The 128,140-nt window shown below is 51.0% G+C and overlaps 3 protein-coding genes and 1 long non-coding RNA gene across 31 annotated transcripts; 2 read left to right on the top strand and 2 right to left on the bottom strand.

Moving 5' to 3' along the window:
• Positions 1-7,217: 7,217 nt before the first annotated feature.
• NFASC (neurofascin) lies at positions 7,218-75,237 on the bottom strand. Of its 25 annotated transcripts, none has more exons than XM_086861780.1 (32): positions 75,125-75,237; positions 58,839-59,027; positions 58,449-58,466; positions 57,509-57,614; positions 57,152-57,348; positions 56,384-56,506; positions 55,506-55,676; positions 51,928-51,978; positions 47,774-47,885; positions 46,985-47,169; positions 46,289-46,420; positions 45,621-45,764; positions 44,692-44,803; positions 44,427-44,593; positions 43,555-43,702; positions 42,838-42,962; positions 41,999-42,034; positions 41,095-41,196; positions 40,794-40,991; positions 39,727-39,797; positions 38,504-38,726; positions 37,513-37,628; positions 36,218-36,422; positions 34,376-34,498; positions 33,707-33,880; positions 31,411-31,440; positions 23,588-23,854; positions 21,381-21,497; positions 19,921-20,076; positions 14,811-14,942; positions 13,397-13,466; positions 7,218-7,590 (listed from the first exon to the last, which is right to left on the bottom strand). In XM_086861780.1, exons 2-32 carry the CDS (start codon positions 58,930-58,932, stop codon positions 7,359-7,361), a joined length of 4,137 nt encoding a protein of 1,378 aa, XP_086717906.1. In that variant the 5' UTR covers positions 58,933-59,027; positions 75,125-75,237; the 3' UTR covers positions 7,218-7,358. The 25 variants fall into 25 exon arrangements, 24 of the variants coding, with proteins under 24 accessions (XP_086717906.1, XP_086717905.1, XP_086717897.1 ...); XM_086861779.1 differs by lacking the exon at positions 75,125-75,237 and adding an exon at positions 74,648-74,795; XR_015278997.1 differs by lacking the exon at positions 75,125-75,237 and having other exon boundaries at positions 21,397-21,497; positions 58,839-59,020.
• LOC147649407 (uncharacterized) lies at positions 34,392-43,975 on the top strand. Its single transcript, XR_015278999.1, has 3 exons — positions 34,392-34,478; positions 40,659-40,875; positions 41,690-43,975. It is a non-coding gene; the product is annotated as an uncharacterized LOC147649407 (long non-coding RNA).
• An 18,477-nt stretch (positions 75,238-93,714) lies between the features above and the next one.
• LRRN2 (leucine rich repeat neuronal 2) lies at positions 93,715-108,280 on the top strand. The gene is made up of 2 exons (XM_086861618.1): positions 93,715-94,041; positions 105,478-108,280. The coding sequence occupies exon 2, from the start codon at positions 105,725-105,727 to the stop codon at positions 107,750-107,752; it is 2,028 nt and encodes a 675-aa protein (XP_086717744.1). The 5' UTR covers positions 93,715-94,041; positions 105,478-105,724; the 3' UTR covers positions 107,753-108,280.
• Positions 108,281-109,396: 1,116 nt separating this feature from the next.
• Positions 109,397-127,397, bottom strand: MDM4 (MDM4 regulator of p53). Of its 4 annotated transcripts, none has more exons than XR_015278957.1 (12): positions 127,237-127,397; positions 122,916-123,021; positions 121,938-122,012; positions 120,960-121,093; positions 119,939-119,988; positions 115,608-115,669; positions 114,794-114,890; positions 113,625-113,785; positions 112,490-112,624; positions 111,884-111,964; positions 110,357-110,989; positions 109,397-110,244 (listed from the first exon to the last, which is right to left on the bottom strand). XR_015278957.1 is itself a non-coding variant. In XM_086861620.1 (12 exons), exons 3-12 carry the CDS (start codon positions 122,988-122,990, stop codon positions 110,447-110,449), a joined length of 1,413 nt encoding a protein of 470 aa, XP_086717746.1. In that variant the 5' UTR covers positions 122,991-123,021; positions 125,233-126,891; positions 127,237-127,376; the 3' UTR covers positions 109,397-110,446. The 4 variants fall into 4 exon arrangements, 2 of the variants coding, with proteins under 2 accessions (XP_086717746.1, XP_086717745.1); XR_015278958.1 differs by lacking the exon at positions 127,237-127,397 and adding an exon at positions 125,233-125,481; XM_086861620.1 differs by adding an exon at positions 125,233-126,891 and having other exon boundaries at positions 109,397-110,989; positions 127,237-127,376.
• Positions 127,398-128,140: the final 743 nt, after the last annotated feature.

Genomic DNA, 128,140 nt, shown 5'->3' with positions numbered 1-128,140 from the left:
GTGGATTGGGAATGTGGATTGGGAGCGTGGATTTGGAATGTGGATTGGGAATGTGGATTGGGAATGTGGATTTGGAATGTGGATTTGGAATATGGATTTGGAATGTGGATTGGGAATGTGGATTTGGAATGTGGATTTGGAATATGGATTTGGAATGTGGATTTGGAATGTGGATTTGGAATGTGCCAGGGAGCCTCCGTCCCTTCCCAGCTCCAGCCCAGAGCTGTTCCTGACGTCGGGAGATCAGCGGGCACCGGGGCTGGCCGCAGGTTAATGGGCTGCAATTAAAGAAAAGTAATTAAAGCCTTAGTGTCTGTATTGATTGGCAAAGCTCCCGCGGCCCCAGGGCAGGAGGGGACCCGAGGCTCCCGTGTCGCCTCCCCTCGCCCAGTTTGTCCCAGTTCGGGCTCCCCGCTGCCGGTTTTGGGGTGAGGAAGGAAGAAGAGTGCGGGAGCCAGGCCCGCAGGGAAAGGATGGATGGAGAGAAATCCAGGGGAGGAGATGAGTCCTGTCCCGGAGAAGGGAGGGGGACCTGCCCTTTGTCCCTCTGTCCCTGTGTCCCTCTGTCCCCTCCCGTCTGCGCCTCCGCCGGCAGCAGCTCTGCCAGGGTCGCCCTGCAGGTGACAAAGCCACCCGGAGCCTCTGCGAGGAATCCCTTGGACATTCCAGCTCCAACAGGGAAAACTCAGCCATGGGAATGGTCAACAGGCTGGAGCAGCCTCCAGGAAGAGGAGGAGGAGGAGGAGGGAACCCAGCATGGATCCGGAGCTCGGGGGCCAGACGGGTGTCACCCCCGGCCACCAAAAGCGCCAAACCAGCGCGTCTGACCCGGATCCATCCCCAGGATCCGCCCCGTCCCGCTCCGGGAGGGATAAAATCCCGACGGGAATGCTGGAAGAAGCCCGTGGAGAGGCTCAGACCTTGGGCTTGGTGCTTCCAGATGCTGCGGGCAGCGGGAAGTGGGGATTGGGGGATTGGAGAAGTCCCCGGGATGCGGGCAGCTGGAATTCCTGCACCGGGAGCTAAGCGCAATTCCACAATTCCATCCTTCCTCGGGGCAGAGCGTGGCTGGTGCCTCCATCGCGCTGGGGATGTCTCCACTGGGCAAAAAAGCGCTTTTCCCCCTCTCTGCTGTTCCTGGAAATGCTGGGAAGGGGGCGGGAGAAGCCCCCGCGGCAGAAGGAAGCACTCAACACTTCAACCCTCTTAGCCGGGCCCGCCGCAAATACATCTCAATTAACCAAATGATCTCGCCGCTCCCCCTCCTTCCAGCCCCTTCTCCGCCCCGGGGAGCCTCTGCCAGGAGCACTCCGGAGCCTCGGGGCAGGAGGGGCTGGGAGAGAGGGATGGATCCCTTGGAGCTTGGCTGCCAGGAATGGGGGGCTGGGGTCAATCCCACATTTTCTGAGCAGCGGGAGCTTCTCCCCCTCTGCTTCCCGGAGGTCTGGGGGCTGAAAACGGAGCTGGAGAGGATCCAGAGCTGCTCCTGAGCATCCTCCTTTCCTGGACAGGGAGGGGATTTTGGGAATGGTGAGGATTTCTGCCTCCAGGCTCTGGTTCTGGGGAGGATCCAGAGCTGATCCAGCACCGCTCTCTGAACATCCTCCTTTCTTGGTCAGGTCGGGAATTTTGGGAATGTCAACCACCAGACTCTGCTGCTTTTCCCTCTTGGAATTCGATGGGAATAACTCTCAGGCTCAGGACGAGTTTTGAACCATGTTTTATTATATGTTTAGTGTTTTCTCTATACAAAAAAATCCAGTCTTTTTTTTTTTTTTTTACAGTGATTCAAAAAAAATGATATCTGAGTAGTTTGGCCTTCTCTCATCTCTCATGCAGTTGCTTTAGGAGTCCTTAAATTAAACCCTTTTAATTTTTTTTCCCCTTCCAGTCCATAAATCTCGCTGGAAACTGAATTTTTACAGCCTCAGCTTTACATTTCTCACTGGAACGGGTGGGGTTAACGCAAAGGTGGTGGTTTTTTTCTTCCTCTTTGTTCTCTTTTTTTTCTTTTCTTTTTTTTTTTTTTTGCTTTTTAAAAAAAGGCAAATAAATACACAGGATACTTGAGACCAGCTGGGAGGTTGGACAGAGAGGACGGACAGACTGCAAGATATTTACAAATTAAATTAAAACAAAACGACATCCGGTGCTTTCTGTCGGATGTGAGGGGGAGGAACAGACATTTCAAATGATACCGTGGAGGGACAACTCTGGTCTGGGGGTCTGACACGGGATTTTGAGGGGTTGATATGGAATTCTGAGGGGTTGACATGGAATTCTGAGGGGTTGACATGGAATTTTGAGGGGTTGACATGGAATTTTGGGGTTGACACGGGATTTGGAGGGGTTGACACAGGATTTTGGGTGGTTGACATGGGATTCTGGGGGTCTGACATGGAATTTCGAGGGTTGACACAGGATTTTTTGAGCTGACAATGATTTTTGAAGGGTTGACTCAGAAGTTTGGGAGTCTGACAGAATTTTGGCCGGTTAACACAGAATTTTGGGGTTTTGACACAGAATTTGTGGGTCTGACATGGAACTTTGGAGGTCTGACATAGAATTTCGTGGTTTGACACAAATTTCAGGGTTTGACACAGAATTTTGGGGGTCTGACACGAGGTTTCGACAGTGCTGAACAACCAAACCTTGATGCCCAATGCGAGGACACGGAGACACAGGCGAGGGGCGCTACTGATGCCATGGGTGGCGTTGTGAGGACCAGAAAAGCATCGTTATTCTCGTTAATAAAACAGCTTTTAGTGCAAGAAATCGGAGGTGTCTCTCTTTTTTTTTGTCTTTTTTTTTTGTTTTTTCTCCTTGATAAGTTTTTATTTTTTTTATTATTTTTATTTTATTTTTTATTGCTTAACTGAAATCTTGGTTGCTGAAGGTACACGGAAAGCCCGGGCTGAGGAGGTGACGTCGCGGGTGGCGCTCACAGCTCTGCTGGGACCTGCGCGACGAGGAGAGGGTTTGGGATGTGCCGGGAAAAGTTGGTGGCGTTGGGATGTGCCGGGAAAAGTTGGTGACTTTGGGATGCACCAGGAAAAGCTGGTGGCGTTGGGATGCGCCAGTAAAAGTTGGTGGCGTGGCCAGAGCGAGCACTGTGGTGGCCCTGGGTGACACTTCCCAGCTCTTCCCTTCTCCCTCCTGCTCTCCCCCAGCTCCCGCTGGATCTCCTGGATCGTCGGTGACACCTGGGTTTGGGATCTGTCACCTCCAGGCAGGCAATGCTGGCAGCAGGGACAGTGTGTCCTGGTGTGCGGTTGGGTTTCTCCGAGCAGGATTTTGGGGTTTGGACCAAAATTCCAGTTTTTCCCACTGGTTTTGTGCTTCCAGCTGCAGTGTCACCTCAGGGAGAATGGGAGCAGCCTCTGGATCAGGGAAGTGGTGTCCTCATGTCCCAAATTCCTGGTGTTCCTGTCCCAAGGCTCGGTGCCAGGGAGGCCCCTGGAATCGAGATGGAGCCTGGATTCATCTCCAGGACATGGATGTGGTGTTGGCTCAGAACGTTGTAGGAACAGGACAAATCTACACATTTGGGGTTGAGCTCGGCTCCTGAGAGTGCTGGAATTTGGAGTTTGGTGCTGGAATTGTGGATCTGGTGCTGGAATTTGGGGTCTGGTGCTGGAGTTTTAGGTCTGGCTCTTCTCTTCTTATTTTTGAATGAGAAGCTGGCTCTTAATTGAAAGACTTGATGAAGGAAGGGTTCTTTGTTCTGGAGAACTGGAAGTGTTCCCTGCCCCAGAGAGGTTGTGCAGATCCGAGGGAGGGATCATCGTCCCTGTGATGGGAATGGGAGCATCCCTGCCAGCCCTGGGTGTCCCCACAGGAATCAGGACAGGAGGTGACTGGGATGTCCCCTTTGGAGAGGAGATGGAGCACCAGAGCAGCTCCCAGGGAATGGGATCAGGATCAGGGTGGGGAACACCCCATAGCCACAAATCCTTGTGTGGATTCTCCATCCATCCATCATCCATCCATCATCCATCCATCATCCATCCATCCATCCATCCATCATCCATCCATCATCCATCCATCCATCCATCCATCCATCCATCCATCCATCATCCATCCATCATCCATCCATCATCCATCCATCCATCCATCCATCCATCCATCCATCCATCCATCCATCCATCTCTTACTCCAAGGATGCTCCCAGGACATGGAGTGGGTTCATCCCAGCCCTGTCTGGATTTTTGGGATCTGTGGGGTCAGCCTGTGAGTGCTGTGGAAGGTTTGGGGTCAGGGCTTTTCTCCCCATGCAAACCTTGAACTTTACTCAAAGGAGTAAAGGATGAGAAGTTCAGGATGAGTTTTTAACCTGAATTTTCTTTGGGCTCCAAAACTCCAGGGGGGAAATTTTGAAAAAATGACAGAATTTTTTGCTAAACCTTAAAGATGTTGAGTAATTTTTACACCAAGCTGAGACAGGGCTGTGAGTAACTTACATCGAGTTGTTTTTTCACCTCTCCATCTCCTCCCTCTTATTACTCAAAGTAAGCTGGGGGTAGGAGTGGGAATTTTATGAGGAAATTTGGGATAAGATTGGGCAGAGTCCAGCTCCTTCCCATTCCTTTTCCAAAGGGATGCTGACAGATTTCCTCAGGGATGAGGTGATTCAGGAAGAGGGGGTTTTAATGGGAATGGCGCATTGTGGATACCCAACACGGACCTGCTTCCAGCAATCCTGGCCTAATTTCTGGAGGTTTGGAGGTCTTTTGTGGTCCTTGTCAGCAGCAAGGATTGAGAGTGCTGGGAAAATCCCAGATCCAGAGGCTGGATTTGTTTGTCTTTCCCAGTGGTGCTTGGGCAGGGAGTTGCCCAAACTCACCTGGGAGTTGGGCATGGGTTGGGAATGGGATTGTCCCCATGCCTGGGGGTGGTGCCACCTTTGGAAATGGGATTGTCCCCATGCCTGGGGGTGGTGTCACCTTTGGCCTGGGGGGTGTTTGCCTAAAAGCTGGATGGAATTCCTGGAGCCGCTGTCCAGAACGGGATGGGTGGCAGCAGTGGGATCAGGGCATGGCTGTGTCCACACTGAGGGTCACAACGGGACTGTCCCTGCCAGGGGACACGGCTGGAGGGTCCTGGCAGGGGGTGACGGATGAGGGACATCCCTGGGACAGCTCCCCCAGCTCTGCCTCTTAACCCCAACCTAAACCTTAGAATTCCTCTGCCGTTGGTTTCATGGAACAATTTGGGTGGGAAGGGACCTTTTAAGGTCACCAAATCCAACCCCACGAGCTCCATCTTCACCCCATGTTTGACCTATCAGAGAAGACGACCAAGATAAATGATAATTATTATTTTAAGGAAGGCATTTGCATTGGATTAATTTGCATCCATCTCTCCTGTTGGCCCGGTCCGGGCTCTTCCCGGGATCCATTGGGATGTGGCAAAGTCCCTCTCCACCATCCATAGCAGTGGGAGTATCCCTGTCACCGACGTGTCTCCAGAGCAGAAAGAATAACTGCGCGAATCCCGTTGCATTCCATTCAAAAAAAATCTCCATCCTCCTCAGAAAATTAAAAAAACTGAAAGGAAAATCCATCCAAAAAATCCATCTTTTCCAAAAGAAACCCGATCTCTATCTCTCTCTCTCCGTGAAGGTACCTTTGGTTTCAAAAGTGCAGGAAGTGGGAGGATTCACGGGACGCAGTCCGTCAGGAATCCCTGCCTTCTACCCTGATCCGTGCTGGGAGAGCTGGGAATGCTCCCAGATATCCCATTCCTACTGCTCGGGCGGATCCGAGGCCGTCAGGGGCGTTGGAGCGGAGTGGGAAGAGCATCCTTGGAGTGACTCCCCGGGAAGTCCCAAGCTGTGTAAGGCATGTGAGGGAGCGCTCAGGGGGGGTCGCTGAAATCCTGGGAGTCTCCAGGCGGGATGGGGATCCCACGGTGGCTTGGCTGAGTGCTGGAGGGGGGAAAGGCCACTGTCAGATAGGAGGAGGGGGTTTAGAGGGAAAAACAGCGCCCCTCCGGCTCATCCCGGTGCCTGTGGAGGTGTGGATTCCAGTCCGGTGTTCCTTCCTTGTGGTGTGGCCCTGAAGCCTTCAGGGAATCCTCCACCTGATCCCAGGGGTTTTTTCCATCCTCACCAGCTCGCTTGGATTATTGTTTTGCTAATCATTCTGGTCTCCTCATCCTATTCTGATCCCGCTCCTGCTTCCAGGCCCTCTTTGCTACATAGGATTTATGGAGTTGCCTTGAAAAGAAAGCAGGTGTGGGGTGGGGGGCGGCTCCCCACAAAATCCCTACAAAGCGAATTTCAACCCAAAAAGGTTTTTCTGCAGTGCTGTTTCCCCGGGCTTGGCGGGGGAGAGGCTCCTGCCCGTCCTTCCACAAATCCCAAAAGTTCCTCCACAACCTCTTCTCCTCCCGGGATGCTCTGGAGCTCAGTGGGAATGGGGGATGAGCTCCCTGTGGGTTTTCCCAGCCTCAGTAAGGACAAATCCCGGTGCTCAGGGAGGTGGTGGGGACCTGCTCTTCCCTGCATAGGTTTTTTTCAGGAGGGAGGGTTTTTTTTAGGAGAGGTTATGGGCAAGGTGCTGCCGTGAGGATGGACAGCTCAATAATGCGGTGTTTTCATCCCAAAATCCACCCCTCTCCTCCTTCCATGCCTTTGGTCTGCCCAGGCCCCTCTCACCCCTTTTCCCTTCCCAAAATTCTTTGATTTCTTTCCCCCCTCCCCTCTGATCCAGAACCTTCCTGGAAAAATTAAACCCAAAAAGTTGGAGCTCCCTCCTAAAAGAACAAAAAAAGCCTCAGGGAGCCGAGCCCTACATGGGGCCCCTCCGGACTGGCCCTGAGGCAGCCCCAAACTGGGGAGCAACCCCAAAACTGGGGAGCAGCCCCAAATCAGGGCAGCAATCCCAAACTGGGGAGCAACCCCAAAATGAGGAGCAACCCCAAAACGGGGGAGCAACCCTAAAACGGGGGACCAATCCCAAACTGGGAAGCAGCTCCAAACTGAAGAGCAGCTTCCCCGCTCCAGCCGCTCTGGCTCAGCCCCGATTCCCACTCCAGCTCCCGCCCCGCGCGTCCTTTGCCGTTGGCTCGTTTGCTAAGGATAAATGGCATCGGCGGCCGCCTGGGCTGCCTGGTTGCTTGGAATTTTTTACTTTTTTTTTTTTTTTTTACTTTTTTTTTTTATGGCATTTTTTTGCTATTTTTAATCTTTTTTTTTTCCCTCTATTTTTTGCTTGTTTGTTTCTTTTTTTTTTTTTTTTTTTTTAGTCCACGCTTGATTCCCTTTCCTGTCGGAGGCAGCGGTGGCGGCGGCTGCCGGCAGAACCCCCGGCCGCTCCGAACCCCTTGGGCTGTGGGTGTTTTTCCCGGCGTTTTTGCTATGCCAAGGAATAAATGGCATTGACGGGGGACGTGGCCTCGGAGCTCTCGTTGCCCTCGGTCTCCTCTTTGTCCTTCTTGACCGTGTACTGGCCGATGAAGGAGCCGTCCTCGTTGAACTGGCCCTCGCCCCCTTCTCCGTAGTCCACCAAGCTGTCGTCGCTCTCCTGCTGCTTTATCGTCCCGTCCAGCGAGGTCTGGCTGTTGGGAAGAGGTTTGTTGTCTTCATCGCTGGCAGCAGAAGACAGACAGACACGGCAAGGGTTGAGAAATGGGGATAAAACCTTCCCCCAGGGGATGGAGATCCTAAATCGATCCGCAGCGGGAATACGGCTCGGTAGAGCCTTAAATATTGGGGGCTAGTCCGGGTGTGGGTGGAGGGTTGTGGGGAGGGTGTGAGGTGAAGGTGGTTGGGGATCTCTGAACACCCAATTTTAACATTTTTCAGCTCATTTCTCAGCTCATTTTTCAGCTCAATTCATGATTAATTAATTAATATATTATTTACTTATTAAATACATTTCTTAACCTCGGTTTCCTCATCTCAAATTTATTAAACCCTGATTTCCTCATCTCAATTCCTTTACCTCAATTCCTCGATCACAATCTGTAACTCCCATTTTATAAACCTCAATTTCTTAATCTCATTTTTTCACTCAGTTTTTTACTCTCAGTTTCTCTCCCTCATTTTCTTAACTTTCATTTCTTGCTCTCAATTTCTAAATCTCAATTTTTTAACCTCCATTCACTCATCTCAGTTTCTTGCTCTTGGTTTCTAAATCTTCATTTCTTGATCTCGATTTTTTAACCTCAACTTCTTGCCCTCGATTTCTTAACCTCAATATTCCACCCAAAACTTGGATCAATCCAGCTGGATGAACATCAGGAATAATTTTCCTTTGGAATTGTTTGGATTCTTTCTCTCTCAGTGTTTTAGCCCCCCTTGATAACCTGGTTTAGTGGTTTGTTCACAGATTTCCTTGAGAAAACAGTTTTTCCTTTAAAAAAACCACATTTTTTTCTCGGAAAACATTTTTTTCCCTTGAAAAAATGTGTTTTTTCATTAAAAAAACACAGTTCTCCTTGAAAAACCACATTTTTTTTCTTGGAAAACAGCATTTTTCCTCGAAAAAAATGCAGTTTTTCCTTGGAAAAATGCAGTTTTTTCTTAGAAACCACAGTTTTCCTTGAAAAAAACACATGCAATGGGGAGCATTGCGAGGGGACACTTTTAGGATGCCAAGTTTTGTGCAGCTTCCAAAACTCTTGGAATTTACCTTTCCCAATTTATTTCTGGGCTTTTTTCCTTGTTCAGTTTGGGTTTTTCTCCTTTTCACTAAAAGTCACTAAAAAACAAAGAGTTCAACCCAAAAGGGGAAAAAAAATACATTTAAAGTTTTCTTTTTAACCAAAATCAGGGAAAAGCTGTTTTTCCTTGAAGGGCAGGGATAGGTATCCCATAAATTGAACTATTTTGGGAAGGATGAGAGTGGATCGCTCTAAATTGATATAAAAATTAATTTTTATATCAACTATTCCATAATTCATGCAAATTCTGTCATATTCCTGGAGATATCCCTGAAATATTTGTCCTCCCACCTCCATTCCTGTCTTTTTCCAGTTGTTTTTTTTTTAGCTTGGGATTTGCCAGGCTCCACTCCATTCCTTTATTTCCCTTAAAATTGGTGAAAACTTTGAATTTTTTATTTTTTTTTTTTTCACTTTCCTTGGGATCTTGAGCAGGGCAAGGCATTAATTTTCCCTCATTCCATGGGATCATTTCCCCCTCATTCCATGGGATTCATCCACTCCCTGAAATGGGAGAGGAATTCGGGATCCCACTGCGGGTTTCCTTGGATCAGCGCTTTGGAAATTCGACAACACACCCCCAATATTTGAGACTTTCTGTTAACTTGGCATCACAACCAAAAAATTAATTTGTTAGCTCTGGAAGCAGCTTTGTTGGTTTTTTTTTTGGGAAAAAGGAGGAATAATTCAGTGTGGAAGCAGGACTGGTTAGAAAGGCCCAAAAACGCTGAGTAGAGAGCGGCAAAACGCAGATCATCAATTCCCAACGCCCCTTCCCAAACTTTGGGAGGCAGCTCGAGCCAAATCTGGAGCCGGATCATCTTTAATGAATGGGTTCGCAGCACGGAATTCCCGCCAGGAATGCATTCCTGGAGAATTCCCACTGGTTTTACCTCTCTCCAGGGCCGTTTATCCCGTTAGTGCGTTAGGAGGGAGCAGCTCCTGATGGGATCTAACCCTGTTAAAATGGATTTCTGGGAGCGTGGCTGAGCCGGGAATTAGGGAACCGGAGTGCCCAGATGGGAATCACATGGAGAATGCTCTCCTGAATCCCATAAATCATCGGGAAGAGGGCTAGGCTGGAGCCAGAGGGAGGATTTCAGGACTAAGAGTGAGCAGATTGGTCAGGATCCAGCGGTTTTGGCTCATGTCCCTTGTCCCCATTCCCTGGGATGCACTTTTTCTTGGAAAACTAGTTTTTCCTTGAAAAAAAATCCCAGTTTTCCCTGGAAAATCCACATTTTTTTGCCTTGAAAAAACCCACATGCATTCCCAAGTTCAGTCCTGCTCCACCAGGAGGGAGCAGCAGCTGGAGCTGGGGGGGGCCTGGCTGGATTTGGGGGGCACACCCAGCCCACGGAGCAATTCCAAGAAGGATCTGACTCTCCGGAAGCCGTGACGGCAGCGGGAATTAGAGGGATCTTGTTTAATGTGTTAGGCAGGGACGTGGGAAAGGGGATGGGGAAGTTTTGGCCGTGAAGAAATCAACGGGAGGAAGGAAGGAAGGAAAATAAAATTCCCAAAAAGCAGAGTGTGCCGGACTTCTGGCGGCACGAGGTCCTACCTTTCAAGAGACCTTCACGGTCCATGTGGATAGACCAGGTGAAAAGGAGGAGAAGGAATGGGAATAAAACAGAGAGAAGCAGAAAGAGCCTGATCAGAGAGAGAAATGAGGAGGTTCTGCATTCACAGGGGCAGTGCTACGACCAAAAAAATAAAAAAAAATGGGAATCATCGCCTCGTTATACCAAATGAGCCGGGAGAGCCATTCCAGGTGGGATCAGCCTCCTTGGGTTCCCCCAGGAAGCCATCCCAGCATGGAAAAGTCATCCAAGAAGGGCTGGAGGTGATGTCCGGGGGACAGTGGTGGGTCTGGGGACCCGCAGCAGGACAAGGGTGGCTGGGTTCACCCCAGCGTCCTGCTGGGATTCCTTGGATTCCCTCCCTGTGGAAAAACCTGCACCTTCCCAGAGTTTTCCAGAGCTTTCCTCCCTCACGAGGCTCCCGGGACAGTTGTGTGTCCTCCCCTCTCGCTGCCTGCTGAGATGTCCCCTCCTGGCAAGTGGCACTGCCTGCTCTGTGTCACCTGTGCCCTTATCCTGGATATCCCGGGAATCTGGACCCTAAATCCCCTCGGCTTCCCTTTCCCGGCATCCGGAGTTTCCAGCCGCCTCTCCGCGGGCAGCACGGAACATTTGGTATAATGAGGCACCGGCACTGGCACGGAACGTTGTCCATGGATAATGGTCCTGGCTTGGGAAGGAGATTCCCTGCTTGGGAATGCCATTATCCCGGGATCGGAGCGGAGAGATGTGGCGGGATCTCAGGATGAGGAGCTCGGAGAGTGTCATGCACGGGGCACCGGGGACGTGAGGGTGATGAGGGCACAGCAGCCATGCCATGGGGAGGAGGGGACGGGAGCCGGGATGGGCTCAATTCCTGCCCTTCCCTGAAATCCTAAATGCCACCGCTCCCGGAGCCCGGCCCCACAATCAGCCCCGAGCTCGATCAGCCAACAGCTCCAGCCTCCGGCTTCACCTTCCCTCCTGCCTCCCAGAGGGAAACCTCCTGGAATTCTCCCAGGAATCCTGGTGTTCCTCAGGATTGCCAGCACCCCCTGGCAAAGTTTGTGGGTTCATGGGATGTTGGCTTTTTTTTTTTGTTTGTCCTTATTAGATTGGGGATTTCCCCCCCTTTTATTTAGTCCATAAAACTCCATGGATTCCATCCCAGAGTTTTATTGTCCTCCCACTGACTCCTGCCTTTCCCCTGGAAATTTTAGGGCTGTCCATGGAAGTCAGAGCTCCAGCTGAGCATAAGGATGAAGGATTCACCCCAATCCTTCCCCTTGCCTGGAAGAAAACACCCCTTGGACGGTGCCGGGGAATTTCTGCCAGCCATCCCCAGAGCTTGGATTCCCTCTGGAGGGAGGCAGGGGGTGCCTGGCCATGGATTTTCTTCGGGAATGGTGGATGGGGCCAGGAGGGGGTGGCTGGGCCCCCTGGGTGGGATCCGGAGAAGCAGAGATGGGAAATCCGGGAGTGCTGCCAGGAGCTCGGCCTGGGGGAATCCCTGTGGGAATCCCTGTGGGAATCCCTGTGGGAATAGGGGGGCGGTTCAGGCTTCCCACAAACCATCCCATAAATTTGGGAAGCACGAGGCTATCCTGACTGGAATCATGATTCGGGGCTGGGCTGTGTCCTGGTTCTGCCTCATTCCCATGCCAGGAGCATCCCATAAAATCCTTCCTTGGGAAGGGATGGCTCTGACCCCAAAACCTGCAGCAGGACCAGGCTGGGCTCATTCCTCCTCTGCTGTTCTCCCTGTCCCAGTGTGGGATCCAAAGGGAGCATCCCAAAAATTCACAGGTGGAATTTTTGGCCACCCCTGGAAGCACTGAGCAGCGGGGAGGGGAGGAAGTGCTGGCCCTGGGTGTGAGACATTAAGGAGTGCCAGCCTTTCCCTACAACATCCTGCTGGGATGTGCTTGTATTCCATGTTTTTCTCGGAGTCTGGGGAGCTTCGTGGAATCCTCTGGAATAAAAATATCTGTCTGAAACGGAATTTCTGTGCCTCTGATGAAATAAGATGATGAGATAAGATCCCTGGTTCCGTTCAATTTCTGTTTCTGATTCATGTTGTTTCCCCTAAATCCTCTGGCAGAATCCCTTCTTATTCCATCCCTTCCTGAATCCCAAATCAATTCTTCCCATGCTGGGAATGACACGGGGTTCAATGAATCTCTGGTTTAAATCAGGAGGAAAAACCCACCAGGTTTTGACCTCAGCTCAGGTGGGAAAGGGAATTTTAATTCCTTAAGGAAATCAAATTAAAATATCCCAAATCCCCTCGGCTGCCAGGTGAGTCCTGAGAGTGGGACCTGCTCTTGCTCCTGGGGAATCACGGAGAGCTGGGAATGCTTGGGAAGCTCCTGTCCCTTTCTGACACATCCCAGGAGTTTTTCCTGGAGGGAAAAAAGCTCCGCTGCTCTTTAAGGGTGACATTTGCGTGCAAAGAGAGGGATGGAGCTGGGGAAGTCGGAGAGGTTCCAGCTGAATCCCTGCTGGAGCCCTCATGGGGGTTTTGGTGGGATTGTGCGGGGCTGGAGCACAGGACGACCCCAAATCACTCCCCTTTCCTGCTTCCAGGGCTGATCCCAACAGAATTTTGGTCATTTCTCCCATGGCTAAGGGGATCCTCTTTAGGATGCTTCAGAAATACCCTCAGGCTGCTACAAAGTTTGGGGTTTGGGGGTGATTTTGGGGATTTTATGTGTTAGGAGCTCCATTAAGGTCACTCTGCTCCTGGTGGGAGCTGTTCCGGTGAGCTGATCCACAAATCCCATCCCAACAGAATTTTGGGCATTTCTCCTTTAGGATACTCCAGAAATACCCTCGGGCTGCTATGGAGTTTGTGCTTTTGGGGTGTTTCTTGGGATTTTATGTGTCAGAAGTTCCATTAAGGTTGGATTACTCCTGCTGGGAGCTGTCCAAGGTTGCTGATTCCAGAATCCCGGGAAAAGGAGGTGGTGGAACCCCACAACCTGGCGACTCCGGCAGCGTTTTAGGAGCCGTTTCCTTCGGGAATTACTCACAGCGGGAAGGCGGCAGGAGGAGGAAAAGGGGGGACAGGGATCGTTCCGGGGTGGGGGGTGGTTTGTGGCACCACGGGGTGGGGGGAGGGGGGCTGTGATGGTGGGGGAGGGGTCGGACATTCCATGGGATCCTACCTGTAGTCGAAGGATCCGTCCTCCACGTTCTTGTCCTCGGGATTGAGGTGCTCGTCCTTGTTGTCCCGCACTGTGAAGGAGCAGAGCCCCCTCCCAGTTAAACCAGTAAGGATCGAAGGGTTTGGAAATGGGGAGGGGCTGGGGAAGGGTCCTGGGGTGTCCCTAAGGGGGAGGAGCTCGGACAGGTAAAAACTGCACTGGGGAGGGGTTACAAAGGGCTTACAAAGGGTTTGTAAAGGGTTTGTAAAAGGAAAAAGGGTTTGAAAAAGGTTTGTGAGGGGTTTAAAAAGGGTTTACAGAGGGATTGTGAAGGGTTTGAGAAGGGTTTGCAAAAAGGTTACAAAGGGGTTACAAAGGGGTTACAGAGGGTTTGCAAAGGGTTTACAAAGGGTTGGCAAAGGGGTTTTCAATGGGGTTACAAAGGGGTTGCAAAGAGGTTGCAATGGGGTTACAAAGAGTTTAGAAAGGGTTTGTAAAGTGAAAGGGTTTGAAAAGGGTTCGTGAAGTGTTTACAAAGGGTTTATAAGGGCTGAAAAAGGGTTTAAAAAGAGCTTTACAAAGGGTTTACAAAGGATTTGCAAAGGGTTTGCAAAGGACTCTGCTGTGGTGACACAGTGAGGGGATATCTTAATTGTAGACTTTTCTTAATTTGAATAAATGATTTTCAATTATTTCTTGAAATGATAAATGATAAACAGATTGCAAATGAGAAATCAATAATAATGGTATAAATGAAATATTAATGCATTTTATTAGTAAAGAAATGTGGAAATAATAACAAATAATAAATGAGGCTTCTCGTAAATTTATATCTAGAATTTATATATAGAACTGTGTGAAAGTATGAATTTAGATTTAGGTAAGAATCAATTTATAAATTCATAAATAGAAAAATGATATAGCCTAAATATATATATATATATATATATAGATATATACTCTAAATTCCCACTACAGGGGGATAAACCCATCACAATCCCAATTCTCCGACACCTGGATTAACCCCCAGAATCCTGGGACTGCCCATTCCTTGCTTTTCCCTGGATATTCCCCCACCACTGGAATATCCCTTAATAGTTTAACCCCCAGGATTTCCCATTCCCAGCTCTCACCTCAATATTTCCCATCACTGGATTGTCCTGGACCTGTTTAACTTTTGGGAATTGCCATTCCCACCTCTCACCTGGATATTTCCCAGGACTGGATGATCCCTGAGGATCCTGAACCTGTTCAACCCTTGGGAACGCCCATTCCCGCTCTCACCTGGATATTCCCCCACCACCGCGTTAACCCCAAGAATCCAGCTTAAATTTTGGGAACGCCCATTCCCACCTCTCACCGGGTCATTCCCCACCACTGGATGACCCCTGAGAATCCCTATGGAAATTTTGGGAATGCCCATTCCCGTTCTCACCTGGATACTTCCCGCCACGGCTCCTCTTGATGAAGCAGACGATGAGCAGGATGAGCACGAGGAGGGCAATGGCGCACATGAGGCCGATGAACCAGCCCTGCGTGGCGATGTCCACCTGGTTCTTGGTGTAGGCTGTGGAAAAACGGGGAAAATATTCCTGAAGAACAGAGCAAACCGCGGAGGGAATGGAGGAAGAGGAATTCAGGAAGCTGGTTTGGGAATTTTCTTTCGTTTGGGTGCGTCTGGGTGTGTGGTTGAGGTTGTAGCTCGGGGATTTGTGGGTTTTTTGGGGGTTTTTGGCATTTTCTTGGTGTTTCTTTGGATTTTTTTGTGGAGTTTTTTGGTGTTTTCTTGGTGTTTTTAGTGGTTTTTGGTGTTTTTTTTCCATGTTTTTTTTTTTTTTTTTGTAATTTTTTGGTGTTTTTTGGGTGTTTCTTGGTGTTTTTTTGGTGGGGTTTTGATGGTTTCTTCTTGTTTTTATTGTTGGTTTTTTTGTTGTTTTGGTTTGGTTTTTTTTGTTTGTATTTTTGTGGTTTTTCCTTTTATGGTGGAAAACAAAATCAGTTTTATCAGGAACAAACAGCGAAGGGGCCCGACAGAAAGGAAAATGTGGGAAAAGGGAATTGCAAATAAAGGCATGGGAAGCTGGGGAAGGAATTTGATGGAATTTTCTGCATCCGAAAGCTGCTCTGGGTGTGGGGAGATCCAAGAGAAACATTCCCAAGTCCTGCTGTCCAGGGATTTTGGGAGCAAGGAATTGCTGAGTTCTGAGGGCTCACTGGAAGCCCTCACAGATGAACTGGTGTCCCTGCAGAGGTGACAGTGGTGGTTCTTCTTCCACCACCACCCAGATCCTGCTGCCTTTGGTGGCCACCAAGGGTCTCAGGGCTAGTGGAAGCCCCCCAGGACCTGGGAAGGAGTGGGAACATCTTGGAATGACACAGGGAATGACAACAGGAATGACATGGGTCCAACCCTGGTGTCCAGGGATTTTGGGCAGCAGCAGTGGATCAGGGAATGGCCGAGGCCTGAGGGTTCATTGGCAGCCTTGAACTGGGATGAACTGGGACGAGCTGGGATGAACTGGAGTGTAGAGAGCTCTGATAGCTCCAAGTGTTTTCTCCTGGAGTAAATTCCTGCTTCCAATGCCTTCCCTGACTCCCGGTTCACACGGTCAGACAGACAAATCCATGGCCTAAAAATAGCTCCAAGGCTGCCTTTTCCAGCCTTTCCTTGGAATTCAGCGAGGCAGAGGAGAAAATAACCTTCAGCACAGTGGGGGAGGCTGGATTTATCCAAGCTGAGGGAAAACTGAGGCATTCCCGGTGGGAATGTGGGAGAACAAGGGTGATTGGGATGAGATTGGGACTGGAGATGGGCAGGAGAGAGCCGGGAGCATCCTGAAAATCTGGTGGGAAAAAAAGATGGATGAAGAAGGCAGGGAACAGCCCTCCCTCAATGTGCTTGGGGAGAAAGGATCTTGGAAGAGAGGGAGCAAATGGAAAAAAAAAGGGTTGGATTGGCAAAAATTCCTAACCCCCAAAATTTCAGGGATCAAACTATGCTTATTCCATTGGAATTGAGGCCAAGAGAAGGGCTTTCCTCAGGATGAAATCCAGGGAATTGCAGACCAGCCGTGACAAGGAAATCTGGATTCCAAAGGAGAACGGCACAGAGGAGAATCTTTGGTCAAGAAGCGATGCTGGACCTGGAATGTTTTGTGGATTTTGGGGCAGCAAAGAGAGGGGAAGGAGCTTCCTGATGCTTCCTTTGGCTCCAACGCTGCCAAATCCCACATTTCCTTTATCCCAGGCTGAGCTCCAGAGTTCTCGAGGATGCGCTTTTAGATGGAGAGAATGAGATGATGACGGAGGAATGGATTCAATTATCCCAGTGCTCAGGAAGGGAAGGGGAAGGGAAGCCTGGAGATGGAGAAATTCCATGAACAGCGATGGGATGGGATTTTTCCAGGGAGAAACGAGGATTTGAAATATTTCAAAATATGAAATTCCAGAGAAGCCTGAGAGGCGGGATGGGGGTTGGAGCTGGGTTTGGAAAGGAGGGAGGATTTTAAACACCGAGTCCCCAGGAGATCTCACAGGAGGATGGGGGCACTGCCTGTGGGTAAGGGGAAAATTCCCATGGGAAAATTCCCATCCTTCCCAAAAGAGGGGGGATAAATCCACCCTTCCCAAAAAAGCAACACTCGAGGACCAAATCAAAGTCCCTGCAAAGGTGGATTTGGAGTAAAGGAGTGAGTGTCAGGAAGGAAACTTTGAAGCTCTCGGCTGTGCCAGGGGATTTTGTGATTTGCTTTAAGGTGAGACCAACCTCAAGGGAAAACGGGAAAGCAGCTGCGGGATCTGACAGGTCTTGATTGGAATTGCAGCTGCAGAGCCTTTTTAAAAAATAATTAATGATAATTTCATGGCAGAAAATTCATTACTTAAGAGTCATCGCTGGCATGGCAGGAGCAGAGCTCAGCTCCACCAAGATTTTGTCTTGGATTGCAAAAAGTGTGAAAAATCCCTTTGAGCTCCAGCCTTGTGTGATCCTATTCCTGGAACCCCAGGATGGCTGAGGCTGGAAAATCCGTCTGGGATCAGCGAGTCCGAGCTGTGCCCGATGCCCACCCTGAGCCCTGAGTGCCACCTCCAGCTGCCACCTCCAGGGACGGGGACTCCAAACCTCCCTGGCCACTTCCAAGGCCTGGCCGCCCTTTCCATGAGGGAATTCCTGCTGCTGTCCGAGCTGAGCCTCCCCTGGCCCAGCCTGAGGCCGTTCCCTCTCCTCCTGTCCCTGTTCCCTGCGATAACATCCCAAATCCCCCCTGGCTGTCCCCTCCTGGCAGGGACTTGTGCAGAGCCAGGAATTCCCCCTGAGCCTCCTTTTCTCCAGGCTGAGCCTTCCCAGCTCCCTCAGGATTCTCCAAACCCTTCCCAGTTCCATCAGGATTCTCCAGCCCCTTCCCCATCTCCATTCCTTTTCCTGGACACTCTTCCCAGTGTTTGGACAAGTTGAGAAACCCATTTATTTATTTAAAATATAGCAGCCCTCCTTCTACTCTGCTATTTTTGTCATTTCCAAGTGCCCTTTGCTCCTGGGAGGAATTTTGTCAGCTTAATGAGCTGCCAGTTAATCAGGAGCGAAATCAGAACTCGGCCTCCTGCAGGGGAATATTTCTTATTTATCTGCCCCCAGCCTGAAGAAACCTTTAGAATAACGATTTACAAGATACATAAAAAAAACCAACAACCCCAAAACCCCCAAAACGGCTCGGTTCCTTTTTATCCAAAGCATTCCCGATGCCATAGGATTGTCAGCGGGGGCCCGGCACTTGTGTCAGCAGCATCCAGCCAGGAGAGAAATGGATGTGGAGCATTTATTCCTGCAGGGAAGGCGACAGCTCCATGCATCCCACAGGGCTCAGGTCAGCACCAGCCTCAATCCCGGGGATAAAGGTGGCTCCATGCCTTATTCTCCATGAAAATATCAGTAGGAACCTCTCAATTATGGAAAATATATGCAGAGTCTTCCCAGCAGGGATCAGCCAAGGATATTGTGCTTTTTTTCCTTGGTTTGTTGGTTTTTTTTAATGATTCCCGGCTCCTTGCTGTCCCCTCCATCACCCCACGAATCCCAAAGTGGGGGGAAAGAAGGGGACGAAGGAAAAGAGGCGGGTCCAGGTTGGGAATGGTTTTCCAGAGGGATAAAATGGTTATTCAGAGGGGTAAAATCGTTATCCATAGGGATAACTCCCATGGTGGGGTGGGAGCTGACGGAGATTTCGGCCTCAGGGAAAGATCCAGAAACAAACAGAACTGGGGATTTAACCCAACACTGGAGCTGTGCTGGGAGGGGTCTGGGTCCAAAATCACCTCCAACGGGATCAGAATATTCCAGGGGCTGCTGTGCCATGGATTCACTCAACCCCGGAGCAGTTTGGGGACGGAGCCGAGGGCAGCCCTAGCTGGGGGTTTGTCAGTGAGCGGGGTTGGACACTCCAGAACCACCTGGGTGTGGCACCTGGGGTCACGGTGGCCTTGGCAGTGCCAGGGAACACTGGGACTTGATGATGGCAGAGGCTTTTCCAGTGTTGATTCCATGGAACAGCCGCCATCTATCCCTGCCATGGAATTACCTGGTGATATTCCAGATTTTCTGACAATTTCGGATGCGCACGGGGGTGTGGGGAGCTCTGCTCCCCAATTCCCACAGCTGCCTCTCCCTGGGATTCCCATTTTCCTTTTCCCATTCCCGGCAGAGCCTGGAAACTGCTAGATCTTCCCATCCCACAGCTGGAGCTGAGCAAAACCATTCTAATTCCTTGGAAATCCCCACCTCTGCCCACGACGTGGTCAGGGAGGCTACTCCAGTATTTCCTGCTCCGTGGAATTCCGGCAGAGTGGAATTGACAGGAGCTGTGCACAGATCCCTATGGAAAAGCCCCGGGTGGATAGGAAGGGATTTAGGGCTGTTTGGATTTACTGGGAATCATTGGGAGGGAACGGCGGAGTTTTATAAATGTATAAAGCTCCTGTGGGAAAAGGAGGGAGCGTCTGGAGACGGATGGGAAATGGGGGAATCCACAACGAGGAAGATGTGGAAACTACACGGATACAAAGCCTGGAAAAATCCACACAAAATGCCAGAGGAAACGTCCCAGGAGTACGGAAATCCCTAAGGATACACTTGTGCCAACACCACATTCCCACTCCCAATCCTGCATCCCGCCAGTGATATCTCATTGTCCCCCGGAGTCCCAACGCGCACCGAGGGGCTGCAAGCAGAGGCTGTGACAACATGAACGCATTCTCCTCCCTTTCCTTCATTCCAAGGGATCCCCATCCCGAGGGATCCCCATCACCAGGGATCGTCATCACCAGGGATCCCCATCCAAAGGGATCCCCATCCCTTCCTGGGTTTCTCCTCCTCCGTGAAACGCCTGGGTTGGGAAACGCCGGGAGTGGAGGGCGGTGGGATGAGGGGTTTCCATGCAGCCATGGCCAAAGCACTGTGGAGATGGTTGGGCCATGCCGGGGCCATGCTGGGGACACTCTGGGGACACGCCAGGGACACTCTGGGGACACGCGGCCGACGCCTGTCTCACCTGAGCTGGTGGTAAAGGTAATGTACGAGTGCTCGCTGGGGTGGGACCATATGGGGAACACCCACAGCTTGTACATCATCCCCGGCGTCAGATCCGCCAGCTGCACCGAGGACGGGCCCTGAGCCTTAACGGGGATTGATCTCTCTGTCTTGTTACCTGGGGAACAGAAACCGCACATCAAACCCTGCCCGGACACCCTGCGGGGACACCGGGGACACCGCGGCCCCGGCGCGGGGCTGGCCCTGCGGGCTGGCCGGGAATGACACTGCTCCCAGTGCAGGGAGCTGCTGGTTTGGGGTCGGTTCTGAGCCAAGGAGCTGCTGGTTTGGGGTCATTTCCTGAGCCAAGGAGCTGCTGGTTTGGGATCTTCTCCTGAATCAAGGAGCTGCTGGTTTGGAATCTTCTCCTGAACCAAGGAGCTGTTGATCTTGGGTCGGTACCACCCCAAGGATTGTGGGTTTGGGATTGGTACCAAGCCAAGGAGCTGCTGGTTTTGGGTCGCTACCCTGGGGACAAGGAGGTGCTGGGGTCATTACCCACTGAGAATTGTAGCTTTGAGGTTTTGTTCCTTCAAATGCCACCAAAAAGGGGATGGACAACCACGGCTGTCCAGGAAGGGCTGAAATCTCCAAGATTTCCTCCGTCAGGCAGATCCTGGAGAGGGAATCCCAAGGGATTGATGCTGCTGCATGGATTCAGCACCTGGGCTTGTTCCTTGTGCTTCCCAGTGACTGGGAAAAAATAGGGGTAGGTTGGGAGCTGGGATATTTGGGATTTAGGGCCCGGCTAGCTCATATATATCCTGAAATAAGGGAATTTTGGAGACCAGGCACTGGCTTTGAGCAGGGAATCGTTTCAAAGACAATTCAAGGTCATCTCCTGAGGGAAGCTGGAATGGCCAGGAGAGGTTTCCTGTGGGGAATTACAATTTCTGGGATTCCAGACCAGCACAGCAGAGGACGCGAGAGCTGGGAAATAAACTCAGGGATGAGCAGCAGCCGGCATTGCCTCTCCAGAAACCCCAAACCAACCAAGAACACAACAACCTCTCCCTAAACCAGCACCAAACCCAGAGATCCCTGCTCTGCTTCCAGCCCAGGACGGAGCAGTACAACGCTAAGAAACACCGAGGAGGAGGTTTGGGACCTTAGAGGATTCTGCCAACTCCAGGTTCAGGAATCCCATCTTCCAATTCCCATCAATTTCATTTTCCTCTCTGTTTTCTACCTCTTTCCGTCGCCCACAGCTCAACATTCCCAAAGGTCGCCAAACCCCACGTCCGTCGGCGCACGGAGAGGGAACCCCTCGAGAACCACCTCCAATCAACCACAACCACCATGTTTTCCCCTCCCGTTTTTCCAGCTGGAACCATGGAATTAAATCCAAGGAAAGGGCGGGAGCTGGCAGGATCTCTAAGGGCAGCGCCACCCCGTAGAGTCCCCACGCGATCTGATGCTTACTGGTGATATACTTAACCACAAAGTCAGTTCCTGCCGAGAAATTGTGGCTCCAGGTGATGTTTGCCCAGTTACTGTTTGCCATGGCTCTGATGTCCCATATGGACGATCCATTGGCAGCTGGGGGACAGGTTAGAACACGAGTTAGTGTTTAGTGGGGTTAGGCCCGGCTCAGAGCTCAAAGCTGGCGGAAATCTCAAAAAAATCCCAGGCAGAAACACTAAAAAACTTCACAAAAATCTTAGAAAACCTCAAAAAAACCACCAAAACATTAAAAACTCCTTAAAAAAACCTTATAAGACCTCATAAAAGCACATGACTATCATGAAAACCTCATCAAAACCTTAAAAACACCTTACAAACATATCTCAAAATCCTTACAAAAACCTCACAAATCCTTGCAAAGTCCTTAAAAAAGACCTTACAAAAACATTGTAAAACCTCATAAACACACAGAAGCAACCTAAAAACTTCATAAAAACCTTAAAAAAAAAACCCTTACAAAAGCCTCACAAAACCCTTACAAATTCCTGACAAAAAACTTGCAGAAACCTTAAAAAACTTTCTAAAACTTTACAAAATCTTCACAAAATCCTCACAAAAACCCCACAAAATCCTCACAAACACCTTGCAAAATCATTACAAAAACCTGGAGCGAACACTTTGGTCTCAGCCTGAGGCTGGATCTATTCTTTCCAAGATTCCCAATACATTTTGGGAATTTTGGCGGTGTTTCAATCCAACGGCACTCAGCTCATCCTGGAATTCTTCCGGGGCACATCCCTGAGGATCTGGGCCAGCAGGGAAACCTTATCCTGGAATTCCTGCATGGATGAGCACGGATCCAGTGCTGGGAGTGGCGGGGAATTGTCACTTCACTGTGGCCCCGGTGGGACAATGGGGTCACTCGTGTGTGAGGCTGAAGTCAAGGGATCTCGACGTGTCTTGGGATGAGTCCCGTTCCTACACAAGTGGGAGCCAATCCCGCCCTTTAGTGGGGTTTTAAGGGACAGCAGGGAAGTGACACCTTGGGGTTTTATTATCATTTTTCCTTGAGGAGTTTCAATGTTTTGATGCCACAAAATCTGGGATTGACCGTCACAATCCCTTGGAAAAAGCCAGTTTTGGGGTTTTTTAGGGCACTGCAAGGACCTGGCGCTGTGGGGTGCACTGAAATCCCTTAAATCCCAACCTGGGCTGGGTGGGGACACCGGAGGCTCCTTGTTCCCTTTCCCTGCTCTGTGCCTCACGCTTAATTCCCTATTTCTAATTAACAGCGTTTTCCCATGGATTAATGACTGCTGTGGGGGTGATCTTGCTTTGTCACCAGCCCTGGGATGTCAGGTAGGGGCAGATCCCCTCTGCAGAGAGTTTTGGTGGCTTTAAAGCATTTTTAATTGATTTTATGCAAAAATATAGAGAAATAGCTTTGAGCTCAGACATGGAATCATCCCAGACTGGTTTGAGCAGGAAAGGACCCAAAAACTCATCTCATTCCCCACCCAAATCCACATTTTTCACTATCCCAGGCTGCTCCAAACCCTATCCAAGTTTTTAATCCTGATTTCATTCCCTTTTTTCTCTATTTAATTTTGAACAAACCTAATTATTTACAAGCCATAAATTACGTTATCCTGGTGCTTCAAACCCGGATAAATCCTTCCAGATTTATCCCTCAAACACATCCAGGAGGGAAGATTTCCCTGCCAGAGCCGAGTTTGAATCTCTTGATGGTACAAGAAGTTTCTCCTGACCTGGGGAACGCCCGGCACAGGGATCGTGCTGGAGCTCCCACCCTTCCCCAGCATTCCCGGGGGCTCCGGCAGCGCAGGGAGCAGCAGGATAAACGCGAGGAGCGGATAAATCCTGACAGGTCTCCTTGCTAACAGCTGAGGTGCTAAATCCGAGCTGACATCTCCTGCAGGAGCACCAGAGCCCGTTTTTAACAGCTCTAAACACCAGAGAACACTTTGAGGGGAATTTGTACGGCTTTCCATCTCTTCCCAAACCTCATCCGGCATCACCACACCTCCAGCAGGGCTGGGTTACTCCCCGGTGGCACAGAACCCTCCAGATTCCCACTTGTACACCCAGATTCCCATCCTGGAGCATGGGACGGCTCCGATTTCCCCTGATATCCCAAAGAATCGAGGTAGGGAAGGGTCCCAGTAGGGTTAGAGAGGGGTTAGAGGAAAAGGAAAGCTCAGTACCCAACTCGTGCCTGGTGGTGGCTGCCGGAGCCCTCTCGGCAGCGGCGCTGGTGCTGGCGGCGGTGCTGGCGGCGGTGCTGACGGTGGTTGTGGTGGTGGTGGTGGTGGTTGTGGTGTCGGTGGTGGTTGGGGTGGTTGTAGGACTGGTTGTAGGGCTGGTTGTAGGGCTGATTGTAGGGCTGATTGTAGGGCTGATTTCAGGACTGGTTTCAGGACTGGTTTCAGGACTGGTTTCCTCCACTGCGGTTGGAGGTGGCCCAGTTGCCTCTGGGAGAGGGAAACACCGGCTTTGTACCTGAGGTGGCGTCCCCCGGGCACTGCCGGCCCCAGAGCAGCACAGCATGGAGCAAATCCCATGGGAATACACGGCTGGACCCCTTTTCCTGCCCCTGGCCCCATGCAGGGATGGCCTGGGCTGATCCCAGGGACTGGAGCAAATCCCACTGGGAACATCCCTTTTCCTGCTCCTGGCCCTGTGCAGGAATGGCCTGGATTGGTCCCAGGAGCTGGGAGAGGCACAGGAGTAAATCCCAATGGGAATGCCAGGCTGAGCTCCTTTTCCCACCCCTGTCCCCATGCAAGGGCACCCTGAGACCATCCCAGGGGTTGGGAGAGGTGTAGGAGTAAATCCCATCGGGAACACACGGCTGAACCCCTTTTTCCCGTCCCTGTCCCCATGCAGGGATGACCTGGGTTGATCCCAGGAGCTGGGAGAAGCACAGGAGCAAATCCCACTGGGAATGCCAGGCTGAGCCCCTTTTCCCACCCCTGTCCCCCTGAGCCCATCCCAGGGGCTGGGAGAGGTGCTGGGGCTGCTCCTGCTCCCCCAGTTTGATCCCAATCCCAACGAGCTGCTTGTCCTCTGCCTTTTCCCTGCCCACCACTCCTCTGGGATAAACCAGCACGGAGAGCCTGGAAAAACGCAGCTGAGGGGAGGCGCAGGTTTGTCCTCATCCCATTGTCCCACCGCATCCCAGGAAATGGGATTTAGCTCGAGGAAAAAGCTCTAATCCCATTTGTCGGGCGAGCCGCAATTCCATTAATCCAGCTGCCCCCGGACGACACCTCCAGCGGTTTTGGAGCTGCCAGCTCAGCCTGAAACTTCCCAGCTTTTTCCTTTTTTTTCAAAGGAGCAGCTTTGAGAGGGTTTTAACTCGCGGGGGAGGGAGAGATGGGGCTGGGGCAGCGCCGTCCCTCGCTATTTCCATTTCAGTGAGGGATTGGAGCGCCTGGAGCTGTCCAGGGGGATAATTGGGAGCGATTCGTTTGTGAATTGTCTCACTTGGGCTGTGATGCCAAGGAAAAGCGGGAATGCGCTCCAAGGAAAGGGGAAAATGTGTCCTTTAACGCACCCCGAGTGCGGTGAGGGTCCCACAGGGAGGGAGGGGGGCGCTGGCTGGAGCTGGAACCTTCCAGCAGAAAACGCAGCCGGAATTCTGCTCCAAATACCGAAGGTGACTCCGAGGGGACTCACCCCGGGACGCTCAGGTTAAATTACATTTATCACCATTATTCCTGCGGGTCACGGGATTCCAAATCCCTCTGATGGGCGAAGGAAGGCAGATTTTATAAACATTGTCCCCAAACCACACCAGCTCTAGGGAAGCACTTTAAAACCAGTCCTAGGACCAAGCCAGGCTTTCCCTTCCCACCCCGCCCATGCCCAAGGAGATCCAAGCCCTGAAACTCGGCACCCAAAGGCAGAGAGGGGCAGGAGCTCGCTCAGTCCGTCTGTGATCCAAAATTGGAGTTGAAAAACAACTGAAAGCACCAGCCCAGGTCAGGGGTGCACCCCAAGGTACTCAAAAATTCCAGCCCAGCCCCAGGGTGCCCCAAGATCACTCCCAGCTCCTCAAAGTGCCCCCAAGAGCAGCCACAGTTCACCCAAAACTCCGTTCGCAGCCCCAGATGTGTCCCCAGAGCAGCCACAGTCGCTCCAAAACTCCAGGCCAGCCTCAGGGATACCCCCAGAGCACTCCTGGCTCCTCAAAAGTGCCCCAGGAGCAGCCACAGTTACCCCAAAGCCTCATCCATACCCAGAGGTGCCCCCAGAGCAGTCCCAGCTCCTGAAAAGCACCAGCCCAGCCACCGAGAGCAGGCACAGCCACCCCAAAAACCCCAGCCCAGCCCCAGGGGCAGCCACAATCACCCCAAAATCCCTCTCGGTCCTGTCCGCACACATCCCGATCTCATGCACTCCGACCCGCAGCCCGTCCCTGCCCCAGCCCGGGGGTCCAGCCCGGGCAGGGGGAGGTGACAGGGAGGGGACACATCCAAAGGCTCGGCTTTGCCCTCGCGTCTTCGTGGGGAGCCAACAACAAAATAAAAAGGGGATTTTTTTTTTAAGTTTTGCCCTTCTGGGTTTGTTCCTCAAGGACTTTTCGGGGTCCCGAGGGCGCTAAAAGCTTTTCCTGCGCTGGGATTTGTCCCCATCCATCCCCGCCGATTGCTGGCGGCTTTTTGGGGTTAAGAGATTGGTGTCGCCGGGTTAATGTCCCCATTAACGGGATGGAGCCGCGCCGGAGGCGGGGAACAGTGAGCAGCTAATGCGGGCTCGGCATTCCCGTGGGAATTCCAGGCTCCCCTCGGAGGAAAACGAGACCTCAAAAGGCACAAAGTGACTTTGGGGAAGGCGGGAGCCGGCGGAAAACCTGGCACAGCTTTCCAGCTTCCATCGGGGCTCTCCCAGCGCCTCCCAGGAGCGGCAGAAATTCGGCTTTAATTCTCTTGCAGAGTTCAGACGGGGAAGAGATTATCCGGGATAAATCCCAGCCTCGCTATTCCTGGTGCGGGATCTCTGAGCATCCCTCACGCACCCAAATCCTCCGGGATTCTGCCCCGCCTGGAGCAGCGGGATGAGCTGCCTGCCTTTCCAGGCGGGATTTGTCCTCCCTGCCCCACTTCCCCGGCTCTGGGGGAAGCGATCCCCGGGAGCGGAGCCGTCACTTCCCATCAGGATAACTCGGGCTGGCTCCCGAGCGGGATCCAGGAGGGGATGGCGGGGATGGAAATCATCCTGGCAGGAGCAGGGCCAGGTGAAGAGTGGGATGGGGTGAGCTGGAAAACTCGGGGAGGGGAGGATGGGAATGCGGCTCCCAGGGAGAGGGAGGGCTGGGATTTGATCCTGAACAGCCCCGGGATGCGGAGCTGCGGCCTCGTTTGGGTTTCAGTCCGAAATGGGGGCGGGAGGAGAGCTCAGCTGGGAGATTTGGGGTGGGGGAGATCGGGGGTGTTCGCTAGGCTGTGAAATCCATCCCCTAATGAGGGATGGTGGGGATCACAGGGATCCCATATCCCCTGAAGAAAAGGGATTTGGGGATCAAAAGGATCACAGGGATCAAGTGGAATTTCAGGGATCCCAGGGATCTGATATCCCCTGAAGAGAAGGGATTGCAGGGATCACACGGATCTCAGGGATCTGATATCCCCTGAAGAGAAGGGATCTTGGGGATCAGAGGGATCTCAGGGATCAAAAGGATCTCAGGGATCTCAGATATCCCAGGGAACAAGTGGATTTTCAGGGATCCCAGGGATCTGGTATCCCCTGAAGAAAAGGGATCTTAGGGATCAGAGGGATCTCAGGAATCTCAGGGATCAAATGGGATTTCAGAGATCTCAAGGATCCAATATCCCCTGGGAAAAAAAGGGATCTCAGGGATCCCAGAGTCCATTCCCAGGGTCTCTCTTGCTGCCACCAGGAGTGACAAAGGTCCCAGAGGGAGTTAGGAGACCCAGGCTGGCATTCCCAGACCTTTGGAAAGCCTGGAAATCCCACCCATCCTCCTAAAAACGGCCGCGATGCTCCAGCCGCACCATTCCCGAGATTTGGGGAGGAGCTGGAGTTGTTTTCCTGCATTCCCAGGGCTTGGACAGAAAGTTTGGGTACAGGAGGGAACACCTGGAATTTGTGGGATGGGGTGAAAATCCCCCTTTTCCAAAAGAGAGCAGCCACTTCCCCCATCCCAGGGTGGGAAAACACCTGGGAATTGCTCCAATCGGGAAGAAATCACCCAGGAAATTCGGACTAAAACCATCAGCAGCAATTCAATTTTATCTGGGCCCATCTTCCTGGAAAGAGCCAAACGAGCACTCAGCTCTTTAATTGCCTCCCTTTCAAGGCTTTTTCCATCTCCAAGATCCATTATTCCCTCTCAGGGAAGGATGGGGGCAAGATGATGGATTGAGGATGCAGCAATTAATAATTTCACTAATGAGAGATGCTGAGCTCTTCGCTGCCTCCCCAGCCAGGAGTGGAGCAGTAAAAAAAGAGTCCAAACCTTCCACAAAAACCTGTTTGAAGCTCAGATTAGGGGGGGAAAAAATCCCAAACAGAGAGAGAATCCTAAAAGGAAAAACGGGATTTTTTTTTAAGAGAAGCTCTAAGGAAAATTCACAAATCCTGCTGGGATAATTCAGTAAAAAGTGGTTTTGTTTTGTTTTTTTTTCAAAATGCAGGGAACAATCCCAATCTCTGCTGCTTTTTAATTATTTAAGGGTGCTTTTAATGTGTTGTTGGGCTGTGGCAACAGCTTTCCCTGGGGTGTGTCTACAAAATAATGAGGCTTGGAAAAATTGGGATGAATTTTTCATGATTTTTGCTGATTGGGCCGAGGATATCGGCAGAGATTTAGTTTTAATTCTCCCGGTTTTTACCAACAGAATGGAATTGGGAATCCTTGGCCATGAAGTGCTGAAAATCCGATGTAGAAAGAGAAGAAATCAGAGAAGAGAAGGGGGTGCTGGAGCAGAAAGAGAGGGCTCAGCAATTCCTTCTGTTTCTGAAATGAAAAATGGGATTTTTCTCCTCAAATTTATGGACAGAGAAAAGTCAGGATTTTCCCTCTGAGTCTAATCCTGATTTCCTTGTGGTCTCTGATGAAGTTTTTTCCCTAAGGATGGAAAATAAAAAAATCCAGTTTGGGATTTTTTTTCTCGCCCAGAGTATAAATAAAAACTCTTTTTTAGTCTTCTCTTTTTCCCAAATCTCCTCTCCTGTTGTCCAAAGCCTGGCTTAGGGAAGGTGAAGCCTCTCCTGAGGGAAAATCCCTGCACTTCACTTCGATTCCATCACCTGCTCCGGTTCCTCCTGGCCCTGACCCCGCCTGTGTCAGGTTTCCCCTGGAAAAGGAACCTTTTCATTCCCTGTCAGCACCAGACGTGGAAAAGAGAATTTTTCTGCGATTCAGGACAAATTCCATAAAAACCTGCCCGATCTGGGTCAGCCGGCAGAGATGGGAAAGGTCAGGGAGCATTTCCTTGGGTTTGTTGGGAAAAGGAACATCCTCTGGAGCCTGAGGAGAAACGAGATCCAGCTCTGGGATGGGAGAGGGATTTTTCCGTGCCCTGAGTCCTCTCCTGGAGCCTGGAATGGGGAGGAAGATGAGGCAGCAATTCCCAACCTCCAGCTCCACTTCCCGACTCTCAGCCCTTTCCAAAGTGTTATTTCTCCTTTTGGAAAGGGGAAAATGGACGAGTGGGCTCTGGATTATTGGAGGATTATCCCCAAAATCACAAATAACTCCAGTGGGGCAAGAAATGAAGCTGGGAATGATTCAGTGCTGGGAGGATGAAAAGGTCAGGCTGATTCCAGAGTTCAGGAAGACCCTCTGGAAGCAGAAAAAGAACTTGAGGTGATCCTGATCCACAAAGAAAATCTGGATTCTGGTGGATGAGCCAAACCCTGGATGGAGAAGGAGCTGGAGGGTGGTCTCAATCCTGAGGATTTTTATGTGCATTTTCAGGGGTTTTATGTTAATTTCCATGGATTTTATGTTAATTCTCAGCATTTTTATGTGCATTTCCAGAATTTTTAAGTGCATTTTCAGGTCTCCACCACCTAAACCTGATCAATCTGTTCCTCTTCATTTTTTTCTATGGAAAGGTGGAGGAAGAGAAAAAGACAGGAAGGAGAAAGATTGGAACTTCTTCAGGAAAGCGGGGAAAAAAAGCAAAATAACATCAGGAAAAGACATCGCTGCAATAAAATCCAAGGAAAAGGAACATCCACGAGGCAGGAAAGTGAATCCTGCACTTGGATCCCTCGGGAAAACCTTCCCTGGGAAGCTGTTCCTGCTTGGAATATGCAGAGACAAAGCAGGACCTGTTGAGAGCCCTCAGTGTGGAGATTCAGGAGCTGCTGCTGCTCCCAAAAAGCGTTTTTTTTGGGATGAGTTCGGGGCTGGCTGCACCCCCTGATCGGCCATTCCCGCATTCTCGAGCTGGGAAAAGGCTCTCGCGCTGCTCGGAATGTGGGAAATGCATGTTAGATGTAGGAAAATCAGAATTTTCCAAGTCTGTGAGAAGCGGGAATCCTTCCCTGGGTGACCTGGAATTGTGTTGGGGCGATGCAGGGCGGCGCTGGGATAACCGGGATCGGGTTTTCCATGGAAGCGGGAGGAGGAGGAGCTGTCCCTGGTGCTGGAAAAGGTCTCTCCCTGCTCCCACGTTTTGGGAATAGTGAGGAGGGCAAAGCCAGCAGAAGGCTCCATGCAGAACATGCACAGCTCGAATTCCCGCTCAACCCTTCCAATGGACACCGGGAATGGGAGGAATCTCCTGGATCGAAGCCCTGGGAGACCTATGGGGAATCCCCAAAAAAATCCCAAATCTCCAGCTGCGATCCCACAGGTGCTGGAAGGGCCCCACGGAGCCAGAAATGTTTTGTGGGGTAGGGAAGGCGAGGGTTAAAAAGGGAGAGGGGTTTGTGCAGAGCTGGGCTTAAAAATCCTCTGTGAGAGGGGGAAAAGCTCTTTAATAGGGAAAAAAATTCTTTAATAGGGAAAACTTCCTCCTTAATAGGGAAAAAACCCTCTAAAATTGGGGGGGAAGTCTTCTTTAATAGGGTGAAAACCCCTCTTTAATAGGGGAAAAACCCTTTTCTTTTATGAGGCAAAAATGTCTTTAATAGAGGGAACCAAAGTCTTTAATAGGGAATAAAATCTCTTTTATTTGGGAAAAAAAAATCACCTCTCAATTGGGGAAAAACCCCCACTAAAATAGGAGAAAAAAAACTTCATTAAGAGGGGAAAAACCCCTGTTTAATAGGGGCAAAAATGATTTATTAGGGAAAAAAGCCTCTATAATAGGGGAAACCCCACTGTAATAGGGAAAAACCCCTCTTTAATATTGAAAAAAAACCCCTTTAATAGGTGAAACCCCCCTCTTTAGTATGGGAAAACAATCCCTCTAAAATAGGGGGAAAACCCTCTTTAATGGGGAAAATTTCTATAATAGGGGGAAATATCCTTGCTGAAATAGGGGAAAAAAGCTGTTAAAATAGGAAAAATAACCCTCTTTAACAGGGAAAAAAAATCCATTTTAATATTGAAAAGAATATTTAATAGGAAAAAAAAAATCTGTTTGTCAGGGGAAAACCCTCTTTAATGGGGGAAAAAAAATCCCTTTTTAATAGGGAAAAAAACCCTTTTTAATAGGGAAAAAAACCCTTTTTAATAGGGAAAAAATGCTTTTTTAATAGGAAAAAAAAAAAAACCCTCTTGAATAGGGAAAGGAACCTTCTTTAATAGGGAAAAAAAACATCTTTAACAGGGAAAAAACCCATTTTAATGGGAACTTGACTCTCCTTTGGGCTCACCCAGCCCGTGGCCACCATGGTTTGGTTTTCATAAGATTTTGAGAGGCTTTTAAGCCTGGCTTAGAGACCTTTTAATCTTCGCCTGCCCCGCTGTGGAACCGCCCTGGTCCCCTTTGTGCCTGGAATGATTGAAGTGCCCAATTGGCGTGGCCATTGGAAGGGTTTTAATGAACTTTTCGGCTTAATTGGCAGCTTAATTGGCAAGCTCCGTTGCCCCCATGCCGGTTACCTCTGGGTACGGTACCTGGGCTTGGTGTGGCTTCGGAGGCAGCACCAGGGAAAGAGAGAGAGAGAGAGGGAAAAACAGGAAAACGGAGAGAAAGAGGAAAGAGAAAAACACAGGAATTTATCAAACAACCCCAACGCGCCGCCAGGACACTCGGAGTCATCGGAGAGTGGAGGTGGGGGGGAGAAATGTGATTAAATCCAACCTGGGACAGCCTCTGGAATCCAGGAATCTGGGATAAACCAGGAATCAGGGATAAACCACACCAGAGTCTGGGATAAACCACGCCTGGATCCAGGTTAAACACCCAAGAGGAGCCAGGGGTGGCACTGAGGTGACAGCGGTGGCATCGAGGTGACAATGGTGCCGTCAAACCGAGGACTTAAGCGGGTGTTTAGGTCTAATCCCAACAAAAACCGGTTTTGACACCAAATGTCACCTGGGTTTTTCCTTGCTCGTCCCACCTGATTTAAACTCTGCATGGGGAGCAGAAAACCTCCCCGGAGCACGTTAATGGGTTGAATTTCCTTAATCTGCTTCTTTTCCTTAAATTCCAGCATCCTCTTCCCCTCAGCTTGGCAGGAAGTCACATCAAAGCGAGCAAAACTCACCTATTTCCTGTTGCACCCCCTGTTCAGAGGGCGAGTTTCTGCTACATGGGAGTAAATTACATAAATTTGATAATTTTTTGATTTTTGATGGCCAAACTTGGTCTTTTTGGTGGCACCCGGTGCCACATCCTCACCCCAAACCCCGCAGAGAGGATTCCTTATCTTGTCCAGCAGGTTTGGGCATCACCTGATATTTCCAATACATAAAACTGATTCAAATCGATTAAAATTTATACACCACAACTGTTATCTCTCTATTATCAGTCTCCAAAATTTGGGTGTGAACCAGCTAAAAATATTCAGCTTTCAATCCAATCCCTTAGTTCTCAAAATTCCTTTTAAAGTAATTCCAGGCCTCTCTTATGTTTTCCTTGGCTGTTTTTTCTCCCCCACATCCAATAAATTTTGCTGGATCCCACCCCAGGGGTGTCGGGAATGGTTTTATTCCCACTGGATCCGGGCAGGAATCGCTTTCCCCACTCAGAGCCATTAGCTGGGATGAAGGAAGGAGAGAAAACCCATTAAATTCCAGCTCTAACCCAATCCCAGCTCTGGCAGCCGAGCTTAAGAAGGGGAGAGAGCCGCCCTTGGTTCCCTCGGGGCTCCAGAACTTCCACTTAAATTTGATGGATGTTCCACAACGGGAGTTTTATCTGATTATTGGGGCCAAGATTGGGGGTCTGGAGGCTTTTAGGGTTGGGTGATGCCCATGGGGTGACAGCAAGGTGGCACCAGGAGTTTTATCTGATTATGGGGCTGAAATTAGGGGTCTGGAGGCTTTTAGGGTCAGGTGACACCTGTGGGGTGACAGGGAGGTGGCACCAGGAGTTTTATCTAATTATGGGGCTGAAATTTGGGCTCTGGAGGCTTTTAGGGTCGGGTGACGCCCCTGGGGTGACAGGGAGGTGGCACCGAGGTCCCTACACCCAAAAATCCCCCAAAGCTGCCCCTGTTGAGCTCACACAGAAACAGAGGGACAAATCAGAGCTTCACCCTCGGCACAAAGAGAGCGAGATCCCAAAATCACGGATTGGTTCGGGTTGGAAAGGACCTGAAATCTCATCCAGTCCCACCCAGGGACACTTCCACCATCCCAGGTGGCTCCAAGCTGACCTTGGACACTTCCAGGGATGCAGCAGCATCCACAACCTCTCCGTGCCCGTGCTTCCAAACCCTCCGAGCGAGGAATTCCTTCCAGAATCCCATCTCACTCTGCCCTCTCTTGGCATAAAACATAAATTCAGCAAATATCCTCCTGCTCCAGGGCACACCAGGAATGTCCCACCCTGGGGGACAGCCAGGGGCTTCCCAGGAGCACAGGAGAGCCCCCAGGTCACCTCAGCTGGGTTTTTATTGCCACCTTTGGCCACCTTCACCTCAGTGGCCGTCACACTCCTGTTTTTTGGATTCCCTGGTTCCATTTTTGGGCTGTTCCCTGGCCCCTCACGATGCCATTTTCGGATTTGCCACAGCCTGCCATGATGCCACTTTTGGGGGGTTGCCACATCCTGTCACAATGTCATTTTTGGGCTGTTCCAGGGCCTGTCACGACGACATTTTTGAGATTTATCATGGCCTGTCATGATGCCATTTTTGAGCTGTTCCATGGCCTGCCACCATGCTGTTTTTTGGGTTTGACACATCCTGTCCCACTCCATCCCCTCGGCAGAGCCGGGTGCTGCCCTTACCTTCATCCAGCAGCGCCGGCGACTCCTCCGCCAGGGCCTCTCCCTCTCCCACCTGGGTGCGGGCGCGGAGCACGAAGCGATAGCGGGAGATGGGGTCTGACCTCTGCAGGGTGAACCTCGTCTGGTTGGGGGACAGGTTCTCCACCACCGTCTGGCCCTTCCGGGTGCCGTTAACTGCAGAGGGAAGGCAGGGCAGGCTGGGCCAGGAATTCCTGGGGTGTGCAGCTCATCCCTAACCCCCTGGAGGGTCTGTGAGGTCACTGTGGGGTCACTGTGGGGTCACTGTGGGGCCACTGTGAGGCTCAGAGCTCTGCTGCTCTTGAACACAGCTGGGTTGGGGCACTTGGTGACTGGCTTGGGGACCTGCTGGGGGGAACCTTTGGGTGCTTTCTACTGCCCCACGCCCTGGGGTATCACTTCCTAAATCTTGAGTTTGGATGAGCACAAAAAACTACTCTGGCTGCACCCAAAATCTTCCCAAATCCAAGATGCAGCTGATTTTCCCTCCTAAGCTGAGTCTGAGGAGCTGCTGAGCACCCACCACCCTTCCCAACACCAGTTTTTCCCACTGTGGAAGTCTCCAGTTCCTCACAGATCTCCCTGCCCTGGCAAAAAGCGGGAAGGGAAGGATTTCCTGATTTATCACCGGGAAGAAGATGTGGGACGTACAGGGCTGGTATCGGAGGGTGTATCCCGTGATGATCCCGTTGGGATGCTCGGGGTGATCCCACTCCAGGTTGATGAGTTCCAGGTTGGGCTGTCGGATCCGCAGGTACCTGGGGGAGCTGGGCACTTGGAGAGGAGCGGGGAGGAGAGGGGAGGGAGGAGAAAACACACACGGGGTAACGAACCTCACACTGCTGCACCCGCCACGGGCTGGGCCACGCCCTGGAGACCCTGGAATTCCCGCACAGAAACACCCGGAATGGATCACACCGGGATTTATCCCAAAATCTCTGAGCCAGGTGGGGTTTTCAGCAGGGAGGAAAAACAGAGCAGCTCTAGTGTGATCCAAATCCCGTGGGATTCTCCAGTGATGCCACAGAAGCTGGAATGCAGCTCCAGCTCCACCTCTCCTCTTGGACCCAAACTTCCCGGCCTTCCTTACACGCCCTGCCCATCCCAAGGTTTTCATCCCCAAAATTTCTCCCTTAGAAACACAAAATATCCTGAAAACTTCTCTTAACTCCAGCCCTACTTCTGTTGGACCCAAATTTCCTGACCTTCCTTATACCCAGCTCCCATCCCAAGGTTTTCATCCCAAAGATTCCTCTCTTTGAACCCCTAAAAGTGGCTTCTCTTATCCCAAAAAATCACTGGGAACCAGAATTCCAGAGATTTCCCCCCAAGGAGTTGCTGCCCAGTGCTCCTCGCCCTAAGGAATGCTTGGGATTATCGCTGCTTTGACTACTGAAGGAAGGAAAGAATTATCCAGCCTGGAGTTAAATTATTCTCCTGATTTCCTCCTAATTGCGCTGTCTTAATTGGGGGAAGAGAGATGGGAGAGCTCAGGGATTTATTTTTAGTTGTTCAGGATATCCTTCAGCCTCCTCAATGTCAGTTTGAGTCGATAAAAGGGCTTGGTGGTGTAGGAAAAATTAAAATCCACATTTTCCCAATGACAAGAGTGAAATCCAGTGTAATTATTAATTAACGCTACCCACATGTCCTTATCATTACCCCAAATGTCCAAAGCCAGCATAAATCCCCCAGAAATAGGGTCACAATGCCTCTGCCTGCAAAACCTACAGGAATTGAACCCTCTCCTCTGAAACAACCTCAATTGTCCACAGAAAATCCTTTAAAATGGGGATTTTTCCAAGGAATTGTGAAGGAACAGGCAGAAAGACATCAGGGTGGGATGGGGAGGAAAAGGGGAGACCCTAAAATATTTTGAGACAAGGCTTGCAAATCTTTTCCTGCATTTTTGTGACCTTCTGTGCCTGAGTTCCCTCCTGTGATGTAGGAAAAGTCACTTCCAGCTGTTGGAATTGCGGCTCCAACTCGGAATTATCGGCATGTCTATAAATAGCTCCTGTGCCAGCGACAAAATTAAACCCTTGAGTTCATCCTTGACACAAGAACGAGGTGCTCTTGCCTTAAAAGCCTGGCGGAGGAACTGGTGATTCCTGAAGGTCCTGGGAAGGTTTTCCTGCCCTTTCCGGGATGGATCCAAGCGCTGCCACGTCCCCAAACCGTGGCTCAGGGACATTTAGAGCTCAGGCAGCAAATCAAGGGCACAGAACTATGCTTAGGAAAGGGTTTTGCAAATATTTCTCTTGTTCAGCCCAAAATCTTCTTGGCTGAGATGTCCAGAGCACCTGACAGGGATTTTTGGGAATGCTGAAGGGGTCAGGAGCCAAATCCAGCTGTGCCTTCAGTGGCGTCACCGACAGCGACAGCACCCAGGTGACGCTCGGCTAAAACCCCTTCTCAGCTGCAGCTCAGCTCCCTTGGATCTGCTCCACCTAAACCTCTCCCAGTGGGAAAAAATTCCCAGTGGGAACATACCTCCTTCAGGGGTGGGGAATTCCTTCAGTTCGCTGCGGGGCCCGTCCCCTCGGCCGTTGGTGACCACCATCTCCAGCTTGTAGTTGCTGTAGGGGAACAGCCGGGACACGGTGCCCCGGTTGCGGTCTCCAGGAAAACTCACAAACTGCCGTTTTCTGGAGACCCAAAGGTTCTTCAGCAAGCTGCTCTCTCTCCAGAAATAGGCCTTCAAGAAACAGGCAGGCCAGGTGAAGCTTTTTCCCGTTTAATCGCGGGGTTTTTTGGGTTTTTAGATGTTAAAAAGCAGAATTTTGCCTTTAAGGGCGGCTTGAGGTTGTGGAAGTTTTTAGAGGAATTAGTGAAGCTTCTTGAGGAAAATCGGGGGTGTTACCTGAGGAAGAGGCTGAGCAGGGGGTTAAGAGCTTCTCAAAACACAGAGTAAAACCACTGGGCTCAGACTAAAGCTGTTCCTAATTCCCAAGGATTAAAATCCAAGTGATTCTCCCTTTCCACTCGGAGCAGTGGCGGACAAGGAAAGGTGGGGCACACCCAGGCACAAATAAAAGCCAGAATTTGGGAAATCTCCCATTCCAGCTCCTGAGTGTAAATCCTATTTCATGCAGAAGCAAGAATCCATACAAAAAATCCCCCAGAATCAGGAAAAGTAGATGATCGGCTTGGGAATGTTGGCATTCTTTGCTGGACATGAGGTTTTGGGAATGTTTTAATGCCTGGGGAAGGGCCCTGCTCAGGGTTTGGCTTGGTTTGAATGGTTCCATCCTCTGTGCATCAGCAGCAAATATTAAATATTAGATACAAATCCAGAAAGACAGATAAAAATGAAATATAAACCTGGAAAGATCTGGAAAAACAGGGAACCACGCTGGTTTAGCACCCAGTTAGTCCTGACTGCGAGTTTAAGCTTTGCAGGGGTTGTTGATCAGTAAAAAATGCTGTCAGTATTTTGGGGATGACACAAAACCTGACCTGGTTGGGGTCACTCTCTCAGAGCCCCTTTGCTTGGTGGTCAGGACCATCCCAATCCCTCCCAGTTTTCTTGGAGCATCCCAAATCCTGCAGCCAAGCCCAGAGGAAGCAACAGGAGATGTCCCCAACCTCACTCCAACACCCCAAAGAGCAAATCCTTGGTGCTGCCCCAAACCCAACGGCTCCTGGCGAGCAGAGGAAGTTTTCTGTCATCCCCACATCCAGCAGCTCCATCCCTGGGAGCCAGCTGGGAATTTTGGGAGGTTTAGCTGTGTTAACGGTCAGTGCTGGGCGGGGATTTGGGATCGGGGAATTTGGGATTTGCTCACTCGGTACTCCTTGAGCTGTCCCTGGATGGTGTCCAGGTGCACCCGGGTCCAGGTCAGAGCTATGGCAGTGCTGTTTAAGACTCTGATCCTGACATCCGTGGGCGCAGCCTTGGGATCTGGGTGGGCAGGGATAAAGCGGAGTGGCTGTTAGGAACCTGGAATGACCCTGGAGCTCGGACAGCTGGACAGCTGGACACCCCCTGCTGTGCTTTTCCCAAATCCCGTGAGCAGCAGCCCCACGATGTGTCCACCCTCTTCCATGGAAAGAAAAGAAAATGTGATTTTGCTCCTCCAGCCATCAGGAGAACATTCCTGATCCAGCTAAAAGCGGAAATTCCTGCTGCAGGGAAGGGTCTGGCTCACCTCCCTGTCCAGGTGAGGGATCCCAGCACATCCAACCCTTTCCTGCCTCACCTGTCCTAAAGCAGGACCTCAAAGTTCTGAAAAAAACCTCATTTCCATATTTTAAATTGGAATTCGATCAATTTGCTTTTGATCCAGTTTTAGGTAAAGGACTTCTCCTCCTTTCTACAGCTTCTGCTCTGTGGAGAGACCTGGAGCAAAGCAGCTCAGATCTGACTATTTTTGGGACAACTTTTGTGGATTTTGGGTATTTTTAACCCATCCCACAAACAGAGGCAGGAGGAACCTTGATCTCCGTGCTTTGCCTCCATACAACACACACTCTTGGAAGATCATCCAGATCCTCCCACAGCCCTGGTGGCCACGGACAGGGACACCTCCCATAGCCCTGGTGGCCATGGATGGCGATATCTCCCATAGCCCTGGTGGCCATGGTCAGGAACATCTCCCACAGCCCTGGTGGCCATGGACAGGGACACCTTCTACTGTCCAGGATCTCCATTGCTTGTCCAAACTCAAAGTGGATTTTTGTCCCAAATCCTGCAGTGCCCCACCCACATCCCGGGCACTCCTTGCCCTTGGATGGGCTCATCTCCAAAACCCCACCTGCAGCTGAGGGAATACTCACAATCCTCCCCAGAATATCCGATGTAGGTGTCGGGCTCTGGGGCTCTGCCGAAGTCGTTCTCAGCCTGCACCTTGATCTCGTAGGGGACGTAGATGGGGGTGTTCCACACCACGTGCCGCGCGCTCCGCACGGTCTCGTTGTACCAGCTCCCGCGGGGGTCCCGCCGCCGCCACCTCACGATGTACCTGAGGTTGGGCCCATAAGCCTGAGTTGCATTCAGAGGCTTCAGTGGAGCGAAACAGAGAAGGGGAAAGTGAGAAGGAGGGAAAAAAAAACCCCAAAAACGAACAATTGGATTTCTCCACCAAGGAGATCCAGAGGTTCTGCTCAGCAGTGGTGTCTTATTCCAGGCTCCATCAGCAAATCCCAAAGGAGGGCAAGGTTTTGTCCCCAAGGAGAGTTCTTGTCCTCCAGAGAGGACAATTTTATTCACAAAATCCTGGATTTTATTCCTGGAATGATTTGGCTTGAAAGGGATTTAAAATTCCAAGCTCCTTCCATGGTCAGGGACACTTCCACTAGCCCAGATTCCTTATCTATATATTATATAAAATAAATCAAAGATGTGCAAAATATAGAATTATATTCCATTATATCCTATATATAGAATTATATATTCCATTTATATTATATAAATATCCCATAATCTACTATCCCTGTATTTCAGTCTCTATTCCCGCTGCCATTCCAGCCCTCCTCACAGCTCATCCCTGATTTGTGGCTGACACCTGCTGGTGCAGGGAGCAAAGCACGACCTGCTCCAGAAATCCTCTGAGCTGCTCAAGGACTTGGCTTCGGGGCACGCTCGGGAAGCAGAGTCTGGAATTCGGCATCTTTGGGTGTCACGTCTTTGGCTTATTTGATTTTGGATTTTTTTAATTATTCTTTTTATCACAGAACTAAAAAAAGCCTTTCCTGTAACTTCTGCTTTGTATTTCATGGAATCCTGGAATGGCTTGGGTTGGAGGGGACCTGAAATCCCATTCCATTCCACCTCCATGAGCAGGGACACTTTCCATGATCCCAGGTTGCTTCAACCTGGCTTTGGACACTCACAGGGATGGGGCAGCCATGGGTTTTCTGGGAATTCCATCCCAGCCCCTCCCACCCTCCCAGGGAAGGATTTATTCCCAATATCCCGTCTATCCCTGCCCTCTGGCACTCTGAACCCATTCCCCCTCATCCTGCAACTCCATCCCAAAAAGCATCCAAGAAGAACTCACAGTCCACGTTATCTCCATGTTGTTTTTTTGGGTCCCTGCCCCTTGAACTCCCGTTGGATTTATTTCGGGACCTGAAATTCACATTAAAAACCAAAGCAATGAATTTTTCAATGTCAAAAAAACAACCACTGAGCGGTTAAAACCCTGCAAGCCGAAAGTCCTTCCAAGACCCAAGTTAATGGCCTGATTTTTCCAGAAGTTCCCATTCAGGTTAATGGGACACGAGACTCTCAGTCCTCTGGAAAACCAGGCCATTTATTTAGGAGGCTCTTTTTTGTTCCCTAAATGTCCTAAATCTTTGAAAGGAAACCATTGTGGAGGGAGCAGAGTTTTGTCACTTCGAGCCTGAAACACGGCGGGCACTGTTGGGAGCCAACACTAGATGCCAGCAGATCCTCCAAAAAAATCTCCCCGAACGGGTAAAGGAAGAAATGCAGCAGAGCTGCTGCGATTCCTGTGAATTCCTCGCCTGGAATTTTCCCAAATATTCTCCGACAAAGCAGACAAACTCAGGTCTTGGTTGTGGATTGGAGCTTGTTTGGCTCTTTTGTCACGGAATTTGGGTGGGAAGGGATCTTAAAATCACCCAATTCCACCCCCTGCCTCAGGCAGGGACACCTTCCCCTATTCCAGGCTGCTCCAAACTCCATCAAACCTGGCCTTGGACATTCCAGGGATGGGGCAGACACATTTTTTCTGGATAATCTGTGCCAGGGCTTCGCCACCCCCACAGCATCCACCAGCTTCAACAGCGGCCAATAATTAACAATATTTGCACTTGAGTCTGATTTTCCTACAGATTTCCGAGCTTCCTGTAGTCTGAAAGGACTGGAAGAATTCCTTTAGGAATCTTCCCTTTAAGGAAGAGAAGGAAAACCAGGGTTTTTTTAAAAATAAACTAGTGACTTCTACATAAATCTGCTTCCCTGAAGGACATCACCCACAGGCTTGAGAACTCCACAGAGAAAATTCCACCGCTGCCCTTGCCAGCCTATTCCTGCAATGGAGGGAAGATCCTCCATGGAGAGTGGTGGATCCCAAGGACAAAAGGCCTGGGAAGAACTCACGTGCCCCGTTGGTCTGGTAGCGCTCGGAGGGCAGGCTGGGCACGCTGCTGCCCACGTCGTTGACGGCGATCACCCGGAACTGGTAATTCACATACGGGGACAGGCTCAGCACGGCCGAGTTGACGCTCCCGGGATACCTGGAGTGGTTGTGCCACACTCCCGGCTGGAAGCGGTCCTCCTCAAACTGGACAATGTAGTCTGGGAAGAGCGGGAAGGGGTGGGTGAAGGGTTTGGATGGGAAGGGATTTTCCGTCGCTGGGAAGAGGGAGGGGGTCGGGGATTTTGGGGACAGGGGACAGACCTGTGATGGGGCTGTTGTTGTCATCGCCAGGGATCCACGTCAGCCGCACGCTCCTCTCGGCCAGATCCGTCAGCTCCAAGTCCCGGGGCCGGTCAGGTCGTTCTGTTGGAATGGGATAAATGAGGCTGGAATTGTCCCAGGAGCAAGACCCAGTTCCCATCACCTCTCTCAGCCCTGTGGGCAGGACATGCTCCAGGGCACAATCCACATCCTGCAGCTCTTTAGGGGACCAGAGTGATTTTTAAAATACAAATGTGGTAATTTCTGACAGTGTCTTGCCTGGAAATCCTGCCTTTCCCAGGAAAAATCCTGCCTTTCCAGGAAAAATCCTGCCTTTCCCAGGAAAAATCCTGCCTTTCCCCAAAAAATAATGGTGGGGGAAGCACCAGGTGCTGGTTTAGGGGGATTTGTGACCTTACACAGAGAAATACAAATGAACAGCAGGAAAAGGACACAAAACTTCAGTGGAAACACAAATTTGATAGAAATTCCCTGTTTTTTTTAATCACAAGGACCAGCTCGTGCAATAACGGGAATAAATTCCAGGTAAAAATGAAGGGATTCCATGCAGGTTGTTGTTTTTGTTTCCCATCAGGATTTTCAAGTACAGTTCAAGCGACTGCCGCGCTCAGGAACTGCCACCGTGGCACACAGAATGTGGCGGAACGGGAGCTTTCTACCCATGGATGGGTTTTCAAGGACAATTTCGACAGCACTTGGAAAAATCAGCTCCTTCGAGGACAACTTGGAGAGGATTTGGAGCTTCACCTCCTTCAAAGACAACTTGGAACCATCATCCCCCAGTTTTTCCAGCTGCCCCCCTTTTCCCTTGGAATTGCTGGTGAGGAAAAACCAAAACCAAGGTGGAAAAATAAAAGGAAGGCGAGGAATTAGTGACGATTACCTTTGGGTAAATCTCTCAACCGATTAGCGGGGACGGCTGCAAGGTAAGACAGTGCTTGTTAACCGGGTTAGTTTAAGCTTGGGTGGCCAAAGGAGAACCTGGCAAACATAAAGTTCCAGATTTCAGCGGGAATTAATCCAGTTTGGGAAGCAGAGCAGGAATATCCTTCCCCCAGAGACCTCCATGCTTTACCCACACTTGTAGCTGACAGCAAAAGGGAAATATCAGCCTGATGTGGGGTTAATGAGCCATTAGGGGAAAGGACGGGAAATAAATCAAGCCCAGGGGAATTATTTGAGATTTGGGATTCCTGTTCCAGCTGTGGAGGGGCACTGGCAGGTTGTGGCATTCCCAGGAATCTGAGGTGGCCGGGGGATGACAAATCCATGCTTGCCAAGCAGAGCTTGCAGTGGTACAAAAGGGGAATGAAGTTTGTCCCTGCTGTGCTGCAGAGGGGACACACAAAGGGGACACAGGGCCAGGAGGAGCTGGCTCGGCCCCAATCCCACTCAGCACCCCAACACCCCACTGAATTCACCCCCAAATTTAGGACTTTTCTCATGGATCTTCAACATCTACCTGGGGATACTTTGGGCTGTGTGCAGCCATTCCTGTTTAATATTTTGCCCTCAAATGCCAAGATTTTTTTGCACCATTTCGGTGCCATCATCTGAGACGAGGCAGCGAATCCTGCAAGAATGGAACCCCTGCTCTGCCAGCATCTCCCTGAGTATCCAGGGGACAATCCTGGAGCTCAGACCCCCCTTCCAGCCCGATCTGGAGGTGGGGGTGTCCCGCTCAAAGCCAAGCACTCAGCTGTGGGGTCAGGAGGGCTTTACCCAGCACGGTGAGATAGGCCTTGGCCAAGTCCTTGTCCAGCTCCGTGCTGGCCACGCACGTGTAATCGCCCTGGTCCTTCTCAGTCACGCCATAGATCGTCAGACCATCCTCCTCCTTCTTCATCCTTCAAGGAAACAGCATCCCAAAATTCTGCCCCAACGTATTTAGTTGAAGGCTGGATGTTCCCTGACAAAATCCAGCTGGGAAACCCAACCAGAGCAGGAGAACATCTCCGGTCTGGAGGTTTTATCAGCTAAGGATGTGCTGGGTTATTCTGGGAAAGCTCATTTCCTAAGGAATCATGCACCCTGCGGTGTATCTGGGGAATAATCACATTTTTAGGACAACAGCCAACCCCGGGCTCGCACCCTGGGATCAGATCTTGCCTCACAAGAAAGGGGAGTCAGGTACAGAAAGGAAATTAAAGCTGTGCCAGCCACAGCAGAGAAACATTAATTTTGGAGCGGCTCGTTATGAATTCCGAGGTTCTATGAAGATGTCCCAAGATATCCAGGAATAAAACCTGCAGCAAAGTCTGGATTTGCTGATAAATCAGCTGGAATTGCTGGAGGGAGTCAATGAGATTAAAAGTGTCAAAAAACATCAAATGTTGCTCAGGTGGGAACTCAATATTTATCCCTGGGGACTCCTGGAATGTTCTGATAAAAAATCAAACAATTCTGGGAGAGAAATCCGTGGCATTTTTGGGCACAGACCTGTTCCCCAGGTGCAGAGGGGCATCGTCCTTGAGCCAGGTGACCATGAGCCGGAGCGTGGGGTCGTGCTTGACGCGGCAGTGGAGCCGGGGCATGGTGCCCCTCTTAACCACCTGGTCCTCGGGGCCCCTCACAATCCTGGTGGGGTCTGGAGGGGGTCAAAAACAAAGGGTCACGTTCCACACTCCTCAGGACCCCTCATGGCCCTGGTGGGGTCTGCATGGGGTCAGGGGTTATGTCCCAAACTCCTCAGGACCCCTCATGGTCCTGGTGGGGTCAGCAGGAGGTCACAAAGAATCATGTCCCAACACCCTGGATCCCTTGGATCAAGGACTCAACGGAGAGCGGGGTTACTTGGGAAGGACAAGCACACTTGGGGTGTTTGTCCAGCTTTGAAGAAATAAATTAATTTTATGAATCATTAATTCGTGCTGAGCCTTTAAAAAAAACCTTTTTTTTTTTTTAAGTCAGCAGCTAGATTTGCTGAGTGGGGTAAAAACAATTCCAAAAATGTTTCACTGTCCTCAGCTGACCCCGAGGAACACTTGGCGTCAGTGCTGGCATTGCTGATGGAATCTCCCAGCCTGAGACCCAGCCCAAGCCCTTCCACCACCCCCAGCCTCGGTTTTCCCAACATTAAAATGGAATCTCCACCATTTTAAGGCTCCCAGCTCCGACCCGCTGGAAGATCAGATCAGCCACAACCAACCCCCTTCACCTCAAAGATTATTCCCGATGCAGCTTCCAGAAAATCTAAGACATTGACCTTAACTACTTCTGCTGCAACTTCCAGCAGATCCAAGATTTTGACCTCAACTATTTCTGCTGCGACTTCCAGAAGATCCAAGGTTTTGGTGCTTCAGTGCCCCTACCTTTGACCTCCAGGCGGACCTGGGCCTCAGCTTTCCCCAGGATGTTGGTGGCCACGCAGGTGTAGATTCCCTGGTCCTCCTTCCGAGCCATGAACATCTCCAAGCTCCCGTTCTCGTGGGCTTTGTAGTTGCCTCCGTCCAACATGTTCCCCTGGCCGTTCTTAAACCTCCCAACACCACAAAGTGCTGTTGGAAGGGAAGGAAAAGCAGGAAACCCCTCCTTTCCCACCCCTCAGGATGGAGCGGGGCGGGATCTGGCTCTTACCAGCGTAGGGTGGGGATGGGAGACCCGAAAAAGGGACAATCCAGGCGGGTCCTGTTGTTCTGGATCACCTTGATCAGCTGGTTCCGGGGCCCCAGGATCCGGGGGGGAACATCTGCCAACAGCCAAAATTCCAACCATGGAGAAGGAGAAAAAATGGATTCTGCTGCTCTTTCCCAGCCTTTTCCATGTTTTTTTTTTGTTTTTTTTTTTGTTCACTTTTCCTACTGACAGTTTCAAAACCCAGTAGAGCTTCTCCATTCCTTCTCACCTCCCCTTCCCTCTCCTTCCAGCTTGGTTTTGTGACTCATATCCCTGGATTTGCCCAGCCTTTGCCTGGTTTGAATCCATGACAACGGATTCCTGCTCCAAAGCCTGTGTGCCTCTGTGCCTTCCCTCAGAGCAGCGAAGGGAAAAACCCATGGAAAACTTTTGCAGGGAAAAGAGGACTTGGAAGAACCAAGAGAGTGACTTTTACACGGGAATGTGGTAATAGGATAAAGGGGAATGATTTGAAACTAAAATAGGAGAGTTTAGGTGGGATATTGGGAAGAAATTCCTGGCTTGGAGGGTGGGGAGGGGCTGGGATGGAATTCCCAGAGAATCTGTGGCTGCCCCTGGATCGCTGGAAGTTTCCAAGGCCTGGGATAGTGGAAGGTTCCATCCCCCATGCATGGCAAGAGAGTGGAATTTTAGATGAATCCCAGAACCAACTGCTCGGAAAAAGATCGGAAAAGATTTCCAGCAAGGTTGGAAAAGACCTTTAAGATCATCAAGTCCACCCTACGACCCAACACCACCTTGGCACTAAGTGCCACATCCACCCTTTTAAGGTGAGCTTTGAGCTGGGCTTTAAGGTCCTTTCCAACCCAACCCATCCATGGATTCCGTGGAAATTTGAGGTTTGGATGTTCCCATTCCCGCAGACTCACCCAGCACGCTGACGAAGGCGTTGGCCAGCAGGTAGCCGTGCTCGTTGGAGGCGTTGCACTGGTACACGGCGCTGCTGCCGATCTGCGTGTCCCGGAACACGATGGTGTCCCCGGCCACCTCCCGGCTCGGGTTGGGGGGAGATGCTTCAAAGCAAGAACAACTCCTTCGACTCGATTCCGAATGGAAATCCACCACATAACACCATGGAGCGTCTTCCCAGCTCGGCCCGGCTCAAACCCGGTGATGGTGTGTGAGCTCCAGAGCCACAGCTGGGAGCCACGGGGTGAACTGGGCCCATCCCAGACAAGCTGGGGCTTCGCGTGGAGCCCATGTGGGAGCTGGAGCCCAGCAGCAGCTCCGGCCTTTGCTCAGCCACGGGATCAGTGACTGGACTTGGGCTGGGATTTGGGCTGGGATTTTGGAGGACGAAGCAACTCTGGCTCGTGCTCAGCCACAAGATCCTTGGTTGGGAATTTGGTGGGATTTTGGCTGGGATTTTGGAGGAGGAAGTCACTCTGGCTCATGCTCAGCCAGGATATCATTGGTCAGGATTTTGGCTGGGATTTTGGAGGAGGAAGTCACTCTGGCTTGTGCTCAGCCGGGATATCGTTGGCTGGAATTTTTACTGGGATTTTGGAGAAGGAGGCCCAGTCTCTCCCTCACTCACCTTCGATGGGCTCTCCATTCACCAGCCACTGGATGGACGGTTTGGGGTTCCCGTTGGCCCGGCACACGAGCCTGCCGTCCTCGCCGGGGGCCAGGATCAGGTTCTCCGGCTCATCCAGCCAGTAGGGAGCAGCTGGAAAACAGCCCCACCCCGATGACACAGGGACAGCGGCACCACCCCCAAAATCCCCCCTCACACGCTCCCTGGGGGAGGAAGGAGATGGAAATCCTGGTTTTCCCGGGATTTGGTGAAGGAGGAGACCCCCTTTCCCTCTCCTTGGCCACACAAACCCACCACCATTTCTGTCAGTGGGATCCCATCTCCCGCTGCTTTTGGGGCCGTTTGGACAAGATTTAATTTGAGAAAGGTAAGGTTTAGATGGGATATTGGGATGGAATCATTCCTTGAGAGGATGGGGAGGGTCTAGGATGGAATTTCCAGAGAACCTGTGGCTGTTCCGTCCCTGGAAGTGTCCAAGGCTGGGTTGGATGCTGCTTGGAGCAACATGGAATGTGTGGAATTCCCAGGGGGTGGAAGTGGGTGATCTTTAACCCCATGATCTTTAACCCCTTCCATGATTCCCTGAAGGACACAGGCACAGGGAAAGGCCCCACTGTCCCTTCCCAGCATTCCATGAACGTCCCCTCCCTGCTGCAGGCGGCCAGGACCGAAAGAGGGAAGGTAAAGTCGACGTACCCTTCACTCTCACCGAGATCGTGTGGCGGATGCTGCCCATCTTGTTGGAGGCCAGGCAGAAATATTCCCCAGAGTCCTCCTCGGACACGTTGGAGATGCGCAGGGCCTTGTTGAAGTTCTCCAGCTTGGTTTTGCCCACCGGGAGCTCCCCGCCTTTCTTGAACCACATGATGTCCGGTGCTGGTCTGAGGAGAGGGGAGTGGATCAGAGCTTTTCCAAAGGCAAGGGTATGATTCTCAAGTAAGGAATTGTTATTCCAAAATAACAGTAAAATTCCCATCTTGGGAACCACTAAAACCCAGGGGGAAGGTCTGAGCTAAAGGTCCACCCTTATTCCCATCACCCTCCTTCCCGCCACCACCCCTAAACCACAGCCTGGAGCATTCCGGGAACAGCGCTTTCCTCCTGATCCCCCTGGGAATGCAGGATCACGGAATTCTGGAATGGTTTGGGGCGGAAGGGACCTCAAAGCTCATGCCTGACCATGCTCTGATGGTTTGGGCAGGACCACGAGCCCAGGACACTTCTGAGGGACGTGAATGCCCTCCCACCCAGTGTGGTGAGAAGCTCCGAGGACATTCCCAAACTTCAGGACAAACCAGTGGGGAATTATCCTTGGATAAGGATCTGAAAACACCTGGAAGCCTCAGCTCCGTGTGCTGAGCAGGTTCTGGGAGCATTGTTAACAACTAAAAAGGAGGGAATGATCCCTTTTTCCCAGTCCAGGGGTGATTCCATGCCCCGATCCTGCTGGGAATCACTGAGGATCACCCTCTCCGTGGTACATACACTCCGGAGGCGATGCATTCCAGCAGGAGATCCACCCCTCGGAGCACCATCTGGCTGCTGGAAGTTCCGTAGGGATACATGAAGCTGGGAGTGGTTTCCGTGATCCCTCGGGCTGGAATCAGTGGGAGAGAAGGAAAAACAAAACAAAACGAAACAAAAAAAAACAAACAAAGAAAACAAAACACGGGTCTTTTAAAAGTCTCCAGGAAATCATGGAAAGCGTCACCTCCCCGGCCATCCTGGGATTCTGAACTCACCCGGGATTGCGCCTGGAAAGGAAGGGAGGGCTCCAAACAAATTTGGGATTGAAAAAAATAAAAGAAGGGGAGAGAGAGAGGAAGTTTGGCCGGCAGGGAGGAGAAGGAGCGGCAGGGGGAGCTGAGCGCTGGAGACGGTCCCCATTCCATCAGTTCCCGCTTTTCCTGCCCTCCCTGCCTCTGGAAAGTGGGCTGGAATCAGATGGAATTGGGAAATACTGATGGATGTAACACATAACAAAGGACAACAGGAAAAATGGGCATGGGAAGGGTTTATTCAGACCCGGAGCTGCTTTTCCACGGAAATCTCCAGGATATGGAGCAAGCCTGGGTCTCCAGCAGCACCAAGGAGGTTTTCCAGCTTTCCTGGAGGCCTGGAAGGATGGTTCCCCTTGGAAAGGGACAGCTCAGCCACCAGAATGACCCATTTAGAGCTGGACAGGGAAGTTTAACGGGAAAAAAACAAAGGGAAGACACGAGACAATTCCCTACGGATCCACACACAGTGAAGGCCTCTTTGCAGGGCGAAAAAATTAATTATTCATGGAAAAAATTCCATTAAGAAGTGAAATGATTGACCTAGATCGGGATCAGTGAGGACAAAACAGGATGAGATGGGCGGGAAAGCAGCAGTAGCAGGGATGGGAGTTATGGGATTAGGAAAGGGATGGGATGGGAACAGGGACAACAAAAAATCCTAGAGTGATCCATGGGGAGAGACCATCCCGGTGCTGGAGCAGGATTTAGGATGCCCCAAAATTTCCTTGACTCCATGAGTGGGAGGCAACCAGGATTTTGGGAATTTTGAGAAACTTCCAGAGCTGCGGCAGGGGAAAGAGGAGGGGAGTGAGGAGAGGAATTCATCCTGGAATTCCCACCTTAGGGAAGGAAAACCCAAGCCCAGGATTCATCCATGGAATCCTTGGAATTGGTTCCGCACCCACATCCCGCGGCCCCCACAAACTCATGCGCTCCCAGTTTAGTCAGTTATGGATTAATGGATTCCCAGCACAGGAAAATCTCGGTTTTATCCAGAGTTCTCCGGGTCTGTTTGCATCCCTGCTCCCGGAGAAAGTTTCATTCCCGGTTAAACCAGCTCAACCCATCACAGGGCAGAGCTCCCAAACCTCCACCACAATCAGAAAAGCAGGAATTAATTCTTTTATCAGCCAAGATTGGCTTTGATCAGGATTTATTCCCACTCCAGATCCCGTGAGATAACTGGAAGAGCCAAGCGGAGCAAGCCGGATTTTACAAGTCTGTATTAATGATGGCAATTAAAAATCAGGGAGATTAATTAGTACCCTCCTGGCTTTAATAAACCTAAGGACAGCATGGAGGAAAAAAAAAAGATTTTTGCCTCAGCACAGCGCCATTTATAAATAATAATTAATAAATAATAAACATAAATCAATAAATAATAAGTATTTTGCTGTTTCTAACAGGGAGCAGCCAGAAATTCCCTGAGAACCAGAGGCTCTGAGCATGTAGAAGTTCCAGCTGGAAGTGTCAAGGTTTCCCTCATCCCTCTGGATGGGTCTGAGCTGGAAAAATAAATCCAAGGGCTCTTTATTTCGGCTTAAAAATCGACTCTGCTCCCCAGCTTTGCTGTGAACTGGGATCATCCCAGAAATATCCAATTCTCATCCCAGAGCTGCCAACTGTCCCTTTCCCAGCTAAAATTCCTCTGTCAGCTCTGTTTTCCAGGGATGTGCCCATCCTGGTGCATCCCAGCTTCTCAGCCCCGGCACGGCCAGGCTCAAACAGCCTCAGGTTTGCCAAAAAAAAGAGAGGAAAAGGGTCAAAATGGGGTTTTAATTCCATTAAAAGGAAAAAACCTGGGAAATTCTGCTAATGAAATATTCCATTTATCCTTTTGGATTGTTTTCCCCTGATAACTGCAGCCGGTTTGCCCGCAGAATTCTGGGAATCATCACTCCAAGACCTGGGAACAAGGGGTGGGTGACACTTCCTGTGGTTCTCCCAGCCCTGGAGAGGAATTTGGGACAAGTGTCCCACAAATCTCCCGTGCTCCACGTCCCCGCCAGCAGATCCCACATTCCCAAGCTCAGGAAAATCCAGGGAATGGGATTCACAGCCTTCCAGACCCCTTTTCCAGCTGCCTCCGGAGCTGAGCCAGGATCGTGGGGAGCAGCACCCCAAGGAAGAACAGCCAAGAGCCCCAAATTCCCCCCAGCACCTCCAATCCTTGGGATTCACATCCCTCTCCACATCCCGAAGCCTCCAGCATTCCCAGCCAGGTCATTCCAGGAATGCTGGGCAGCAACAAGGAAAAGGAGTGAGGGTAAGAATTTTTATCCCCAGCTCATTAATTATTGAGTTAATTAAGGCCTGGGTTGGAGTCCAGGTCTGCACAGGGGTGGGAGAGGGGGATCTGAATCCTCTGGAGTCAGGAAATTTTCCAGGGAAAGTTACAACACAAACAGCAGGAAGTTTCTCCAGCGCACCCATGAAATAGGGGGACAGAATGGGATTGTGCACATAAAATCCCTTTTTCCTGATTTCCCTTTTCCCTGGACAAAGATATCCAGGGCAATCCAGGAAAACTCTCCACTGGCATTCCCTTTGTCCCTATCCCATCTCTTGTCCCCTCCCTTCCAGGTGGTTGATGCGGCTCCCACCGAAGCTGATTTTGTTGACAATCCATTTTCCCATTTTTCCAAATATTTCCAGACTGTCCAGGCCATTCCAGCGCTTCCTCCCAGGCTGATTCCACTGCAAAGCCTTTCCCAGCTCCTCAGCTTCCTCCAAACCCTCCTGTTCCTGATCCCAATCCCCTTGGCCGTGCCCTGGCCTGGCACATCCCGCTCTTCCCGCGTTCCAGATCTCCCTGCTCCCAGCTGGCAGCGCCTTCCTTGTCCCCAGAAGTCCCCGTGGGGTGGGAAATGTGCCCTGGGCTGTGCCAGGCCCCGGCTCCGGCAGGGATTTCCCTCCAGGACACGGTGGGGACAGCAAGGGACATTCCCAGAGCTGACTCCACACAACCCCAGCCCCAAAAGCAGCAGGAAGGGCAGGAATCCTGTCTGGAACAGCTCCGGATCTGGGAGCAGCGGGAATCCGTGGTGGCTTTGGAGAGGTGGTGACATTCCCAGGATTCCCTGTGCCCCCAAAACCAGCCCCATCTCCCTCTCCCTAAAATCCCTCACTGCCGCTCTTGTTATCCCAACACATCCCTGACAATTCCAGCCCATTCCCGGTGCAGCCATCCTGGGGTTTTTGTGCCTGAAGCATCCTTTGGGATTTTGGGAAGGGCTTCTCCCTGAAGTGGCAGAATCCGTATGGAATTCCCTGCCCAGGAAAATTTGGGAGCTTGGGATGGGCTTTTCCCAGCAGGCACAGGATCCAAAGGGAATTCCCTGCCCAGATTTAGGATTTGGGGATGAGATTCTCCCTGCAGGGGATGAATCCGAAGGGAATTTCCTGTCCCGACAAAGGGCAGGAGCCTGTGGAAGCGCCCTGCACTTGCCCAACTTCTCTGCACAGAAATCACCCAGACCTCAGGAAAACCCAAATATTCCTCTTTTTATCCCTGCCTGAGTTCAGCTGGAAATACCAGGAATGTTCCCTCTGGAAATGCTTATCCTGGAGACACAGAAAAGAGGGATGAGGATCTGATGTTTAAATCCTGAGGGACAAAACTCAGCTCAGCCACGCAGGGCAGATCCTACAAACCCCAAACCCGCCAAAGCTGGGTTTAACTCGCTCAAACCCCCTTTGTGGGGTTTTGTGGGATGGATTTACTCCCAAAAATTTTGGCGAAGCTGCGGCCACGACGGGGACACGGCGACAGCAGAGGGGACGCGGGCAGGGAATGGGGTCAGTGGGGTTAGGCGGGACTGGGTTAAGCCGGGATTCCCAAAGCCAGCGTGGACTCACCGCGGTACATGGCAGGGGAATTTCCTAAAGACGTTTCGTTATGGGATTTCTCTGTAATTAAACAAAACACCGTGAGCAGAGCCGGGGGAGGCGGGGACAGCGTGGGGGGGCGACACGGAAATTCCCAAAAAAACCAGCCGGGACATCCCAAAAATCGACAAGGACAGGGGGCAGGGAATTCCTAAAAAAATAGTAAGGACAGAAGAGGGTGGGGGATATAGGGAATTTCCAAAAAACAAGGAGGGGACAGGGTGGGGAGGCACGAGAATTCCCAAAAAACAGCCAGGATGGAGGACAGGGGGAATTCCCAAAAAACCAGCCGGGATTTGGGACAGGGGGAATTCCCAAAAAACAACCAGGATGGGGGGCACAGGGAATTCCCAAAAAATATCCCGGATGGGAGACACTGGGAATTGCCCAAAAAAACACCAAGGATAGGACAGGGTGGGGGTCATGGGGACATCCCAAAAAACAGCCAGGATGGGACACAAGGAATTCCCAAAAGGTATCCAAGATGGGGGACACAGGGACATCCCAAAAAACAGCCAGGATACGGACACAAGGAATTCCCAAAAACCAGCAAGGACGGGACAGGGTGGGGGATCTGAGAATTTCCAAAAGCCAGCAAGGGACAGACAGGGTGGGGAACACTGGGAATTCCCAAAAAACTCAGGCAGGGATAGGACAGGTGGGACAGGTGGATCCAAAAGCACTCGGAGCACGGCACCTTCCGGGACAAACACAGCCAGGAACAGCGGGAAAAGGGGCTGGTTTCCTTCTCCAAGGGGTGGGAAGAGCTAAAAGTGTGGGAATTGTAGAGTAAATACTTCCTTGGAATGTTTTCTTCTTTGGAATCTCTGTGAAAACCCAAAAATTGGAGCAATTTGGAGGGGAAAATGTTTGGTTTTTTTTTTTTTCCCTTCTGGTTTTTTGCCTACAAAAATTCCATTTTCCAGCTGCTTTTTCCCATGGGATGGACACAGCTGGATAATGATGTAAGAAGGCAAGGAGGAGATGAAAAATAAATAATAATAATAATAATAATAATAATAATAATAATAATAATAATAATAATAATAATAATAATAATAATTTTCAAGCATAGCCTGCTGTAAAATCCTTCTTAATTCCAATTTAATTAATGGAGATTGTGTCCAGCTCCTCACTGAGGTGTTTATTGACCCTTAATTCCCATGAATAATGAAGTGAATCCCTCATTCTCTGGGAAATGGGGATTCCTCACCCTGCCCTGCCCTCCCCAGCATCCCAAATCTCGGTTTGGAGCCCGGGAATATCCTGGCACAGCCACATTCCCGAACTTTCAGAGCCTTAAATCCCTGTGTCCCTCAAGGGGTTAAAAGAGAATGCCCAAGGGCTCCCCAAACCTGGAGAAACACCACAAATTCCCTCAGGAATTCCCCGGAACCTTCCCATTTTCCTCCTGCATCCCATTCCATGATTTTTCAGGAGCTGGGGAAGACTTTTTGAAGGAGCCAAACTCGGGGATTAAAGCTGAGATGATCCAAAAGCTTGGGACAAATCCAACTTCCTCCCCTTCCAACATTCTATGGATAAAGAATTTTTTGTATGGGAAATTAAAGCCTCAGTTCCAAATTTTTTAAGGAATCTGGGAGGCTCCTGGGGTGGAATTTGCCTCTGATCCTACAGAAGTTGTTTCCCAAGGAAAACTGGAGGAGAAGGATTTTATTTTCCAAGGTTTGGGAAGGAAGGGGTATGAGACAAGTGAGGGGAGAGGGAGGGGGGAAACTCAAATCCATGAAAATCCACCAGGATTCCATCCAGTTTGCTTCCAGAGTTGGATAAATACATCAGGATGGAGCGCTTGGAGGCTCCAAACCCCACAGATAGTTTTTTGCTGGGTTTTTTCCCAAAAAAGAAACACTGGGATTTTCTTTGCCCAGCTCTGCAAACAGACAAATATTCGGAATCCACAAATAATATCCGGAATTATAAATGATATCCGGAATGAACGAGCTGCCCACATTCCCAGCACTGGGAAGGAACCCCTTGGAATTATTTAAATCACTTCTTCCCTACTCCAGCTTTGCACCAAGGAGGAGCTGCTACTCCGAGGCGGAAAACTCATCACTCCTAGATTCCTTTCATCACGTTCCTGCTCATTCAGGCTGCCGGGAATTCCAATTAAATTCCTCCCACCAGCATTCAGGAGCGCCTGGTGCTTCCCAAAAAACAGCCAGCACCTCCCAGCTGGATTTTCCTGGGAACGCTGGGAATGGGTGGAAGCCCCTGCCCGGTGATGGTGGATGTTCAATGAGGATTTTGTCACCTCGAGCCCTTGTGACAGCTCAGGGTCCTTGTGTCCCTCAAACTGACCCCATTCCCTCTTCCAGAGTCACCCCAGAGCACCAGGAATTTCTTTTCCTTCAGGAATTCTCATTCCTGGAGGAAAATCTGCCCCGGAAGAGGCCGGAGCCAAGGGAAAGGCTCTGGAGAGAGCCCCTTGTGTCCCCTCATCGATGCTCGGTGGGGACACCTGGGGACGCCCATCCCGAGGGTCCCACCGGATTCCAGAGGCTCCCACCAGATTCCAGATGCTCCCAGTGGATTCCAGAGGCTCCCACCCTCCTGGAAACACCTCCCGGATCAAAGGAGACCCAGGAATATCCACAGCCACATTCCACACCCATTTTTCCACATCCAATCCCCTGGAGCAAACCACGGCCAATTCCAGCTTCCCAAAGCAGGGAATGATCCCTGGATGTTTTACATTTCCCTGAATGTGGTGGGAATGTGGAAACACTCCCAGTTTTGTCCCAGAGACGTGGGCTTTGTGATTCCTGGTCCAAGTTACCTCTGGATGTTTTACACTCCCCTGGAGATGAATTTCCCTGATATGGAAACACTCTCCAGTTTATCCCAAAAATGCGGAATTGGTGATCCCTGCACCAAATCCCCTCTGGATATTTTACATTTCCCTGGAGGCAGTAGGAATACTCCAGATGTGTCAAAACTCTGTAATTCATCCCGAACACACGGAATTGGTGATCCCTGCATTTCCCTGGAGATGACAGGAGTGCTCCATCCCTGCTGAAACATTCCCTGTTTTATCCCAAACACACGGAACTGGTGACTCCTGCATTTTCCTGAAGATGGTGGGAATGCCCCAACTGCACGGAAACTCCCCCAGCTATATCCCAGCACTGGGATTTGGTGATTCCTGCTTCAAGTTACCTCTGGATATTTTACACATCCCCGGAGACAGCGGCAATGCCACACCTCTGTCAAAACATTCCCAGCTTTATCCCAAGCACACGGAATTGGCATTTCCCTGGAGATGGGGGGAACGCCTCATCTGCGAAACGCTCCCGGTTTTACCCCAAACACACGCAATCGGCAATCCCTACACCAAACCACTTCTGGAACCCTAAAACCAGGAATCCACAACCCCTCCCACCCCAAAAACCACCAGTCCTCACCCAAACCCATCCCTACCCCACCCCAACCGAAGCACGTGAGCCGCTCTTCCCTTTCCTGGATTCCTGACTGGAAAATCCCATGGGATGGAGGCCAAACTGGTCTCCCAGTGAGCCACTTACTGGTTTTGACCTTGAGGGTGAAGGGGTTCTTCTGCTGGATGGTGTGGGTGAAGTGGAAGCGGGCGTTGCAGCTGTAGTCGGTCAGCGCGTCCTGCGCCAGCACGTTGGAGAAGTAGAGGTCCCCGTTGTGGCCCTGGGACACGCGCTTGTCCTGCGGGATCGGCTCCATGGCTGCGGGAATTTGGGATTTATGGAGGCGGGGAATGGCGGGGGGATTGGGGGGTGTGAGGGGTGGCGTGCCGAAAGGAAGAGGGAGGGCCCTAAACTAACAGAAACGAGCCTAAATTAGCAGAAAGTGCCCAAAATTGGTGGTTATGAGCCTAAACTAGCAGAAAGTGCCCTGAGTGAGCAGAAAAAATCCCTAAACTACCAGTAACGACCCTAAACTATTAAAAAGTACCCAAAACTAGCAGAAAGTGCCCAAAATTGGTGGTTATAGCCCTAAACTAGCAGAAAGTGCCCTGAGTGAGCAGAAAAAAAACCCTGAACTACCACTAACGACCCTAAACTATTAAAAACAACCCTAAACTAGCAGAAAGTATCCAAAACCAGCAGTAATTACCCTAAATGACCAGTAATGACCCTAAGTTAGCAGCCATGACCCTAAACTAGCAGAAATTACCCTAAACTAGCAGGACCAACCCTAAAGTAGCAGGACCAACCCTAAAGTAGCAGAAAGTGCCCTAAACTGATAGAAATGACCCCAAACTAACATGAACAACTATAAGGACCAACCCTAAACTAACAGAAACAACCCCAAGCTGACAGAACCAACCCCAGCCTATCAGCAACAACCCCACCCAGGGTTATTTTGAGCCCCAGAGGTGACGGAGACGCCGTTCCCAGAATTCCCGGTGGGAAAGGCTCTCCCCACTCACAGCTGCTCATCCAGAAGATGACGGGCTCGGGGAGGCCAGGCGGGGGATTGCACTGCAGGCTCAGCGGGGCCCCCTCATCCACCTCGATCACATCCACTTTTTCCTTGGGCCACAGCGGAGATTCTGCCACGGGAAGCAAAGGAAAGTGAGGAAAGAAGGGAAGGATTCCGGGAGGTTCCTGCTGGATCCGGCCTGGTTTCAGCACAAAATTTGTCTGGGCGTGTGTAAAACTCTCAGGAATTCAGCCCTTGAAATCCATCCCTGGAATCCACACCCTTAAATTCATACCCTCAGTTCCATCCCCTCAATTCCATCCGCTTAAATCCATGTCTTCAAGTCCATATTCAAATCCATCCCGTGAAATCCATCCCCTGAAATTCATCCCTCAAATCCACACCATTAAATTCATATCCTCAGTTCCACGCTCTCAATTCCACGCCCCCAAATCCATCCCTCAAACCCATCCCCTCAAACCCATCCCCCTAAATTCATCCCTCAAATCCATCCCTGAAATCCACACCCTTAAGTTCACATCCTCGGTTCCATCCCCTCAATTCCACACCCTCAAATCCGTATCCTTAAATTCATATCCTCAATTCCACCCCACCAAATCCATCCCTCAAACTTTCATCCCGAGCGATTCCCCGTCAGCTCCAGCCACAACCCCACTCCTTCCCTGTCTCCTGGACACACTCGGAGCTGTTTGAACTCTGGATATTCCCCTCCAAACCTCCCGTGGCCCTGCTCCGCTTCCCGGGAATCACTCACTGGAAACCTGGAGGTGGATTTTGCTGGAAAGGGCCGTTCCGTAGTCGTTCTTGGCGAAACACTGGTACTCGCCCTCGTAGTCATCGGGCCGGCCCCCGCTGTGGAAGTCGATGACCAAAGTTCCCGATCTCCTCCTCATGGACACCTTGGGATCCTTGGCCACGTTGAAGAACTTCCCGTTCCGCGTCCAGGAAAAGCTGGAATGGCAAGAAAAAGCTGGGTTTGGAACCGTTTCCCCGGTGAGGTCCTTACCTGTGCTGCGCCAAGAGCGGGATGGGCTGGTGAGGGAGGGTGGAGCAGCTGGAGCGGCTCTGGAGCACTGAGGGACAGCGGGATGAGGGCTGGGAATGCACTCACATGGGAACGGGATTGCCTTTGGCTTCACATTCGATGAAGATGTTATCCCTGGGATCCACGATGTAATCCTTGATGGATTGCTTGGTGATCGTGGGGGGCTGCGGCACTGCAGGGAGAGGGAAATCCATGAGGAACCGGTGGAGATCCCTCTGCGCCCTCTCGCAGCAATTCCTGCTGGGATCTCAGCTCCTTCCCCCTGCTGGGTGGGTGATCTGGAGGTTGAATCCTGCGGAAATTCCTGTGAATTCCCTGAATTCATCACCTCTCAGAGCACCACAGTGTCCGGACTCCCTTCAGGTACCAAAAAAGCCTCAATTCCCTCTCCATATCTTGCTCTCATTTGGGAATGCCCCAGTCCCAGCCTCCTGTTCCCGCAGGGTGAATCCAGTGGGAATTCATCCTGGATCTGCAGCTCCGAAGGGGCTGGGCCAGGGATCCTGAGACATTCCTGGTGTGAGGAAGAGGCTCCAACCCCCCCAGGATGGCCCCAAAGGAGCTCAGACCTGGAATTTAGGAGGGCAGGGATGGAAACGGGAACCGCATGGCCGGAACAGGACCCGGCCCTGATCTCCGAACTGCAGATCCCATCTCCTGGGGTGAAGATCCAAGGCTCTTTCCCTCATCCCCTGAGATCCAGGGATGCTCCCAACTCATCAGAATGTGGGGCTGAGCCTGGCACAGGTGCCAGGAGGGAATTCCTGCCTTTCTCCAAACCCAAACCCAGCAGGAACAACTTTTCCCTGGCAAACACAGCCTGGATCCTGCTCCTGGGAAAGCACAGAGAGCTGGGAGCTCTTCCCAAGCGGCTCCAGCCTCTCCATGCCCTGGGATGTGCGGGAAAAGTGGCTCAAAGTCCCCCTTGTGCCACCACAGCCACCACCAGCCCTCGTGCAGTTTTGGGGACAGGGACACGGCCACCCCCAGGGGAGGGAACACTTACATTCACTCTGGATATTTGCTGTTATTCCCAAAGGAAAAGCATAGAGGGAAAAAGACAGGAGGTTAATTCAGGAGCAACCCCATTCCCGGCACAGCCAGAAAACAAATCCAGGGAGTTTTTGCAGGCCTTGGAAACCCTACACAAAAACCCTTTTCCTTCCAAATGTGGAGGAGAAAATCCAAATTTGGAGGAGAAAATCCAAATTTGGAGAAGAAACCCCAGACGTGGAGGGGAAATCTGAATGTGGAGGAGAAAATCCAAATGTGGAGGGGAAAACTCAGCTGTGGAGGAGAAAATCCACCCAGGATGTTCCCACCTTCATCCCACCTCCTCCCCATCCCAGTGAGGAATTTTTGGGAAAGAAGTGGAGAGGATAAATCCCAAACTCACAGTCCAGGGGGACCTCGATGGCGCTGACGAGGTGCTGGAGGCAGAGGGCGAAGGCAATTCCGGCGCAGGTGACCTGGGCTCTCCTCGGGATCATCTTGGAGCTTCTCCAGGTGGCCTCAGGACCTTGGGATGTCCCTTGGGGTGACTTTGGGGTGTCCCCTGGGGTGGCACCTGCGGAGGGGTCCTCAGCTGGAATAAAACAACCCCAAAGTCACATCGCTGAGCCAATCCTGGCGCTTTCCTTTTGGAAACTTCGGGAACATGGCGTTTCCGCCCAAAAAAAATGGTGGGAATGGAGCCAGGAGTGGTGTCCAGGATTTGGGGAACACGTGGGAACAGCTCTCCTAAGCCCAGGGCTGTCCTGCTGGAAGGATTTATGGAGTTGTTTGGGCTCCAGCCCTGGAGGGAATACCCAGGGACCAAGAGAAAATTCCTGGGAGCAGTGAGATCCAAATGGAGCCCGTGGGATGGAATAATTTGCTGTTTAAAAAATAATAATAATTGTATTTTATGCATAAAAGCTATTGAGGAACATCCAATCCCTCAGGGCATCGGGATGAGCTCAGGGGTCTGGAGCCCCCCCCTGTTGTCCCAAAAATCCTGGAATTGATCCAGCAGAATTCTAGGATTGGGATCTTTCCCGACTGCTCTCCAAACAATTCCATTCCCAAGCAGGAGCCTGATGTTCCCCTCACTGCTGCCAGATCCCATCCAAGCTCCCAGGATCCCGTTTTCCACCCAAACACATTTTGTCCCTCCTGAAACAAATGCAGATCCCAAAAGGACAGCAAAAAGCTTTAAATCCATAAAAAACAGGGATATTTTAAGGGATGGAGGCAGTTTGGGTTAAAAAAGGTCTGAATAGGAACAGTTTGGGCCTGAAAAGTGAGGAATTTCTTATTTTCCTTGGATTTGGGGGTGGGTAATGGCTGAGAGGGAAAGGCGGAATTTCCTGACACAGATTCCTGGGGAATATTTGTAAATATAGGAATAGAAAAGGGCTGAGCCCAAACTCTGATGGAAAATCACAGAATTCTGGAATGGTTTGGGTTGGGAAGGGAATTTAAAGCTCATCCCAAGGGCAGGGACACCTTCCCCTACCCCAGGTTGCTCCAACCCAGCACTGGGCACTTCCAGGGATCCAAGGGCAGCTTCTCCCTACAAATCCTCGTAGGTCCCATTACAACAGGGCTGCAAAATCCAGGAATTCAGGAAGAAATGAAATTCCAGGCAATTTTTGATCTGTAAAAATCACACAGAATCAGACACAGAATCTCTGGTCTGAACCCATGGGCAGAATCCTGCAGGAATGCCCCAGCTGGGTGATCCATAGGATTGCACGGAGCAGCGCTGGCCGGGAGCAAGGAAAACGACACAGGGAATTCATCCCCTGGGAAATGCCAGGCTCCTCCAGGCTCCTCCAGGCTCCTCCAGGCTCCTCCAGGCTCCTCCAGGGCCCCTTTGTCCGGAGCAGATGTGGGCAGCGGGAACAATCCCTGGGAACAATCCCTGGGAACAATTCCTGCGCGTGTAGGTGGGTCCTGGAGAACACAGCCCAGCATTGTCCCGGCTGCTCCCGGGAATTCTCCCAGCACAGAGGCCGGAGCTGCCACAAGGATCACAGGGGCATTCCAAGCTGGGGGTGCTGGAGACGAAGGAATGCCAGGGGAGAAGCTTTTCCCAAAAATCAACATTTTTCCAGCTTTTTTCCTGCATAGGAAGGATCTGACACCAGCCCAAAAAGCAGGAAAAATCCTTCAGCCTCATCCCTGCATCCCAAAGGGAGGGATGGAGAGGGGAAAGGTTGGTTGGGGTTGGTTCATCACCAGAGCCCTGCTCTGCTCCTCAGAATTCCATGGTATTCCCTCTTTTCTCCCTCCTGATCTGAAATCGAAAATCCATGGAAACAGCTTCTCTTCCTGCAGAAATTCCCGGGGAGATCCCGCTCCGGCACCAGCCAGGACATGGATTAATTTGGATCAGACTGGTTTGGGAGGAAGAAGGAAAGGAAGTGAGGGGAAAAATAGGGATTGAAATGGGAAAATCCAGGTGGGAAAGTGAAAAGTTTGGTTCCACCCAGGACCCTCCCTGTGTCCCTCCGCCGGACACTGGGGGACACTGGGACTGCTCCGGCAACATTTTTCCAGGAATCCCGAGAAAAAAATCCCAAAGAATCCGTGGGCTGGCGATTTGGGGACATTCCTTGTCCCATTCCTGATGGAGCAGCAAATCCCATCCCAGTAAATCCAGCTCAGGACAGGTGGAGGTGACACTGTGCCGATGTCACCTCCTTTCCAGGGCCATCCATCCCACACTGCTCCCACGGAGCTGGTGGCACAGGGGGACACGGGCGGCACCCGGAGTGTCCCCAGGCCACCCCTCCCTGGTGACATCTGGCCCTGGGATCAGCCAAGGGTTAATCAGGTGGAAAAATAACCCTGGGATGGATCCAGAGCCTCTGGAAAAGCTTCCCGGCTCCCACCTCCGCTCCTGCTGCTGGGCACAGCCCCAGAGGGGATTCTGGAAGTGGGCTTGGAGCCTCTCCAAGGATGGGGACATTTGGACAAACTGTGGGATTTTTGGGGTCCCCGGGAGTCCCTTCCCACTCAGGATATTCCATGATTTTGGGAATAAAAGGATGGATGCAACACTCAGAGAGAGGAAACTTCCACATTCCTCCAAGTCACACGGAGCTGGGAGAGGGTTTGGCTGGAATTCCCTTCCCTGTTGGACACGACCCACAGCTGTCCATGCCAGGGATGTCTGTTCCCATGGGAAAATCCACCCTGGGAAGTCGGGACACTTGGAATTCCTCTCCTGTGTGAGAGGAACCCTTGGACACGGGAAGAGCAGATCCTGATCCCACCCTTGGATCCCAGACCTGGCTCTCCCTCCTGCCAAGGGCATCAGTCATGGCTGATCCCAGTGGGAACTGGTTTATCCCAGTGGGAATTGATTTATCCCAGTGGGAATTGATTTATCCCAGTAAGAATTGATTTATCCCACTGGGAACTGACTGATTCCATTGGGAGCTGACCTGGCCTTGGACACTTCCCTGGAAGTTCATTCCCAAGAAATCCCAGCTGGTGACCCAAAGCTGATGCTCCAGGTGTGTCCCATCATTCCTGGCAGGGTTTGGCGATCCCATTCCCACTTCTTTTCCCAGGAATTGTGACAGCCCTTGAGGCCATTTTCCGCAAGAATGCGACGAAATCCCAAATTTATTCATTCCCTGGAGCTGGGAACGAGGAGGGCAACAGCCTTCCCTGCCATTTCCCACCATTCCCTGCTTTTTCTCACCATTCCCTGGCATTTCTCACAACTTTTCCCGCTCTCCACGGAATTGTCACCCTTTGTCACTCAGTCATCAAATCCCGGTGTCACCACCTCTCCATCTGCCTCCGGAACGGGAATAAATTAATTGGGAGAAGATTTTGGCTCTGGGATAATGAAGCTGGCAGGAGCCCAGCTCAGGAGGGAGCCTGGCGATGCTGTGGTTAAAAATTCCATGAAAATAAAAGGGATTTCGGGGAATTAAAAGGACAGGTTGGAATTTAGGGTTTCCTTGGAAAAGGTCAAAGGATGGGGGGATGGATTGAGCCAGGGATGAATGGAATGAGGATTTTTATCTGCCAAAACTTTCCAAAAATCCCTGGAGAAGGTGGAATCCGTGTCCTGCAAACCCTTGGAAGCACAAATCTCCCCTTGCTGGCACTGCTGGAAATGGGAGGGAAAATCCACAGGAAAATCACGGAGTTTAAAGTCCAGGAAAAACAAAGAAAAGGGAAATTTCAACATTTAACTCTTCCCACCTCATCTCCGATCCACCAGAGTTTTCTGCTGGGAATATTCAATGGAAAAAGCGTGAAAATCCATTAAAACCCCGGAGCTGAGGGAAACAAAGAGCAGGGATTGGGAATGAGGGTTGGATCAGCAAATTCCTTGAATTCCGCACGTTGGAATTGGAGCTGGAATCCAACCTTGGTAAAAGACAGAGAAGGATTTCCATGAAAAATTCAGGAGAGGAGGAAGGATCCCACCTCTGGCACAGCTCAGCCGCTGGATCTGGGCACAACCTGTCCCAAAAAATATTCCAAGTTTTTCCAAGTTTTTCCCAGGATAATGTGGGAATGAGGAGCGTGTCCCACCTTGGCTGAGGTGATGTGGAAAATTGGGAATCTCCCTCACGTGGCTTTGGGAAGGATTTCTCTCCCTTTTTCCAAGCTCAAGACAGAACAAGTGCTCAGATCATGGAAAAACCGGAATTTCCGTGTGGGAGGGATGAATCCCGCAAGGTGCAGGCACAAAACCCCGTTAGGATGTCAGGAAATCCCACAAAAAGCTCAGAGCGGGATGATCTGGAGCATCCCTGTAGGATGCCAGACCCCTTTTTGGGATTTCCCCATTTTCCCAATCCTTTTCCTGCTGCTCTCCCTCATCCCTCGGGATCCCATCCCTTGCTGGTGGCCATGGCAACGCCAATCCGTGCGGGAAAGGGGAGGAATTTGGAATATTATTCATGAGGAATGAGGGAGAGCTCGGAGCTGACCCTCTGGAAGCTGCTCCTGCCTGGAGCAGGATGGAAAAGGCCCCTCCTTGGCATTCCCACTGGGAAAACGTTCCTGATTTATTATTGAAAAGGGGAAATATTCCCTTTTTTGTTGTTGTTGAGTTTAATTAGGAGGAAAATCTTCCTGGAGGAATCCTTGGTGATCCCAACCCTGCTCCCATCCCTTTTCCCGCCCTGCCGGTTCAGCTTTTCAGAGTCTCTGGGGTCGGGGTTTGGGAAAGGGGAGCAGCAAAGCCTGGCTTTAAACACGGAATTTTAATGGAATTGTCGCATTCCCAAGAGGAGGACGGTGCCAATTCCCTGCTCCCGAGGGAATTCTGCACCATCAGCTCCAGCTCCGAATTCCCGGAGGCTGCGGGTATTTCCAAACCTCCTCCTTTCCCGCTGCTCCATCCCATCCCTGGCTGCTCTGGAATCACCCCCAGCCCAAAAATCCCATTCCAAATTCCTGGAGGCTGCAGGGAGCTCCAAACCTTCTCCCGTGCTCTTCCCACTGCTCTGGAATGACCCTATCCCACGCCAAGGCAGGTCCCACAATCTCCAAGGATTTGATTTATTCCACCACCTCCTACTCCAAGGGCAGGGAGTCTCCTCCCTTTCCCTCTCCCGTGTCCGGCAGTTTTCCCTCTCCAGAGCTCAGGCTGAGATCCTCCCTCTCTCGATCCCGAGCTCAAAGTGTCTCAAATCCAAGGATTTACAGGAAATCTCCACCTCCTCACAGGGTATTCCAAGGGCAGGGAGCCACTTCCATTTCCCTCTCCCACATCAGGCTGTTTTCCCCTCCAAAGCTCAGGTCGAGGTTGTCCCTCCCTGGATCCCAAATAAAAAGTGTCTCAAATCCAGGGATTTATGGAAAATTTCTGCCTCTTCCTAACACATTTTTCCAAGGGCAGGGAAACACCTCCCTTTCCCTCTCCCATTTTTTCCCCCCCTCCAAAGCTCAGGCTGAGCTTCTCCCTCTCTCTATCCCAAACTCCAAGATTTTCCACATCCCAGGAAGGACACTCTGAGCTCCTCACATCCCAAAAAATCCCCATTTCCCCCTAAGATTTTCCACATCCCTGAGCTCCTCACATCCCAAAAAATCCCCATTTACCCCTAAGATTTTCCACATCCTCCCACATCCCAAACAATCCGCGTTTCCCTCTCCCTGTCCTCCCCACAGACAGCCGGGATGTCACATCCCCTCCATCCCGGAGAAGCGCCGAGGCTCCACAGCCCCGATCCATAATTCCGACTTTCTCCATCCTTCCCTTCCTTCTCCCTTTCCCTGCCTTTTCCCGTGGGAACAATGGAGCGGTGGCTCCGGACACTGCCCGCTCTGTGCCAGCCTGGGCCTGTCCCCGTGTCCCCAGCACGGAGGGGGTGACGCCGCTTTGTTCCCAGATGCAGCTTCCTTTTGTTCCCCATCCTGTGGAAAAGCAGAGCAGAGACATCCCCGCCACTGCCAATTCCCAGCCAGGAATTTCTGGCTCTCCCACCCATATTCCAGCTTGGAATTGTTGGGTTTTTCGCCTCTGCGAGAGCGGCGGCTCGGCTTCACGGCAAGAAAATTCCAGAGGAATTCGGCTGGGGGGAATCACAGGGATCCTCATTTCCCGACCTCCCGCGCTCTCATCGCTCATCCTGGGATTTTCCAGCCGGGAAAGAGCCAACCCCAGGCAGGGAAAGGAGGGAATTTAACTGAAAATAAAATTTAAAAAATAAAAAATTAAAAATTAAAAATTAAATTTAAATCAAAATTTAAATCAAAATTAAAAAATTAAAAATCCAGACGAGGCCCGGCTGCGTATCCCGGCTCCACAGGAAATCAGGGACCAGATGGGGAAAGGAGGGAGCGAGGAGAGGAGTCTTTGTTGGGATAATTGTTGGAAGGTGTTGACTGGGATAAAGGTGGCCGGGATTTCCCTGGAGGGTGGTGCAGGAACTTCGGGAGAGACTTCCCAGAGAATAAAAGCGGGAATTTCCCTGCGAAGGGCAGCGGGAGATTAGAACTAATCAGGCGGGCCCAGCAGCGATAAACCCGACTTAAAACAAAGCTCGGCTTTGCAGCTTTAAATGAGGAATCGCCCGATCCCATCCACGGCTTCATTAGCATCTCATTAATATGCAATTCCCATTTTCCTGACTAAACGGTTGGGAGTAGGGAAGGCTGGGAGGAGGAGGTGCCCTGGTGAGGCTCTGAGCCCTGGGGACACCTTTTGGAGCAAGAATTCCCGTTTTTCTGCTTCCCAAGGTGCCCTCCCAGGATTCACCTTTTTCCCGGCTCCCGCGTATCCAAACCCTGATATTTGGGAGCGAACACAGTTCCCTGTTTTCCAGCTCTCTCATCCCAATATGGAATTAACGTCATTCCAAAGGGAATGTTCTTATCTCCACCACCAAAATTCCCTCTTTTGTGGAGATTCTGAGAATTTGGAGCTTCTAGGAGTGATTCCCAAGGTTTTGGCACTTCCCTGAATCCTATCCCATCTCCAGGACCCCTCAAATCCTCCCTCCCCCACCACAAACCCCTTTTGGTTCCACTTTGAGCCTCATTAAATTCTCGGGAACTGCCAGGATAATTCCAGCTTGGCTGATCCCGGATTTTCTGGGATTGGGCAATGCCCACCAGGCACAGCAGAGAGATTTCCAACGGCTGGAAAATTGGAATGGGGCCGGGAAGGAGAAGGGTGGGACAGCGAGAGGAGCAAAGCTCGGGATTTGAAACCATCAAACCCCATCCCTGCCGATGGATTTGTTCCTTCTCCCGGTTTTCCCTGGATCCGCTGGAATTAAAAGCCGCTCCAGCCTCTTGGAGAGGGAACATGAAAGCGAGACAGGATCTGAGCGAGGCCGAGTGAGTTTTAATTTGTTCCCTGAAGCAGCTCCTGGGATGTTCCATGGGAATATCGAAGGAAAAATGGGATGTTGGGAAGGATCTGCTCCCGCCCTGGGGGTTCCGGCCATTCCATGATTTCTGAGGGAGAGGAGGAGGAGGAAGGAACAGCAGAATTCCCAAGGGAGGCCACGTTGGCACCTCCCAGCCCCCCCAGGTCACTCTGCCCAGTGCTGGACTGGTCCTTCACAAGGATTTTGGGATTTTCCCATGCCCAGAGCCAGGAAATCCTGCCTGGAGAAGCCTCAGCTTCCCGATTTCCCAGGTTTGGGAACCCAGCTGTGGTGGCCCTGGGAAATCTCCTGGTGGTGTCTCCAGGATCTTCCCTGGAGAGCGGATATTCCCCCCAGGAATTTCCCCTGAGCCTGGAGATGCCCGCAGGAATTCCTCCAGATCCTGGAGACTGGAGATATCCCAAGGATTTCCCCTGATTCTGGAGACACTCCCAAGACCTTCCCCGACTCTGGAGAGTGGAAATGTCCCCAGAAATTTCTCTTGGCCCTGGAGATGATCCCAGGAATTTCTCCTGGGGGGAATAACGGGAAGAATGAAAGGAAATAAAGGGAAGAATAAAGAGGGATAAAGGGAAGATTCATCCTGATGAGCACTCGAGGCTGAATCCCAAAAACCCTCTGGAAATCCCAATTAACACTTTAGAAATCCCAATTATCACTTCGGTGCACCTTGAACTTTTCTCTCCTCTTCTTCCAGCATTCCCATTTCATCTTTCCCAGATTAAAACCACATCCCACACCCCTCCCCTGGCTCCCAGGGCTGGATCCTTTTCCCCTGAGATGAGGATTCGGGATGAGATTCCAAGGATGTGGCTGGAACCACTGGATAAATCCCACACCTCGGGATCAGAGGGCTCAGCTCCATCCCAGGGCACCATTCCCGCTGTTCCCTCTCCTCCAGTAGAGCACGGGGCTAAAATTATCCCTGAACAGCTCAAATCCCAAGTCCTGGTTTTGTTCATGGCCTCTTGAGCCTGATCCCGAGGACAACTCCGGCTGTGGCACAGATCGGGAGCAGAAATAGCAGGGGGGTGGCACGGATCGCTCCGAGGTGGCACAATTTGGGATGGGCACATCCCGAACTGAAGCAGTTTGGGATGGGCACATCCCGAATTGGAACAGTTTGGGATGGGCACATCCCAAATTGGAACAGTTTGGGATGGGCACATCCCGAATTGGCACATCCCGAATCGGCACATCCACCTGCACAGGGTCAGAGCTGGGGGATCTCCCGGGAACAGCCCCCCCAAAGAATCTCCCGGCTCAGGTTGGTGGGAATAGGATCCTAAAATTCCCAAAGCCCCTCCCTTAGTGGGAAAGGGATCCCAAAGCTTCCCAAAGTCCCTCCACAGCTTCCCCCGGATCCAGTTTAGTGGGAAAAGGATTCTAAAATCTCACAAAACCCTTTTATGGCTTCTCCTGGCTCAGATTTAGTGGGAAAATGATCCCAAAATCTCCCAAAGCCCCTCCTTTAGTGGAAAGGGGATCCCAGAACTTCCCAAATCCCTTCCACAGCCTCTCCCAGCTCAGGTTTCCCGGGAAAAGCATCCCAAAGCCCACACTGCCCATCTCATTCTAGATATAATTGTGCCATCTGCCCTCCCACATCCCAGCAGCTGTTTGGGATCAATCCCAGCCATTCCAACCCCCTTTTCACCGGACAATAGGGCAGGAACTGCTTTTCCCTCGGGAAAGAGGGTTTTGTTTTGCTTCCTGGGGGGTTTCATCCCTGGATGCTCCAGGGTATCCCTGTTTTTCTCCTTGCTTTTGGTTTGGAAGAGGAATTCTGAGAACCATCCATGGATGGGAATTCCCAGGAAGTTTCTGTTCTTACCTTCATCCCAAATCTGGGATTCGAGTCAAAATCCTACCAGGAACACTTAGAAAACCCTGAATTCCCCCCAGCTCAGCCAGGAATAATTCCCACCCCTATCCCAACCCCAGGCCTGTCCACAAAGGCTGGAAAAGGGAGACAAAGGAGTCGGAATCCCTGGAATCAAACATTTGGGAGCAGCCTGCTGTCCTGGGCTGGGGCCAGCTCAGCCTCGCAGCTGTCACCGGGGCCAGCGCGATTCAGACGAGGTCAACCAAAAATCCCCAGGCTGGTCCCAGCTGCTGGGATGGCCGGGAATAAATCCCTGGGGAGCGCTGGCAGCTGGATCCCGGAGCCGTCAGCAGGAAATGGCAGCCCGGGATGCACAAAATCAGATTTTGAAGGACATTCGGGGAAAATCCACGCTCTGAAACGTGCAGTTCTGGTGTTGGATGTGAAAAAATACGTGGATGAATTCAGCTGAATTCCAGCTTTTCTGGGAGTGGAGGGGGAGTGCTGAGTTTTGACAGGAAGTTTGGGGTTAGGAGATTTTATGCTAGAACTGGAATTTTCCAGATATAGGGGAAGAAGGAAATGGGATTATTAATTTGTTGAGTGGATTTGAGGTGGAATCGCAGAATCGTGGAATGTTTGGGTTGGGAGGGAGATTAAAGATCCCTGGTGCCACCACAGGGACACTGTCCATTATCCCAGGTGGCTCCAACCTGGCCTGGAACACTTCCAAGGGTGGGATCCAGCCATGGATTCTCTGGGAATTCCATCCCAGGGCCTCCCCACCCTCACAGGGAAGAAATCTTCCCAATGTCCCACCCAATTTTTTCCCCTTTTTCAGCCTGCAGCCCTCCCCTTGTTTGTCATCCCAGTTCCTGCTGCAGATTCCCTTTTCCTTCCTTGTAACTCCTTCAGATCCCAAAGACTCCACCCAAATCAAATCCCGAGGTTTCCATACAAATCAAATCCTGCATTCTCCACATAAATCAAATCCTGATATCACCATTTCCAGGGATGGGGCAGCCATGGATTCTCTGGGAATTCCTTCCCAGGGTCTCCCCACCTTCACAGGTAAAAATCCCTTCCCAATATCCCACCCAAATCTCCCTTTTCTCAGCCTGAACCCATTCCTGTGTCTCATCACCCCAATTCTTCCTGCAGATTCCATTTTCCTTCCTTCTAACCCCTTCACATCCCGAAGCTTCCACACAAATCGAATCCCGAGGTCTCCACACAAATCGAATCCCAAGGTCTCCACACAAATAAAATCCCGATATTCCCATAGAAACCAAATCCCGATATCCCCATTCCCTTCTCCAGGCTGACCATTCCCAACATCCTCAGCCCATCAGAAGTGCCACCAGAGGAGGTCCCTGCGTGTCCTGGCACGTGCGGGTGGCACAAAGCCCCGTCCTGTCCCTCCCCTCCTCCCGCTCCCAGCTGGGATTGCCTCAAGCCCATCCCAAAGGAGATCCCAACAAGGAGCCTTTGTGGCCGGGTCTGCCGGGAATGTCAAAGCCAGATTTCAGGAATGTGACAGCACCGAGGTGCCAGCAGGGACAGGAGCTGCTCCTGGGCTCCGCACTCCATCGGCGCCCGGCTGGGCTCACAGAGGAGCCTTTATCCCGCACGGAGCGGGATCGGGAGAGATCCCGGCCCCCACAAATGCGGCTGTGTCTGGAATTCTGGAGTGGCTGGCAGTGTCACCATCCTGGATTGCCGAGGGAAAGGGGCTTTGGGAAGGGGGGGGGAAGATGGAAAAGCTGGAGCAGAAGTCATCCAACAACACAGGAAATGAGGGAAATGAGGCTGGAAAGGAATTCCCTCAGGGGCAAGAAGAAATCCAGACCTCCCTGACAAGATCTGACTAAGTTTGTAAGGGAATCCAAGCCCTGGATGGATCCTGCTGGGTTTAAAATCCAAGGGAATATTTTAGGAAGGGCAAACAAAACCCAAGGGAAGAGCCTGTGGGATTGGGAAGAGCCTGTGGGAATGACTGATCTTCACCTGGGGGAAAAGGGAAGGCTGGAATTATTTCCCTGTCCATAGGTTGGGGGAATATCCAATAAAATCTGCTGGGAATATCAAATAAAACCTGCCAGGAATACCAAAAAATAAACCTGTTAGGAATATCCAATAAAACCTGCTCTGAATTTCCATCAAAACCTGTTGGGAATATCCAATAAAACCATCACAAATATCCAAAAAAAGTGCTCTGGATATCCACAAAAAAATGCTGGGAATATCCAGTAAAAACTGCCTGGAGTATCCAATAAAACTCAGGCCAGCTGAGCCAGGCTTTACCCAGATGGGGTTTAAAATATGTCCTGAATTGTGGAGACCACCCAGCATCCAAACTCCAGCTTAAAAACCACGCTGGAGATGGAAAAGGGGGAATTCCCACATTCCCTGCATTCCGCTGTTCCAACGTGCCCCTGTTTTTCCTTTTTATCCTGGATCCGAGTGGGAATAGGGAGATGGGAACTCAGGGAATAACGTGGAGTTCCCAAATCCTCAGGAGGGGCTTCAGCACCCTGGAGAGCGGCCGGATCCAAGAGGATCATTTTCCCACCCACGGACATTGCCAGCCTCGGCATTCCCAGGTTTTTCCAGAGAATTTGTGGCTGCTCCATCCCCGGAAGTGTCCAAGGCCAGCTTGGAGCAGCCTGGGATAGGGGAAGTTGTCCCTGCCCGTGGAATGGGATGAGCTTTAATTTTCCAACCCAAATTATTCCATGGTTCCACAGCTCAGGGAACTCGGGGATCCTTGGGATAAACAGGAAAAGGGAACAGTTCCGAGGGGAAAAGGGAATTTTGGTGCATTTTTCCACAGATCCAAGGAGCTCCTTCCCGCTCCCACTGGAGCTGCCAGCCCGGCCTATCCATGCCAGGAGATTTCAGGAGGAATTTGGGATTCAGGCTGACAGAGCCGCGGGATCAGATTCCGACTGTCCCTGGGAAAAGGAGCAAAATTCCGCTGCCAAGGAGGCTGAAAGTGGCGGAAAACCTGCCAGGAATTCCAATGAACCTCCGGCTTCACCTTGCACCAACCCCGGGGGTTGTTCTCCTGCTTTCCCACTCCCTGTGAGGATGCAGGTTTGCTTCCAGAGGTGGGAAAGGAGCATCCCAGAATCCAGGACAGGGATTTATCAGCTCTAGATTGTGCAAAAACTCCCTCTTCCCTTTGGCTGCTCCTCCAGAAAACTGGGAATGCTCCGACCCCCCGGTTTAGGCTCGCAGGCAGAAGAATTCCAGGAAAAATTCCCAAATTTTCCTTTTTTTCCCTCTCTCCCATGCCCTTTGGATGCTCCCTCCCAGCTGCATCCCTGAGGAAAACAGGGCTGGATCTCAAAACACCGGGATGAGATCCGAAGGAACCTAAGGAGGCATTGTCGGGAATTTCTGGCCACCTGAACTCATCCCTGTTTTTTCCGTGGATAATTCTGCTCCTCCGATCTCATTAAGTGGGAATGGTGATCCCGATAAGCCGAGGGATAAATCCTCCTCTTTTTTAATCCGTAATAACCCAGCCCGGTTTCTTTCAGCTCGGGATTAAAGGAAAAAGGAAAAGGGAGGGGGCAGGGGATTATGGAACATTTAAACTTCCAGCAAGTTCATTCCGAGCCGGAATCCCTGGAATTACACAATAATTATCCTGGATAGCCTGGAAAAGAATGAAGGGGCTTGAGGAAGAGGGGGGAAAATGGAAAAGCTGGAGCAGAAGTCATCCAGCAACACGGAAAATGAGGGAAATGAGGTTGGAAAGGAATTCCCTCCGGGGCAGGAAGGAATCCAGACCTCCCTGACAAGATCTGACAGAATTGTAAGGGAATCCAAGCCCTGGATGGATCCTGGCAGGTTTTGGGAATGCTTTGGGAAGGGCAAACGAAACCCGAGGAATAAATGGAAGTGCCAGAGGTTTTTTTCTTTGGTTTTTTAGGAGTCTCCTCACAGGTTTTGCTGTTAAAATTAAATAAAATCTGTGGGTTTTTTTCTGAAAATGTGATTTTTCTCAACGGGTTTGAATCCTCTCAATTCAGCTGCATTTATTCCACCTAAAATGTGTGGAAAACAGGGAATTCCACAGCTCCCAGAAAACAAAGAAATGAAGGAATCATGCCTGAAGTTCCAGGTTTTTCTCCCTGTAAATGAATTTCTGATGGGATTTGGGAGGTTGGTGCTGCCCAGACGAGTAAATTACGGCTCCACAGAAAATCCACTCCCACATGGAAAACAAATCCAGAAATTCCTGCTGAGCGCTCCCAGATAAAATCAGAGCCTCGGGAACATCCTGGGAATGTGGCTGCTCCATTTTCCCAGATTTCTCAAACAAATCCTAGACTTTTCCCTTGGAAGCTCCTCCTTCCCTGAGCAAGGGCGGGATGGAGCCAAAAAATTCCAAAGCTCCAGACAGAACCAACAAATTCCAAAGCTTCCAGTTCCCTTTCCAAGCTCCACCCACCCAGGTGAGCTCCACTGGTCTTTATCCAGGGAATATTTCCTTGGAACACTCCAGAACTGCCCCATTCCTTCTAATCTCCCCATTTCTGGATAAAACTCATCTTTATCCAGGGAATATTTCCTTGGAGAATCCCAGAACTTCTCCATTCCTGCTAATTTCTGTATTTCTGGATAAAACCGGTCTTTATCCAGGGAATATTTCCTTGGAGCATCCCATAACCACCACATTCCTGACAATTTCTGTATTCCTGGATAAAACTGGACTTTATCCAGGGAATATTTCCTTAGAGCCTCCCAGAACTTCCCAATTTTTCTCAGCGGGGCTGAGCAGGTGGCAGGGATGGAGGGAGGATCCAAACCAGGGCCGTGATCCCTATGGATAATTCCTTTTCCCAGGGTCACACCAGCTGGGATGGAGCACTGGGATTAAGAAGTGAAACTTCCTTAAATCCATTTATTCCCCCTTTTCCTCCTGCCCGTGTCCATCCCTTTCCTAAAAATTTTGGGAATTGCCAGGAGCTTCCTGGGACGGCATTCCCAACTTATTCCCATTCCCAGGGAGATCCGGACTCACTTTGTGGCTGATCCCAACCCTTCCCTGCTCATCCCTGAGATTGGAGGGTACAACCCCTCTTCACCCAGGAGTATCCCACAAGTATCCTACTCAGAGTATCCCAACCACTGCCAGGAGTAAAAACAGGAAAAAAAAATCCTCATTTTTCCCATTATTATTCAATATTTTCACCCATTTTTGGGACCTTTCATGGTGGAGTTTTTCCAGCAGATTTTGGGATTATCCCCCAGAAAAGCCCCGGAGAGAATGAAGGGAAAACAAATCCTTATCAATTACGTGGGAAAACTTGGGATGTTCCCTGTTTAATCATCAGATGGGAGAGGGGATGATTGGATTGGGTTTGAGTCAAATCCCTCGGGATGAGGATGAGGATGAGGATGAGGATAGAGCTTTGTTAAACCCAGAATTAACACAAAGCCAGGCCCAGGTCCCAACTCCTGTAAACAAAGTCGCTTTTCCAACCGAACAACTTCTCCCTGTCAGCTGAGCGCTTTTCCATGCATTATTTATGTTGGATTCGCATTACAACCACACCAGGGATAAAAATAAAAATTAAAATAAAAATAAAAACTGGGAAAAGCAGAGAAGGCCCAACCCGGAACTGGGAAACAGCAAAATTAAAAATAGAAATCACGCAGAAAACGCTAAATTTGGGGTTTCTTTCAGGAGAGAAAGCAAAGTTTTCTTGGAACAAAGCAGCCCCTCGGTGGCTGCCAAAGAGGGGGAGGTTTTCCAGGAGCACGGGCGGAAAGAAAGGAGTCAGCATCCCTGGAAAAGTCACAGGATTCCTGCTTTTGTCCTCGGCAGCTGCCAGGAGCACCCCGGAAACACCACAGCGCCACAGGATCCATCTTAAAGCAGCCGGGCCTCTGCTGGGCACGTCAGAATTCCAGCTTTTCCCGCAATTCCCGAATCCCCCGGGCCCTCGGCTCTGCCCCTCTGCCAGGACCCAGCCGGGAACACCCCGGGGTGACTTTGGGGAAGGCTCCAGAGCCATCCCAAGGACCTGACCTTGAGGAAGGAACCCACAGGCAGCATTCCAAAGGGAAAATCAAAACCCATCCAAGCAAGATGCGCCGGCCATTCCCACTTTTGGCAGGGGTGGGATTTTCTGGCCAAAACCACCGTTTTCCCACCCAAAACTCCTCTCGGTGCCATTCCCAGAGGCCTCCCCGGGATGGAATGCGCGTCTTCCCGGCTCCCTGTCCTCCAAGGAGCATCTGAGGCCATGGAAAAGGGAGGACCCCGCTCCATCCCGGCTCCATCCCGGCTCCATCCCAACAATCCCTCTCTCCCAGGCCCCAGCGCTCCCACGGCCTCCTCTCCCTCCTCAGCCTCATTCCCGAGCTTTTCGCGGCCATGGGAGCAGCGGGAGCATCCGTGGAGCCGGGATCCCAATGATTCAGCACTTTCCCCCCTGTTCCCGGAGGGAGATCGATCCCGGGGAGCGGCTGCGGGAGGATGCGGATCCCGCACCCGCCACTCACCGCTCGCCGCCGGGGCCCGGCGCTTCCCGGCGCCGCATCCCAAGCCAGGTGCGTTTTCCCGATGGATTTTTTTTCCGGCCCAGGATGTTCTTCCGGAGGGAAGGCGACAGGGCAGGAGCGAGGCGCGTTCCCCGCAGAGCGATCGCCGCTCCCCGCCAGCTTTCGGCGCCCCAAAGTTGCGCTGTCACCCCAAGGTCCCCACCCGGGCTGCGCTCCCCATGCCCCCGCACCGCCACCGCGGGATTTTGTCACACGCAGGGACACGAAGCCGTGACGTAAGAGCCAAAATCCCATCACATGCCCCAGCTCCCCCCTCCCGGAGTCCTGACAGCAAAACCCGGGAGATTTTGGGGGTCACCGAGTAGGTTTAGAACCCCAAATCCGCGCTGAGGATGCGCGGACCCCCCCGCTTCCCCCCGTGCGCGGCCCCGAGAGCTTCCCGCATCCCGGTGCGTCCCGATCCCGGGCTGTCCTTACCCGCTGGAGCTGAGCTGGCCGCAGCCGGGGCTCGGTGCGGGCTCGGGGCGGGCTCGGTGCGCCGCACTGCGCGCTCCCGGGCGCGGCCGCGCCGCACTGCGCGCTCCCGAGCGGGCGGAGAGAGAGCGCGCCCCGGCAGAGGCAGCAGCAGGAGGAGGAGGAGGCAGGGGAGGGAGGAAGGCACGGGCTGGAGGGGAGGGGGCTGAGCAGGGGGAGGAGCTCATTAGCGGCGCCCTTAATGAGCAGCGAGGGGCTGGGCCAGGGAAGGACGCGCTGGGGTCGCCCCGAGGGGCCCGGGGGGCTCCGGGGCCCCCCAAGGGCGGGGAGCGGCCCCCGGTGCTGCTGGAGAGGAGCGCGAAGGGCACAGAGAAGCTCGAGCTGCGACATCACTGTGGCACTGGTGGCACTGCTGGCAATGATGGCACTGATGGTACTGCTGGCAATGATGGCACTGATGGCACTGATGGCAATGATGGCACTGGTGGCAATGATGGCACTGATGGCACTGATGGCACTGCTGGCAATGATGGCACTGGTGGCAATGATGGCACTATTGGCAATGATGGCACTGGTGGCAATGATGGCACTGATAGCACAGGTGGCACTGTGGCACTGATAGCACTGATGACATTGGTGACACTGATGGCACAGGTGGCACTGGTGACACTGCTGGCACTGTGGCACTGATGGCACTGGTGACATCGGTGGCACTGTGGCACTGATAGCACCAGTGACATTGGTAACATTGGTGACATTGGTGGCACTGGTGGCACTGCTGGCACTGCTGGCACTGATGGCACTGATGGCACTGGTGGCACTGATGGCACTGCTGGCACTGATGGCACTATTGCAATGATGACACTGGTGGCACGGATGGCACTGATAGCACAGGTGGCACTGTGGCACTGATAGCACTGATGACATTGGTGACACTGATGGCACTGGTGACACTGGTGCCACTGATGGCACTGCTGGCAATGATGGCACTGGTGGCAATGATGGCACTGATGGCACTGATGGCACTGATGGCACTGATGGCACTGATGGCACAGGTGGCACTGGTGATACTGCTGGCACTGTGGCATTGATGGCACCAGTGACATTGGTGGTACTGTGGCACTGATAGCACCAGTGACATTGGTAACATTGGTGACATTGGTGGCACTGTGGCACTGTGGCACTGAAAGCACCGGTGACACTGGTGACAGAGGTGACACTGCTGGCACTGTGGCACTGATAGCACTGGTGACATTGGTGGCACTGTGGCACTGATAGCACCAGTGACACTGATGACATTGGTGACATTGTTGACATTGGTGGCACTGGTGACATTGGTGACATTGGTGGCACTGTGGCCCTGTGTCCCCGTCCCCACGGGTGACCCCTCAGCGCTGCCGTGTCCCCACACCGCTGGCGGCCGGAGCCGTCGGTTTCGTTCCCATTCCCCGCGAGCTTTGCAGCCTCCCCTTCCCAGGATTTGGGTGAAATTCCCAATTTCCTGCTGGGATTGCTGCAGGGAATGTCGGGAACCCCAGCGAGATCCCGGCCCTCATCTTGCCGCCGGATTGGAGAGAAAACCAGGGAAGATTGGATTTTATTGATTCGTGTATAAATTCAATATCCAGACTGTGCCCGTGGAAATCAGGGAATGATTCATGGAATCAGGGAATAGGTTGGGTGGGAAGGATCCTTAAATTAATCCAATTCCACCTTCCAGGATCCCAGGTTTTTCCAGCCTGGTCTGGGAGCAGCCACGGATTCCATGGGAATTCCATCCCAGCCCCTCCCCACCCTAAAGGTGGATTTATTCGAGGTGGATTTTTATAAAGGGAAGGATTTATTCCCAATATCCAACTGAAATTTCCCCTTTTTCAACCTGAGCACATTTCACCTTTTCCTGTCCCTCCATCCCTTGTCCAAAGTCCTTTTCCATCTTTCCTGGTGTTCCCTCAGCTCCTGGAAGGCCACGACTGGGTCATCCCAAAGCTTTCCTTATCCAGATTGGACAATCCCAGTTTCCCAATCCCAATTTCCCTATCCCAATTTCCCAGCCTTTCCTCACCCCAGAGCTTCTCCATCCCTCGCCTCATCCTGGAGCTTCCTCTGGATTTGCTCCAGATCCTTCCTGAGCTGGAATTCCTGGGAATTCCATGGCTGGAGCTCACCTGATGGGGCAGAGGGGAAACCTCCCCCCTTCCTGCTCCATTCCCTGTTTATCCCAAAAATCCATTTCCAGGTGTCACCATCCCATGGAAATGAGGGAAGAATTCCCGTGGCAGAAATTCCACGGGGATCCCCGCCTTTCCTGGATCGCCAGAGGGGAAAAAACTTCCTTGGGGGGATACAAGGACACAGCTGGAAACCCGAGGCTTGGAAATCCCGATTTCCCTATGGAATAACAGATCCAGGGAGCAGCTGCTGGGAAAGGAGGGAGATAAATCGAATCAGGAATATTCTGGGATAGAGCAGAATTCCAGACCCCCATCCCCAGCTGCCGGAAGCTGGGGAAAACCAGGAAAAAGCCACAGGGAAAATCAGGAAAAAACCAAATCATCCTCAAGGAACAGCAACAAAGGACAAAAAAAATCCCGGAGTTCAATTCAGGGACGTTTTTCCATGGATGTCACCAAAGTCAGGGATCTTCTCCCTGACGCCGCAGCTTTGGGGACATCAGATTTCACCGGGCTTTGCCTTTTCTGCCCGGATCCTGCGGGATTTCGGGTGGGAGAAGGGAATTTCACTCCGGAGCTGCCTCTCCAGCAGTGCTGACTGCTCCTCCAAGATGCTGATCCCAGAGAATTCCGGAGGGATCCAAGGGCACGCTGCACTTCTGGAGATGCTCAGCACCTTGAAAAGTTTTTCCCGTTTTTATCCTCTTTTTTTCCCCTTTTCCCCCCATTTTTCCCCCCTTTCCCCTCTTTTATAAAAAATATTTTTCTATTTTATAAAATAAAATAAAATAAAATAAATATTGGAAACTCCCCCCCCCCCCAAAAAAAAAAAAAATCACATAAATAGGATGGAAAATGCATCCCAAAATTTCAGGATCTGTTTGGGATAGGGGAGTGCTGGGATCAGCTGGAATTTGGGCATTCCCCAGCAGGGAAATCCCTTCCCAAATCCATCCTGGATCTTCATCCTCACTCCAAACCCTGTGGAAAGTCCCTTCCCTTGGTTTCTCCCTGGAGATTCCCAGCAATTCCATTATCCCCGTTCATCACGGGATGGAAAAGCGGGAAAATGAGTTCATCCAATCTCTTTGGGAAAATATTGATCGGCCTGAAAGCCTTTGGAATGATGGATGTGTGGGGAGGCTTTAGGGACAAGCTGGTGATGGATGCGCATCCCAGGATCCCCATGTTCATGGATGCAAATCCCAAAAACTCCGTTTTTATGGATGTGAATCCCAGGAACTCATTTTTTTTTTGGACACGCATCCCAGAATCTCACTTCTTATGGATGCACATCCCAGGATTTCTGTTTATTTGGATGCACATCCCAGGAACTCGTTTTTTTATGGAGCAGCAGCTTCTCCTGCCCCAGGACATGGATCATCCCATCCAGGAAATCCCGGGACACGGAGCTTTTCCAGGAAACCCCCAGCAGCACGGGCAGAGGGGTTTGGCCTCATTCCCTGTTTATTCCCTGTTAATCCAGGAATTAAAACCTGGATTGGGATTTCAGTAAACTCATCCCGAGTTTGTTATTCCAACACCAACGGGAAAAGGAGCACAAAATTCCAAAGCGGATTCCCTTGGGAGGCAATTATCGATATTAAAGGAGAAGGGATCGCTCCTTTTGGGAGCATCCAACCCTGGATCTGTCAGAATTCCCAATCCCAGAGATCCTCCAGCACTGAAGGATGGAAAATCCTACTTGATATTCCCAAAAATCCCCAAAAGCTGCGGTTTGGGGCTGTCCGCGGTCGGGGAGTGCCACCTGCTGTCCCCGCCTGTCCCCGCTCCAGGGATTTTTCCTTCCCAAATCCCGAGCCACAAATCCCGGAGCTGTGGCCCTGGGAATTCCCAGCCATTCCCAAACACTCCCTGGGAATTCCCAGCCATTCCCAAACATTCCCGCGTTTGGGTGAGGCAAGGCAGCTGGATGGGAAAATCGTCACCTGGAAAAATCGGCGGCCGAGTGGGGAATCCCAAAAATGTTCCCTTCATCCCGCTGGGACAGCAGCAGGAATTTCCTCCTGGAAAAGGCGGCCAGGCTTTGGAAGGAACTGCCCAGGGAGCGTTGGAATTCCCGCATTCCCGGAGGTATCCAAGGAATTCTTGGATTCGGCTCTCAGGTGGGGATCAGGCTCAGGTTGATGATCCTGGAGGGATTTTTCCAGCCTCTGGAATTCGGGAATTCTGCACAGCTGGAGGCCACACAGCTCCTGGATTCCATTCCCGGCAGCGTGGGATTTCCAAAGGAAAATTCCCAGGGAACAGAGGCTGGGATGGGGCCGGAGCTGAGCAGGATTTGGGGGAAGGAAAAAGGAAAAGAATTCCAGCAGGGCAAGGTCAGGAAATGCAGGAAAAGGGGGAAAAGCAGCAAAGCCGAGCGCGGTTGTTAATTAAAAATCCGCCTCTAATTAAGGATATTCCCCCCTCGGGCAGAGGGATGATCCAGAGCTCCGTGCCCATCCCATGGAGCATTCCAGGCAAAATTCCCGCTTGGATTTGTTTCCTGGGATGTGTCCGGAGCATTTCGGGAGGGATCTGAGCGGGATTTGATGGAGGAATTGGCAGCCCAGGATCTCTCGGATCCTGCAGGAATCAGGAATTTTCTTCCCAGGAAAACAGCCTGGAAAATCCTGCTTGGGAAAGGCTGAATCCAGCCTGGAGCGAATTCCAGGATCCTCCTTCACCACTAGATCGCAGCACATCCCCAAATTTCCGCTGCCAGCACATTGGCGGGCATGGAAAAGGAGCCGCTGGAATATTTTGGAATCACTGGAGAAAAAATCCAGGTGGGAAATGGTGCGGAAAGAAGGACAGGGCCGAGAACATTCCTGCCCTTGGGATGAATCCAACCCCCGGGAATTCCCTGGCGCTGGGATGGGGAAAAAATGCCACGGGCAGAGTCCAGAGTTTTCCAGAAGCTGATGGAGCACTGGAAAAGGGAATGAGCACATTCCCAAGGCTTCCAGAGCTCCGGGAATGTTTGGACAACGCTCCCAGGGATGCCCAGGGTGGGATTTTGGGATTTTTTGTAGGGCCTGGAGCTGGATCGGTGATTCCTTCCAGCTCAGGATATTCCATGATCCTACAGCTCCCATCCCGAGGAGTTTTCGGATATCTGGGAAGGATTTGGGAGTTGATGCTTTCGTGGAATCCTTACATGGAATCATGGAATGCTTGGGGTTGGGAGGGACCTTAAAGGGCCTTGCCCCATTCCAAACCTCTCCCACATCCTGGATTCTGTGGGGTTTCAGCTCCGCCCACCCTGGAATGGGCGTCGGAATTCCCAAAATCCAACTCTGGATGGAACAAGAGAATTCCTTTGGGAATTCTGAACTCTCTCCTTGGAATTTGTGGGATTTGGTGGCCACAAACCCAGGAAATCCAAATGGCTCCAGAATCCCTCTCTTGTGGGGATTTTTTTGGATATTTCTCCCAGATCCCATTAATCCCATCTATTCCTCAACAGGGAGTCATATCCAGCTCCAAAATTCCGTTTATTCCCATCAGGAAGCAGAGAAACCCCAGTTAATAAAATCAACATTTCAAATATTGGGATCTGATTCCCTTTTCCTCCTTCCCAAGGAGATATTTGGAGCAATTCCATGGAAAAGCCGCCGTGATTCCAATTGATCCCAACCCCCTTTCCAGCAGAGCCCCCGGAATTTCAAATATTTCCAGCTCCGCCTTTCCCTCCGGAGAAGGATGGGAATAAATCCTGGGAGCCGGCCATAAATCAAAAATTAATCTCCCTGAAGCTCCCGGCCTGTCCCGATCCCTCAAACAACAAAACAGCGGGAATTTATCGCGGGAATTCATCCCGCTGGCTGCCAGGGGAGGATGGATGAGGGTGGAAAAGCTGGGAGTTAAAAAAAAACATGGAATAAAAGCATGGAAAACACTCGGGATGTGACTCCGGGTGGGGGTTAAATGTCACCTTCCATTGGCACATCCGTGGGATCGTCCCACTCCAAATCCCTGGAATGCTGTCTCAGAATTCCCGCTGAATTCCGTGGAGCTCCAGGGAATAAATCCACGGGGTTTTTTAGGGATTCAGCCCTCACGGGGAGCAGCACAGGGAGGAGGGGAATTCCAAAGCCCTTTCCATGGAAAAGGAACACAAGGAAGGGAATTCCAAGGTCTTTTCCATGCCCAAGGTAATTTTTTTTGTCCCAAAAATTCCCATCCCTTTGGCACATCCGGGTAACAACCGCTTTAACCTCGTTTTTTAGGGAATATTTCCTTTTTCTTTCTCTGTTTGTGCCCAGGATCAGGGATTTGTCCCAAAATTGGGAACTTCCCGACTCTAAAGTGCTGCGGGAGAGCTCAGGTGCCATCCACAGGTGGGAAAAAGTCCTGGAAAAATGAGTTGTTCCAAGTTTTCCAGGAAAATCAGAAAAGAAACAGAGCAGGAATGATTAGGGAAAGAAATCCCAGGATTTTTGAAGCTGGAAAATACTTCCAAGGTCACCGAGTCCAATCCTTGTCACCCAGAGCCACTTCCGGGAATTTCCCAGACACCTCCAGGGATGGGGATTCCAGGCAGGATGGCATTCCAGGAATTTCTGCTCCTGGAATTCCGAGGGGCTGAGCTCCAGCTCTCCCTGCCAAAGGGTCATTCCTGCCCTTCCAAAGGGTCAGAAATCCCGGATTTTCCAGGGAAGATGGGAAAATTTGCCCGGATTTGTGTTTGGATGGGAGCAACTCCGCAGCCAGCGGAGCTCCAAGGAATCCTTGGATGCTTTGATGTGGGAATCACGTGGGAAGGGGCGAGGGGGGAGCAAAGAGTTCCATGAATTCTCTGGGGGTCTCCAGGGAATATTTTTCCAGTGTGGGAAGCAGAGGAGAGCCTCAGGAGCAGCTCCGGAGCTGCAGCCTCCTCATCCCCACATCCCAAATCCCTACGGATCCATCCCAAACTCCGTCAGTTTTCAAGCTGATTCCTTTGAATCCCAAAATAGCTTTCCCCCTCCACAATTCCCAGCCTTTTTCGCCGCTTTTCCTGCAAAAAAAAAATTCCTTTTGATCTTTATTTTTCCCTCCCTCTCTTCAACAAATCAAGCCCAAACTCAGCAGCAGGAATTGTTCCCACTGGAATTAATCCGGGAACCTCCGGATCAGCATGGAGTTGTTCCATCTCCTTAAAAAAAAAAGATGGATGAAGAAATTAAAGGAATTTGTTGAAATATTTCCCTGGAAGTGGCCTTGGAGTCTCCTGGAGCGTTTGGGGATGGTTTGGACACTTCTCCCTTAAATTTGCCTTTTATTGGAGCTTCTCCTCCCATTCCAAACCGGGATTTTTTGGGATGTTGTTCCCAAAGATAGGAATATTTTAATGAATGGGATTTAGAAAGTGTCAGGGCTCTGAGGCTGCCCGGGTCATTCCCAAAGGATCCATCCAGCACTTCCACATCCCTCCTTCCCACTCCTTTCAACACATTCCCACCACTATTCCCACCCATTCCCATTCCTTCCCGCCCATTCCCATTCCTTCCTATTCATTCCCTCTCCTTTCCCTCCGTTCCCGCTCCTTCTCTTGCATTCCCACTGCCATTCCCACTCATTCCCACCCATTCCCACTTTTTCCCACCTATTCCCATTCCTTCCTGCCTATTCCCACTCTTTCCCTTGCATTCCCACCGCTATTCCCACCCATTCCCACTTTTCCCCAGACATTCCCATCCATTCCCACTCATTCCCACTCATTCCCACTCATTTCCATTCATTTCCACTCATTCCCACTCATTCCCACCCCTATTCCCACCCCTTCCCATCCATTCCCACTCCTTCCCTTGCATTCCCAGCCATCCCCACCCTTTTCCCACCCCCATTCCCAAGGATTCCAGCTCCACCATCCCACCCTAACCCTCGGTGACCGGCACGTTCCTTTGCTGGATGCACAAACACGAACTCATTAGCAGCGCTAATTAGCAGCCCTAATTAGCGGGATGCTCCAAAGGGAAGGGAAATGAAGGAGAGGCGAAAGAAGAGACGGAGCAGAGGGAGGAGGGATTGGGAACGGGGGAAAAAAACGGGAATTCAAAAGGCTTGGAGAGAAAAGGTCTGGATGAAAACAGAGCTGAGGTGCTCAGCAGGGAGCTGGGCACCGACAGCTCCAGGAAGGATTCCCGATATTCCAGATTCCCAGCTGGAACTCAGCATTCCAAGGAATTCAAACTGCCAGAGAGGAGTGACAGATAAATCCTTCTTCTCCCTCCTTCCCTCCTCCTCCTCCTCTTCTTCTTCCTCCAGGTACCAAAAGCTGGAGTTTTTAGGATCCAAATTCACCCTGGAAATGCCTCTCCCGTAGGATCAGGGCTCTCTTTTGCCTTTCCTGTAGGATTGGGGTTGTTTTCCTGCATTTCCTGTAGGATTGGGGCTCTTTTCCTGCTTCTCCTGTAGGATCAGGGCTCTTTTCCTGCATTTCCTGTAGGATCAGGGCTCTTTTCCTGCTTCTCCTGTAGGATCAGGGCTCTTTTCCTGCATTTCCTGTAGGATCAGGGCTCTTTTCCTGCTTTTCCCAGAGTCCCCAGCAGGCCTGGAGTGCAGATTTGATTCCCAACTGGAATTTGAGCAGCAGCAAATCAAGGATTAATCAGGTGCTATTAATATCAGCGTCCCTCTCCCGTTCCAGCAAAACCTCGGGATCTGCACATTCCCAAAGAACCCCCTGGATCCCTCCCGGCTTCCCATTATCCACCTTTTTTCATCCCACATTTTTCCTCCAGCTCTCCCGACCCGATCCCAAATCGCAGCCATGGGAAGAGAGGGGGAATTTCCATTCCCAATTCCCCAGGTTTAACAGATGGATGGATGAACTTCCCGAGGATATTCCAGAGCCTTTCACTATCCCGGAATTCCTGGTTTCCTGCATCCAGGAGCCCCTGGCGTGGCCATGGCAACTGGTTTTGCTTAAGTGCAGCTCGAGACCGGAGTTAATTTTAGATGAAGTGAGGTGGGAGCTGCTGCAATCCTTGGATTTCTCCTCTCAGAATGATTCCCAGGAATTCCTGCACCATGGCAGCCGCCTAAACTTCATTATCCAGGGAATAATTCATTATCTGTGGAATTACAATGGGCTTTGGGTTGGGAGGGGCCTTAAAGATCTTGTTCCGACACCAAATTATTTAATTCCCACTGATCCATGGAGTTGATCCTAAGGAAAGGGGTGGATCCGTTTTTCCCTCAGTTTCGGGAGGACATTTTGGGGCTGGAGCATTTTCAGGGAAGGGAGAAGAGCTGGGAAGGGGCTGGAGAATCCTGAGGGATCTGGGAAGGGTTTGGAGAACCCTGAGGGAGCTGGGGAAGGCTCAGCCTGGAGAAAAGGAGGCTCAGGGGGGACCCTCTGGCTCCCAACATTTCCCAGTGTCTGAATTTCCAACATTTCCCAGTTTTGAGTCACCAACCCCGACCGAGGAGCCAGATTTCTCCTCCGTGAGCTCCTCAGACTCTGGATTTTTCCATTAATATTTTGCTGATGGATTTCTTGCTGGAGCCAACGGCCGAATCCAAAGGAACTTTTGGAGAGAGCTTTCCAGAAGGCGCATCCAGAGCTGCCCGTCCCCAGCAATCCCGGAGCCATCCCACTGGGAAGAGGAAAGGATGGAAGGAAAACGGAGCCAGAGCTTGGAGTTCATCCCAAAAATCTCCTCCCATGCAGCTGCCACAGGAGTCGTTCCGGAATTTATTTTTATCTGACCGGGAAAATCCAAAGTTGCTCACAAGGAAGTTTTCCAGGCCCAATTTGTCCATGGAATTATTTTCTGGGAGGAATTCTCTCCATTACAGCCTTGCCCCAGTGAATCCGAGCCGCTGCTCCCGATGTTCCTGCCCGGGATAATTCCATGGGAATAATTCTATCCTGAATGGTTGGACACTGGTCTGAAAGCATCTCCAAGGACTTTCCGTGAGTCCTGAGCTTCCCAAAATCCCCAGGGCAGCGTTGGATGCATGGAGCTGTCTCTTCCCAAGGAATGCGCTGCGGGATCGGCCCTCATTAATCCTCACCCTGTCATTAACCACAGCAGTTAATTAATAAATTAGCATCTGCTCAGGCACGGACAGGACATGGATCAGCGGGAATGAGTCTCTGGAGGCCATGGATCTGCTGCAGTGTTGGGAATACTGGGCAAGGACAGGCACAGGAAAATCCCATGGGAAGCGGAGTGAGATGGATCCAGGATGGTCCCACTGTGGTCACCTGCCAGGATAATTCATGGAAGCTGGAATGGGAATCTTCACCAGGAGCTGGAGCACCAGGACACAGGGAATGGCTTCCCGCTGCCAGAGGGCAGGGATGGATGGGATATTGGGAATGAATTCCCGGCTGTGAGGGTGGGGAGGGGCTGGGATGGAATTCCCTGAGGAGTGTGACTGCCCCTGGATCCCTGGAAATGTCCATGGCCAGGCTGGACAGGGCTTGGAGCAATCTGGGACAGTGGGAGGTGTTGGGGGTGGAATAGGAGGAGTTTTTGGGATCCTTCCTGCCCAACCCATCCCAGGATAATGCCATTCCAGCCAGGAAAGGATCCTGGATACATCCCAGTTCCAACAGCAACATTCCCATCTCCCATCCCATTCCAGAGCTGTTCCCTCTCCCCTGAGACCTCAGGACGATCCCAGCCAGGATCCCAACCCAATCCTGGATTTGGGATAAGCAAACGGGATTCATCCCTCTCCCTGATCCATTTAACCGCTCGTTTCCCTCATCTCCCTTTCACCTCCAGCTTTCCTGGGAATGCTGTGCCGGTGTTGCAAAAGCACGGAATTATTATTCAGGGAAGGAGTGGGAGAGAGGCTCAAAATGCAAAGCGCGGGAGCAATCCTTAATCATCCTCATCATTAGTTAATTGCCGGAGCCGAGTCCATTCCGAGGAGAACATGGAATGCTAAATTTAGATGGAGCAATGGGATCTATTTTGGGGGATTCGTGCTCTCCCCGCGACGGATTCTGCCTCCCGCTCTTCCCGGGAATGTCAACACCGGGGACTGGCGGAGCAGCGCCAGCCTCGCATTCCGTGGGTTCCCAGCAGGAGTTCCTGGGAATGTGGGAATGTGGCAATGCCCGGGAAATGGATGGAATGAGGATCCCGCTGGATCTTTGGGGAAAATCCTGCTCTGTGCCCGGTTCTGACTGTGCCGTGTCCAAAAACATCTCGGGATGGGATGGGATGGGATGGGATGGGATGGGATGGGATGGGATGGGATGGGAATGGGATGGGATGGGCAGGATCCGCCCAGTGCTCCACTGGGGAGGAAACCATGGATCCGTTTTCCTCCATTTTTGGGGTCCCAGACTGGCAGAATTCCTTGCTCTCTTCATTCCCTGCTCCCCATTTCCAGAGCCGTTTTCCAAGTCCTCCTGGAGACATTCAGCTGGAGCTCCAGCAGCAAGGCTGATTCTCCATCCCTGATTCCCGATGTCTTCCAGGAGCAGGACCGGAATCTCCCACAGCCATCCCAGATTCCCATTTTTTCCCATCACCAAGGCTGGGACATCCCACACCAATCCCCGATTCCCGTTTTCCTCCAGCAGCAGCACTTCCCAAAAATTTGGCTCTGTGGCCACAGCAGCTCCTCTCCCTGTTCCCCCACCTCAATCCACGCATTCCCAATTTTTTGTGAGTCTGGAAGGAGCCGTGCCGCCCCTCTGCCCCTCATACCTCCCTTCCCTTTGGATGCTGCTTTTCCCGGGAAAACCGGAGGCAGGGGGGAGGGGGAAAGTCAAAACTTAATAAGACATTAAGACAACAGATTCATTAAAAACTCGTTAATCCCTGTCAGGAGCAGCTTTAATTAACAAATGCCAGGAACTGCGGCAGTGCCACCGCTCCTGTGACCACCTGAGTGCCGCTAATTAAATGCCAGTTAAAATTCCCCGGAATCTGGCAGCGCCTTTTCCGCCCGCTGCCAAGATTTTCTCCGCAGCCTCCGAGTTCACCTCGTTTGTCATTGTCCTCCCTGTGCTGGAGCAGAGGGTGTTGGAAAACATTACCAGCTTTCTCTTCCCCTTCCCAAGAAAGGTTGTTTGCTTCTCCTGGGGTTTTTTTTGCCAAATTCTGGTTTTTTTCCTGGATTTTTGGTGCTGTGGGAGTGTTGGCTGTGCTGTTTTCCATGGAATATCATCCCGCTGGCTCTGGGATAAGGTTTAGGGGGAGATGTCCCTGCTCAGGGACTCAATGCCCTCCCTTCCAAACCATTCCATGATTTTGGGAAGATTTTCTTTGTCCAAGGCTCTTTCAGCATCCACAGCCAGGAAAAATCCTCATTCCTCCCCGCACCCATGGGCAACAGCTCCGGTGGGACCCTCATTCCCTGAGGATGCTCCTTGGCCTTCCCAGAAATCCCTTGGGAAGGGAAAGGGGTTCATCAGATCCGTTTATTCCTTTGTGTCGAGTTTCTCCAAAGAATTCCCGGTCAGAGCTGTGGGAAAGCTGCGGAAAACTCCAAAGGGGCCTTGGGCAGACGGTGGGCTCCGATCCCAGCTGGATCCAGGGACAGTGGGAGCTGAGGGCCTGGAATGATTGAGCCCGGCACCACCTGGAGCCCAGGAATGCCCAGGGAAAACAAAACCCACTCCAAGAAATAAAGGAAGGGCAGGAAAGCCCTCTGGAAAGGAGGTGGAAGCAGGAAAATCCATTGTCCAAGGGTTGGGAAAGGGATTTCCTTCCCTTCCCTTTTTCCCTTTTCTGCTTTTCCCCTTTTCCCATTTTCCCCAATTTTTTCCATTTTCTCCCCCATTTTTTCCCCTTTTTCCCCCCTTTTGTTCCCTATTCCCTTTTCCTTTTTCCCTCCCTTCCGCCTCTGAAAATATTCCCAGAATAATGGGATTCCTTTCCGCAATTCCAGCCTCCTCCACGCTTCCCGCTGACCTCTGTTGGCAAAATCAAACGGAATCGATTTATCCACAGGGCTCCCAGTTTCCCAGAGTTTTATTTTCCTCTTTCTTTGATGTGACAATCCAAGGTGTCCCCTCAGCTGTGCAAACTCCGCATCCATAAAATCCACGGCATTCCCACGCTGGGATTTACATAATGGGGACGCTGGAGGAATCAAAAGGAATTGGAAATGAGGTTTAGGAGCAATTACAGATCCCGTGGAAAAGAGGGAGCGGGAAGGGGGGACGTGGCAAACACCGGGATGTTCCCAGCGCTCTCGGTGCCGCTTGTTCTGTTTTGTCCATAAATTCCAGCTCCAAACATGCCCAGGTATCCCGGTTTTCCTGGGGAGTGGCAGCAGATGTGTAGGGATACAGCTGGGAGGAGCATCCTGAATTCCTGGAAGAATTGCTGGAATGTCGCTGACCCGGCACAGGGGACTGAGCCCCAAGGAGGGGACACGGGGCGGTTCTTCCCGAGGGAATTTGGATACGGCTGGAAGCGCATGGGATGCTCCAGTGCTCCGGGAAGGGACTGAGGGAGGTGGTGTTTAATCCCAGAAATCGGAGGATGGCTCAATCAAGCTCCTCTGGAATTTGGGAAATGGCTTTGGGAAGCATTCCCAGCATCCAGCTGGCTCCACAGACAGCGCCAGAGCCTGATCCAAATCCATCCAGACACCCAAATTAATCCAAATTAAGCCTGGATTCCATGGGCCAGATCCCACCGTGGAAACCCGGGGCAGGTTTGGGATCACAGGATCCCTGAGAGGACAAATTCCCCATAAACCATCCCAAACTCCCCCAGAGGCGAAGCCGAGCCCCAGAGCTCCAATTTTAGGATTTCTCCTCTAGGATCAGAATTCCTGGGCTCCCACACTCCGCTTCCTCATATCCCAACCCTCTTCCCACCCTCAAGGCTTTCCCTCAGCCTAAACAAACCCGGGGATAAATAATCCGAGGATTTGGAGATGCTCCATCGCCATGGCAACCCTGCAGGCCTCCTCCTCCTCTTCCTCCTCCTCCTCCAGCCGGGAGCATTCCCTATCTCCCACCGCCTTTCCAGAGCTCCATTGCTGGGAACTGGGACAAACTGGGAGAAAAACCCCTCCAGGAAAACATTTCAGTGCCTCCCCAAAAAGATTCCAGGGTTTTTCTCCCATTTTTCCAGTTCCTGTGGATTATTGTCCCTGCTCCATCCTCTCCATCCCGATGGGATTTGCCTCTCAGCACTGCAGGCTGATCCCAACGGGCAGGGACCGGGATTGGAGCCCTGGAAAATCCACTGGGTTTGTGGGAATTGAGCTCAAAACCATCCGGGGGAGGGAATGATCCCAGGAATCCACAGCCATGCCTGGGCTCGGGAGGAGCTGGAGCGGGATCAGGAGGGGCCGAGCCTGCTGTGGCGTCATTCCCAACGGGAAAAGCTGCTCCAAAACCTCTCCAAGTGATGGAAATCCCATTGCCGGGGGCTGGGGGGGGACACGGTCCCTTGGCATGGAACTAACGGGGGACAAGGACAAGGAACGAGGATGAGGATGAGGATGAGGACGAGGAAGAGGACGAGGACGAGGACGAGGACGAGGATGGGGACGAGGACGAGGACGAGGACGAGGACGAGGATGAGGATGAGGATGAGGATGAGGATGAGGATGAGGATGAGGATGAGGATGAGGATGAAGACAAGGACAAGGATGAGGACGAGGACAAGGACGAGGATGAGGATGAAGACAAGGACGAGGATGAGGATGAAGACAAGGATAAAGATGAGGACGAGGACAAGGACAAGGACGAGGATGAGGAGGATGAAGACAAGGACAAGGACGAGGATGAGGAGGATGAAGACAAGGACAAGGACGAGGATGAGGGCTGCTCATGGATGAATCATTCCCAGTGATTACAAAGGGCTCCTGGTTTATTTTCCCTCTAAAGGAGCCGTGGAAAGCTGCCAGGGAACACAGCTCCTGTCACGGCTGCAGGGACCCTCCCAGGGAGCTGGGAACAGCAGCATGGGAAGAACTCCAAGAGCAGTGACAGTGACGCTCCACATGATCCGTTAAAAATACTCCATGTTATCCATTAAAAATTCCCCCACATTATCCATAAAAAACCCAAGGTATCCATAAAAAGCCCCATGTTATCCATAAAAAAACCCCTTATTATCCATAAAAAAAACCCTTATTATCCATAAAAACCCCATGTTATGCATAAAAAAACCCCAAGTTATCCATAAAAGTCCAACATAATCCAAGTTATCCACAAAAAATGCATGTTATCCATAAAAAACCATGTTATCCACAAAAATCCCCACATTATCCATAAAACCCCCATGTTATCCATAAAGAACCCCCACGTTATCCATAAAAAAATCCCAATGTTATCCATAAAAAACCCCCACGTTATCCATAAAAAACCCCCACGTTATCCATAAAAAACCCCACGTTATCCATAAAAATCCCCCACGTTATCCATAAAATCTCCATAAACAGGGAGACTCCACCAGGTGCGTTCAGCCCTGGAATTGCTTCCCAAGGTGGCTGTGAAGATATCTGGGAATGAGGAAAGGATAAATCCCGGCGCACCCCCGGTGCTGGCGGAGGGAGCCGGTCCCATTTGGGCTCTAATTCCGGTTATTCCTGGTTTTTATGGGATCAGCCCTGATTTATGGGAAGATTTTATGGCGGCCGTAAAGCAGCCCCAAGGCAGGGAATAAAGGAAGCTGAGGAATATTCCCCATCCCTGGATTTAGGGAAAGACTCTCCAGAGGATTCTGGAGGATTCCATGGGAACAAAGAGGAGGTGGGAATTTGGGGAGGATGCTGTGATTTGGGATCAGGGTTGAAGATGGGATTTGGAAATCCCACCTTGAAGGGGTGAAAAGGTGGGGAATTCTTGGAATGTGGGAAGGGGGAGGGACAGATTCTGGATTTGGGAATTCGCCTCAGACTTGGGAATCCCATTCCCATCCGGGCCACAGGAGAGACCTTGGCTCGCTCCAAATTTATGGGAATTTGCTTTAATTTGGGATGGGGGAGCGGAGATAAAAATGTGGTTTGGGATGGCTGCAGCGTTCCTCCATCCATGAGGTTTTCCTGATCCAGAAGGGAATGAAAGGAGCTGGAGCCCTTTGTTCATCCAGGTCTGGTAGAGCTGAGCTTGGCTGAGCCCGGCTTAACCCTCCAAACCCCCCGGTTCTCCGGGAAGGTTCCTCAGGGCAGCTCCCGGAGGAGATTGGGTCGTGTCCTAAGGGATAAAAAAACCGGGAATCTCCTCAAAACCCCGCAAGTACGAGAGGGGGAAAACACACTCCAGGCTCCAGGGCTGGGGTTTATTTTAATTCCTTTTTCCAAGGGAAATTTTTAACCCTTTCCCAGGGAATGTTCTCCAGGTGGATCCTGGCCGGGAAGAAGTGCTGGCGCAGCAGGGAGGATAAATCAGAGCCATCTCGGCTGCAATCCCACGCAATTAAAACCTGGATCGGGATGTACCCGGCTGCCTGAGGAGCATCTCGGGAGCCACGGGAGTTACTCAGCCAGGAGCGAGACATGGACAGGGCTCAGGGACACCTGGGAGCGGCTCTTCCATCCCCCAGGGAATGTTAGGGGCAGCGGGAATGCCAGATTCCAGCTCCTTCCTTCTCCCAAGGAACGTCTGGAGCAGGGGGGTGACAGCGCTGTCCCCACCCTGCTGGGGACGGTGGGAAGCCGGGATGGAGCTGCTGCCACCCCAGAGCCTGCGGGGCACCTTTAGGGGCCATGGGCGCCCCAAAAACACCCCCCGACAGCTCCAGCCAGGAGCAGGAGCATCCAGCAGGAAAATCTGGCCCTGTCCCTATCCCTGGCCCTGTCCCTGTGCCATCCCTGGCCCTGGCACGCGGCTGTGCCATGAGGATGAACTCTGGGGCAGAGGGCTCCGAGTGATGGGAGATCCCCTCGGGAATGGGAAGGAGCCGCCTCCCGCTCCATGGGAAGCACCGGGAATGGGCATGGAATGCTTTGGGGGGACGGGATCAGAGAAAGGAGGTGCCAGGGGTTCTCCCTGCTGGCCCCACAGCTCGGGGGGGCTGCAAACCAAGCTCTGCCCCAGATGCCCCCAGCCCTGGCAGCGGGCACGGGCACCAAATCCACCTGTAAGGGCTTTCCCAGGGCATTCCACAGGATGCTGTTGGGATTTGAGATAAAATAAATTATTATTATTTTCTTGTATGACCCAATGCTGGCTGAAACCTCCGATTTTTCCTTTTGCTGTTGGAAGATCCCGGAGGGGCCGGGGCAGCTGAGCCCCCCCGAGCCCGGGGAGGCGCTGCCAAGCCCGGCAGTGCCGCTGAGCCGGGCCCGGCCGCCGCTCGGTGCCTGCAGGAGCGCTCTGCTGAGGGGGCAGGGACTCGGTGCCATTGAAGTGCTGCCAATTAAATCAGGTCACTCCGACATCGAGCTCCGAGCTCTCCTCGGCGTGTGCGCGGCCCCGCTCCAGCCCTGAGCTCCTGCCCCACTCCAGCCCCGATCCAGCCCAGCCCCAGCCCAGCTCCAGTCCCACTCCATCCCCATTCCAGCCCCTCTCCAGCTGCAGCTCCAGCCCCTCTCCAGCTCCAGCTCCAGCCCCTCTCCAGCTCCAGCCCCACTCCAGCCCTGTTCAGCCCCGCTCCAGCCCGGTTCCGGTCCCGTTCCAGCCCCGCTCCAGCCCCAGCCCCGCTCCAGCTCAAGCCCCGGGCGATGGTTCTGGGAAGGATCCAAGCCCCCGGCTCAGCTCGCCAAGCCGAGTGTGAGATGGGGACTCCATGGCCGCTGTCACCGCTCCCCACCCCGGGGCCCTCTGGCATTCCCCGCCGCTGGGAAAAGCTTTTCTGGGGTGCAAAACAAAGCTGGGGGTGGTCTGCTGCCCCCACCCCAAGCCCTGCCCTTGTCCGAGCCCCACAGCTGCCGCTGACAGGTCCCTGTCCCCATGTCACGCTGGGTGTCACCGTGGCTGGGGGTCTCCACAGCGCCCCGGGTGACACAGCTGCGACCCCAGCTCTCTCCTGAGCAAAAGGCAGATTCTTCCCAGTTTTTCCCGAGGTTAAGAGTCCCTGAACATTCATTTTTGGGGAAAACCAGCCGCTGGCAGCGCGTCCTGCTTGGGGAGCGCGCTGGGAACCCCTCGGGGTGTCTGCGCTGTCCCCTTGTCCCTTGGAGGGACAGGCGGCTGGCGGGGCCACGCGCGGCCGGATCTCTGGAAATGCCAGGAATTCCCGGTGGGCAGAAGGAAATTCGGGACACAAATCCCAAATCCGCCGAGCGTCCCGCTCCCTTCCCAACCACCCCCGCAGCCCCCCGGGCTCTGCGACCCCCGCCTGCGGGGAGGGGACGGCGGTGGCGCAGCGGGAGCACTGCGGATCCCCAGGGCCGGCTCAGCATTCCCGGGAGCGGCTTCATCCCTCGGGAACATCCCCCGGGAGAGGCCGCGGCTGCTGCCGGAGCCGCAGGGGTTAAGGCGCAGCCGGCAGGAGCTGCCTCGGGTGGGTGGCACGTCGTGGAGACAAGGCTGGAGTGAGGAGGAGGAGGAGGATTGGGGAGGAGGAGGAGGATTGGGGAGGAGGAGGAGGAGGAGGAGAAGGAGGAGGAGGAGGAGGGACTGAGCGGCTGCAAAGGCGCCGGGCGAGCGAAGGGTGAAGGGCTCTCCCCGCCGCCTCCAGCCCCGAGGGTCAGCGTGGCCGGAGGCTCCTGCTGGCCCTGTCCCCGTCCTAAGCGACAAGGACGGGCCCCTTCAGCGGTGACAGCCCCAGAGCCACCCGGCCTTTTGTCTGCCAGACGAGCCAGATGTGCGGGCAGCTGTGGCGGGGGGTGGCAGGCGGTGACAGCGGCGCCGGGGGACGGGGACAGACTCCGAGGGTGAGTCGGGGGCCACCGCCGTGGTTTGGGGTTTCGGCCGGGGGTGACTTTGGGGGGGGCTCCTGCGCTCTGCGGGGGTTTGGTTTTTTCCCCATTCCAGAGCTTCGCTTTCCCTGCTCGGTGGTGGATTTGAGGAGAAATGGTGCCTTTGGAAATAAAAGGGGTGGGAAAAAAAATAGGGAATGGACAGCGAGCGGTGCTCCGGGAGCGGGTGAAGGCTACGGGAGGCAGCCAGGGATGGTTCCCAGGTGCGGGGAGCCGCATTCCCGCTCCTGGAAACTCCTCTGGGATCCAGCGGATCCTCAGCCCGGCTCGGGTGGGAATGGGGGGTGCTGGCGGCGGAGCCGGGGGGGATGCGCTGGTCACGGAGCCGCCGGCGGGGCCGGAATCCAGGGATGCTGGCAGGATGCGATCCAGGCGGGAGCGGCGCTTCCCGGGCATTAACCCCTCGGTGCCCGAGCGACGCGGAAAATGTGACGGGAGGGACATTCGGTGTGGAATTCATAAACATCACGGTCCTTGAGGCTCCTGCCCAGCCCTTCTTCACCCGCTCGGCCACCCCAGGGAGGGGACAGCCACCAGAGGGGGTGGGGGACAGCAAAGGTGATGGCAAAGGACACGTCGGGAGCAGCCGCGCTGTCATTTCGGTGTCATTTTAATGTCATTTTCCTGCTTTCTGGGCCGCTGCCGTGTTTACCTCCCCCCGCTGCCCCTCCCCGCCGCGGCTGCACCCGCCCGCAGTGCCCGGCTCCCCGTGCCAGCGCCCAGCCCTGCCCGGGGCTGCGCCCTGCCGGCCGGGAGAGCCCCGGGATCATCCCGGGAGCCGCTCCGAGAACGGGCTCGGGGCTGGCAGGGACCCCGAGCGCTGCCCTCGCCTCTCCCGGTGCTCAGCCCGGCCCTGGCCGCCTCCTCTGGCTTCTCCCAGAGCCTGGGAAAAGGGATTGGAGGCAGCCAGGAGGAGCGGGAGAAGCCTCTGGAGGCGCAGGGCTGGTCCCGGTGAGAGCCCGGAGGGGAGCGGGGTGTGCCCCTTGGAGCGGCGTTTCCAGGGATGCTGGCTGGAGCTGCAGGTGGGTGCTGCCATCGCTCCTGGGCACCGGGATCTGCTTCCTCCAGGCTGGATGTGCCGGCAGCTCCGGAGCCACCTCTTTCCGCTCTTGTGTCCCCTCCTGTGTCCCCTCTGTGTACCCTCCTGTGTCCCCTCTGTGTCCCCTCTGTGTCCCCTCCGTGTCCCCTCCTCGGGACGCGGCGCTGGTGCCGAGCCAGGAGCCAGCCCTGCCCTCCCGAGCCCCGATCCCGCAGTCTGGATGCGGGCAGAGCCCCTGGAAAAGCCGCGGTGGGAATGGCTCATCCCCGGCCCGCTCATCCCGAGCCTGCGGTGACAGGAGCTGGCTCAGGACAAGATTCCCTGTCCTGGGATTGTCCTGGGATGTCCCTCGGGTGGCGCCGGGGACATGGGGCAGCGTCTCCCGGCTCCAGCCCTGGCTCCCTGTGCCAGAGGATCCCGAGCCTGCCCTGCTGAGGCTTTTCCTGGCATTCCCGGCTCTCTGTGTCCCCTCTGCGGGCAGTGGGAGCGGCTCTGTCACCTGCTGCCACCGCTGGAAGTGGCAGAGCGGGATCGGGATCTGAGCCAGGCTCGGCCTCCGCTCCTCGGCCATCCCCAACCCTTCCCTTTCCTTGGGATCTCCCTTCCCATTCCCAACCCTTCCCATTCCCAACCCTTCTCTTTCCTTGGGATCTCCCTTCCCATTCCCAACCCTTCCCATTCCCAACCCTTCCCATTCCCAACCCTTCCCTTTCCCAACCCTTCTCTTTGGCCGGGATCTCTCTTCCCATTCCCAACCCTTCCCATTCCCAACTCTTCCCATTCCCAACCCTTCTCTTTCCTTGGGATCTCCCTTCCCATTCCCAACCCTTCCCATTCCCACCCCTTCCCATTCCCAACCCTTCCCATTCCCAACCCTTCCCTTTGGCCGGGATCTCTCTTCCCATCCGCAGCAGAAAACCGGGAGCGGAGCCCTGGCAGAGCCTGCGGGATCCCTCTGGCACAGGGAAAAGGGCCGGGAATTCTGCAGGACCCCGATCCAAGCCCATCCCGACCCCATCCTGCCTCAGCGGGGCTGTGGAGCTGCAGGAATTCTGCTTTTCCCAAAACCGCGGGCGTTGAGCTGGAATTGCCCCCTGAAGGGTTCAGAGGAGCTGCTCCCATTCCCACAGAAGCTCGGATTCCCATGGAATTCCGATTCCAGAGGCAGCTGAGGGATCATCCCTGCTCCTGCTTTTAGCTGGAAAAACACTTCCCTGCCGTTTCGGGACGTGATCCTGGATTTCCGGGCTGGGACAGGGATTGGGGGGATGCCGGGAATGTCCAGAGCTGGCATGGGAAAAGCTGGGAATGCCGCCCGTCCACGTGAATCCCAAACACGCAGCTCTGCCCCTTTATTCCCAGATCTTCTCCTGGATCACCCTGCTCATGAACGCCTCTTCCCTTCCCTGGGAGATTCCACGGGATAACATTCCCGATTGTCCCAAAAAGCCAGTCCAGGACACAAAAATTCGCCCCCACCCCTCTTCTGCTCCCAAATCCCTTTCCCAGGACTGGAAGGAGCTGTTCCCGCTGTTCCCAATCCCAAGGTTCCAGCCCCTGGAATGAGGGCTGGGCTGTCTCTCCCTCGTGACTTTGGTTTTATGGGATTATTCCCAAGGGAATAATTCCCAGTTCAGCTGGGCAAGGAGAATTCCAATCCCATCGCTTCCCTCCAGGGCACCGGGATAAGCAGGAAAATGGGATGAGTTTAAAACTCCTGAAATTTGGGGGCGTTCCCTGCGGGAAAAGCCCCGCACTGGGATTTTGGGGTGGAATTTTGGGATCAGGATCACTGCCCCAGAGTCAGGGGATAAACCTGGATAAACCTGGATAAACCTGGCTGCTTCCAGCACCCATTTATCCAGAACCCAGGCAGCCTCTGGAATGCCCACTGGACATTCCAGGACACCCATTTATTTATGGGAAGCTTTGGAAAAAGTGGATCCAGCGGCTCAGTTTTAGGATTTTTTGGGAAAACCGCCCCGGGATTCTTTGCTGTCCCTTCTCCATCCAGCCAGGATTTTCCCATGGAAAATTCCCAGACATTCCAAGGTGGGATGGGAGCTGGAAAACCCCGCTCCAAATCCTGGCAGTGGGAGCTGTTTGCAAACACTGGGGAAAAGCAGGAATTACGTGGCGGCTCTGTTTGGAGCGCGATCCCAGAGAACAAATAAATATGGGAAAAATTGGGATCCGTTCCCAGACAATTCACAAAGGCCTTAATTGGGACTGAAGTCTGGGGCTCTTCTCACCCAGACTTGATCCATAAATTATTCGGGGTAAATTATCCGGGATAAATTATTCGGGATAAATGATTTGGGATAAATTATTCACCAGCGCCGCTTGGAATTAAGGCTGAGTTTTCCCTCCAGGAATGATCCTGGATTTTCCTGACCCTCTCCAGGCTCCAGAATCCCCAAATCTCTGTTAAAATCCCATTTCTAATGGAATTTGGAACCATCCTAAAAAAAATAAATAATCAATCCCAGGTGAAATTTGGGGTTTTCTCCTTCCCAGTGGACAAAATGAGGAGAATCCAGGCTGGGAAAGGAATTGTTTTTTTTCGGGAAGAGAAAGGTTTTATTAAGGAATTTTAAATGAGGAATTTGGAATCAGCAGGAAAAGGGGTTTTGCATCTTAACCAGCTTTTCCCGAAGGATCAGAGGAGCCGGCTCCAGATCTTTTTTTAGGAAGGAAAAGAAGCAGCTTTGCTTCCCTGATTCCCGGCAGGACCTTTGGGAATAAAGAGTTGGGGGGGGGAAAAGGATTAAAAATACAAATCCTGGCTACCTGGAAAAGAGAAGAAAAAGGGATTTTCCCTATTTATTATCCATTAAAAATGCGCTGATTCCAGGAGAAGCTTTTCCAAAGCTTTTCCATCGTGTGGTTGTCGCCCTTTCCAGGACGATCCTTAAATTCCAAGGAGCATTTTGGTCGCTCCAAGCGGCGTTTGACGCCTCATCAAAGCCTCTCCCTCGCCTTGAAATTCCCAAAAAAACAAGGAAAAAAAGGAAAAAGGGCGACGGCCGATTTGCAAATTGCTGCGGAGCCGCACTTTTCCCAGGAATGTTTGGATTCCCATGGAAAATTCTGAGCTCGGTCCCATCCCTGAGTCACTTTTCGCAACTCCCACGAGCTCCAGGGATGGGTTGTCCCGAGCTCCCGCATTCCCGAATTCCCGGAGTTCGGCGGGATTCATCCCTTTGGAAGCAGAGAGGGGCAGGATCTGGGTCAGTCCTTCAGAATTCCAAGTCCCTGAATTTCCATCCACGCTGAAATTCCCTTTTCATGGAATTCTTGTTTAAAAAAAAGGGGATTTCAGGGACATTTTCCGGCTGTTTTTATGGCTCTTTAATAATTCCTTGGCTCCCTTTTTCCCAGTAAAATCCTCTTGGGAAGCGCTGCTTCCTTTGGCTTGGCCCAGGATTTTCTCAGTTTTCCTGGAATTCCCAAGATGCTGAAAAGATGGGAAAGCGGGAATTTCTCCTGCTGTGTCCACACTGGTGGTGGGATTGGGAAACGGATTTGGGAAACGGATTTGGGAAACGGATTTGGGAAATTGATTTGGATCCATCAGGAGCCCTCAAGGTCTATGGGGACAGGGATCAGCTTTTCCTGCTGCATTTTCCAGGTTTTCCTGCTGCAGAATCCCTGGAAACGGAGGGGTTTTTCCATGGGAATGAGGGGGATGAGCAGCTGGGATATTCCTTGGATGTCTGAAGCTTTTCCTTCCTGCTCCAGGGCCATTCCCAGCGCTGCCCGTGGCCAGCTCACCCTGGCTCATCCCAGTTTTTCCTCCATGGATTAATTCCCTCTTCCCTCCTCTCCCAGAGCTCAGTGGGATGATTTGATTCCAGAGGAGCTGCAAGTGGAATTTACCGGGAATCGGGGAGGGTTTTTCCAGCCGGTGGGCACCGGGGAGGATGCTCAGGATCCACATCCCGCTGGAAAATCCCACTCTGGGAGCGCCGGGAGAGGCTCAACCCGCAAAATTCCAGAGAAACCCCAACTCCCCGAGCCTTTCCCGGCGCTTCCAGAGGGATTTTTCTCCATCCCACGGATCCGCTCTGTGCCCGCCGAGGGGGCGAGGCAGCCCCGGAGCCCTGCCTGGCAGTTGCCATGGCAACCGTACATTTTCCTTAGGATTCCTAATGATTCCTTGGCATCCGCGTCGATCCACGGCTTTTTTTGGGATGCTGGAGGTTGTTCCCCTTCCTAGGCGGGGCTGGATCCGCTTGGAAAACCTGGATTTGATCTTTTCCCGGCTTTTTTTTTTTTATTATTATTATTATTATTTATTGCTGGATCTTCCCTCCTTTTCACCCTGACCTGCGGCCAGAGATTCCAGACTTGGAATTTGTCAGGAATTGGGAGCTGGGCCCTGCCGGCGGGACCTCGTGCGAGGTTGGAATGCTCCAGAGAAAAACAGGGAGAGGCTTCCCTGGGATTGGGAATGGCTCTGATCCCACGGCGCTTCCACAGGTGCCATCCTGAGCTGGAATTCCGTGGGAACAGCCATGGGGGTCTCCCCTCTCTTTGTGACCCCATCCCAGCGCCCATTCCCGAGGCTGGAATTCCCTGGAATCTCTGCCCCATCCTTGCCTCCCTTTCTTCCGGGAGGAGCAGTTCCATCCATGGATGGAGAGACAAAAAAGCTGGAAGCGGGAAGAGCCCGGTGGGGCATCCACACCAGAGCAAAATTCCCGGTTCTCCAGTGAAATTCCCGGTTCTCCAGTGAAATTCCCGGTTCTCCAGCCCTCTCCAGCCTCCCTGTGCAGCATTCCCGCTTGCGGCAATAGCCCTGAGATTGGGAATATTTTTCCCAACCACAGGAATATTTTTCCCAACCACAGGAATATTTTTCCCAACCACAGGAACCTCTGGAGAAATAACAGGAGCGCTCCCACCAGGGGTTCGGTTTTAATCACAGCCAGGGAATCATTCCCGGTTTTTTTTCCCCCACTTTGAATAACCTGGATTTCCCCTCCCTCCCTGCCTGGGGGAGGTTTATGGAGCCTGGATTTATCCCTCCGGAGGGAATCCCACACCAACGCCGCGCTGGAGGAATATTCCTTCCCAAAATACCCCGAGGGGCCGCGCTGGAGCAGCCCCCGGCCATTCCCAACCTTTGGATTTGAGGGCTGGGAGGTTTTCCCACCCAATCCAGGATCCTGGAATGCCGGGAGCCGCCTCCTCCAGCGTTTCCAGTGGGAGCGGATTGGTTGGGATGCGCTCCGCAGGCCTCCGTGGCCTTTGGATGCCACAAATTCATGGAAAACCAGGTGGATTTGGGAGTTCAGATCCTTTGACATTCCCGTCCCCATCCCGCTGCCCTTGGAGAAGGGGAAGGGGCGGAGGTTTGGGGGGAGCTGCTCTGCAAATGTTAATGAGGAATTAATTATCGATCATTCCCGCCGGGAAGGGCGCTGGGAATGACACAGCGGCGTCCCTGGAGCGGCCCTGAACGGAGCAGAACATTCCATGGAATTCTGGGGGGTTGAGCCCTTGCCTGGGCTCCCGGAGAGGGATTTTCCAGCGGGATGTGGATCCTGTGCATTCCCAGGAATCCTCAGCGATGGGAAGGGCTCTAAATGATCCCTCGGGAAGGAGATCCTGGGGATGGCTCTGGAAAAACTCGGCAGCCACAGGCGGGAAGGGCGTGTGGCAGGAGGGGAATATTCGGGATATTCTGGGAATGCACCTCCGACCTCTCCTGCCTGGAAAAGACTGGATTGGGAAATTCCAGGGAATCACGGCCCTGTGCGTTAGGAAAAACGAGCCAAGGCTCTGCAAATCACAACAGAGAGAGGTGTCAGGGAGATAAATACCCCAAAATCAGATTTTTCCTCCTTCCCCATTCCCTCTCTGCCAGGAATGTTCTGGATTTGCCGTTGGAAACGTGGGATTTGGGAACAGCCGGAGTTCAGCTCCTGCTGCAGCCCGGAGCCGCTGCCAGGCGCTGGAGCTGCTCCCAAAAATGCAGAGAGCTGCAGCCCAGCGCAGCTCGGGGGGGTTGAAAACCTGGATTTCCCAGAGGGAAGGACAATCCAGCCAAAATTCCATCTCCCCAGTCCCGGATTTCTCCAGGGGCAGAGCTCAGCCAGCTTTTTCCCCCATGGAATTTGGACAATTCCAAATGTTCCAGTTAACGCCATGCCCTGAGGCTCGGGGATAAAACGAGACGGCCCCAAGGCTAAAAATGATGGATTTGAGGCTTTCCTGGCTAAAAATGATGGATTCGAGGCTTCCCACAGCCCGGATTTGACTCCTGGATCCTCTCCTGATCCTGGCCATGGTCCGGGATGTCCCTGGAAGAGCTGGAAGCCACCCCAGGAGCTGTCGCTGTCCCCAGAAGCGTCCCGCTCTCCCCGGCCCCGCTCCCTGCTGAGCTCTCGCTCCCGATTTTCCCAAGTGGAGGAGGGAGAAAGGCCGGGAAGATCCCTGGGGATTTATCCCGGCAGGAATGAACATTCAGAACCCCACGGGAGGCGCTGGGCTGAGTTTTGGAGATGGGATCCAGCCACCGGAGCATCTCCTCAACCTCCGACGCTCCCGCGGGATGGGATGTGCGATCCCTAGGGAATGACGGCGGGATCCAAACGGAATTTGGATCTGGAATATGCAGTTCGCTGCCAAGAGGACCGAATTCCACCTTTTTTCCAGGCTGGAGGCTGAGCCTGGATCAGGGAAACCACAGGAACCTCGTGGGAGCGTTTTGAAGTGGGGAGCGGGGGGAAAAACCACAAGCAAAACAACGATCCCAGAGGGCAAAACAACAATTCCAAAGGCGAGACAGCAATTCCAGGGCCTGGAAGCGGCAGGATGAGCACAGCAGGCTGATTTCCCAGCCCTCCTCATTAAAATCCAGCCGGAGAGAGGCAGAGAAGCACCGAGATAAGAGAGAAGAGGCGGCTGCAGCCCCCGGGTGCCCGAGCCGAGCTCTCTGCTACCCCCGGCTGCGTTTTTAGCTCCTGGCTGCTTCCCAGACAAACAGGAATAACGGGAATCACGTTATCGCCCTCCCTGCCCACGGAGATGCAGGAGGATGGGGAAATACGGGAATTTAAAATTAAAAAAAATATATAAAAATCTCATCCCTGTGCATAAAACAAGGATTGAGGGAGGGGAGAAATCGCTGGAAAAGCAGAATCGTGGTGCTGGTGGGTTTGGAGAGGATTTTCCCCCATCCTGGTGGCTCCAGCCTGGCTTTGGACACCTCCAGGGGTGGGAAAAGAGGTGCCGATTTCTTCCCAAAATCCCATCTAAACCCACCCTCCTCCCGCTGGGAATAGCTCCAAGCAAACGCTTCCAAAGCCGCTTTTCCTGAGCAAAAAATCCCGGCTCAAACCTCGGCAGGGACTTTGCCAGGTTTCCCCGTGGAAATGTTCTCCAGATTTCCCGGGGAAATGTTAATTTTAAGGGAATAATATCCAGAAATGGCAGCTGGAGGCTGCTGTGAGGGACAGGGGGTGGCACATGGGGACATCGCTGTCACCCTCGGGGTGCTGCTGGCTTTGGGGGGTGAAGGAAAGGGGGGCGGGAACGGCCTCGTATCCCAGGAAAAGCCTCGTATCCCAGGAAAACTCTCCCATCCCAGGATCAGCCCCGTATCCCAGGAAATCCCCTCCTGGCAACATCCACCTCGGGAACACCCACCCCGCCCAACTTCCGAGCACCAAAACCCGCCGGGATTTCTGAGAACGCCCTCAAAGACACAAAGTTTTCCCGGTGGCGGCTCCTGGATCCCATCTCCCGTCTCCAGCGCCGCGTTCCGGGAGCTCGAGGTTTCCATGGAAGCTGCGGCGGCCGCGGGGCTCAGCCCGGGAATACAGATGAGCGGAGAAGGGGGGGCGGTTGCCACGGTGCCGGCGACATTCGGGGCCCTTTGTCCCGTTATTTCTTCCTCCTTTTTCCCCTCTTTTTCTCCTTTTTCCCTTTATTTCTCCCTCCTTTGTCCCGTCGTTTCTCCGTTGGTTTTCCCGGCTGAGCCGGGGGATTCGCTCCGGAAGAGGCGCCGGGGTTTGCTCGGAGCTGGGAGATGCTGGAGGCTCCCGGTTTCCTGGCGAGGGTGGGGTTAGGTGGGATTTTGGGGATGAAATCCCTCCCTGGGAGGAGCTGGGATGGAATTCCCAGAGAATCCATGCCTGCCCCAGCCCTGGAAGTGTCCCAGCACAGGCTGGAGCATCCTGGGATATTGGAAGCTCCTGCCCAAGGCAGGGGCAGGACTGGGATGATCCTTAAGGTCCTCCAACCCAAACCATTCCACAATCCTATAAAAAATTCCAGTTTCAGGAATCCTGACTCATTCCCAGATTGGAAATTCCCAGAGAATCCTGGAAGTGTCCCAGGCCAGGCTGGAGCACTCTGGGATAGTGGGAATGTCCCTGCCCATGGCACTGGATGGGATTTGAGGATTCCATTGCAGGATCCCATCATTCCATGAGAATTCCCTCCTGCCCCAGGCAGGATCCCGCTCCCAGCATCCCAACTTTCCCCAGGGGCTGGATGGAGATGGAAAACCAGGAATGGGTGAGGGAAGGATTTTCCCACAGCACCCAACGGCCACTTCCCATCTGCCCACGCCTGGTGTGTGCCGGATCCAGAGGAACTGGAGAAGATGGAAAAGATGGAGAAGCTGGGGAATCCAGAGAAGATGGAGAAGCCAGGAAAGCTGGAGAAGTCGGAGAGCAGCCCCGAGCTCAGCTCGCTCCAAGATTTTCCCTGGGAGCCGCCATCCCTCGGGAATGTTGCACTCGGAGCGGAGCCGCGGGACCAGCAGGGACAGCAGGCAGGGCCACCCTGTCCCCAGCAGGAATTCCGGGAGCTGCTTCCCAGGCAGAGCGGGATCAGCCCCATCATTTCCCGGGATTTTTCCCCCTCAGCAGAGACCCCTCACTGCCAAAGCTCTTCCTTTCCTCCCAGTTTGCTCCTTTCCGTGGATTTTAGTCGCAAGTTTTCCCAAATCCACCATATTTCCACAAGTTCAGAGTCCTGGATTATCCCGTATCCAGGAATTTTCCCAGCCATCCATGCAGCAACCCTGTCCTGTGCTGGGAAAATCGGGATAAAATCCAATTATGGACAAACCCAGCAGAGCTGGGGGGCTTTTCCCTGGAAAACCAGGGTTGGAACCAGGTGCCTTTTCCAGACTTTCCTTCACAACTTGAAGAAAACAAATAAACACCCCCCTCCAAATCCCTCCATAATATGTTTTATTTCAGGGGAAAAAATTCCCGAGATATTTAAACAGCTGGAGACTTTTATAGACCCGAAAATGCCGGAGCACTTAAAAGGAAAGGTGTGGATCCATCAGAGGGAAGCGGGAATCGATAGATCCATCTTTTCCTTTCATGCTGGTTCTCCGGGAGCAGCTTTAAAAGCAGCGGGAAAGGAGGGAAAGAGTGGGATTGATCCGGGAGGAGTCGATGTGGAATAAACGCGGCTCGGGAGCCCTTTCCAGGGGATAAAACAGAAACTTTGCTTTTCCCGCTTTTTTAATGTTTGGGGTTTTTTTTTTCCCTGCTGGGTGAGAGGCTTTTAAGGGAAGAAAAGGTTGGATTTGGGTCAGCGTGGGGCAGGAGAGCCGGAGGAAATCTTGGAATGAAATTCCATTCCCGCTCCAGCTGGACTGGGAGAGGGGCAGGAGGTGCCGGGGGGTTCAAACCCATCCCAGCCTGAGCATTCCCGGTGTTTGGGGGAGGTTTTTCCCTAAGGAATGTCCCATTGGAGGGCTGCAAGTGGGGCTGGAGATCCCCGGTGGGGGAGTTCGGAGCTGGGGAGGATGAGGAGCAGGGAGCAGAGCCCGCAGGATGATTTTCCCCATGGATAATTATCCCCGTGGATAATTATTCCCAACGCCCGCAGCTCTGGCTCTGCTCAGATCCAGGGGCTGCTGGGGGTCCTGGGCAGATTCCATGGGATAATTCCACCTGGATTTTCTGGGATGAGAGGGAACAGAAAATGCCATGGGTATAAAATGGAATTCATGGATTTGTTCTGAGGTTCCTTGGCAGATTCCACGGGATAATTCCGCCCAGATCCCGTGGGACGGGAGGACACAGTTAAATCATGGATATAAAGTGGAATTCATGGATTTGTTCTGAGGGTCTTGGGGGTCCTGGGCAGATTCCATGGGATAATTCCACCCAGATTCTCTGGGATACGAGGGCACAGTGAATGCCATGGATAAAAAAATGGAATTCATGGATTTGCTGGGCAGTTTCGAGGGCACTGGGGGTCCTGGGCAGGGCCCTGGGGGTGCCGTGCTCAGGTTTTTACCTCTCCAACCTGTTCCTTGTCCCTGCCCCTTGTTCCCCAGCAGCTCCTCTCACCCAACTTTGCTGTTTCTCCAGGAATGACCTCGAGGAGGAGCCCAGAAGATGCAGCCGAGCCTGGCAACGACTCCTTTGAGGAGGAAGAAGAGTCCCAGCTCTGACTGAGGCGCCCCCAGTGCTTTAAGCTCCCATTTCGGGGGCGCTGGGCAGGGGCCGACGCTTCCAGGGGCTCGCATGGAGCATCGCTCCCCACGGGCACCGTCCCCACCTCGCCGTCACGCCGTGGCCAGCTCTGGATGCTCCCTGTGACCTTCTCCAGCCCAAAATGAGAGGCCTCCAGGCCAGCTGCCTCCTGCTGTGCGTGGTGGCCGCCGGCGCCATGCCCACGGTGCCCTGGCGGGTGGCGTGTCCCCCGCGCTGCGTCTGCCAGATCCGGCCCTGGTACACGCCCCGCTCCGCCTACCGCGAGGCGGCCACGGTGGATTGCAACGACCTCTTCATCACCTCGGTGCCGCCAGAGCTGCCCGAGGGCACCCAGACCCTGCTGCTGCAGAGCAACAACATCGCCAGGCTGGAGCAGGGCGAGCTGGGCTACCTGCGGAACCTGTCGGAGCTGGATCTGTCGCAGAACAGCTTCTCCGACATCTGGGATTTCGGGCTCAGGAACATGCCCCAGCTGCTCAGCCTGCACCTGGAGGAGAACCAACTCTCCGAGCTGCCCGACGGCAGCTTCCCGGGCTTGGGGAACCTTCAGGAGCTCTACCTGAACCACAACCGGCTCCGCCGCATCGCCCCCCGCGCCTTCGCCGGCCTGGGCAGCCTCCTGCGGCTCCACCTCAACTCCAACCTGCTGAGGACGCTGGACAGCCGCTGGTTCCAGATGCTGCCCAGCCTGGAGATCCTCATGGTCGGGGGGAACAAGGTGGACGCCATCCTGGACATGAATTTCCGGCCCCTGGGCAACCTGCGGAGTTTGGTGCTGGCCGGGATGCAGCTGCGGGAGATCTCAGATTACGCCCTGGAAGGGTTGAGGAGCCTGGAGAGCCTCTCCTTCTACGACAACAAGCTGGCAGATGTCCCCAAGAGGGCTCTGCAGCAGGTGCCCGGCCTGAAATTCCTGGATCTGAACAAGAACCCGCTGCAGAGGGTCAAGCAGAGCGACTTCACCAACATGCTGCACCTCAAGGAGCTGGGCCTCAACAACATGGACGAGCTGGTGTCCATCGACCAGTTCGCCCTCATCAACCTCCCCGAGCTGACCAAGCTGGACGTCACCAACAACCCCAAGCTGTCCTTCATCCACCCCAAGGCCTTCCAGCACCTTCCGCAGCTGGAGACGCTGATGCTCAACAACAACGCCCTAAGTGCCTTGCACCGGCAGACGGTGGAGTCGCTGCCCAACCTGCAGGAGATCAGCATCCACGGCAACCCCCTGCGCTGCGACTGCGTCATCCGCTGGGTCAACAGCACCCGGCCCCGTGTGCGCTTCATCGAGCCCCAGTCCACGCTCTGCGCCGAGCCCCCCGACCTCCAGCGCCGCCACATCCGCGACGTCCCCTTCCAGGAGATGACGGAGCAGTGCCTGCCGCTCATCTCCGCCCGCAGCATCCCGGCGCGCCTGGAGGCCGAGGTGGGCGACAACGTGGCCCTGCACTGCCGGGCGCTGGCGGAGCCGGAGCCGGAGATTTACTGGGTGACACCGGCCGGGGTGAAGCTGCTGCCGTTTGGGGACGATGGAAAGTTCAAGGTGCACTCCGAGGGGACGCTGGAGATCCGCGGGATCGCGGCGCGCGAGGCCGGGCTCTACACGTGCGTGGCTCACAACCTGCTGGGCGCCGACACCCGCGGCGTCCGCGTGCTGGTCAACCGCTCCTTCCCGCTGGGCAGGGCCGAGCTGGAGCTGCTGGTGGTGGACGTCCAACCCTACCACGTCCTGCTGGCCTGGCGGCCGCGCCTCAACGCCGTCTCCTCCAACCTCACCTGGGCCAGCTCGGCGCCGGGCTCCCGGCTGGGCGCGGCGCGGATCCCGGCGGGCACCCACAGCTTCAACATCACCCGGCTGCGCCCCGACACCGAGTACCGGGCGTGTCTGCGCGTCACCTTGGTGGCATCGCCGGTCAGGGTGGCGTGTGTCACCGCCAGGACTAAAGAGGCCAGCCAGGGGATGCCGTGGGGACAGGGGACGCTGGTGACGGCGCTGCTGCTCTGCCTGCTGCTCCTGGGGGTGGCGGCGCGTGCCGGATCCCGGCGGGAATCGCTCCACGGCGCCGGGGCCGTGCGCGTGGTTTATCCCGTGCGGCCCCGGGGACACCTCCTGGCCGTGGAGGTGCAGGCGGCGCCCCTGGAGTGCTGAGGGAGGACGGATTTTGGGGGATTCAGCGGGATTTTGGGGTGGGTGGGGAAGGGGGGAAAAGGTTTTTTTACCAAAAAAACGACGGGTGTGGGATAAAACGGGATTTCATGGACATGACTTTGAGGAGCCTCTGGATCCGTGTGGAGGGGCTGGATTTGGCCGTGGATCCCAAATAAACCCTGCTGGGAAGATGGGAGGGGAGCGGGAATGCCGCGGGGACGATGCCCCGAGTGGGTGAAGAGCCATAAAGAGGAACCCCAAACCTGCGTCCCCCTGGCACCAGGGACACCCCAGAGGTGTCACCTCCCTCGCTGGACAGTCCCTGCTTTGGAAATACACAAAAAACCCTAAAAGAACCCCTAAAAACGAAGAGGTTCCTTCCTTTGGGATCTGTGTGGGGTCTGGGGTTTCTTCTCTGGGGTTTTTTGGAGCGTTGGGATCATCAAACAAAGCACCCCCAGTGTCACCTCCCTCGCTGGACAGTCCCTGCTTTGGAAATACAAGAAAAACCTAAAAAAACCCGAAAAAGAATTTATTTTTTTTTTCCTTTGGGATGTGTGTGGGGTTTGGGGTTATTTTTTGCGGGGGGTCTTTGGAGCATTGTGATCATCAAGTGTCACCCCCCTGCTTTGTCACTGCTGTCACCTGGAGGGGAAGCAGGAAGGGATTTGGGATTTAAAAAAAAACCCCAGGAAACGGTGATGGTGACATTTCCCTGTGGGGCTGGATGGATCCGGGATTCCACAAAATCCCAGAACTTTTGTGGATAAAGGGTGAAAAAAAAAAACCCCTAAAAAAAACCCCAAAACCTAAAAAAAAAGGAAATAACAGGAAGAAAAGAGGGGAAGAAGTTGTGGGTTTGTGAAAAAAAAACCCAGGGAAAAAACCTGGGAATGTTGGGATGCACCTGGAAGGGTCCAAGGGGCATCGCTGGGATTTGGGAATGGGGGGGAAAAACTGGGATTTGTGGGTTTGGGAAATCAGAAAAAAGCAAATCCCCAGCCACGGGATTTGTGTCCAATTTTCCAGCCGGGAATGTGGATCCTGGAAGGAAGGAGAGCGGCAGGAGCTGGGTGTGGGTGCCCTCTAGTGAGCTCCAGGAGTGCCGATCCCAAAAAAACAGCTGGAAAAGGGAGGAAAATTCCGCTTGGAATTGTCACAGGGATGGATGGGGCGGGTGATCCCACAGGAATGTCAGAGGAGATGGGATTGGGATTTGGAATGGGCTGGAGAACAAAGATCCAAATCCAGAGGTTTTGCTGCTGCCATTCCCAGGGGATTTTGCAGACATTGGAAGGGGAAAAATCTGCCTGGAAAGGGGAAAAAATTTCCTAAAAAGAAGGAAAAGTTTGTCTGGAAACGGGGAAAAAAAAACTGAGGGGAAAATCTGCCCAAAAAGGGGGCAAAAATTGCCAGGACATGAGAAAAAATTTGCCTGGAAAGGGAAAAAAATCTGCCAGAAAAGGGGGAAATTGTGCCTGAAAAGGGTGGAAATGGTATTTTATTCCTCAAAAGTTTGTGTTTTGTTTTTAAAGCCACTTTTCACTCAAAAATGAGGAATTTTTATCCTAAATGGTGAGGGCCGATGGAACATCCCAAAATATCCCAAGGCTGCTGGAATTGAATCCTGCTGGACAGAGACGATGCAGAATAAATTTAAATATATTTAAAATAAAAGATGAAATAGAAACTAAAAAGCCCAAAAAGAAAGCAAAATATAACATTATTATTATTTTTTCTGTCTGATTTGTGACCTGAGAGGTGTGGATTAAAAACTTGGATTTATTTCCCATTTGGGAGCAAGGAATTCTTCAACCTGCCGACCTTAAACAATAAAAAAAATCAGGAATAAAGTTCTTTTTCTTCTCTCCAAAACAAATCCCCTGCCCTCCCCACCATAAATATTTATTTCTATTTTTATCCCTCAGCTCCAAAGGAATTGCACAAGTTGGGATTTATGGAAAAAAAAACCATCCCAAAAGTCACGATTTTTCCCAGATCTTCTGCTCTTGGTCAGGAGAAAGAATCCCAAAGGATAAAATCAGGCTGAAGTTGAGGAATTGGGAAAATTTCCAAAATTTTGGGGTTTTGATCTCAAGGTGATTTCCATGGAAAAGAGGATTCTTGGTGGGATTTAAATCTTGGTTTTCTTTGGTTTCACTGGCTGAGCTCTGGAATTGGGGTTTGAGTGCAAAAATCCTCATTTTGGGATTATTTTAGGGGCAGAAGGTCCTGCTATCCCATAAAGATCCCGGTGATCACCCTGATCTCTTTCCTGCACACACTGAAATGGAAATCTGAGTGCAAAAAATCCTCATTTTGGGGTTATTTTAGGAGCAAAGTGCCCTGCTAGCCCATGAAGGTCCTGATGACCATCTTGATCCTGCAGACCAAACTCTGGAATTAGGGGTTTTTGTGCAAAAAAACCTTATTTTGGGGGTTATTTTTGGAGCAGAAGATCCTGCTAGCCCATGAAGGTCCTGATGACCATCCTGATCTCCTTCCTGCACACACTGAAATTGGGATTTGAGTGCAAAAAAAGAACTATTTTGGGGGTTATTTTAGGAGCAGAAGACCCTGCTACCCCATAAAGATCCTGATGACCATCTTGATCCTGCAGACCAAACTCTGGAATTGGGGTTTTTGTGCAAAAAAACCTTATTTTGGGGGTTATTTTAGGAGCAGAAGACCCTGCTAACCCATGAAGGTCCTGATGACCATCTTGATCTCCTTCCTGCACACCGGGCACGGCGATCTCTTCTTCTTCAGCATCCTGGCACACCTGAAGCAGGCCACCAGGTGAGCAGTCCTTCCATGGACAATATTCCCATCCCGAGGCCTGTGCTGGCACAGGAAGCAGGGACTCAGCAGGGTTTTGATGCTCTCCAAAGATTCCACCTCCTCCTCTTTTTTCAGCTTGGCAAAATCCCGGTTTTTCCCATCCCGCGCCAAATCCAAGGACTCGATGGAGCTGCCGGGATCCACGCGGGGTTTGTTTTCTCCCAGGAAAAGGTGCTTGGCTTGGCCAGCCGGGGCTGAAATCGTCCTCCTACAGTCTGGGACGTCCACCCCTCTATCCTGCTCCTGGTTTTCCATGGAATTGATGTTGGAAAGGGACAGGGAATGGGGCAGTTTGGGGCAGTCCCGGTACCAGTCCTTGCGCAGGGCCCAGCAGCGGTAGCAGTACCTTTTCCCCGGAGAGTTGAATTTCCTGCACTTGGAGCATTGCCAGCAATCCTGAGTGATTTAAGGCAAAAAAAAAAAATAAAATCCAGGAAAAAAAAAAAAAAAAAAATCCTATTTATTTTTGGGTATTCCTCGTTTTAGCCATGTGGGAAAAGCAGCAAGGAAACCTCGTTAAAAAATTTGTATTTAGGAGGGATTTATAAGCTGGCAAATCAACATTTTGTAGCTTGGGATTGATTTATCCCAAATCTGTCCCTCATGAATCCCTCTCCTTCCTCTCTCCCAGCCCTCTGGAAGAATCCAAGCTGGGGCAGTTTATTTTTATTTAATTTCAATAGAATTTTTAATCTTTTGCTCAAAATTCAAGGGGAGAGCTCCTGGGATTTGGCAGGAATTTGTTTTTCAGGCTCACCTATCACTTACCAGCTGTTGAATCTGCATAATTAATGGATTTATTAATTAATTATCTCACAGATAAAGGGCAGGAGCCGCCCAAGTGCAGAGCCAGGACTCAGCTGTCCAAAGCCAGGGACATCCCCATTTATTCCAGCCTAGAAAATTCTGTTAAAATCATACAAATTCTGCTAGAATTATTAAAATACTGCTAAAACCAGTAAAATTCTGCTAGAATTATTAATATTCTGCTAAAACCCACTAAAATTCTGAGTTTTTTTGAGTGATTCTAAAGTGCTACTTGAAATTTCCAGGCCCCTTCCATGGATTAATCCTCCCAATTTCCATCCAAAGGACAACATGGAATTAAAATATAATTAAAGCCTTATTAAAACCTTATTAAACCATGCCTGGGTATCACTAAAATGTCATCCAGCCACTGTTTTTTTTTGGAAAACCACATGAAAATCAGCTTTTCCACCCCAAAACCAGCAGTAGATGTGGGATGAGTCCTTCCAGCCCCAGGTAATGCTGATCCCAAGGAATTCCCACCTCAGCAGCAGCCTCTGTATCCGTGTCATCACTCAGGCACTGGGAATCCTCCAGCTCATCCAAGCACACGTCCTCAGGCACCTGGAATTCCAGGAAAGCATTATCAGAGGGTGGGAATGTTGGAATGTTCCGTATTTATGGCTTGTTTGGCGCTGCACACTCCAGTTAAAGGATCCTATCATCACCCTGCTCATTAAATCACTTCTAAAAGTGAATAAAAAGCCATTTTTGCAGTGGTTATTTTGCAGAATGTTGGTAAATTTTGCTGGATTACCGTGATCAGATTTTTCTCTTTGAGTCTTTAGCTGGACTCAATCATTAAAAGCCTTTTCCAAACTTAATTCCACGATTTTTGACTTACAACTCTTGCAGGTATCGGTTAGAAACCCACTCAAGTTCCTGCGAGGAGTTTTAATTCCTTTTTAAATCAATTTCATGCCTTGAAAATAAAAATTTCAACCAAAACCCACGAAGGAAAACCATCAAACACACGAGGAATGGCGACAGCCTTTCCTAACCAGGATTTAACCTCTGGATGGGAACAGATCCAGCCTTTCCAAGGGCACGGTGGGATGAATTAAAACAGGGAAAACTTGGCAGAGGTACCTTGGTGTCACCTTCTGGCACCTCCTCACAATCCAGCACCTCCACCTTGAGCCCAGCACCGCCCTGCTCCAGGGGACACTCGTTGAGGAACCACAGGTCATCCGTGGTGTCTGAAACTACGGCAGTGTCGATGTCCTGAGGGGGGAAAAAAAATCCAGGAAAATCCATTTAGGAGCAGCTCCACATCCAGCGCTGCCCCGTTTTCATCTCCACCAACATCCAAAGCCCTCACCGCCCTCTGAACCTGCTCCTGAAAATTTCTACCTCACAGGTTCCCCTTTTCCCAACATTTCGCAAATTTCCACCTCACAAGTTCCCTGTTTTCCCAATTTTCCCTCACACTGACTCAGTTTTTCCCAATTTCCACCTCACAGGCTCCCCTTTTTGAAATTTTCACCTCACAGATTCCCTTTTTGCCAATTTCCACCTCAGAAGTTCCCTCTTTTCCCAATTTTCTCCCTCACCAACTCCATTTTTCCCAATTTTCACCTCACAGGCTCCCCTTTTTAAAATTTTCACCTCACAGATCCCCTTTTTTCCAATTTCCACCTCACAAGTTCCCTCTTTTCCCAATTTCCCCTCACAAAGACTCAGTTTTTCCCAATTTTCACCTCACAGGCTCCCCTTTTTAAAATTTTCACCTCACAGATTCCCTTTTTTCCAATTTCCACCTCACAAGCTCCCCAGTTTTCACCTCACAGATTCTCCTTTTCCCAATTTCCACCTCATGGGCTCCTCTTTTTCCAATTTCTCCCTCGCCAGTTCCCCTTTTCCCAACTTTTTTCCCAATTTCCCCCTCACAAATCCCCCTTTTCCCAATTTTCACCTCACAGTCTCCCCTTTTTCCAAACTTCTAGCTCCCCTTTCCAGCTCTCCCATCACCCTCCAATGTTCATCCCAATAAAAAAGGGCAAATCCCAAATTCCAGGCACATCTGAGGCCCTTCAGGGAAAAGTCTGGTTGATTTAAAACCACTAAAAGTCACCAAAATTTTTGGGAAAAGCTTGGATGGGACCAAACTGGGAAAAAGCGGAGTGGGAAGTGGAAAGAGAGAAAAAAAAAAGGGGAATATTTAATTTCTTTGGAACCCAAAAGAGGGGAGGAAGAAGACAAAAGGCTTCAAGTGGTTACACACCTGGTTAGTCTGAATATCCGTGGATCCGTTACTCCTGGATTTGTAATTGCTTCTGAGATTCCCTAAAAACCACCACGGCAGCCCGGCCACATCCCATTCCTCAAAAACCAGATCCAGCTTGGGCTTTTTGCTTTTGGAGAGGTTTTCTATCAAGTCTTTGTCTACAAGAGCCAAGCAGAGTCCGAGTCATTGGGTAAGAGACCAGCTGAGAAAAATTGGGCTCAAATCTGAATTTTTTTTTACGTTTTGGATCAGGATGAGTGCTCTGGGGTTTGGATAGCCCATGTGGAAAAAATTCCTGCATGAGCCAGGGAATATCCCAGTGTTCCCAGTGCCCTTTTACTGGGACAGGTTGAGTTTAATTTCAGGTTTCACCTCAGAAACACAAACAATTCCCCAGACTGAGAGGATTTTTTGAGTGATTTTAAATGCTGAAATTATTGGAATTCAGTTTGCAGCTCCTGAATTCCCAAGAAATGGGGATCCATCCCAAACCCATCACTCTGGATTCCAGGATCACTTTGGATCTCCCTCCCTCCAGTGCCTGGAGTTTCCCCAAGGCACAGCCATGGCTGCTCTGTAAATCCAGGGAATTTCCAGCTCTCCCATTTGAGCTGGAAACGAGGAGCTGCTTCTACCACTGAGCTTCCCTCACACGAGAGAATAAAAAGTGGAAAAACAAGAAAATTATTCCTGACATCTCCACGAGTGACCCAGCAAAAAAATCCTGTTAAAATACAACAGATCCATGAAAAAACCCCTCATTTTTGTTCCCTGCTTGGTTTGCAGGGTGGACTCTGTGTGCTGGGCTCCGTGTGCTCAGGAGCCTCCCTTGGGAAAGGGGATGGATCCAAGGATTATTCCAGCTTTTAAAACACCCTCCAGCAAAGTCTGGAGGATTTTTTTTCATGGCATTGCTCAGTGACATGTTGGATTTTAGGGCTTAGCTGCCACTGCATTCAGAGCATTTGTTTATGAGATAGAAAATAAGAAAACATCTGTGGTGAACTTTGCAACTTCTCAGTCTTTACCACCAAGATTTTTAAGGATTCTATCCCAACCCAGGGCTTTTTTTGGAGTCTCCCAGCTCCCTCTTCCAGCATTTGCTGCCACGTGTCCCTCTCAGGAGGTTTGGAAATGCTGTGATGGTGCAGAAATCTGTCCCTCACCTTCACAAGTGTCACATTTGGGCTCTGAGGTAGCCGGAGCAGAGGTTTTGCTGTCATCCTCCAGGATCCCAGAGTCAGACCCTTCCTCCTGGCTGTGCTGCAGGGAAGGAAAAAGCAGGAATTAGCCCAGCAGAGCTTGCAGGGACAAGGGGATGCAGCACTTCCATCCCCAGGCACCAGCTGCAGGACGGGACCGAGCAGGTAGGAAGAGGAAATAATTCAGAATAAAAACAACTACTGACTATTTCTCGTTAAAGCCTCTGGAATCAGTACTAAAAAAAAAACGAGGAAAAATCTTCAAGCTTGGCAAAAATCCTGCAGTCCCTGATTTTGTGACTGACAACTCCCAACCCTCACTCCAAACCACACCTGGAAAAAACTTTGGAAGATTTTTCCTCGCTTTTCACCTCTACCTGGCGAAGCCGCTGGAAACAAATCCTAACAAAGCACAGTGAATTATTTGGCAATTCCTACTGGGAAAAAAAAAAAAAAAGATGGGATAAAAAGAGGGGGGGAAAAAAAAAAGCAGGAAAACATGGCTGGAGAAGCTGAGGCCTGGAAGTGCTGCACCCCAGAAAAACGCACTCAGAGACTGGCACTCTGACACGAGGAGAACAGAGAAGGGCGGCTCTGTCCCTGCTCTGTGGACTCCAAGAACTTTTCAATTTTAGGGAATATTGGTTTGTTTTTCTCTCGGGAAGGTGAGGAGCAGCACAACCAACAAGAAAACCAAGTTCTGGCAGTCCACCATGCAGGGGTACAGAGAAGGGGCGGCTCTGTACGAGAAAAGAACCCACCGGGCAGTGGGGTTTACCTGCGGCTGGTCTGGGCTGGGCTTAGCGACGCTCTGCTCCTTTGGGAGAGTCTGTGCAGCATCTGCAGATGGCAGGTAAAACACAAGGAAAATCCTTCCCGGGAATCCCCCGCTCGCACACCGCACACAGCCCCAGCCTGGAGACACCAGCCAGGCTTGGCAGAGCTCGGGGGATCCCTGGAGAGATCCCACAGTGGAGGGGTGGAGGGGTTTTGGGGAGAAGAAGGTGGGTGAAAGCTCGGAGTGTTGGGGTTAAAGGGGAAAATTATTCTTGTTCCTCTGGTTTTACTGTGTTGTTCCTTACAGTCATCATAAATGGAATTTTTTTTTTTTTTTTATGTATTTTTTTCCTGTATTTTTCCTTATAGAATTCAGAATATTCTTCCCCAAAAGGAAAAATTAGTCTTTTATTCCCAAAAGGAAAAATGAGTCTTATATCCCCAAAAGGAAAAATTCTTATATTCCCAAAAGGAAAAATGATTCTTATATTCCCAAAGGGAAAAATGGAAAAATACATTTTTTTTCATGTATTTTTTTCCTGTATTTTTCCTTATAGAATTCAGAATATTCTTCCCCAAAAGGAAAAATTAGTCTTTTATTCCCAAAAGGAAAAATGAGTCTTGTATCCCCAAAAGGAAAAATTCTTATATTCCCAAAAGGAAAAATAATTCTTTTCCTTACAGTTATCCCAAATGGAAAAATTCTTTTTTTTTTCCTGTATTTTTTTCCTGTATTTTTCCTTATAGAATTCAGAATATTGTTCCCCAAAAGGAAAAATAAGTCTTGTATTCCCAAAGGGAAAAACGAGTTTTATATTCCCAAAAGGAAAAATGATTCTCATATTCACAGAAGGAAAAATGATTCTTATATTCCCAAAAGGAAAAATGATTCTTTTCCTTACAGCCATCTTAAATGGAAAAATTCATTTTTTTCATCTATTTTTTCCTGTATTTTTCCTTACAGAAAATTCCTTCTTCCCTAAAAGGAAAAATTATTCTTATTTTATTCCCAAAAGGAAAAGTAAGTCTTATAGTCCCAAAAGGAAAAATGAGTCTTCTATTCACAGAAGGAAAAATGATTCTTATATTTCCAAAAGGAAAAATTATTAATTCCCCTATAGCCATCTCAAATGGAAAAATGGATTTTTTCATGATTTTTCCTTACAGAATTCAGAATATTCTTCCCCAAAAGGAAAAATTTTTCTTATATTCCCAAAAGGAAAAATGATTCTTATATTCCCAAAGGGAAAAATTATTCTTTTCCTTACATCCACCCCAAATTCAGAATATTCTTCCCAAAGTGTAATATTACTCATTTTCCTAACAGCCACTCCTTTTCCACAAGAATTCCTGGTTCTCTGAATATCCATGGATCTGTTACTCCTGGATTGGGAATTGCTCCTGAGGTTGTCTAAAAGCCACCAGGGCCTTGTGGAATTTTCCCTGGAATTCCCAAGGCTCTTTTGTACATCCATGGAATTTCCACCAATCCCATCCCAGCTGGGAAATTCTCATTTCCCCCCTGATTTCCCTGCTTTTCCAACTGAGGTTCTTTGATACCAAAGAAAAAGTGGAAAAGCAGGAAAATTGCATTGGGAGAAATGTCAAAATATGACAGATCCACCAACAAAAAAAAAAAAAAAAAATAAAATCTCATTTTTGTTCAGTTCTCTGCTTGGTTTGTCTGCAAACCCATTCCTCAACCAGAATTCCAGAGGGAATCCTACCTTTTTTTTGGGATTCCTGCTCTTCCTGAAGGGTTTGGGAATAAAGAGAAAAGGAAGGAAAATCCCATGTACAGCGCTGGGTCCAGCTGATGATGCTGCTCCCAAAAGTTCATTAAAAGGCTGAGCTAAATTAACGAGAATCCAATTAACAGGAATCCTCCTGGCCAGTGGTTTCCCTTTCAATTTAACAGGAAAATTCCCTGCTGGATGAGGCTGATTCCCAGCAGGGATCAATCAGACACGGATAGGGAAGATCTGAGAACTGGCAGAAAATTCCTTTTAAATGGAGCAAAATTCCAGGATCAAAGTTGGCAGGGATCTATCAGCAATTCCTGGGTTTTTTTTCCTGCTTCCATCACCTTCCAGGATTTTAATCCCTGATGGAAAACAGGAGCCAGGCTCATCCATCATTACTGGGAGACTCAGCCTTCCAAAAATCTGATTTTTCAGGGAGTGACAATACTCCAGGTGCTGGAAAGTTCCTTTTAGGAGCTGGAATATTCCATAAAAAGCAGCCTGAAGGTGAGGGATTCCTAAATTGTGGGAGGCAGGCTTGGGAAAAGTGGGAAAGGAAGGGGGGAAGTGGCCAAGGAAAGGAGGGAATTAGACAAGAAAAGGGGGGGAAAATTCAAAAAGGGGGAAAATTAGAAAAGGAAAGGGGGAAAAATTAGAAAAGGGAAAAATCAGACAAAGAAAGGGGAAAAATTAGACAAAATATGGGGAAAATCAGGCAAGGAAAGGGGGAAATTGGACAAGAGGGATAAAGACAAGGGGGAAAATTAGAAAAGGGGGGAAAATTAGTCAAGAAAGGGGGAAAAAATTGACAAGAAAGGGGGGAAATGAGACAAGGAGGGAAATTAGGAAGGAAGGGAGAAATGAAACAAGGAAAGGAGGGAAAAGGAAACAAATGCAGTCATTCTTGTGCTGGGCTGAAGGAAAACCAAGAGCTGGAAAAGGAGGGGAAACGGATGGAAAAGGAAAATGGATGGAAAAGGAGGGAGAATGGATTGGGAAGGGACAGAAAATGGATGGAAAGGGAAGGAAAGAAGCCAGAAAAGGAAGGAAAACGGCCAGAAAAGGAACAAAATAGGCCAGAAAAGGAAGGAGAATGGATGGAAAAGGAAAACTGATGGAAAAGGAGGGAGAATGGATTGGGAAGGAATGGAAAAATGGATGGAAAGGGATGGAAAGAAGCCAGAAAAGGAAGGAGGAGGGAAAAGGGAAGGAAAATGGATGGAAAGTGAAGGAAGGAAGCCAGAAAAGGAAGGAAAATGGATGAAAAAGGAAAGAAAACGTCCAGAAAATGAAGGAAAACGGCCAGAAAAGGAGGGAAAATGGATGGAACGGGAAGGAAAGTGGACAGAAAAGGAAGGAGAATGGATGGAAAGGGAAGGAAAATGGATGGAAAGGGAAGGAAAATGGATGGAAAGGGAAGGAAAATGGATGGAAAGGGAAGGAAACAATCCCTGTGCACTCCAAGGTTGCTCTGCCAAGCGTGGTTGGTTTGGGCCACACTCACACACAGCCGGGCCTAACTGTGCCCCAGGAAGGGCTTTCCTGAGCCTGGCCTAAAGGGAGGCCCAGGAACTGCCACATTCCAAGGAAAAGGCCGGAGATTGGCTGGGAATGCTCAGCTCCACGCACACGGCTTTGCTCGGGGAACGGCACTCACACAATTTTCCTACAGCTAAAAAGAGTCCAAAGAGAATTCCAAAGATTCTTCTAGAAAAGAAATCGAAATATCCTTGAAAAGAATCTTCCAGAAAAATAAAAATCCCAAGGCAGAAAGCGCTGAAGCTTCGAGGGCCAAGTTTTGAATTTTAATTGGATTTTTTTAATTTCTCCACACGGGCCTGAGCCCTCCTAAAGGTTTAAAATCCTTTTTTATCTCCTGAAAAAAATGGGAAATGCAGCACAAAATTCCACAGCTCTGCCAGTGGAGTTTATTTTTCCCAGTCCTACAACAGGAACCGGTTTTAAAGAAGACCCCCCAAGCTCAGATTAATTTGAGGATAAATTTTCCTCTTCTGATGGAGTTGGATTTGATTTCCCCCACGAGCTGGGGAAGCTGCAAGGTTCAACATTAAAGCCTTGCAGGATTTTTAGCATTTGGAGTTTTAATTTAGAGATAATTAAAATAAATTAGAGATTTATTTCTTTTATGAAAGAAATTAGAGAGAATTTAGAGAGGGGTTGGGGTTTTTTCTTTTCAGGCTTTGAAAACTTTTTGATATTTTTGATATTGATCAAAATATAAAATGAGGTGAGAGCAAGAATTTGCAGCTCTAAAGCTGAAAAAATATCGAGAAATTAATAAAAGATTGATTTTGATCGATGGAAGATTGGTTTCAATCAAGGATGGATTTCAGGATTTTAGGATATCTGGATTTTAGGATTCCTGGATTTAGCTTTGGCCCAAATTTGGGGTTTTTTGGCATCACTCAAACAGCTCCTGGCACACAGAAAAGACACAAACTCCGAGAGATTTGCTTGGAAAAGCTTCTGAGAGAAGTTTTATTCCTCCTGCAGCCACAGGATTTGGGATTTTCCTGGATTTGGGTACTTACCAGCACAGAGCAACATTTATGGAACAGGAGCAACCTACCTGGGAGTGCAGCAGGGCTGAGGTTCCTCTTCAGCATCTCGTACACAGGGCTGGGGAGGAACAGGAAGATCCCTTTTAGAGAGAGCCCAGGAACCACAAACACACTCATTTTTTATACATTTAGCTCCAAAAACCATCAGGGAATCCATTTTCCTACAGATCACAAAAATCACGGAGGTTTTTCCTCAAAAAAACAGTGGGGTTTTCTAAAAGAAACCACTGAGGTGTTTTTTCCCTAGAGATCCCAAAAATCAGAGGGATTTTTTTCCCTTGAGAGATCCTAAAACCCACACTGAATTTATCCCTAAAAAAAAAAAACCAAAAACCCCAATTAATGGTTTTTTACATTCCATTCTGGGTTCTGGGTTTTTGGTTTTACATTTCTCATCACAACCCTCAGCACACAACTCTGATTTCAACTGAAATTCACCACCCAGACTTGGAGAAAACTCAGAACCCCGAACTAAAACCTAAAACCAAAACCCAAACCAAGATCCAGAACCCAAACCTAGAACCCCAAACAAAGACTTAGAACCAACAACTCAGAACCCCAAACCAAGACCTAGAACCTGAACCTGGAACCCAAACCTGGAACCCCAAACCAGAACCCAGAACCCCAAAACCAATAAACCCAAACCTGGAACCCCAAACCAGAACCCAGTACCCCAAAACCAAGATCCAGAACCCCAAAACTAGAAACCTAAGCAATACCTAGAGCCCCAAAAGCAAGACCCAGAACCCCAAAGCAGAATCCAGAACCCAAACCTAGAACCCCAAATCCAGAACCAAGACTTTGAACCAAAAACCCAGAACCCCAAACCAAGACCCAGAACCCCAAAACCAGAAACCTAGCCAATACCTAGAGCCCCAAAGCAAGACCCAGAACCCCAAACCAGAATCCAGACCCAAGACCTAGAGCCCCAAACCCAGAACCCCAAACCCCAGAGCTGCCCTTTCATCCCACCGGTGCCACCTGACCGAAAATGAGATTTCCCAGAGGAAAAGGGGAATTTCCCCTCACCTGGGATCCCGCAGGGAGAAGCTCTGCAGGCCCAGCAGCTCTCCCAGCTGGTCTCCCCCGCAGTGCACCAGGTGCTGCTGCCTCTTGTCGTAGAGCTGCCGGCCCAGGATGTACTGACCCAGGAAATGCATCACCTGCGGGGATACAGCGCCTTCCCTCAGCCCCACAGCCCCCGGAATTCCCTGGCATGGAGCCCTGGGATGGACGGGAACTGCCAGGGATGGAGGGGAATCAAAGGGGAACCAAAGGTGCCCCCAAAGGGACCACAAAAAGTCACATCAAAATGGTCATAAAGTGCCCCAAAACTGTTCCCAAAATGTGACCCCAAAGAAACCCAAAAGTGTTGCCAAAAAGTGACTCCAAAGTGACCCCAAAGTAACCCAAAAGTGACCCCAAAGTGTTCCCAAACAGTGACCCCAAAGTGATCCTGAAGTGCCCCAAAGTGTCCTCAAAAAGTGACCCTGAAGTGCCCCAAAAGTGACTCCAAAGTGATCCCAAAGTGCCCCAAAGTGTTCACAAAAAAGTGACCACAAAGTGATCCCAAAGTGACCCAAAACTGTTCCCAAAAAGTGACCCCAAAGTGATGCTGAAGTGCCCCAAAAAGTGACCCCAAGAAGTGATCCTGAAGTGCCCAAAGTGTTCCCAAAAAATGACCACAAATTGATCCTGAAGAGCCCCAAAAGTGACCCCAAAGTGATCCTAAAGTGCCCCAAAGTGACCCAAAAAGTGACCCCAAAGTGTTCCTGAATTGCCCCAAAGTGACCCAAAAGTGATGCTGAAGTGCCCTGAAAATGTTCCCAAAAAGTGACCCTGAAGTGCCCCAAAGTGACCCCAAATTGACCCTGAAGTGTCCCCAAAGTGCCCCTTCAGTAAAAAGGGGAACATTTTCCAGGAGGGGTTGAAAACACCGTGAATCCCAGTGGGAATCCCAGGGCACATCCCAAAAACCCCGGGATAACGGCGGGAACGCGGCCCCACCTCCTTGAGGGTGAAGGTGTCGCCCTGGGCGCCCGCAGCCTGCAGAATCCTCAGGAGGGGAACTTTGGGAATCACCTGGAAAAAACACAGCAAGGTTCGGTTGGAATTCCGGGAATCAAACCTGGAATAACCCCAAAAAAAAATCCCGAGGAATTTGGATTTAACCCCTCCCTGTTTGGATGTTTTGAGCATTTATTTTTCTCCAATTTATTTATTATTTTTTATTTATTTAATTTTTTTCTTTATTTATTTATTCACTTTAATTGAGCACAATAAATTTTATTTATTTACTCCATTTTTTTTTTTTTTTTCTGGATTTGGTTCCAGTTCCAAGCTCCTCAATTTTCCTCAAATGGAAAATCCAGATTTATTCCCACTCCCAGCACATTCCCTGCTATTGGAAAGATGTTTTTTCTCCCAAGGAATTGGCTCTTGGGAGGTGGAATTTCTGATTTTTTAAATTTCTTTTTTCCAGGTGATTATTATTGTTTGTGAATTTTTCTGCTCTTGATGGCTTTTTATTCCAGGAAAACTCCAGGAATTTTGGATAACGGGAATATTCCGAGTCCAAATACTCCCTAAACTACCTCAAAAAAAAGCCCTGGGGATGAATTACTAAAGAAAATTCAATAAAATTATAAACATTATAAATTTAATTCAATTCTGATATGTAGAAAAATCTCCAATATTTGGAATCTAGCTCCAAGAAAAAAAAAAAATCCAGCAGAATAATATCTATAATTTCATGGTTTGATGTTCTTTTGTAATTTAATTAAAAATTAAATTAATTTAATAATTTTTGTTCCTTGAAAATATTCCTAAATCATGGAAAGAGAACAAATTGGGATAAATCTTGATTCTCTTTTAGGATAAATTCTCTGGATTTAAAGATATTTCCTATTTTATTAAAAAATCTCTGCTCTGATGAGGAAATGATGGCAGGGAGGGGTAATTAGCTGCTAATTAGCTGTCAGTTACCTGATTGGCTTGTCCAAGGGTGATCCTGCAGGAATTCCCAGCTCCTGGATGTTGGGTGGGATTTGGGAAGCTCATCCTGGCAGTGAGGAGCTGCTCAAGCACCGACCTGGAAATGGGATTTGGGATTAAAATCCACCTGGAAATGGGATTTGGGATTAAAATCCACCTGAAAATCCCATTTGGAATCCTGCCCCGGGCCCCTCCGGGGGTGGGGGGTTGGAAAAAACAACGGGAAAAAACAATCCTGGAAAAAACTGGGATGGGCTGCTCAGGGTGGGCTCAAAAATTCCCTGGATGGGCTCAAAAATCCCACTTGGGGACACGGCTGGGCGGGATTTGTTGATCCCAAAGGTTTTTTCCAACCCTAAACATTCCAGGATTCCGTAAACATTCCGTGAGTCCCGGTCAGGGTTGGATTTGCTGATCCCAAAGATCTTTTCCAACCCTAAACATTCCAGGATTCCCAGCTGGGTTGGATTTCCTGATCCCCAAAAGTCTTTCCCAAGCAGGCTGGGCTGGATGGTGGATAAAATATGGATAAAAATATGGATAAAAATATGGATAAAAAGTGGATAAAATGCAGCCTGGGATAGGAGGAGGTGGGATTGGATGATCCCTTCCAACCCAAACCATTCCAGGATTCCCTGTGCTGGTTTGGGTGGGATATTGGGAATAAATCCTTCCCTGGAGGGGCTGGGATGGAATTCCCAGAGAATCCGTGGCTGCTCCATCCCTGGGAGCAGCCTGGGATGGGGAAATGTCCCTGGAACACAAAGGTGGAGCTGGGTGATCCTGGAATTCCAGCGGGGAATTTAAGGAATCTCCATGATTCAATCAGGGAAAACATTCCAGAGTGTGAAATTCTTGACTCAGCTGGGGAAGGAGCAGCTGAGTCACATCCCAAAGGAATTCCCCCCATTCCAGCAGCTCCCATTCATTCCCAAAGGAGAAGCCACAATCAGCACCTCCCTGATTTCCTAAAAATTCCCAAAAAAACCCGCCTGGATTCAGGGAATAAATTAATTTTAACGGAATTCCTGAATGAGCAGGTGCCAGAGCCTTTCCTGGAAGAACCACCAGGGAAAATCCTGAAAAAAACGCAATTTTTCGCAAAAATCAACTTCACCTCAACAATCACCCCTCAAATCCATTTAAATCCTTCCCTAAAAAGGGCTGGAAAACTTGGAAAAAACCAGGAATTATTTGTCAATTAAATAGTGGGGAAAAAACAACTTTAATTGGTTCAAAGTCTTGAACTTGTGGCAAAATTTGTGTCTGCCCAGAGCAGAAATTGAGATTAAAAACTCAGTTTTTTTAAGGATCTGGTTGCAAATAAACCGGATTTATTATTTATAGACTGGGTTTTTATTTAGAACCAAATACAAAAATAAAATATTTTGGTTAAAGCACGAAAATAATTCCCAAAATTGACTCCTGGAGTTGTCTGGCAGCTGGAATTTTGGGGATGTTTTCACTGGGATTTTTAATTTGTGGATTAGTTGAATTGTGGTTATAATGATAAATGAGATTAATAAATTTTTATTTAATTTAAAAGAGTTTAATTAGAAATAAAAGAGATGACTTTTGAAAATGCAATGCCTCGACTTTTTCAAGGCGAAATTGGAATTGTTTTTCAGGGAATTTTCCCGGATAAATGGATTTATTGCCACTGAAATTATCAGGAATTTCAGGCACGTGATGAGTTTGAAATTCATATTTTGGAAATAATCAAATTCCTGCCTCAGGAATGCAGCTGTAGACAAGCAGGCTGAAAGCTCAAAACATCACAAAAATCAGAATTTCAGCACCAATCTGGAGCTCTGGGAACTTCAATCCCTGCCCCAGGTGTTAAAAAGGAATTTTTAGGGATTTTGGGAGAGAATTCTGAGGGGTTTTACAGCATTTCTATGGAATCAAATGGAAATTCCATGGGGGAAAAAAATCATTCCCGAAAATCCAGCATCCCTAAATATTTGGGAAGGGTTGATTCAAGAACATCAAACATTCGAATTGCTAAATAATAATTCAAATTATAACAGCTTCAAGCCCTTCCCAGATAATATTTCCCTAAATTTTAACCGATTTCTGATGGAAAAAAACCCCAAAATATTGAACATGAAATGCCCTTAAACCTCTCAAAATGAGCACATCAAATATTAATATTTGTGAGAAGCAGCGACAGCAACCGGAAATAATTCAAATTACAACACTTTAATTCCTTCCCGGTTAATTTTTCCTTAAATTTTAACCGATTTCTGATAAAAAAAACCACAAATATTGAACATAAACACCCTTAATATGAGCTGGATTTACCGACCTTGACTTTCTCTGCCCGGCAGGAATATCCTGGGATTATTATCCCGGGATTTTGCCGTGGGATAATTCCTCTGCCACGTCCTGAGGATGCTGAAGGTTTGGCTAAAAATCGCTTTTTTCAAACCTCGCCCGAGGGAGGGAGGGACCGAAAGTGATAACGGCCGGGCTGGGGTGAAAATCAGCTTTAAAAAGGAGAAAAAATTTGGATTTCCTCTCCCTCCCCTTTCCTGAAAAAGGATTTTGCTGCCCCAGGGCTGAGGGAGAGGAGTTTTAACCTTTTCAGCACCCAAAATGTCCCGAGTTTTCCACAGAAATTATTTTTTTGTATTTTTTCCTGGCAGCTTGCCGCTCATTAATATTCTCATTCCATTAGAAATTCATCTCGCTGTTAATTAAGGTTTTTTTCACGACTTTTAAAAATATTTCCAGGCAAGAAAAAAATAAAATAATCATAAAATTTAAGGATATAAATGACATGAAAAGCTCCCACGTGGTGGAAATTCCTTAAAAAAAAAGGGAATTTCGTGCTCAGCCAGACCAGAAATTTGGGATATTTCCAATCCTAAATTTCACCTCTAAATTCCCAACTTGGAATGGAACTCCGGGGGGGATTTGAGGTGCTCAAAATGTCCCTGGAGCAGAGGAAAATCTCCAGAGGAAATCGTGAATCACACACGAGTCATGAACTGAGCAAATTTTCCACTCTAAAATTTCACCCCCGCCACGGGAAGTGAAATTTGCCTCTTTTTATGACTAAAAATTGCCACTTTTATGACCAAAAATTGCCTCTTTTTTACGACTAAAAATTCTTCTTGGAGCCACCAAAAACCCCCCATGAAACCGCAGCTTTTTTTTTTTTAACTAAAAATCTCAAGTGGAGAAGTCGAATTAAAATTAAGTTTTTTAATTCCATTTAAAGTAGGACTTGGGTTCAGGTGAGAGTAATTTTTTCAGCTTTCAAAAAAAAAAAAAGTAAAATATTGAAAATAAAATTGGGATTTTTGATAATTTGAGGTAAAACAACCCTGAAGGGAAGGCTTTAAACAGGCACTGATGCGATCATGAAGCCACTGATAATTAAGTTTGTCCTTATCAGAGGGATTTCACGCCTCAAATTTAGCTTTTTTAATGAAAAAAAATTACTTTTAAAATTCAGATTTTGTACCTGAGATGAATTTTGCGGCTGGCACGATGCATCTGACAGGAATTTTGGGGTTTTCCCCCCAGGAAAATGCCACCCAATAAATAAAAGATAACAAAAATGTTTTGCAAGTGTTCCTTTTGGTTGTGAAAGGGGGAGGAAAACCAAAAGTGCTCAATGAAAGTCACAAAGAGCCAATTGCTCTGCAAATCTTCCCGAAATCCCTCCAGGAATTTGGGATAAGGAAACACTTCCTGAAGGTGCCGATTTGGATTTATCTCTATTTGAAGTGGAAAAAAAGAATTGGCCTTAAATAAACAAAACTGGTGTTGTGTGGGATGGGGTGTGTGAGGTGAAATCCTGGAATTACAGAGGTTTGGGTTGGAAAAGGCCTTAAAATCCATCCAATTCCACGGGCAGAGATGTTTTCCACAATCCCACGGTGCTCCGAGCTGGCCTGGGACATTTCCAGGGATGGAGAAGCCACGGATTCTCTGGGAATTCCATCCATTCCCCCTCCTAGGAAAGGATTTATTCCCAAAATCCCGCCTATCCCTGCCTTGTGTGAGGCTGGAGCCTTCCCCCTCCTCCTGGCGCTCCGAGCCTTTGGAAACATTCCCCATCCATCTTTCTCGCCGCCCCCCTCCAGGCCACAATTAAAACATCCTGAAGCTTCCCTTCTCCAGGCGGGACAATCCCAATTGTCCCAGAGATTCCTGGGAAGAGATAAAAATTCATCTTCGCTCCCGCCGCTCCAGGCCCCTCCCGCCGGCACCGCCTCCTGTCCCCCCCACCCCCGCTCCTCACCGCCCCCTCAGCCCTACGCCCCCAGGACCCCCGCGTTCCCCTCGGCTCCGTGCTCACCCTACAGCCGCTCCATGGGCTCCGGGCCGGGGGTCGGGGAGGGGAAGGAACCCCCTACACCCCCTGAAGGCTCCGCGCCTCCATTTTAGCGGGGTCCGGGCCTCCGCTTCCCCTCACGGCCAACATGGCGGCGGGGCCATAGAGAGGGAGCGGGATGTGCTGCTAGAAGGGACGCGGTGCCGCCCTGGGTGTGTGGCGCCCCCCAGCGGCTTGGAGGATCCCGGCGGTGCGCCCTCCGCCTCGGTGGAAAATGGAATTAATTTTAAAGTTTAATTGTTAAATTATTATTATTATTATTATTTAAAATTATTATGATTTAAAATGATTATTATATAAAATACTAACAGCAAATACATAAAATAATACTGAATAATAAAGACATAAATAATAAATACATAATACATAATACATAATACATAATACATAATACATAATTAATATTTTGCCTGCTATAATATTTAATGCAATATAACATATCTCAATAAATAAAAATGGATGATAATAATAATTAGTGATAAATATGAATGGAAATAATAAGGAATGCCTGGAAAAATAAAATATTATCTCAAGTCGGGATGTTCTTTGATGCGAGATCTTTATATATTTTCAGGTTAAATCAGCAGAACAGGCAGCACAAACATCCCTGACTCAAGGACACCCTAGAATTATCCAGCCTTAAGGATGGAATAAATCAAAATGTCGATGTGTGTCTATGTAGACATCGCTGAGTTGGCAAAATATTCAAGGTCCCTGTGTCCTAGAGCTGAGCTATGTTTATTTTAATTCCCACCTGGAAATTTGGATATTCCCTGGAATACCCACCTGGATATTAGAATATCCAGCTACATTCATTATAAAACCCACACTTTCCCGTGTCGTTGCTCCAGGTCACCCTGCCTTGTCG

This window comes from Cyanistes caeruleus, chromosome 24, assembly GCF_971803275.1.
Source record: "Cyanistes caeruleus chromosome 24, bCyaCae1.hap1.1, whole genome shotgun sequence".
NCBI lineage: Eukaryota > Metazoa > Chordata > Aves > Passeriformes > Paridae > Cyanistes > Cyanistes caeruleus.
Note: the sequence above shows the minus strand (reverse complement) of the source record. Positions and strands in the feature narration are given on the sequence as shown.

Coding starts and splice junctions, on each gene's coding strand:
- NFASC (XM_086861780.1), bottom strand. CDS start 58,932: ATGATCCCGAGGAGAGCCCAGGTCACCTGCGCCGGAATTGCCTTCGCC. Junction 21,498..23,587: donor CACCACCAGGCACGAGTTGG/GTACTGAGCTTT, acceptor CCTGTCCCCCAG/CTGCCAATGGATCGTCCATA. Junction 20,077..21,380: donor TGTGGTTAAGTATATCACCA/GTAAGCATCAGA, acceptor TCTGTTCCCCAG/GTAACAAGACAGAGAGATCA.
- LRRN2 (XM_086861618.1), top strand. CDS start 105,725: ATGAGAGGCCTCCAGGCCAGCTGCCTCCTGCTGTGCGTGGTGGCCGCC.
- MDM4 (XM_086861620.1), bottom strand. CDS start 122,990: ATGAGCTTCCCAAATCCCACCCAACATCCAGGAGCTGGGAATTCCTGC. Junction 119,989..120,959: donor TTCTCCCTGCGGGATCCCAG/GTGAGGGGAAAT, acceptor GTTCCTCCCCAG/CCCTGTGTACGAGATGCTGA. Junction 114,891..115,607: donor CCAGCCCAGACCAGCCGCAG/GTAAACCCCACT, acceptor CCTTCCCTGCAG/CACAGCCAGGAGGAAGGGTC.